This window comes from Glandiceps talaboti, chromosome 15 (assembly GCF_964340395.1).
Source record: "Glandiceps talaboti chromosome 15, keGlaTala1.1, whole genome shotgun sequence".
In the NCBI taxonomy this organism is placed as follows: domain Eukaryota; kingdom Metazoa; phylum Hemichordata; class Enteropneusta; family Spengelidae; genus Glandiceps; species Glandiceps talaboti.
Genome location: NC_135563.1, coordinates 17,686,879 through 17,831,057, shown reverse-complemented (window position 1 = coordinate 17,831,057; position 144,179 = coordinate 17,686,879). Strand labels below are relative to the sequence as shown.

Sequence of the window (144,179 nt, the reverse complement as noted above, 5' to 3'; positions counted from 1 at the left end):
GAGAGAGAGAGAGATGGGAGGGGGTGGTCGGACCGACCGACCGAAAGACAGACAGACAAACTCAGAGAGTCTGGCATTGAGAGACAATGTGACGGAGATAAATTTCACTTTACTATTGGCACAATATATTATATCCCCGGGAGATTCAGTTATCTTTGTTATATCGATGACATTAATCCCTACAAGCCTTGTCGTCTCTACTAACAGAATACATGAAAAACTTGTCGTTATACATCAAGTTCATATATTACACACGCATACATATACACACATACATACACACACACGCATACACACACATGCATACATACACACACACGCATACACACACATACATACACATACATACACACACACACGCATACATACATACATACATACATACATACATACATACATACATACATACATACATACATACATACATACATACATACATACATACATACATACATACATACATACATACATACATACATACATACATACATACATACATACAAACATAAATACATACACATACACACACACGCATACACACACATACACACACGCATACATACATACATACATACATACATACATACATACATACATACATACATACATACATACATACATACATACATACACACATACATACATACATATACACATACATACATACATACACATACATACACACACGCATACATACATACACACATACATGCACATACATATATACATACATACATACACACATACATACATACATACACACACATACATACATACATACATACATACATACATACATACATACATACATACATACATACATACATACATACATACATACAAACATAAATACATACACATACACACACACGCATACACACACATACACACACGCATACATACATACATACATACATACATACATACATACATACATACATACATACATACATACATACATACATACATACATACATACATACATACATACATACATACATACATACATACATACATACATACATACATACATACATACATACATACACACAAACACACCCCCGCAAATTTACTGCATGCACTATGACCAACCTAGTTATTAGCCCGGGAGTTGGCACCAGTTCAAGATAATGTCACTTGGAAACCCCACCACAACGTGACGTGACATAAAGGTAATCACCTGTACGCCAACAACGTTCGACGCCCTAACAACAAATATATTGCGATACGGGTATTCTGATACTAAATACCGTAATGTGTCAACATCAAGGACGTGCATGTTATCAAGTTCTCTATGGGGTCAAATATAATCAGTTTATGAAAGTTTAAATTTAGTGACAAATCTAGGATCATACTTTATTTATATAACAATAAAACGTGTTATTAAGTTTACTGTAAGTTAATCATATCTATGTACATGATTTTCATGATAATTTGATGGTAGTAATTATAATACAAATTTAGATCAAAGAGACACGATTTTGCTGAAACAGCTTCTTGCTAACGTTTTTACTCAATGTGTTCAGTGACATAGAACGACCAACTTGAAGAGGAAGTGAGGACATGGCGGTACCCTTCAAATTTCGAATGCATTTTGCAATCGGCAAGCAAAACCTGATTTTCCCATTTCTTTCCCAACTTGTTCATTTTTTCTCATGTTTTTTTTGTTATCGGATGTATCAATATCTAATAAGTATTTAAATGTATTTAATATTGCTTTACGTTTAGATGACCGCTAGCTGATTCTGGGCTCTTCAGTAGGTTTTTGCGCGTGCGTGAATGCCTGGGGATGAATTGGTTACCTATTCTGGTTTTACCAGGGGATTGTGATGGGGCTTTTTTAAATTTAGAGTTTGCAATAAAAATATCCTTGTTTGAATATTAAGATCTTCAACCATACACATATTTGACACTGATACAAGCGCATAGATCCGATAACAACAAACCAAAAGTTTCAACAAACACAACGTAAAAATTTAAAACCAACCTAGTTACCTGTCTTCATGTTAACATATTGTTGCCAATTGACAATAAAATGTTATGTTTGTTTCATTTTAATTTGTTTTTAATTTTGTTTCAGCAGTCAATAAATTAAGGTTTTTTCACCTGATATTTTATATATGTTATTACCAGTACATTATACGGAAATTTGCAACGCCCTATTGTTAAATTGGCATGGAAACCATGGAGCTTTGAAAGTCAAGAGGGTACTTCCCCATTTGTTAAAAATCCCCTTCCTTGTGCAAATAACGTTTTGTTTGTTGAATGTCACGGCTTGCTTTCGATGAGTCAAGGCATTAGTTTACAGTAAGGTTTGCGTGCAAGCTACTACTTTTGTCGAATGTTGGTATGCGATGTTTCTAATCCGACGTATTACCCCCTGTATTTCCCCAAGTTGACAGCAAAACGCAGCATATTGTCAAAAGCGAGGGAGTCAAAATTTGAGATATAGTTGTAAAGGACTATTATTTCTGGCCTTATTTGGTAAAGGTAGCAACTACAAAGTACATATATTTGTGCATGGTGTCTGAGTTCACAGTCGAGTAAATAAATTTTCTACAAATATGTGAATGATTTTCTTTTACATTTAGATAATTGGACGCTTCCCCTTTTTTATTTAATTATACAATAGTCGCTTATTTCAGAGCGCTTATGTTAAGCATATTATAATTGTATTTACTGCAGCGTGCACCGTCTTTGGGCCACGGTACAAGTTATCTTTATGTTGCTCCATATTTTCCCAACACTAAAACCAGATTTTTTGTTCAAATGTGTAACTTTGAAACCATTTTTTATGTCAACCAAATTCAATTTATTACATTTTTACTTCCTAAACTTTGTGTTGTCATACAAGCGAGATATTGGTAGCGGGATTAATTTCGCATCTATACCTTAAACTGGCCATGGAAACGGTAACTACATGAGGTGAATGTTTTTGAATGTGTACATTTTGTAGCTAAGGAAGTAACACCGACAAAATGTGTCGGTTAAAGTCTATTGAACTGTGGTGATAGTTTTTCGTCACCAGTAAACTAAAACATTGAAACAGAGTTATTGATCAAATCTATACACACTAATCAAACCCTCTTACTCATCATTTTAATTGTTAAAAATATTAGCGTACAACACATTTCCTGATTTACATCATATTTGTAATCCAATGATTATTGAATCATAACAAATACAAACATAAATAACCTATAATGAGCGAATTACCAGTTTATTCCCTTAGGTTTACAACTGTTTCTGTCCGTTTAGATGTGATTGGGAGATTGGATGATGCATTTGATTTTCAAACCAAAATAACCATGACTGTTTGGTTTGCATCATGAAATTTTACATTAGTTTGGTTTGTGTACTACATGTAGACAATTAGAGCACGGTGTGTAACTATGAAGTACCCTTCCCCGGGAGGGGGGGGGGTGAATTACACAGCGAGAGTGGACACGACATTTATTTGCAACATGTTGAAAATCGCGTTGTAATCAGTCCGTTTTTGATCAACAATCAGCAAAGGTTTTCTGGTCCTACATGAAGTTGCTCGTGAGGACGACTTATTTCAAACCCGGATTCCTAGACGATTCCTTTTGCGAACCTTTACATCTTAAAACTCACCACATACAATGATACAGTGCTCCTCCGATCCCATTACAGATATTGATATATAAGAACGAAAACATGGCGTCCTCTCAATATTGTTATTTTAGTTTTGTTTTCAAGCCGACCAATTTATGAATTTAAAACAAGTTCCTGTTATATTTACGTTTATTTCTCGTTGTTTTTATGAAATGAATCATTGGTGATGATTAATCCAATTTTTACAAACTGTACATGTACTTCCGTTTTCAGGCGAACCCCCCTTCGTCCCACCCCCACCCCCGTCAATCTAGTGTTGGTTTGGTGTAGTTGTTATTAATATTTCCAAGTAAAAATAATTTAATTCCACTAAAAGTTATCACCTCAAGATTATTTGGTGTAAAGAATGTAATACATGTACAGATGAATGGCAAATGAATGGTTTGGGTTTTCAAATAAAATGGCGGCCAAAAACAAAACCGTATAGCATATGATAGGTGTATGATGTTTGTATCGATGAATAGAGCTTTGAAAACTCAATAACTCTGACAACTGCAAATGTAGGGGACCAAATTGCACCACGCACAAGCCAAGTTGTTGTATTCAAACGAAAAATATGAATTATATACCCGATTCATTCTACATCAAGACAACCCGTGTCTTCTTTATTGGTTCTGTGGTGCTCGAAATACGAGTCCAAATCTAGCGACTCGTAGTGACAGGGCCCCTTAGGTAACGCGTATTTTCCCTGGCTGAATGAAGACAAATATTTGGGAATAATATCCAAGTATTAAAAGATATAGTAGTGTGTGAAAAATACTTTTATCTTGGTAGACGTGATGATGATGATGATGATGATGATGATGATGATGATGATGATGATGATGATGATGATGATGATGATGATGACGATGATGATGATGATGATGATGATGATGATGATGATGATGATGACGACGATGACGATGACGATGACGACGACGATGATGATGATGATGATGATGATGATGATGATGATGATGATGATGATGATGATGATGATGATCCATTCTTTGTGTTCTTATATTTCAAGTTTATGACATCAATTCCATGGTATTAAATCTCAGCCAAAATGGCAGTTTAGTCTATTTCTGACACAGTGTCTACTATTTCAAGTAGATCTTCAAACTTAACCAAATTGAGGCACAACTTGAGTGCTTACGGTGTAACTCAACCCTATTGTCTGGAGCAGTGAAAGGCACCCGTACTTTCTCGACTGCCTCATTGTACGTAACTGTATACGGCCAGGTTGAGTTCAATCTGTGTATGTTGTTCTTGGGTGTTATGACTATACGTGTAGCGGCGAAACTAACGTTTAGATCTCGGCTCGTGTGTTTTCACAAGCAAAGCTTTTAACAGCTTATTTTGCTCTCGAGATTCGGCTCAAATGTCTTCCACTCGTTCACCGATCGCTTATGGCGTGCCTCAGTGAAACTGACCAATAGGTAATGTGACAAATCTCCTCCTTCGCTTCAACGTTGCCCTGGGCAACCGTCACTTCAACCGACGCTGAATGGTAGAGTGTTTCGTATCATAAGGTACAGAAGGCTGGCTGTATATTGCTTTCCATGCGTGTAGGGGCACACGACATACAGTGTTACTCACTGAACTCTCAGGTGAAAATAAATTAGTAGTTATGACTTCAACTTGAGAAGAACAAGATGGCGGAAATGGACGATGATATTGGCGACCTGGAATTAAACCTGTCGGAAGATGAAGGAAAGAAGATGCAAAAACCCAACAAACGAGAAACATCGGGAATAAGGAAAGTTGCAAAACAGTTGAAATCTGTCTTGAACTCCAATAACGTAGTTGAACCAAGTACTGATGAGATTGCGCTGACAGAAACAAGTGGGCATATGAGTGATGGTAGTTTACGTCCATCTAGTAGTTCTGTAACACATGACAGCAGAGCAAGCACAGCAATTCCAAGATCTCCAAGTCAAGCTTTTAGCGAATTCACCAGCGAAGTTAGCATCTTAAACGAAGGAGATAATGACAATCCTTCAGATGTCGATGATCTTAATCTGGATTCAGATGATTTGTCTTCTGTATTAAAAGCCAATATTTCAGGAACTCATTGCTGCTCAAGTTGTCTCTGTGGCAGCAAAAAATCTGGAGAGTGGTTGATATTTAATCCTGAAGACAGTAATTTCTTGTTTTTCTGGTTGACTGTTGTAACCATAGCTACAATTTATAATACCTGGACCATTATTCTAAGGGTGGCATTCAGGGAACTACAACATAAACATTCACCACTTTGGTTTATTTTGGATTACACCTGCGATGCCGTCTATGTAACTGATTTGTTAATATGTCTTCGTACAAGTTACATCGAGCGTGGCATGTTCGTGAAAGACAGTCAAAAGCTTGCCCGACACAACGTCCGCACGTGGCGTTTTGTTCTTGACATTTTGTCTATATTACCGCTTGATTTGTTTTATTTATTGGTGGGAGTCAAACTTGTGTTCCGAATTAACCGTGTATGTAAGTTATACCGTGTTGCCATTTTCAACCGAATGATAGAGACAAGAACACCATTGCCGAACTTTTGGCGAGTTGTGAATATCTTCCATAGTGTTCTTCTTCTTATACACTACAATGGATGTCTCTATTACCTGATATCAGAACATCAAGATTTCGGCCAAGAATTGACCAGCTGGGCTTATCCTGATCCGACCATTTATACCGATTACGCAACTTTACCTCGAAAATACCTGTATTCAGTGTATTGGTCAACTTTAAGTTTAACAACTGTTTCAAGTCTTCCCGCGCCTGAAAGTGACCAACAGTAAGTATAGTATTGGCTATGTATGATGAAAGCTACATAAATGCCTTATATATAAATCATTGTTTATTGAAGCAACAATTCATATTTTATATTTTAAAAGAGAGTTGGTGATCCTGTGTTGAAAATACAACGAATTAATATTGTTATTCTCATACTTAGTATTACAATCAATGTACGTGATGGTATACGGTGGATATTTGGTGGGCACCAATATAGCTACCCCTGTCGTCAATTATAAGTAAAATTATTATGAAAGTTTAGTATTCTGTGTTATTGACTGGGCAGGCTTTCTTTGACTAGTGCAAGTCGATCTATTCTTGTTTCGCCCCTTTTGTTAAGACGTCGAGGAATTTTGACCGGAAATAAATTCAACAATGGCCGTCGACCAGTACATACCAAAGAATTTGACGAATTTGGCAGAAATGGCAGGATTAGAACGATAAATACAAGGCTTTGATATCAATCCCGTATTATCTAATCATTCCATTTAGTTAGAAATATCCATTAATTCGTTTAATTACAGTAACTGTGAGTTGCCGTGATAGTTGAGAAAAAAAATGAATGCGAGTTTCTTGTTCCCTTAGAGTGGTAGACCGTTAGGCGGACAATCGTATCAAGCATGGCGCCTGGTTCTAGCCTGATTTGTTGTCATATTCCGAGTGACTCAAAATGCAAATGACGTCAACATGCATTGAAAATAGTGAAATTCCATCGTTGTATTCTTTTATTAAAGAAAAAAAAGACAGCTGGGGTGTTTGTCAAGTAGGGTATTGTCATATGTTTTGTTGTGGATATGCGATATTTATGAAAATTTGTTACTATGGTCAGTATGAATAGTAACTGTTCAATTTTTGAAAGAAAGTTAATCTATATATATAAAGTATTATGAAGTTTAGCTTTTAACATTTTCGTTTTAACTCAAAGCCATTTTTGAACTGTACTTCGAGAAGACAAGTACCCACGCATGTGTGTATGTAAATCATGGATACTAGTTAGTTAATTCGACAAATGTTGGCACTATAGAAATGTTTTTTAAGAAAGGCGCTAAAATGTATTGTGCCTGTTTTCAGCTATATAAACCACACGTGTAGGATCGTAGTTTCTTTTCTGCCTGAACATTTTAAGCTTCACAATCCACCAGCCCCTCCATTATAGTACCAGTTCTGGTGAGTGCATATGAATTGTAAGACCTGCCTCGCCTGTCTGTCTCGACTCGTAGCAGTTCTATTGTGTAGATCGGAGTTTGTTGGTCTCATGACCGCCCGTAACGTGGCCCGCCTGTACGGCATATACCAAGAACGTTCACAAAAGCCAAGTTTGTTGTCCGTTTACTAAAATCGCAACAGGATCGATGAAAACGCAACAAAATATGTAAACACTGGTGGGTAAAGAAAGTGATAATGATACTGTAATAATGTGTACAACTATTCAGGTACAGACGCACAATGCTGGCACCAAATGAATTAGAATATCCGATTCCAAAAAATCGGTGTCTTTAAGTTCAGATTATTTGCCAAACAAAAGCTAGTGACTTTGTACGTAAACACAAATCAATGGTCCGAAAAATAAAAATACTGTGGCGATATGTAGTACTCAAACTCAATCGAATGGATTTAGCTGCTAACGTTGTATATAATATAGAATTCCAGATTTAGCAAAAAGTGTGCAGTGTTCTCAAATAAGTATACTCTATTCAGGAGTCAATGTTTAAAACATAGCACAGTCCACATAATAACTTACTATATGCTACTAATAGTTTGGGTTTAAAGTAGTGGCTGTAACAGAAAGCCTAACGTTTTTGCCTTCCTGAAATTTTAACTAAAAATTCATGGACAAATACTCAGTTTTGAAAGGGAATTTTTACTTCTCGCTTGCCTTTATATGTTTATAAAGAAACTACATCCTTGAGGGGGCATCTACAGTTTACGACCCCCTCGCCTCGTCCGATATACTGGCCTGACATTATCACGAGTGTCGGTTAAAACGTCAACTCAGACTACTGTAGATTCTGTGGTCTATAGTGGTCTGCGCTTTCAAGTACTGGTACAGCTATTAGCGAGAGTATATTGAGTTCTCAATCATTAACCGATCAGGTAGGACAAGAAATAAGTACAACGCATACAGAACAGTAATGTGTAGAAAGTTATATGACTTAATATTGTCTGTATTTTTTACATGTAATGCAAAATTGGTCATTGAGACACTGTCCTCAATATACGCTCAGGTGTCCTAGAGCCAGTGTGCATTAGAAAGATTGGACTGTTTTGGAAAGTGAATTGACCATAAGGAGTGAAAAAAAACATCCGAAATGATCCATGATTCATTCACCCTATGTATGATGGGGTAACATTTCTGATTTGTTAGTCATATTGTATTGAAGCATGTATTTCGAGAACTCGAAGACGGTGTGCTTTATTGATTTTCTTCAAATTGTATTTACTCTGCACAGCATCTGGAAGGAAAAACAAGTAAACAAACTTAGATACACCGGGATACAAAGGTAAATGGAGAATGGAAAAGCAGTACGTGAAAAAAACCCGTTAGAATGGCAATGTCGTCCATATTTCAAGCGAAATGTGATCTTTGAAACCATCACGACAACATATTCTGGAAATCAAAGTGAATAAATTGAATATTTTGCTAACATTTTGGCGCATAATCAAGGCCAAAATTAAACATGGCATTTTATTCTAGTCGATGTCACTACATGCACCTAGTCAATGCCAAATTCCTTATCCAACGATGCCATATTCTTCTGGTCTATACCAAATTTTGCTAACCGATGTCAAATTTTGCTAGTTGAGTTTTTCATTCACCAACTCATGCCATAGTTTATGTTTCTATATAATCGCATATTTCGTTGCTGTATTTCTTATCCGTATAGCAGTCGATCACTCTTTCTGCATTAATACTAATTTAATTCTAATTTGGTATCCCAAACACGTCCTCTTCAGTAAACATGCGTTCTCTGAAGATACGTCATAACGCGTCATACTTAATCTGCTGTTACGTCAGATAGCATCATCAAAGTTTGTGGAGATAAGTGACGAGTGACTGTGAATGCAGATAGAACCCATGCTATAGTGACGTTATTGTTTTCATTAAAAGATTACTCACTGTCTTTCCTGTCCATGAGAACACCGTGATGTTAATATCAGGACTGGTCACTAATGTACATGTAATCAGGGAAGTAATTGATTTTTTAGCCTGTATTCCTTGGCTATCGCTTTTAAGATTATGTTAGAAGGCCAGAGATATCCAGCCTAGTCTTAAAAAGCGAAACATACACGAACTCCTTAAATCTTGTATACTAGTACCTACATACAGAAACTACTACCACTTCTATAGGTAAATAATCATAAATCACGAAATGTAGGGATAGTCATCAAATCTAGAACACAAATTTTGTTCTAAATGACAGAAAAGCCAAGTTGACAAATTTAAGAAAATATAACAACACCTAAATGATGAAATTTACATCTAAGTAGATTACATGATGGAATAAGAAAGACGAAACGATTTACTACTTCACAGCAGTGAGAGAGAGCGAGAGCGAGCGAGAGAGAGAGAGAGAGAGAGAGAGAGAGAGAGAGAGAGAGAGAGAGAGAGAGAGAGAGAGAGAGAGAGAGAGAGAGAGAGAGAGAGAGAGAGAGAGAGAGAGAGAGAGAGAGAGAGAGAGAGAGAGAGAGAGAGAAATATTCCATTCCAATGACAGGACATAGTCTCCGACAAGATTTGTATGGCGTTTATGATAAGGGGAGTGAAGTTGAATCCTACTAGCAAATTGTCTATATTCGGTACAACATATTAAGTGTGTAATATTTACTTTGAGTATGCATTATAGATATGTATATTCGTGATGTAATGACAATCTAATTCTCAGAAATCTGACTAGGACGCATGGACCGTGTATTTGGAACTCTACTCTCAGAAAGTACAGACAGACAGCCAGACAGACAGACAGACAGGGACAGAGACAGAGAAAGAGACAGACAGACAGACAGACAGACAGACAGACAGACAGACAGACAGACAGACAGACAGACAGACAGACAGACAGACAGACAGACAGACAGACAGACGCTCACAGAGAGAGAGAGGGTACATTTTGTACTTAGATTATAAACAGATCTGCAATGACATTTTTGTCAAAATTAGGATCTTTACTCAGATGAAAATCAAAGCGTGTCGAGTTGGTCATACTTCACATAAATCGTTTTATGATGAAATTCATCTCAACCATTTTTAGAATGGGGGGGGTATTAGAAGGAAGAGGATACTTGAAGGAAGACTCGTACTAGGTGTTCAACAGGGTGGAGTGGGGTGGGGTGGGGTGGGGTGGGGTAAGATAAGCGAAGATGGGGCAGCAGAGTTTTCTCTGCTGTCCTATAGTTTTAATAGGGGACCAAAGGACGGGTAATTTACCTGATATTAAAGTTATTTACTGTGTACCCTCAACTCGAAATAGGTAACACGGTAAGCTGTTGTACTCCTTTGACGCTATCCAAACAACGGCTTGACCCCAAGTCCGATACGTGAAACTATTTATCGTTCACAAAAGGTTTGGGATCGCCTTTTACCCCCAAGAGCGGTTCCTTGCAATCGAGACATATTACAACTTTCATGTTACTTTTTCTCCTTTTATCAGGAATTAGTTTGAGTCGACCAATAATCGACCTTTGCTTTTTTCGTGAGAATTTGAACACGATTTAGCTTTTTGTCGCGTTTAAGTTTTACGTTTGTCATCAGTGGTGCGTATCTTTTCAAGTGCACTCTGCAGTATGTTTGACGTGGTCCACTTTACAGGACATTCGAGTCATTTGACACATATGTATTGTACAACAGTTAAAAAGATTTCCTATATTCAGCATCGACGGGAAAGTTTCTCTCTCAAATTTTCGCAGTCTCCGATGCTTGCAAAGCAACATTAAATCGCTATTCTTCAAAGACCATCTAAATCATGATACTAAAATCGTATACTTTGATGCAATGTTACATTGACTGTTTATGATCAGTAATGTCAAGTCGAAGTCGATGGCTAAGGCACTAAGTTTAAAATTTAGGAGTTTGCTGATCAGTGCATATGGTTAGCATTACACCGCGTTACAACAGTAATTTTCGATTGCGTAAATATCTACAAATATCCTGATTAATACTAGTTTCGTAGATTTTCATATGCTCGTGAAGATGTCGTTACTGGGGCAGTTGACTCATAGTCAACGAGATTGTATCATACATTTTAAAACTAACTAGGTTTCGGTACTTTCCAAATCACTAAACTATATTGATATTTTTGTGCCTAGTAATCTTATTTCAGTGCGTTGGAATAATTTGTTACAAATATTACAATAACAAAGTGACTGTTATCTCAACCAGCTAGCTGTAGAAAGTGTCCCCCTACATTTAATAAATGTGCGTGGTTGTTACAATGGGTGAATCGATCGTTTTTCGCACTTCCCTAACCAGCATTGCAAACAGGGGAAATGGCTATAATATACGTTTTCATTTGTATTCATACGTTTGACATGCTACAACTTTTCAATCGTGTACTTTCATTTCTCTGTTGGCTTATTTTAGGGAAAATCTCGAACGCAGTCTATGGATTTCGGTATTCAATTACTTGTGTAAATTCCCCGAAAATAGCGATCTCAAAGGGGCATAATCTGAGGTTTTATGTTTTTCGGAGGCAATTTTTAGTCCGTATTAAAAGGTATTTGCAATATTCCACTTACTGAATCATACTTAATCATCATCTTTTAATCTTTGTTCTCATTTCTTGTAAAGCTCATTACATTAACCCATTCAGTACTGAAAACTTTGCCGCCAAAATTATTTGAACAAAATTCTTGTTTGTATGTAAGTTTTTGGCATATATCAGCTTCATTTTAGACTGGAATTAAAGAAATGTTACTTCGTAATGAAGTAATATTATTATAACTATGAAAATGTTCATATAAATTGGGTCCCAAAATTATTTAAAACTCGTCTCCAGTCATGAAAGGGTTAAAATAATCACAATACGCTGTACAACTGACAGGAACATAACAGACACACCATTCGAAACTGTTAAAATGTCCAGATATCATAAGAAAAAACTAGTAAAAAGGTACACATACGCAAAGGTAAAATATACAAAACGTGTAATGATAAAAAGACCTAAACACAGATTAGTTTTCAAACTTGTTTTCAAACTATCGAATGAAGGAGCAGCTCGGAGCTGTGATGGCAAAGCATTCCACGAACGAGGAGCACGGATTGAAAGTGCTCGATTGCCATAGTAACAGTATGAGTTTGAATAAAAGGACAAGTCCAAGTCTGGTTAAAACTTCTGCTTTATTTGAGTCCCGACGTTTCGACTGTGCACAAACAGTCTCTTTCAAGGGCTAAAAAACAGTATGATTGGTGTAAATTTATGATACCATTGGACTAAGAACGAAGGGTTGGCCAGTGACACGTCTTATCAGTAGTTCACTTAAACAGAATGGTGCAATTCCATAGATTATTTTAAAAGTAATTCAATTTTTTTCGAAGTCAGTATAAATCATTAAGAATTTGACAAATATGGTCACGTTTTTTCTCTTCGGTGACAAGTCAGGCCGCTGAGTTTAGAGTGATTTTGAATTTATAAATTTCATGTGAAGGAAGACCGTAAAGTAAACTATCAAAGTAGTCTAAGTGAGATCTTATGAAGACATAAACGTGTTTCTTCGGAACTCACACCACAGACAAGGAAGTGCTCACACCTAGTATTTAGGTATCATACCATATAAAGGTTTCGATGACATAATTCAGTACAGGTATTCTAGAGTGTTGAGGAAACCGCTAGTATACCATCAACGTTTAAGCTTGAAGACATGCAGAAAACTAACGTTATTAGAATGAAGTAGTTTATTAACCAAGGTTTTAAGTATTTCGCAGGAGTAATAAAAGGTTTATATTAGTTTATAACATTGTAATTTCATTTTGTTTTGTATCTTTCCGCTCTCTCGTTCTTTCTTTCTTTCATTCGCTCGCCATTCTTCTGAAATTATTTTCTTGTTATCTGTGTGTTCATTTCACGGGACTGGTCATATTATTTTTTCTATTTCACGGCTATGTTGGTTGCAATATGAACGTTATTGTCCCTGTTGGATAAAATCGCCATCGTTACTATATATGTGATGTTTTCACACATCATGGTTTAATCATTACGTAGTCAGACATCGTGTATAAATATACTGGACGTACACATTCCTCCAATGGTCTTTCCCAGGGGATTTTTTTACGCTGCACCATTAATCTTTCGTATCTCTGTTTACTATGTTCTAGATATTGCTCGAATTAAGAACAATGAGTCTAATGAGGGAATCGAAACCCTGTTCATTTATCAATATAAGCCACAATAATGGTTTACTTCTTATTGTATTTTGTTTCAATTAGTATGGACATTCTCACAAACCAGACTTGTCCGCTCTCGAGAACTGGCTGCGCGTGTTTTACCGTATTATGTTGCCTGAAAGCGGCCAGGGTACCGAAACGTCTTGGAAAAACAACAAGAATTGTATAACTTCGAGGGGGTCGGATGGTGGTCGTAAGATCATGAATAATTTCAAATTATAAATTGATACTACATTTTCCTGTCGAGGGAAAGTGGCTAAAGATGTACAGTCAAGAGTAGCCAGTCCTTCATATCAGGGATGGGTGGGTAGGTGGGTGGGGTGTCATACAGCGTAGATATATAATTACGCTAAATAAAAGTCAGGTGATATATATGTATGGTCATTTTTTTTTCGTTTTGGTAAGGTGAGGGGTATTGCATAGATCCGTCATATCAATGCACAATAACGACTCTGCCGTTCCGGTAATTTACACAACTTTTGAACAATTTCAGATATTTGAAAGTCACAAAAGATTCACAAGTCAAAAGAAAAAACAACAACAGGGTGAAACAAAGACGGGGATATTTTCCGTATTATAGAAAGTCATCTGTCGTCAAGGATGTCAAATTTTGATGGTGACGACACAATCGACGTGTGCAGACTACCTTGGAGGAAAGGAAGTCGAATGAATAGTCTGGTCTTCATATTACATGCCTTTGTGAAATTCAATAAATGGATATTTGTCTGGATATACCGCACACATGCTATACATGCTATGACATTTTGCTATTTTTATTTGTTTAACATTTAAGAACTAGACGAACAATTTGGGTGATCGATTCGCTATGAATACATCCAATTACCATAATACTCAGGCCACATACCTGTCGGTGGCTGACATCAAGCAAACAATCGTACCAGTCAAATTAAGAAAGTGCGATGACATCACTTGCACCTCGTCCAACCGATTAGTCATTCATAAACATTGGAGAATAATCATTGGTGTTCAAAGATCTTCAAAGTTTGGCCAGTGTTTAAATACTTGTAGTATGGCGGTTAAATTTCAAAATGCTACCCCATTTGAAAAGAAATTATCATAATTATTAATCAGTCAGCTCTGAAAGATTCTAAGTTGACTACACAATTATAGTGTATGTGTACGGTCATGTCGATCATTATATATATATATATATATATATATATATATATATATATATATATATATATATATATATATATATATATATATATATATATATATATATATGCGTGAAACTCCGAGTTACAACCAAGAAAGAGTTCCAGTACTACCAAAACTATATATATATATATATATATATATATATATATATATATATATATATATATATATATATATATATATATATATATATATATATATAATTATATGGATTTAATTTGTGACAAGATAAATATTGGAATTGGTTGATTTATTCTTTGAGTTACCTTATAATTACCAATTGATCGATTGAACGAGTGATCATACATACATACATACATACATACATACATACATACATACATACATACATACATACATACATACATACATACATACATACATACATACATACATACATACATACATACATACATACATACGCACACACACACGCACACACACACACACACACACACAGACGTATAACTGTACGCAATGTTCTATAGACCACACATGCCACAGATAGGCAGACGTGGTGTTTAATTTGTAATTTCATAAAAGTCATACTTTCCCAAATTGGACACCTATAGAAAATGGTCAAACGGGATTGATTCACTAAGAAAAGGACGTTATTTGACAAGTAAACAACAGTGCAGACAACGTGTTACTTTAATGTGTCTACATATTCAACTAAAGGCTTTGATAGTATCAGTTACCAAAATTGGATGATTGGAGCTTGGTTACCTGTACATAGTTGACATAGTTGTCATATTACAATTCGTTGGGATCACTGCTTCTCAATAACCAACCTGGGTCGCAACACAAAAAGAACCATCGCGTAGTGGCGTCTAACCCCCACTGTGTTTACCGCAACGTTGTCAATATTGCGCAACACCAAGCATTTATGCTCAGCTCAAACAATGTTCTCATATCAATTCGATCATATCGACTCAATTTTAATAATATACTTTTCCCTGTTTATATTTCCCAGATACATTTATTCAATATTCCAGTATATTTTGGGAGTATTTGTTATCGCTTTCGTCATAGGTAAGATGAGAAATTTTCAACTTTGGTATTTATGCTATTGCTAGTGGTGGAATGACGATAACTAATGCTTAAAAAATAAAATCCGAAACACCCTCAATTCATTATCAGACATGGCCATCTTACAGACATTGATGAATTTTCTGCAAATCCTTCGATCTAGAAGAAATTATTCCTTGTCTGCTAAGAAAGAACGTAAATACAGACTGTATAAAGATATAGATAAGGGTTATGGAGAGTGTCATTTACAGTGAAAATATCTAGTTTCTGTGGTAAACGTATACTATTGCAAGGCCTGGCGGAAGGGAGTCAAGTGGCTTATCAACTGTTTAATCTCCTATAGTAACGATGAACTGGACTTTGACATTGACAATGCTAGAATATAACTATTCATATATCATCGTCGTGACCCTGTGTTTATGTTGTATTTTCATTACAGGTCAAGTTACGAACATTGTGGTCAATAGAAACCATTCTCAAATGGAGTACGAAAGGATATTAATGCGAACTAAGTATTTTATGCAACACAGAAAGGTGCCGAAAGAAACTCAAAATAAAGTGCAACGTTTCTATGACTACGTTTGGGCAAGGTATGTCAATTATGAGTTGGAGATCGAGTGATCAGATGAAGATAAGACGAAATGTACATATGTGTGTTTCTGTATTCTACTTGAAAGACAAAGTCTTTTCTGGTTTGCTGACTGGAGTAATTTTTCTTTTCGTTATTTTCTTCTTTTTTTATGTTCTGCGCTTTGAATTCAGTGCTTGGTTGATCTATGTCTTTGTAGTCTTTCGTTAGTGCAAAGTCACACTGTGACTTAAAGTTAAATGTTTACTTAACATCTCCAGAACCGAGGGATAATTTCAGAAAGCTCAGATAAAAAGATTTTAAGATTCACTTACGACGTTAACATAGGTGTGATTTCAACACCATTTCTACAGCAACAGCGAGCGCTGACATTTTCCTGTAAAGAGTTTACGCTTCACTTGATATGGTCATTCGCGGAACTAAGATTTAATAAATTGAGTTGCAGACTACCTGGCTTGCAATGACATTTGGGCACTTGACCATGGCAGAAACAACGTCACATAGTATATAGGCGTCGTTCATAGTGTCGCCGATGTCTCCTGAAATTGACTGTAATGCTACCTGTCTAAGTTAATCAATGAGTTGATCACGTGTACTGTTCTTAATTTTAATCTTCACAGTGGACAATTTCATATTCTTGACGAAGGCAATGTACTCAGATTGCTACCAAGTCAAATGAAGACGGAACTGGCATTGAATGCTAATATGGCAGCCTTAGAAAAGGTAAAATCCCGGGGTAAAACCCTTGGGGGTAAAACAACCTTTCTAGATATAGTAACAAGGGGATATCTTCGTCCTCACGATCGTATTTCTATTATAGGCATGCGCAGTATTGATACGCTTGATGTGTCACCCATAAAGTATGTGCTGGTTTGCTTTTGTTTCAGACTGTCCATTTTTTTAAAGAAGTTGGTCTTTCACCAGTTTAACAAATGTAGTAAAACGTGATGTGAACGAGGAACAAAACGTTGATTCTGTTTCTGATAATGTTTATAAATATTGCTTTGGTCTATATATGTCACCGGTTACGATAATAATGAACAACTTTTCACGAATCATCTTTTCTTCACTTCTGGTCTGCTCGCGTGACTCATATCAAAACAAGACCAAGCCAGGCTAAATTACGTAGTGGCACTAGGTCAGACCATATACAACCGTGACCACTGTTCATAACAACGTCTATAGATTATACTCAGTATTACACGACGTAATGTACCCTATTCTGTGAATTCAATGAAGACGTACAGTTGTATGACACAATGTCATGTAATTTATAATTATGAGCACTGTGTTTAATTATAGTACAGATGATAAAAATGATTTTTTTATTAAGAGCAAGGAGAGAGAGAGAAAAAATTGCTATGAGTCACATATACAATATTCCATGCATTTCTTGTTTTCTTCAACCTCTCGTTATTCATGATAAATAACGTAATTGTACCATCTGCCGTTTTGTGTTTTCCTTAGTTTTATTAATTCTGTATATTTTGCTGTTCAGGTTGCTCTATTCCAAGACTGCGAATCCGGCCTTCTTAGCGATTTGGTACTGAAGTTAAAACATCAAATGTTTTCCCCCGGGGAGTTCGTATGCAGAGCAGGCCAACTCGGCAGGGAAATGTTTTTAGTCAGTGTAGGACAGCTAAGAGTTATCAGGTAAATATCGTCAACTCGTGGAATTACAGTACGGTCGTTGTGGGCGCTCTACTAATTGGTGTCTCTGCTAATTGACGTCACTTTAGTGGTACGCCCTCAAGAGGGAATATTTTAGTCTAAATGACATTCTAAAGTTTTTATTATCGGGACTCGGTCGTATGATGATGAATATCGAGTCGAAAGCGAAGAATCTATGGTGACTGTACAGTATTTATAACTTTGCTAATTGAGGGCGCTCTTCAACTTCTCACTTGAATGACACACTTCACAATCACGTTGGCAAAAGTAGCAAATGAGAAGTAAATGGCACGATTGTTCAAATCTCTGATGAAGTTAGAGTATTATCTGTGGTGTGCGAAAAAAATAACAATCAGAACAGCTCCATGTACAAGTATTAATTACATCGACATGCTTTTTTTGCCTCTATAAATCTCTCGCTCTTTTTGGTCTTTTTACAGTTCGACCGAGGAAGAAGTTCAAACCATCGGCGAGGGTGCAATATTTGGTGAAATTAGCGTTCTCAATCTAAATCGAGGAACTCGTCGAACTGCCGATGTAGTTTCTATTGGTTATTCCGAAATATTTATCCTCACCAATACAGATGTTCTGGAAACATTGCAGGACTATCCAAGAGCAAGGGTTGGTTCGAGTATTTACCATTTATATTTTCGAAGTTAAGAAGAAAATGACGACGACGACACCACCACCACCACCACCACCACCACCACCACCACCACCACCACCACCACCAACAACAACAACAACAACAACAACAACAACAACAACAACATTAACAACAACAACAAAACACACAAATTTCATCTTGACAGTATTAAATACTACACAAACATTGATTTCTAAGAAATACTATAGTAATATCTTTGATATGCTCTCAATGATCATTATATATTATCTATTGCATCCCTCAAGTTTTTTTTTCAGTACAATATAACATAACTCTCTTCAAGGGTGTTATACGTGGCCAACTGAATATAGTCAGAATGTCAAATTATGGTTATTTTATGTATATTATTCATAGGAAGTTATCGCCCAGCAAAGTCGAAGACGACTTCAAGAACAGTTAAATAGAGCAGGATCCTACGGTGGTTGTGACAGTGGTTTCCGTAGATGGGGCAGTTCTGTGGCTTCGAGAGAGCCGACATTTGGACGTCGAAGATCGTCGGCCGCTAGATACAGAAAAATAAGGTTAGTATATTATCTAACTCAATAGAAGTGTACACGCAAAAGTAAGGATATCCTTACTTTCACTGTAAATTGTATACAGTTTTAAAAGATTTCAACCAGAAGTACCGTAAATCTAAAATATCAATAGCAATGGGATACATCACATATATATTGGTGTAGTTGAGTATTTTTGCAAGAAAAATAACAGCATGGGTGAAATTGTAGGTCTCGGATCTCAACCAGGCTATTTTTGAAAGATGAACACAGGAAGGCAGTTAAATAAATCAAATTGAAATGTACGATTTACAAATCTGTTTGGGTTAGAATTGAACGTATGAATTACTAGTACTTTTATCTCATATTGCATTGTTTTTCTCACTCTATTATAGCCGAACAAGTAGCCATTTTAGCCGAGACAGTGGTTTCGTGTCGTCACCGGGTCAAAGTTTACTGTCATCAGGAGGGAGTGGAAGCATGTCTCCCATGGTGGAAGAAGTGACGTCAGACTTGGCTGCTAGGTTACAGACCGCTTGTGAAGAGAATACACGAGCGCTGAAAGCCTCCCTTGAATATGTCTTGGTAGGTATTGGTGATGAGCCAATGATGGACGATGCTTTTGGGCATACTGTCATAGATATTCAACCTACGAATGGTGTAAATTCTTGATACTACTGTGTAGTGTAAGGTCACGGGTGGAGTGGGGATCTCGTTATAGATATTTCACTCTTCAGTGGATATGTGTACTTTTGCAGAAATACAAAGTGTACAGTGGGATGATAAAAGTGTACAGTGGGATGACGCTAGGATTTTAAAAGGCATACACAGATCAATCAATTGAACAAATATGAAATGAGGACTTCACATTGATAGGTATGAATTACGGCAAGTTTGTATTCTTGCTCATTGTAACCATATTAATTCCATCTAAAATGGGAGTTTATTTTGTAAACGTTGTACGTTGGTAGAAGAACGCCACCAATCGTCAAGAACCGCCTTGGTCGTACGTAACCAAAAGTATGTTTTCTATCTCTCTCTAAATTATGTCGAATCATGTGTTTTAGGACCACGAAGTTAAATATTTACGGCAGAGACTACATGACACTGAGAAAGAACGAGACAGCAGACAACGTGAAATTGGACAGTTGAAGACAAAGGTGACGAAGCTACAGGTATGCTATAGATGGGACAGTGTGTCGTTAGTAATTAACATATCCGTATGATGTAGTTAACTTTTTTTAATGTGTCTGTCTGTCTGTCTGTCTGTATGTATGTATGTATGTATGTATGTATGTATGTATGTATGTATGTATGTATGTATGTATGTATGTCTATCTGCCTTCCTGTCTGTCTGCCTGCCTGCCTGCCTGGTCCCCCTCTCCCCTCTCTCTCTCTCTCTCTCTCTCTCTCTCTCTCTCTCTCTCTCTCTCTCTCTCTCTCTCTCTCTCTCTCTCTCTCTCTCTCTCTCTCTCTCTCTCTCTCTCTCTCCGTTTCCATATTTCTCGCTCACATCGCTCCTCATCTTTTCCAGATTCCCCTGATTGATGATTACACTCATTTAATGTGATGTGATAAAAATGGCCTGCTCTGCGAAATTAATGACTGATTATTTTGTACAATTGTTTTACAGCAACAGAGGCAAGAATGTAATGACGGTGTAAATGGAACTGAAGTTTTAGATATTGAAGACGCTGAGCTTCACGAGTATTGACACTATGAACGTAACAGAACGCTGGGATTTTAAAAGGCATACACAGATCAATCAATTGAATTATATGTTATATAGTCAGATCTTGTCCATGACTTGTGACACTGCGATACTAACAATTCGAATATATATCATTTTACGTGCTTTCCGTGATATGGTTTGAGAGGACTATGAACGTTAATTTTAATTTGTAATACATACATAAAGCACATCAAAAAACAAAAGAAGTCTGTATTCCCACTCTGTAGTGAAGAGGGCACTGTACCACTAATCTTCCTCGGTACATCGGATGATTTTGCACAGTATACGCTGTATATAAACTGACGTTTATTATTTTGATATTTAATGTTTTTAAATAAAGCATAGATAAAATATGATGAGTTTATATATAATGCCTTTCCTGTATTTATTTATTTATGTATGTGTTTATGTATGTATGTATGTATGTATGTATGTATGTATGTATGTATGTATGTATGTATGTATGTATGTATGTATGTATGTATGTATGTATGTTTGTTTGTTTGTTTGTATATCTTGAAAATGAGAAAAGAAAAGTGATACGTTTAGAATCAGAACTGACATTCGCCCCTGAATTCTAGTCAGAGTGTACTTTTTAGTAACGTAATGTTAAGCAACGATATTGTAAACTCTCATGAGCAATGGTTGGTCAGAAAAAAATGGGCGCTATCCGCTTTCATTTGAGTTCGAATGCAATCCTTTTGTAACAGCATGCTACTGAATCAGATGTGTAAATTTGCATGGAGCTCATTAAAATGTAATCATCGGGGTGGAATATGTCGTGAGAAAACACACACACATAGAAATATACGAACACACCCAGACAGGCAGATCGAAACACATACATACATACATACATACATACATACATACATACATACATACATACATACATGCATGCATGCATGCATGCATGCATGCATGCATGCATGCATGCATGCATGCACGCACGCACGCACGCACGCACGCACGCACGCACGCACTCACTCACTCACTCACTCACTCACTCACTCACTCACTCACTCACTCACTCACCCACCCACCCACCCACCCACCCTCCCACCCACCCACCCACCCACTCACTCACTCACTCACTCACTCACTCACTCACTCACTCACTCACTCACTCACTCACTCACTCATTCATTCATTCACTCATGTTCAGCTTTATATTTCGGTTTCGGTTACTTATGTCAGTTTTCTCGGAAAGTTTGAAGTTCTATGTACTAGTATATCACAACAAGTGGCGTCATTGTGCTAATATATCACGACGCATTGTTACTTTTTGTCATGTAATTTCTGGTCCTTCAGTACACCAAATAAGGTGTATGTTTGGCGCACCTTAGTTTGACCATACCAGTCTGTCGGCGACATTATCAACAAGTTTTCGTTGGCACGTACATCAACTCTAACATCATGCATCATGCATCACTGTTGTATCATGATCGGTTTAAGTTCTACAAACTCTCATATCAAAATATAATAATTGTGGAGAAATCGATTATCGGCCTTAGTTAAGTCTCTGTTTTCTAATCAAATTACACCTTAAAATAGATGGGTCGGTCGCCGGAAAATTGGAAAAAAAACTAATGCCTTCCATTTCCTGCGTACTTGGCAAGTAGTCATTCACTCCGGGTGTCAAAGGGCAAAACTTCCAACTCTTTTATGAAAGCCCTGTTTATTTAATTTGTACTTTTCAAATCTATGATAGATCAGATATATATGCACGTATTGCTCGATTGCTTCATAACATCCTAAGCGAAGTAAATATATGTCTAATTCTATATACTCAAAACATAACTGGACGGTCTCAACAAAACTCAACTCAAAGAGTTTCCAAAAGTTCTGTGTCTAGCTTTCGCCCTTTGAACAGAGAATCATCAGGTCAGTATATAAGATGTAAGGATATTGTGTATACCCAGATACATCTCATTACAACCACGAAGACGCAGTGACTGGATTAAGAGTCAAATGTAGGTGTGAAAAGACTGGGTTGTCTGGTATACAGGGCTAGGCTGTGTAGTAAAAGTTGGCCCAGAACAAGAACTACTAGCTAAACCATGGCTCCACTGATAAAATAACACTAATGAGAGAACCTGGGATTGAATCCCTAGTCTTTAAGAAAAAAAGATCTCAAAAAAAAACTTAAATTCATACAAGTAACACAGGTCACCTAACACTTCCTGGAGTCACTTGTAGGCTGTGGGTTAATTCATTTGAAAAGTGCTGTACAAATAAACACATCCATGCACCATTTTAATATTGATCTTATGCATAGTTCCAGATTTCGCCCACGTGTGGTACATGTAAATACACCATATACACTACATACGGTTTAATTTACTGCTAACTCTATCAGGGCTACAAGGAGCCCGAGCTTGAACAGGGGAGCATGCCTACACATACATGTATTTACATGTTAAATCTTTGGTAATACTATTAGTCTATTCCTACTGTAATCAAAACCTCCAAGTGGATTCGTTCTTCCGTCAGGAAATGTAATAGCGTATATCGATATTTTATATGATGAGTTTTCTGATTCTGGGTCTTCCTGCTGTTCCGTGTTTAGTCATACAAGTCCAGTATGATAATGTCTCAGTGTGAAATATTGGTCATGTTGTAATGTCATGACCTCATCACTATTGCTGATTGGACATCTGCTATCACGTGGCTAACCCTCTAAACATGGCTGCCTAGTTTACAATGGGAGCAAGTCGGTGAAAGAAATGGTCGAATTTGAACCGAAAATGAGTCGTTGGATGCCTACAACGGACGCTAAGCTCGGCGTAGGTAAGTATGCGTTACCACTGTATAATTGTTTTTGTTATCTCGTCCCCACGATCGCCACAGATCGTTCTCGTAAAAGAAGGGTGTTGCACGATTTAGCCTAGCCCAGATCTGAGCATTACTGTAATACGTATGTAAGGCTGTGACACTTCCTTATTCCAAACTCCACTTCCTGTTTGTACTTTCACTGATCAAAACAAAACATTTGTAAAAAATTGCCTTGTTATCAAAATAATTGAAACTCGAAAGTACGACCCATACCTGAGACGTATGTAACAAACTCTATCTTCGTGGAGTGTCCAGTACATAGACGGACACGGAAGCGCAGTTAGGGCATGTACGTATACATGTAATCGTGGCGGGGCCTCCGCTGTCAAAAGCGATGGACCGGATCCAAGGATGTTAATTATCCACGCGTTCTATGTGCTTTATTAATGAATCGTCCTTGCTTGATTTTCAGTGGCTACAATTAATCTAGATTAACGTGATTCTGTCGAGTGAGAGTCAACATCATTTGCACACTCATCTGCGGTTATGATATCGTATGAAGAGTGTGAATGATGACGTGATTAACCATGAAGTTACGATTCATATTATACATAAGTTAACACTAGTACTTCTAGCTTGTATGCATATGTGTATGAATCTTCTATGGAGCATACACCAGTACAAATAAACCAAGGTCACAGATGATTAAAAGAGCAATGAGCGTTATAAGTTCAATTTTTTATGTTTAAAATGTAGGGAATGAGTGCAAAACAGTCATTTGTGGTGACACTGAAAGGCACAATTCAGATTTGTCTTAAAAGGGGCCAAACCTTATTCTTGTCCCAAAGTTAACCTGGCATGTAACTCCCTAACTTGAATATAAATGTGTGTTTATTATACTGATAGTCATCTATTCAACATTCGTACAATAGCACAATTACCTTAAATGTGATTACATATGTCGTTGCTCAATTGAATGCATCATTGCAAATCTGGATTTAATTACTCTTGACATGAGCTCAATAAGACAGATATGAAACTTTTGTTTACATACAGCAAATTCTTTTTAGCTACAGGAATACTTTGTCATTTCATATACTAGTACACTATAGTTTTCAATCTGATTTGTTACGTCCGCAGTACACATGTACTTCTTATGGTGGGAGAATGAGGGGGGGGGGGGGGAGGGAGGCATCTCAACACCATACATTGTATGTTACCAAAGTGCATGTACAATTACATGTATGGGAACAGCTGTTCAACTGACAACATTAGGCAGTTTTTCATAGACACTCCTGACTGCACTGTTCTGATTGTTGAAATGGTATTTCAATTTGTGTATAGTAAAATTCATGGCAGTAAATTTAATGAATATATTTATTTCCCCCATGACAAGACAAAGTTACAGTTGCAAAGAATATACAAATAAATAAATAATAAATAAATAAATAAATAAATAAATAAATAATGTATATATGTACGAAACGAATATATGATAAATTGATATCTGATGACAGCCATGGAAATATTTCAGAAGAACTAGTTGTGTCCACGGCACATACAATTTTGTACATTTCTAAATGATTCAGGGACATATTATTAATGAATATCCAGAGAAAAACAAGTAAATAAAGTTGTAATTATCTCCTACTGTAAATCTTGACATAATAGCTTGATCTGGATATTGGCAGAACTTCAATCTGTTTCACTTGAAGTGTGTGTAGTACAGTGTAGAATCCAGACAAAGAAAAGATTATACACTAGATAAATACAGAAGAAACTTTGCCAAGATATTTCACTTCTTGTATAGATTTCTTCGCTAATTATAACAAAATAGGTAGTTTGTAAGATACGCCGCCGTGACAGGGTGCCCTCACACATCAGTCAACCCATCCCACTGAGAGGAGGCTGATGAGGGCAGAACAGCATGACGTATCTTACAGTCTTCAAAATAGCTTGTTGTGTACAATGTGACTTTGTAAAATGTTTATGCATGTAGTAAATCATAAATTCATATACTGAATGAGTGTAGTTTAACTTTCATTCACATTTTTTGACAAACTACTCACACTTTAGTAGAGAAAAAAACACCCAACATTATGTGTATGTTAAAAACAACACAAAAGCAAATGTACATGTTTACATGTGAATTATAGAATCAGGTGCCTATGAGTGTTAATATTGCTCAAGGTGTTGTGAAAGATCATACATCGTGTTGTGATGCATGAATTGATGTCTGTCATCTATTTGTCACTGACTAGGAAGTAGAAGTCATCCAGGTCAAGGAGGTTGACAAGTATTCAATATTCTGATTGTCTCCCTGTCATAATGGGTACAAGGAAATGTAGATTAGATTACTGTACAGCACAACAACAAAAGCTGTGATATGATTGTCATGCATTTATCGACAAATATGGCTATTGTATAACATTGTATGGGGAGTTCGAAAAATAATACCCATTCATATTTTAGTGTAAACAATACTAAGTATTGCCAGTTTGTTTATGTTATTTTTCTGACTGTGATAAATACATTTCATGATGTACATGTAGTGATGATGAGAGTCATGATGGTCAAATGGTTAGTGCAGATTGTTCAAAATCTACCAAGTTAGCAGATTTAGTCTTGTCATTTCAGTGCTTCTGATTTGCAAGATTTGAACCACGGTTGTACCCCAACCCATGAGTACAGCAGTTGATATGTGAAGGATTCAATCATGCATGGTTACAGAGGCAACAAGGAAGTGTATGTACCCAGGGCTAGGGTGTTGAGGAAATTGCACCATTTATGTTAATATATATGTAGGTCTGTACAAGGGGTAATATTTGTAACATGCTTTCAGCACAGTGTGGGATAGCACTTTTAAAAACTAACATTATAAATTTATTATTGAAAGCTGGTTTCAAATCTACAAACTTTCCATAACTTGAAGGAATCAAATAACACAACATTAGTAACTCAATGCGTAGAGAGTCCAACTGATATTAACCATGAAATCAAGTTGTGTATCACTTTACATACATACACAGTTACAGTATGTCACATGAGATTTTTGTGGCATCCATGTCACAGTGTATTGTTATACAGACACAAAAATTGAACTGTGAATTGACCTCCTTACTTTCCAATATTGCCAGAGGTCAAATATTCTCAGCACATACAAAAATGAAAGATACAGAATTATAGAATATATGTATGTGTAAACTAATATGGGAGGAAATGTATGTGTGTGTGTGCTTGCTCAATGCTACATGTTTGTAGCATAAATGTACATTGTACGACTAAGCAAAATTGACATCTTGTGATGTACATGCATTGAATGTTGACACAGACAGACAGACAGACAGACTGATAGACACACACATTATGAATGTGTATTGGTATGTGTACATTTTGTTTGTTTTAAAAAGATTGATTGATGTGATTAATGAATTCACAGGTGTGCTGATGTTTATTGTACGTTGTTCATCTATGTCATGTTTACTGTAGTCTAGTTCCTGACACAGAATTCTGATTTACGCCACGTTATCTTCACTGCAGTGTGTGAAGATAACATAGTTTAAATGGGAACACAGTCATCATCAGGAAGGAGACTACTTTTACTGTAATCTGACTTGTAGAAATATTAATGTATGCTTGTTTTGGCTGTGAGAGGTTGGCACTCATGGTTGTTTGGCTATGAGATTAAGGACTGGTAGATATGGGCATCATAGCATACATCATGTGTACATCACACACACATATGCAGATTGGACTGAAATTATTTTTGGAACAAAAAACAAATGTGTAAACATACATGTGTGTCTACGTGTATACTAAATAACATCAAGTGGAAGTAAATTTCTTGGTATCCATGTATGGAGCTCATTACCATAGAATACATTATAGTTCGTGACTGACCTTTGTAGGGAGGTTAACACCATCAGGCCGTCCTAGCCCCTATGCATTGATTCCACAACTTTAAACGGCCTTCAGCAGCCAAATACAACACACACCACAGAGTTTATACATGTACAGTCCTAGATATACAGTAATATCTATGTACATGTGTTTGTGTAAGTGTACGCTGTATCATGTGTTCATGATTCAAGACCTAAATGTTGACAGTTGAAGAGCAAAGTACAGTTGTATTGTAGTACACTAGAATATATTGGACAATAGTTCAGTTTCAAGTATACTATTACATGTACAGTGTGTATCTTTATATTACAATTATATGCAAGTTCTGTAGAAGTAGTGCAGTTTAAATGTATACAGTCATCCATGTACTAGATATATGTATAGCAGTTATACAAGTACAATGTAGATCCACCCACTGACTAACTTTACAACCTAACTCGCCACGACCAGTATTTGTGATTAATAAGAGTATGATCACACATGACAATAGGTACAGTAACATGTAACATGTATTTGCCACACTGTCATTTATGGATAAACCTAAAAGTCCACACACCTTAAACCCCAAAGTCTGAATACCATGGTTTTGGATTACTGCTATCAGTGAAGCTGTAGGGATTAAAGCCAGGGTTTCAATCCCTTGTTTTTGCATTAGTGTTATAAATGTATGTATATTATCACTGAAGCTGTAATGATAACATAGGGTCACTCAATTGTGTGGACCATATTTTCTATCTTTTTTCTAATCTGACATTGGCCTATATATAATGGTAACTTTTTTCTATAATTCTGTTTTTCACATGTAAATTTTAATTCCAATTCTGATTTTGACTTCGGTGTTTAACAAAGAATAAATAGCAACATGGCAACATTACTTTAAAAAATGTTTTAAAAAAAGAAAAGAAGAATGATGGGCGTTTTACCTTAACCTACATACTGACTGACTGACTGACTATACAACCATGTATATGTACACTTGTACATGTACATGTGTTCCGTGTAGTTTGCAGACAGACATGACAGTTAGATGTGACTCATGCCTTGAAATAATTGTGATATATGCTAAGACTGTCCATATGTGTGCCTACAGGTACATTGTTCATGTGAATAGAATCCCATTTACAGTATTCAAATATATGTGCAGGATACTGTACCTTTGAAAGATGTAGTAATACTTCCCTGTCTTGGTCACTTTCAAATTTGCATTATATATGAAACATACATGAATGTGGTACAATAGCTTGAGCGATGTTAAAGCAATTAAATTGTACACTGTTAGTGTATTTCTGCTGTAAATGGGTACAAGGACAGCTTGTGATGAGCTGATGATATATTCACCTCAGTGACTTGTCATTAAAATTTGTAAGTATACATGTACATGTTATACAAAAATGAATATGTCACATTGCAGTACACATCTGATGTGAGATTATAGCTATTATTAAATTGCAATGATCTCCCCATTGTAGAGAAAGCATGGTGCTAACACTGTCCTTGCCATCCAGGTTGCCATGCTTGGCTGGTTCCTGCTGTGCTTCAAAAGTGTTCTACCACCCTTGAGCTTTCGTAATCTTTGAATGACAATATTATGATAATACTTTTCACATGAAAAGAAATGGCTGATCCCAATGTACATGTGTGTATACAATTAACATAAAAAAGTCAGAGTGTGTTTCAGTGTTGAAAGACATGCATGTGATATGCTGATCATTATGCAAATTTATAACATTAATGATATGCAAATTATTATGCAAATAAGCCTCCATCCAATTGAGCACTGAATTGTTCAATGTGCTAAGTCTTTTTTTTTTTCCAAAAGAGTTGAGTTCTAAGTCTTACTACAGACAATAAATCTGCAATAAATGAATATTGGTACAAAAATGACTCAAATACCTGAGGCTGACATCGCTAGTTTAACACCTCGGAGGTTTCTTTCACTGAAAGTTTGATATGAATGTAACATAAATGACATTCAAATCAACCTATGGCTCCGAAGTAACTGTAGCCATGAAGGAAACCATTGTGACAGCTAAGCATGTACATGTACGTCATTTTTTGGAGGGAAGATATTTTACAGATTTTCTATTTCCTTGTTCTCTCTAGGGTAATAGATACTAACCCTGATGTCTACATTTAAACCACCATTTTGAAACCAATGATTTGTTTAAGTAAAATTTTTTTTGTATTTACTTTTACTGCGTCAGTTACCATTTTGGGGCATTATGTATATAGACTTGGGTATGTTACATGTATCTCTGCAAAGTATGTGAACATGTACATATATATATATATATATGTTATATATGGGTAGGTTGACGAGGATGTAGTGTAGTTGTAAGCTTTAAAAATGATTATTTATTGCTTGCTTTCCTGCTGTATCAGTGCACGTAGATTGTATCAGCTAGAATTAGTGTCATTTATTGAGTAAATCTTAGATGAAATATGGGCACTACAATTTGGGTATTGTTCACAGTGTGTACTTTTGATTAAAATATGGAAATCTCCTTTGACCAGACATTGTGTAAGATCAACTGAGGACCCTTGATTTATTATTGCCTACATGTAACAAACTATTGTATTCTGACACAGTTTCACTACTGACTTCTGACATCATGTGATACAATTGTTAATAAATTACTGAACCCCATTCACCAATGTTTGATGTACATATATATGTTACTCAATTAAAGCACACATGGTTGAGTGCTTATAGGTTGTGCATATTATATATCCCATTGCTGACTCAATGTCCTTGACATTACATTGCACTCATATGCAAATTTAGTTTTGTGTATTGGCCATAGAGGGCGCTCATCACTTCAGGACTCGACAACAATCTAGTGCATAATAAGTTTATTGTTCTGTGAAAGAGAAATTGCAGGCTGAGGCATGATTGTTTATGTAACAGTACTGTATTGTTACTTATTGAGTATTTACTCTGTAATGTTAAACTTCTGAGTTGATTTGTTGTAGGGGATTTCATCAGATGTGAAAGTTTGATAGTACAATATCATAGAGTTCAGTAAATATACAGTTCTTTTTAGAATCCTGGTAGCCACTGATTACAAGAGAGAGACAAGAATACTTCTATATTAGTCTTGCTCGCTGATGGAGTATAGGACTCTATTCTGACATTGTCCCTAAACAAGAAGGAAAGGGACATTGTCAGCATTGAGTCCCGAATTGTATGCTTGTAGAAATTATATAGCTGTTGTGCCGGTATAGGTCTGTGCAGGGGGTAGTACTTGTACAGTAAAGTGATCATAGCATTCATTATGAAAGGCTCATTAATAATAAAATTACATCGCGTGTCCTGTTTATTTATTTATTATATCTATAATTTAATCCTTACTTTTGTTCATATATTCTTGATTCTTGTTTTTGCAGTCATCTACAACATCCAGGATGGCGGTAAATATCATTTAAACTTGGCAGTTGGGGAGACAGTGCATATACTAGAAGAAAGGGATGGTATGTATCTATACACTTCCTATGTCACAATGTGTGTATCATGTTATACGTAAAACCATGTTGTATTTCATCACTGTGTCTTCCCAACTCTCCCCAACCCTTAAAAATGTTCACACAAAAATGCCTAATTAAAATTATTGTCACAGTGAGATTCATATCAGTTTCAATGAATTTATAATAATCCATCAAATTATTTCGTCAAGGGAATGCATTTTATAAAGATAGTTTGGTGAACTATTTTAAAGTGAATATTTAACTTAAGTGTGTGGGCCCAGAAATCCTTAGCACTGTTTGACAGTAGATATTTTAAGTGTGGGCCCAGATATTTTTTGAAAATTATCTTTTACCGATAAATGTTTCATGGCAGATGTCAAAAGCGTTCTTGGTTAATTCAAAGAGTTGTACTGCTGTTTTCGATTATTTAAAGTTTTAGCGTTTTAGCAACTTATGAAAGTTTATATTGACTATTCTTGTACTCAGTTCCATTCCTTTGGCATTACAGGATTACCAATATTCATATTATGTTTAACAACGCTATATGACTTTTTCAAACTCCTATCTGTGTACATTGGAAAAGAGCTATATCATAACTATGCTAATATTTTCTATATATTTATATTTATATCCTTTCTCTGTTTCTTTTCTAGAGTGGTTTTATGGTTTTAACACAAAAAATAAACATGTAAAGGTAAGTTAGAACACAAACATGTACTGTTGTTAATGATATATACATTCATCAGAAATGCATTTTGACGATTGATTTCATTTTATTTTTAGTTTCTTGTTGATAATAATGTTCTTGTTGACATTGCTGTAGGCATATGTGTTTGAGTCATGTACGCACACATGCACTCACACGCACACACACACATACACACACACACACACATACACACACACACACACACACACACACACACACACTCACACACACATACTTCCATAGGTACCTCCTACGTGAAAAATTTGTTCTAGACAAGATGATCTGATACTTTGTATGCAAATTAACTGCAAAATACAGACTCTCTGTCAAGAAATGAAAACTAAAAAACTAGATGGTTGATTGGTTTAATATTTGGTATGGATGTTCCTTGCGCATGTGAATAGAAAATTTAATACAGCAAGATGACTTGATTCTTGGTGTTCGATTGTAAGTATGATTTTTGGTCCAGGGACGTACGATACACAGGCTACTGATTACAGTCACTCATTGTTCAACATCATTGACCAATGTCATCAAATCTTTTTCCTTTTCAGGGAATATTTCCAAAGGCATTTATTTTCATAAAAGAAGCCACTGTTGATAATCCTGGGTATGTAACACACTTGTCTCTTAATGTCAAGTTTTATAACTCAAGTTGATGACATCACTGTCAACATTAACTAGATGTTTGGAGTACCAGCTAATCAGGGGTCTCGAATCTGACATTTGTAGTTACTCTCACTGTGTCGGTGTAATTATAGTAATTACGACTCTCAAAATCAAGGCTTTGGTTTACTAAGATAGACACAAACCCAAACTATTGCTGCTTGATGTGGTAGATAAAACAAGTGGGTGATAGCTGTTCCTCTGTTGTGTAAATTTAATCAACCATCAACAAAAACTAAAATACTATTATCTATAGCATTGATATAACTTATAAGTAATAAAACATAGTGGGTGAAAACATATCTACAGCTATACTAAAAACTTGAGTTGGGTTATTTGAATTTTGGGCTCACTGTTTTTAGTACAGGTCTGGTTGCACCCACTGTCACAGTTTATTGGACAGATGCTACTTATATTGGGGTAAATGTGAATCTTACCAAACATACTGCGTGATTATTGAAACTGAAGGGGATTATAATTTCAGCTGTTTGTGAAATTATATGTGATGAAATGTACATAATGTCCTATTGTGAGAAATATACACAATTTTGTAATATTGCTGTGACTATGTTTCCTCTGACAGACAAAAGAATGAATCTGTATGTCCTGTGGAGCTACCCATCGTGTCTGAAATGACCACAGTGCTTCGGGAATGGGGTAGTATTTGGAAACAGTGTTATGTGGTAAGTATGAATTGTTATCTTTGTCCTTGTTATAAGTTGCCTAGCCTATGGACAGTGTAATGTGTATTGGAATATGCTGACTGGTGGGCTATATTGTACCAAGGATTCTCATGAATTTAGATAGATTGCTTAGCAGTTTGGGACGCAAGCTGACTTTACACATTTGTGGGTGTAATTTGCTGCATACCATGCTCTGCATACTAAACAACACCTGTAGTATTAAGCATACTGAAGTGTACTTTACCATTTACTTGTTACGGACAGTTCTAACTCAAACCTAGCATTTAGGCAAAGGCCTCATAATGTAAATGATTTGATGATCTCTTAATGCAGTATTATATAAAAACATAGAGGACATTACATGTAAGGCACCTGTGGTACTGAGAGCGCTGGAATAGTAGTTTTAATACCATTGAGGCTTGCAATCAATCAGGAATGGTAGACTAGAATTGTGCAAGGTTTTATATACATTGTATACCAAGTGTATTTTGTCTAAGTAAAAACTTATAGTAAGTTTGTCTGCCCATGAAAGATGTTTTACACTGAAGGGAAATATGCACTTAGGAGTCATGAATATTCATTGCTTGACAATGAATACATTATCTCTGCTAACTCCCATGATGCAATGTCCTACAGCAAAGGTGCCCTATAAAAAGAGCACAAGATCAACTTGATGTTTCTCTGAAATTGCAATTAATTGTAGGTGATGTAAAATCATGAAATGACTCTCCAGAACGAAAATGTATATTTTTTGGAGTGGTGTTCCCCTTTTATTTGTGTAAATAAATAAAAAAACACAACTGAAAAAAAATTCATGTAAAGAGTGCAGCCGTTCCTTTATTCATTATAGTGACAAAGGATATCTTAAAACAGTTATCCATGATGAGAATGAAGCATGTATTCCGATTCTGGGTTTTTTTTCTTACATAGGATGGAACATTGGGTGAAAGTTTTGATTTGATCAAGAACATGTTGATGGAATTACTGAATTTAAGACGGCAAATTATGTCTGGTGAACTACCAGAAGAAGAACTGAAGGAGATTATTCAAAGAGTTACATCAAAGATTGACTATGGAAATAGGTAAAAATATCATAGATTTCCATACTTTCATTTTGGTGGGAAACCCTGGTAAAAATCCTCATGAACTCAGATGGATTTTTTTGCCTTCTTACCAATCTTAATTAAAGAAAAACTGGGGTAAATAGTAGCGATTCTGAATATCTTGATGTCTATTTTGTTTGTAACTTTTCCTTGCCATGTTGTAGAATATCTAGAAATAAATTATGTATTTTTTGTTTGAACATGTACAACTTTGATTGCAAGTGGTTTTGTAACTGTGTGTACTTTAAGAGAGTAAAAATATAGTTATTTGGAATGATCAATTAGAAACAAATATACCGATTACAACCATTTACTACAAACCCTGATGATGGTGATCAAGGTGACTGGTCCGTAGTGGACTTATCGAAATGTCGCCTTTGTTTCTAGTTTACCATTCCAACTACATTTTACTGTCTAATTTGATACTCAGAACAATGAATGATATATTTCCATTGTTTGTACTTTGTTAGAGTACTTGACCTTGACCTGGTTGTCAGAGATGAAGACGGTGGAATTGTGGATCCAACAAGACATAGTACAATAGCCATCTTCAAGTTGCATGATAAACGACGACATTTAGTAAGTATCAACTCATTGATACAGACAGAAAGATAAATATCTTTTGACTAATGGCAGAACACAGACAGACATACTAATTAATAATTTGATGTTATAAGGCTGCAGAGATGAGAGATGGATAAAATAGTTATTAACTGAAATCACTAATACAAGCTTTTTTAGGTGGACATGCCAATTTTTATCTAATGATGGCCATATTCTTAAATCCATTATTTAGTTTCTCATTGACTGTAATACATGCATTCTTGCAAGTGTCTACATACATATTATCACTTATAGTCCTTGTGCTGGCAATACAACCTTTAACCTTTAACCTTTAACCTTTAACCTCCAAGGTCAAATATTGCAATGAAGCCATTTCTTGAATAGAACAGGTCCACGTAGAGAATGTCATGAAGATCAAAGTTTCAATCCCAGGTTCTTGAGTTACAATGTACCATTATCTTATCAGTGGAGCTGTAAGGATTACATGGCATCATTCTTAATTTTGTTTTGCACCAACTTTTTCTGTAGCTCTGCCTAACAACTGTTTCATTCCAATTGGAACTAAACTTTTTACTCCATACTTGGTATGTGTGGTGTGTTGTGCAACTATCTCAAAAGTTCTGTTAATTTTCCTTTTTCAGTCTGATCCTACAACAGCTAAAAAGCAGGCTGTTGTCCACAGTTACAGTTTTTTACTCCGACTAAAGAACTTTGTGTGTTCTGTTGGTTCTGATGCTGAGCTCCTGATGAGTCTCTTTGATCCAAAGGAAAACAAATTTATAAGGTGAGTATCTACTGAAAATATACTGACATGAAAACATGTGCAACCTTTGATTCATGTCCTGGTATGTGGTACTATTCATGGTAAAAAACATAGCAGGACACATCAGTTTTTGAAGATTTTACCAAACCAGTGATGCTAGTGTTTCAGTCTGACAGAACTATAGTTTCTACATCTCGCACAACTCGCATGATGATTTTTTTGGTCTAAAGTACAATACAAAATACAGACACTGATAGCACACAAGCAATGATGCTTATTCATGACTCCTAAGTGCTTCTTTCCTTCAGTGTAAAACATCTCATGAATATTCATTGTTCAACCATGAGTATATTATTTCTGCTAATTCCCATGGTACATTAGCCCACAGCAAAGATACCCTCCGTATAAAGGCACAAGATCAATTTCATGCTTCTCTGAATTCGCAAGTAATTGTAGGTGATGTAACATACTGAAAGGATTCTGCAGAACCCATAGTTTATGCAAATGCCTTCTTTCCTGGAGTCGTGTTCCCTTTTAAAAAAGAGTCTTAACTCAGCTTCATCTATTACAGCTTGATAAGAATATAAGAATTAAGTGTACTGATCCAGGTGTTAGGACCCACTGGTTCAGATATTCGAGCATGTTTTCAATTCTACCAGAACCTGTCTGAATCTGTCTACAGACTATCAATGAGGCTGTACCATTAAAGGTTTTATGAGGCAACTGATAAAACTGGAAATATGTTAACGTAAACTTTTATAAAGAAAGCAAACCCCCACATTATAGAAAATTAATCTTTTCCTTTTCTTGTCTTTCAGTGAAAATTTTGTTGTGAGATGGCCAGCCAGTGGATTGCCAAACAACCTAGAGATGCTAGATAACTGCAAAGTAGTGTTCACTGTAAGTACACAGACATAAACAGTACAACAAAAAATTCAGACTCCATTTTTTGTTCAGAATTTTAGTTAGATGTACATCAAACAAAATATTGATATTAGTACGTAGGATATGGGAATAGCTATAGTTCTAGTCCAAAATGATTTAAGAGGTGAACACAAATTTTTTGAAGAAAGAAAAATTTTGCTAAAATAATTAGAGTGAAGTAAGTGTGTTGTACTGTAACTCACAACGTTAGGCACAAAATAAGACTACATGCACTTATTGATATCAAAGTTATCAACTAAGAACATAGAGTTATGGATAGTAACATGGAATAATCCTGCAATAACTCATTTTCTTAAACCTCTTGATATCATGAAATTTTTGTATGACATAACAGTTTATTGTTTTCAATTGGGTTTGTTCTATTTTTAGGACCTTGGTAGCAAAGATCTCAAAAGAGAAAAGATATATTTGGTTTGTCAAATCATCCGACTTGGTAAGGATAAAGTTTTGTTTACCCTTTCTTTGATTTTGATAAATGATGTGTATTCAGTTTTCAGTTTTCTGAAATATGTATTCTTATTTTTTAAGCTCATAAGTAAAACAGAATTTGAAAATTTGTCAACATTACCAAAGGATCAGTACTAATAATTAGATGTTGTGTCTCAACTGTAAGGCTATGTTCTCACAAAATGCAAAATGAGGTAAAGGGTGACATGCCTGCTGTAATTTCTGAGTACCCACATGTGGAAATTAGAGTCACTTTCTGAACTACTTCATGTTATGCAAAAATTACATCAAAGTATCCACCAGACCCAAGATACGTGTTCACTTCCTAATCATTAACCAGTGACTAGAGAAGGTGAGGCAACCTTGCAATTTGGACTTGCCTCTGTCACAATCACAGACATGTCACTTAAAATGTCATATAAAGATTTGTAAAGTAGTTCACAACATTATTTATGTGCCGCAAAGTTTGATCATCTTCAGCACAAAGGGCTGTTTGGTGTTGACTTGCAGTGTACATTGTATGTAGCTGTACTGTGCAGTATTTGGTGAAACAAGCTGTATTGTGCTGGCTGCTCATATAATGGTTGACTCAAATCATGCTCTCTGCTTGAAGCCAACATGATTCCTCACTGAAATCTCAATGTTTATTGTATATGTTATGAACTTTACAATATCACAGGCTTAGTTCATGCTATTGTTTAGTAGCTGGGGTGAACTATATTAGTGTATCTCCTGTACTGTGATGGGTCTCATGCAGTGAATGGTAGCTGGTGCATACTGCTACCACCTCATGTAGTGAATGGTAACCACACCACCACCTCATTTATTGTGGACTTATTTTTGTTGTGATGATTACAACTCATGGCTTGGGCTGATACAGCAGTGTTTTGGTAAGGTTTGGGTGCCATGGTAACAGAGGAGGGAAAATCTGGTGAAACATAGATTTTCATACATTGTAATGTACCTTAACTGTGCCTCAGTCAACCCACCTGTATAATTGGGACCTGGTAGGATAGAGGTTGCAATGTGAATGCTTTAATCCTATGTGCTGCCTTATAAAAAAGGGCTGCAATGGATTGTATGCTCTCCAGGGAGTTGATGAAGTATAAAGGGCTGTTGTGCCACTTTAGATCCCAACCAGGTGTAATAATTGTAAAGCGCTTTGAGCACAGAGTGGGAAAGTGCTAAATAAGAACCAACATTATTATTATTATTATTATTATTTAATAGTAACAATTGTAGATGGCCAATGACTGCATGTACATAAACATAACCTTAAATTCATTCTGTTTGCATGTAAGACGCTGTTACCAATATGAAAAAGCCACTGATTGACAGGCATTCATCATTACTGGCCAAACGTAAAAGGGTGCGCTCACATTTACCAGGTAAGCATCCCTTCAGCTCTGGTAAAAGGTCACACAGAAAAATGGGAAAAAATCATTTATAAATGGAGAGCAGATGACTGAAATTACAGATGTGATGAAGGAGAGAGTTATGAAAACTAACATTGACAAACAAGCCATAAAAGTTTTTAAAAAATGTATGAGTTTCTAGTAACTGACAGCAGTTATACGGAGGATGTAGTCTGTAACTCGTAAGATAAGACATTCATGCCATGCTATCAGTTTAGAAGCCAGATAGGGCTGAACAACACGACATATCTCACAGTCTACATAGGATGATGATACCAAACAAACATTTGAGAACAAACTGTAGGATTACACTTTTTGGTACATTGCATAGTTCATAGTTGCAATCAAAAACTAACAAAAGTGTCTGATACAAATGTATATATATTTGTGGATATCTTTTGGAAAAGGTTGATTTTTCCAGGAAGAGTAAAAAGTCATGAAATAACCAAGGTTATAGAGTAGTGCAACAAATTCAAATTAATAGTCACTATACAACCAGTGCATCCAGGCACCAAAGACATTAATCAAAAAAGCAAAATAAGATACCATATATAAAAATGCTTTTCCTACAACTTTTGTAAAATTTGCTTAGACTATACAGTCTCCAATGTCTATGCGTAGCTCTTCTGACTACTGCTGATATTCAGAGGTTTTATCTTGTCAATTCTTCTTCTGCTCCTCATATATTGGGTTCCGTCCGTGTGTCTACCTGTGCATCTGTTTGTGCGTACTTGCTTGCATATATTTACCCTCATATCTCTGGCATGCACCAACTGATTTCAACCAAACCTGACACAAAGGTAACATACTATGTGAGACATATGCACGTCACTTTGTTTTACGACCGAATGAAATATGGCTGAATGGCAGCCATATTTGTTGTTATATTTCACATTTCACAATATGCATAACTTTGGAGGTATAATATGTAGTGACTTCATTCAAGAGTCTACACCAATATTATCAAACACAAACTTTCTTTTAAGCTCTTGACTGTTGACCTTGAAACGCTTCCTCAAGGTCAAATGGGCAAGTTTGTGTTATCGTCATAGCTTTTTGAATCAAACATTTCAAGTGATTATTATGATATTTTAATCATGACTTGGGTTTCACTGTGTGAGGCATATGCACGTCACTTGATTTGATGACTTTAACCTGTGTAGCAAAATGGCAGCCATATTTATGATGAAAAAGCATCCCTTCAGCCATATTTGTGATGAAAAAGCATTTTGCCTGTTATCTCCAAAAGTTTGCTACATATGGACACCATTCAAGTGTCTACCCTCACATTATCAATGATAAGGTTTCTAATGAGACATTGGCCTTTGACCTTGACAAACATTTTCAAGGTGAAATGACAAAAACTTTTTCTTTCTATGTTAACTCAAGAAGTTGAATTAAACAAAGACTTTAAATGTCTATACTCAAAGGTCAGCTTTCTTTTCAAATCTTGACCTTTGACTTTGATCTCCACATTAAAGGTCAAAAAGCAAATTCTTCAATAAATGGTTTTTGTCTAGAGACAGCACTCAAACTTGCTCTATAACTTTGCCATATAACACACCAGTTGGGGGCTATGTCTTCAATGCAGGCTTGTTTTATTTTGTATGCCATATTCCGGTTACTCACTTAGCAGACATTTTTGAAAAGAGTTGTCACATGAGATCAGTCCAGAGAAGGGAAATTGAGGATCAAACACTTCTAGTGTGTATATGAAACAAAACAGGTACAAAAAATGTTCATAGAAATTCCACCATTGAAAATAAAATAAGCAAAGTGAGCTGTTTTGACTGGCTAAGAATGTTTTTGAGTTCAGCCATGAAATGTTAGCGAGTGGGAAATGATTATTTTATTATGGTATTCCATTATTATGGTCCACAAACTATCTCTGAACTGCTGTCCTTGTGCCTGAACTATACAACCAAACTATACAACCTTGTATCTTTCCAATAACCGGAATATGTCATATATAAAACATTTTGCCTGGGAAGACAAACTGAGTGATATAAAAAGTATGTATGCATACATGTACTACAAGTACCTGTTGATATGGAACTGCTCAAAGTGCTGTCTAACTACTTTATACTTGCATTCATGTTATATACATATTTCTTTACTTGAAAAATTAATGTAATGTCTTTAGAATATCTCTGGACTTGTGAGAATGCCAACAGGAAAATGTGACCTAGTCAATATCATGTATGATAACTATGTCAGTATGTGTTGCCTTCTATTTGAAAAATTTGCATAAAAAAGCATGGTACATTAATTGCACTATTGAAATCTACCAGAGAAATTGTCAAATAGATCAAATATTTCATTTAGACTAACGTATTGCAATTGTTAACAGTAGTGCATGTGTTTACATGTGTGTGTGTGTGTGTGTGTGTGTTTATGTGTATGTATTTGTGTGTATATGTGTATAGAATGATTCTATATGCATGTGTGTAGGTTTCTGGTTATGTGTGTATGTGTGTGTATGTATGCATGTGTGTGTATGTATGTATGCATATATGTATGTATGTATGTATGCATGTATGTATGTTTGTATGTATGTATGTATGTATGTATGTATGTATGTATGTATGTATGTATGTATGTATGTATGTATGTATGTATGTATGTATGTATGTATGTATGTATGCTTGTGTGTGTGTATGTATGTATGTATGTATGTATGTATGTATGTATGTATGTATGTATGTTTGTATGTATGCATGCATGTGTATTTATGTATGTGTGTGCGTGCATATGTATGTATGTATGTATGTATGTATGTATGTATGTATGTATGTACGTATGTATGTGTGTGTATTATATGTTATGTGTGTATGTATGTATGTATGTATGTATGTATGTATGTATGTATGTATGTATGTACTTTGTATGTACGTATGTGTGTGTGTGTGTGTGTGTGTGTGTGTGTGTGTGTGTGTGTGTGTGTGTGTATATACATGTATCTATTTGTACATTTGTATCTGTGAAAAAGAGAACTGCATATTTGACTCCATCTATGTTTTCTGTGTTTGTGAGTGTCACAGTATAAATGGTAATTAACAAAGCTGTACACTGGAGACTTTTTGTGTGAGGAATTGAAAAAATGACTCTAGTACTATAGAAATAACTTTTAGAGGAATAATGAATACTTCACTTCTGTTATATGCTCACAAGTCCAAAGAATCTTAAAGCTTATAATATCTACATGTATAACTATTTGTCGTAATTAAGATTTTGAAATAATAATATTTTATGTTTAGATAAATCTCTCACTTATATGAAATAATAATATTTTATGTTTAGATAAATCTCTCACTTATATGAAATAATAATATTTATGTTTAGATAAATCTCTCTCTAATTAAAAGCTGAACCTACCATATAATAGCATAATATCGGTGAGTCATTCCATCCATGGATCATATCATATCTTCACCTTTGACCCTGCCCTTTGATCTATCTTCTCTGGTGCTCTTTGGTGACCCGTCTTATTAAAACTGAGAGAAAAAGTAACTCTTTCCGTGTACTTCTATCATGTCTACAATAGGAAAGTAAATTTGAAGTGAATGAGCAAAGGGGTGCTTACCATTACAAGATTGTGACACCAATTTTATAGTCAGTGAGATATTAGTAATAAAATCAATTACCACTCATGTTAAATGCCTACCCTACCCTACGCTAATCTACCTCTGCATGCAGTTGGTGCATTTGTTATTCTGCAATCTGCCATAATCTACCTCAGCATTGGGTGTATTTGCTATTCTGTACACTGCCATAATCTACCTCAGCATTGAGTGTATTTGCTATTCTGTACACTGCCATAATCTATCTCAGCATTGAGTGTATTTGCTATTCTGTACACTGCCATAATCTACCTCAGCATTGAGTATATTTGCTATTCTGTACACCACCATAATCTACCTCAGCATTGGGTGTATTTGCTATTCTGTACACTGCCATAATCTACCTCAGCATTGAGTATATTTGCTATTCTGTACACTGCCATAATCTACCTCAGCATTGAGTGTATTTGCTATTCTGTACACTGCCATAATCTACCTCAGCATTGGATGTATTTGCTATTCTGTACACTACCATAATATACCTCAGCATTGAGTGTATTTGCTATTCTGTACACTGCGATAGTGTACCACAGCATTGAGTGTATTTGCTATTCTGTACACTGCCATAATCTACCTCAGCGTTGAGTGTATTTGCTATTCTGTACACTGCCATAATCTACCTCATCATTTGGTGTATTTGCTATTCTGTACACTGCCATAATATACCACAACATTGAGTGTATTTGCTATTCTGTACACTGCGATAATCTACCTCAGCATTGAGTGTATTTGCTATTCTGTACACTGCCATAATATACCACAGCATTGAGTGTATTTGCTATTCTGTACACTGCCATAATCTCCCTCAGCATTGAGTGTATTTGCTATTCTGTACACTGCTATAATCTACCTCAGCATTGGGTGTATTTGCTATTCTGTACACTGCCATAATATACCACAGCATTGGGTGTATTTGCTATTCTGTACACTGCCATAATATACCACAGCATTGAGTGTATTTGCTATTCTGTACACTGCCATAATATACCACAGCATTGAGTGTATTTGCTATTCTGTACACTGCCATAATCTACCTCAGCATTGGGTGTATTTGCTATTCTGTACACTGCCATAATATACCACAGCATTGAGTGTATTTGCTATTCTGTACACTGCCATAATCTCCCTCAGCATTGAGTGTATTTGCTATTCTGTACACTGCTATAATCTACCACAGCATTGAGTGTATTTGCTATTCTGTACACTGCCATAATCTCCCTCAGCATTGGGTGTATTTGCTATTCTGTACACTGCCATAATCTACCTCATTGGATGTATTTGCTATTCTGTACACTGCTATAATCTACCTCAGCATTGGGTGTATTTGCTATTCTGTACACTGCCATAATCTACCTCATTGGATGTACTTGCTATTCTGTACACTGCTATAATCTACCTCAGCATTGAGTGTATTTGCTATTCTGTACACTGCCATAATCTACCTCAGCATTGAGTGTATTTGCTATTCTGTACACTGCCATAATCTCCCTCGGCATTGAGTGTATTTGCTATTCTGTACACTGCCATAATCTACCTCATTGAGTGTATTTGCTATTCTGTACACTGCCATAATCTACCTCAGCATTTGGTGTATTTGCTATTCTGCAATCTGCCAAGATGTACACATAGACATGTATTACATGTAACATTTCAGATTGAAGTATATTTGCTATTCTCGCTGCCGTTGTATGTACCTCAACACCTGGCTGCATTTGATATTCTATACTGTGACATACTCCATCAAGAATATCTTGTTCCAAGACAGGTTCTGTAACCTAAAATGAAGATACACTTTTGTCATTGTTGCAGTTTCTTTCTGCTGTTTGCTGTGTGACTTGTGACCAGCAACAACTGTCTTGTCAGTAATACTGCTAACTTGCAGGTAGAAGGATCGTGTACTTTCTACCTCAATAATGGTCTGTTAGGTATTTCCACTGCTGATGTTTCAAGAAACGCTCCTTGTAAACTGCTACCATAAAGCCTGTAGAGAAAGTGATTGGAACATGGAAGATAACCAACCAAAACTCATGAATGTGTACCTGATACAGATATAATCCAGCAAGGTCACTGCAGAACTCTGGGTACTACTGTCCTGTTCTACATATTCAGACACACTGGTTACTTGTGTCCAGTGAACACTACATTGTGAACATCAGACACACTGGTTACTTGTGTCCAGTGAACACTACATTGTGAACATCAGACACACTGGTTACTTGTGTCCAGTGAACACTATATTTTGAACATCAGACACACTGGTTACTTGTGTCCAGTGAACACTACATTGTGAACATCAGACACACTGGTTACTTGTGTCCAGTGAACACTACATTGTGAACATCAGACACACTGGTTACGTGTGTCCAGTGAACACTATATTGTGAACATCAGACACACTGGTTACTTGTGTCCAGTGAACACTATATTTTGAACATCAGACACACTGGTTACGTGTGTCCAGTGAACACTACATTGTGAACATCAGACACACTGGTTACTTGTGTCCAGTGAACACTACATTGTGAACATCAGACACACTGGTTACTTGTGTCCAGTGAACACTATATTTTGAACATCAGACACACTGGTTACTTGTGTCCAGTGAACACTACATTGTGAACATCAGACACACTGGTTACTTGTGTCCAGTGAACACTATATTTTGAACATCAGACACACTGGTTACTTGTGTCCAGTGAACACTACATTGTGAACATCAGACACACTGGTTACGTGTGTCCAGTGAACACTACATTGTGAACATCAGACACACATTCAGATTTTAGCAAAGGAAAAACATTCCTGACATAGTGTGTACATGCAAAGATAACGTATCTCACACTCACAAGTATCAAAACAAAAGTCTTTGACAAATAAGTCATTCCTGTATCCCCCCTCTAAGCAAAGCAACAGCAAAAACTTTGTGTCTGATGGTTAAGCAATACTTCCTGGAAGTTCCAGTGTGCATTAAAATACCCTTGATTGCTTCTCTCTCTAAGCTCCTTGCCTTTGCCTCAATTCTAAGCATCTTGCTTGACTCAGGAATTCATAGTCACTCATCAGGTGTATTTCATATGTCACTGATTTGTTATGTCCAAAGTAAATATCACACATTTATAAAACATTGATCACTGTTGCTTGCATTTATCATACAATTTCTGAAGGTAGGTTCTCTTCTCATCGTGAAAATTTTCACTAAGTTGGGAAATTTAGTTGGAGATGAGTTAATGTTATACAACCAGAAAATGTTGGACCAGAAAATATACAAAGCCGGTGTAATGCACTGAGGGTGAGATTAAGTTTTGGGGGAGGGGTGGGGTTTTGGATGTTAGATTCTGACATGCATGGTAGTGCATTTTTCATTGCAATGCCATCCTGTTGTTGATATGAACCATTTCAGTTTGCCAAAGGGTAGCAACATTCAAAGTAAGAATTTTCTGGTTGTGTTATGCATAACCTCATCCAACCAGCTGTCATCTCATATTGGTACTACAGTGTTTCCATAGCAATTTATGTGATAAAGAGAAAAGATGGAGGTGAGTTTGTTGCATCATGTCTAGCAATGTTTAGGCCAGTAACTTAGAGTAAGGTGCTCTTTAATTGTAAACAGGCAAGATGGAATATAGGGACAGTGGCAGCAGTAGCAGTAGTAGTGCCAATGACAAGAAATACACACAGGACTTACGACGTCCATTTGGAATAGCTGCCATGGATATCACAGATATTGTTAGAGAGAAGGTTGAAAGTGATGAAGATAAACAACACTTTGTACCATTCCAGCAGTAAGTAATAATACGGTTATCAAAGACAGTTTACTGATAAACGTCATTTTGTGAGATTGTACTTTGATTTTTCAGAGGTATCCTTTGTATATTTAGGTTGATAAAACTGATTATCTCTTGCTGCAACTAAATTTGGCTGGTTACAATGGGATATTGCTGAATGAAACCAGCCATCACTAGCAGTAACTAATGATCAGCTGTCAGCAGACCATACCCAGAAGAGCTTAAGAATTTGTTCTGTCAGCCATGTGTCAGTGTGTACCGGTAGAATCATATCTCAGACATACATCGGCCAATTTCAATGAAACCTGGCCTAAAATCACAGCTTAGGAATTTTGATATATGGACATCTTTGCATACAATGTAGTTATTATACCTAGAGACTCCATTTTGCTGGTAACTTTACATTTGACCTTGACATTTACCTTGAAGGTCATATGGCAAAGTCAAGTCACTTCTTAGATTCAGAGACTTTGTCGCATTCCAGCCTGGTTGATCTCTGTTAATGGTTGTTATTATGATTCTGATTGTGTTGTATTCCAGGATTTCAAGTGATAATGAGTCATTGGATAATGTTCTGAAAAAAGTAATTGGTGCTAAGGAAATCAATAGTAGGGGTCAAGGGTTATGGTTCACAATGAGAATGATGCATGGTGACATAGCTCAGGTGAGTTTAAGTGTGAACTTTGACCTGACATCAGATATGGGACAAGAGTTAAGGTTCACGGAAATATGACTAATGTGTATGTAATATTGAACTTTGACCTGAAGTCAGATAAGGGTCAAGGGTTAAGGTTCATTGTGGTAATATTACCTGTATGACTTTAAGATGGAACTTTGACTTGACGTTAGATAGCATGATTTAAGGGTTAAGGTTCATAATGTGAATGATGCATGCCTATCATATTGAGGTTAGTTCTTTAAGTGTGAACTGACGTTAATATTTGTGATTTTTGTACACCAGTGTAAGTTATGTCGGTGAAATTGAGTATTTTGTATACCTGCAGGTATATTATGATGGTGAATTTGATTATTTTTGTACACCTGGTATTTCATGGTATTATTTAAATTTTATTTGTTGTGGTTTGTGTCCACCTTAGAATGGTTAATTAACATTATCTACATCTTGACTGTTTTACAGATAATGAAGGAGTATGCTTACCTTGTCGATAAGAAGACGTGTATTGCTAGAAAGATGGGTTTCCCTGAAGTCATTATGCCAGGTGAGTTATGACATCATTACTCTGTGATATACATAGTACTCTAACTCCGATTTACGTAGAACAGTGTACTCATCAGTGTGTCCTTTAATGATAACAAAATTTTGTTGTTGTGAGTCAAAATGAGAAAAACTGGCATTTCTTGTGAGCCACCACATAGTAAGAGATAGGGGAACACTAAATTTTGGTGCGTCATTAGAAATCATGTGTGTCAGTGGCTGTCATATTGGCTTAGAGGGCACACTGGTGGGCTGACTGTAAGAGTCAGGTCCGGGGTACTTCTGGGTAAACATTTTTAGCAGTATACACATAGTATAGTGCAATATATTCAGTCAGATTGATTTTGGGGTCTTCACCCAAAAATCAGCACCCCGATGAATCAAGATGTCAACTTACTACATAACTATGCTACTTATAGATAAAATTGACACCAACAATGTCTAATTGTCGGTATTTTAACAATATTGAGTGAAAGTATTGTTAGTTGTTTGGGGAAAAAGAATACCCCATTTACAGCTAGTCCAGCTTTAATACATGTGCTTTGAATGAAATGTTGTGAGAATATTTCATTAATTATTACACTCTTGTTTTGTATTTTCAGTTGATGTTAGGAATGACATATATGTGACATTGTTTAGTGGTGACTTTGACTACAAAGGAAAGACTACACCTAAAAATGTAGAAGTAACAGTTAGAGTTTGTGATGCTTCAGGCACTCCTATTACGGTAAGTCACAGATATTTAAAAGTAAATCTTAGTGAGTGAGTGAGTGAGTGAGTTAGGGAATGAGGGAGTGAGTTAGAGAATGAGTGAGTGAGCTAGGGAATGAGGGAGTGAGTTAGGGAGTTGGAATTGGAAGTGAGAGAATGAGTACATGTGTACACGATTTACTATGATAACCATGGAAGACTCTATGGTGAGACTGGGAAGGCAGCCTCAAAGGCTTAGATGATCCCTCTTTTTGTTCTTATGCTGATCAAGTCTAATTTTAAAGTCACACACAGTCTTGGCTTGAATAACGTATTCAGGTAAATCATTCCAATGAGATACAGTCTGCTGACTGAAGAAATACTTCCTGATGTCCAATTTGACCGTGGAATTGGCAAGTTTGAATGAATGTCCTCATTTATGTAATTACAAGAATATGATGTACCTGCGTGTGAGTTCATATGAGGTGCTGAATGTAAAAACATGAAATCATTCTGTGAAAATCAAGCATTTGTTGCGTAAAGCTGCAAACTTACCAATGACCTATCCAACACCTTATTATTTTGAGATGCTTCCCTCGGGTCACAGGTATAGAATTTTATCCTTGAGAACACGTCCTACTCGACTCAGTTATGTACCCTCTCTGCCATCAGAATACTTAACCAGAGAGTAAAGGAAGTGTGAGTCTGTATTTATGTACTATTTTACTCAGTTCTCAACATCTTCATACTTTTGTTGAACTTTTGTTTTTGTATGTAACGTAATAATGGTAATTACTCTGTGACCAAAAGTGTTTATCAGCTTGGTAGATCAAATGATTTACAAAGTGTATAATGCACAAGCAGTTCAAAGTTTTTTAGCATTGAGCTTTTGATCTGTCTTGGTCTACAATTCTCATCAGAATGATAAATTCCATAGTTACAGCTGACCACTAGACGAGGCATGGAACTACTTAACATCTACAATTGACTGATCATACCACCACCTAGTGGTCAGCTGTAACTATGGAATTTGTTAATCTGATGAGGATCATCAACCAAGACAGATCGAACTGCTTGTACATTATAACCTTTGTAAATCATTTAATAATTACTCTAAATCTAACAATTCTCCGTTTTTTATCTGATAAATTACAGAATATTGTTACCATGGGAGAAGGTCAACCACTAACAAATGAGTTTAAGTCCTCAGTTTACTACCAGGTGAAATCTCCCAAGTGGTGTGAAACATTCAAAGTAAGTAAAGAATTTACACAGAACCTGTCATATTTATATAGATTGTAAGATACATTGTATTGCTCCGCCCTCACTGGCCTGCTCTATCTGAAAGGCGCCCTGTCACAGTGTACCCTACAAACTAGTCAAATATTACTGTTACACATCATTTGTTTATTGACCAGGAAGAATATTGATGAAATAAGATGAATTTACAGCAATGTAGATTGAAGTTGATAAAGCCACACACAAAAAACCCTCCTGCTTTCTTCATTTTCTGACAACTTATCTTGACTACAATATTTGGTACTTGCAGTAATTCTCCATAGACTTGTTTAAGTTGTACAGTATATTTTAGTTCATACTTCTAGGGGGAAAAAACCACTAAAGATTTAAACCATCATTTTACTTATTCACTACTGATAGTATACTTCAACATACTTTCTTTGAAATTTTCCATACATTGTCAAAATCAGCTACACTCCGTATTTGAAGTATAACGCATGGATTGATAAAATACTTGACTATGTATAGTGAATGATTTTAACACACACAATATATTGACACTTCTGTAGGTTTCCTTACCAATCGATGTCCCTATTGAACAACTTCATGGAACTCATCTCAAATTTACATTCAGACACAGATCAACCAAAGACAGTAAGTACTCATACATATATTTATTTAGTCTGCTTATTGTAAGAACCAGCCCAAAATCAATCTCAACTTAAATTTGAAATGGACGAATTGTAAAAAATGTATGTAGTGGAAATAATCTTGTCATCACATATTATACTAATTGAAATATGCAAACTTGTTTGTTTATGTTTACAGCTACCCTGAAAAATTGTTTATGTTTACAGTTAATATGTAAATTTGTTTTTGTTTACAGATAAGGACAAAGACCAGCATCCATTTGCAATGTCTTTCCTCAAATTGTTAAATGAAAGTGGTACATCCGTTGTGAATGGAATGCATGATCTGTTGGTTTTCAAGGTAAAGGTAAGTATATCGGTTTGATACAAATTCTAAACCAGTTTCACTGGTTGTTGATTGTTATAGTATGACTCCATTCTAGTTGAATGGATTTAAAAGGACATTTTTTGGAGGACGTATCTGTTATTTTGTTTGAGGCAAAGCAGGGATATGTCACGATTCATGTACAAGGCTCTTTGTGAGTTGAGTGGGGGAATGTTTGAGGGGCACATCTATATTTTGTCTGAGGCAATACTGAGGAGTACATTATGAATTATACACAATGTGGCCTCTGTAATGAAAAGGATACATGGACATTGGTTTCAACTATTGGGATGAGATGAAGAGAAGAATAGCTTTGTAAAAGCTAAGAATATAACATTGTATGAAATGTGTTTTATGTCAGGTGATGCATGCATGTATACCTCAATATTAGCTGAATGAATTGTCATCATGAGAATTTTGGAAGTGTGTCTTTGTCTCTTTGTATTTGTATTTGTGTTTGTGTTTGTGTTTGTGTTTGTGTTTGTGTTTGTGTTTGTGTTTGTATTTGTGTTTGTGTCTGTGTCTGTGTTTGTGTTTGTGTTTGTGTTTGTGTTTGTGTTTGTGTTTGTGTCTGTCTGTGTCTGTGTCTGTGTCTGTGTTTGTGTTTGTGTTTGTGTCTGTGTCTGTGTCTGTGTCTGTGTCTCTGTGTCTGCCTGTCTTGGTCTGTGTGTCTGTGTCTGTCTGTGTGAGTGTCTGTGTGAGTGTATTTGTGTTTGTGTTTGTGTTTGTGTTTGTGTTTGTGTTTGTGTTTGTGTTTGTGTTTGTGTTTGTGTTTGTGTTTGTGTTTGTGTTTGTGTTTGTGTTTGTGTTTGTGTAATAATCATTCACTGTGTGGTTGTATGCAGGATGATAACAAAGCCCCTGTTGATGCTAAAGTGTACCTTGGTTTGCCATCAAGTAAAAGTGAGTTAGAAACCAGTGGTTCTTTACAAATGGTACAGAACAAAGGAGGACTTCACTGTGGTAGTCTTAGTTTGAGTTCTAAGGAACGTGACCGAGATAGCTTCCAAGTTTGCACTCTTGTATGCTCAACTAAGTTCCCTCAAAATGGTAAGTTCTTTCATTCAGTGTGCAAGCCTGTTTATAACTGGACCCGGTATAACACTATTAACCAAATCTTTGTATTTATATGTTATTTTCTTCAGGTTTTGCTTACTGAGGGGAATATCCCTATGTAATGTATTTCTCGATACCAAAAATAGAATATTACTGCCTTGGTGCATCATAAAATTAACGAACATTTGATTCCTTGGTCAACACCAAAACTTTCGCTCTATGCACTTCACATACATTACTATAGGCATGTTTGGCCCTCTAGCATGAGGTAAAAAGCTATTGCAGGTACTGAGAATTAGAAGGAGATCTGGCTATGTTGGGAAGGAAATGAGTTGGTATTTGTTTTACATGCTGTAGCAATAGCAACGGTGGTAATGAATACAACATCAGTTCTACCATACAAATGTTTTGCTGACCCATATTTGAATCCTTATATTGCATTGGTCTTTAACAAACATCCTGCTATATCATATCATACAATGACTTTGTGAGAGCATTAGAATGCTTGTCACCCCCATAACCCCCCCTCAAAAAAAAAAAAAAAAAAAAAAAACTTAAAAACTCCAATGTATATTTCAGTGTATCTTGTAATTTTTCAACAGTTGATTTACTTGGTTTGTTGAAATGGAGAGCCGATCCAGAATTCAAAGTACAAAAGACATTGGCAACTTTCATTAAAAATGTTGATGGAGAAGAAATTGTTAAGGTAAATTACTTTCCTTGTTTCTGTATACTGACTAGTAACTACATTCCTATTGGGTTTGTGACAGTAACCTCTTGCAAAATATGTTTGATAAATCTGAGTGTAGTCTAGTGGTTCGTTTGTCCTTTGTTTTGTCATCTATCCTTTTTCCTTATGAAATATAATTAAAAGGGGGGATCTTGGTGTAGCCACTGTCAAACTGACTGAGTGCTTCTCCTTGCTTTGTAGTTTCTCCGAGACACACTTGAATCACTCTTCAACATCTGGATGGAGAACTTTGATAGTGATGAATATGATGAGATGATCTTTGATGCCTTGGTAAGTCACTCAACTTTGTGTATCATGTATTCCAGTAAAATGTTGTATATGTACCTGACATGTCCTGACATGTAAGAAAAGTGTGTATTTTATCCATATTGAAAGTAAACATTGACATCATGAGTGTGCGTCTACTTTGTCAAGAAAAAAGTCACCAACTTGTGGAGTTAATATTGAAAGATTGTTCACAGTAAAATCATTTAGTTTGCCAGTGTTCGTACAAAAAGTCAGTTGCAACCAGAAATAATGAATCAACAGTTGCACCCCTGTTATAGTACTAGCAGCTGGGGGGCAGACAGGAATAATGCAATCAGATAAACCCGGCTTTACTTTGTCCAGGTACTAGGCAAGGACTGTCAAGGATTTGAGAGTCTGCATTTACATATTTGCAGGACTAATCATTTGTTTACTCTTATTTACAGGTGTTTGTCATCCAATTGATAGCCGACAAGAAGTATCAACACTTTGGACCTGTTCTTGATTCCTACATAAAGAAATATTTCAGTGCAACACTGGCGTACAAGTAAGGCTTTTCACATCATAGACATTCAACCCCAACATTTTAATCCCACCATTTCGGATTACTACTTCATGTATCTTATTAGTCAAGCCATAATGATTACTACATAGGATCATTCTTGTGTTCCACACCAACTTTTTCTATAGCTCTGTCAGAAAATTATTTTTCACACGTAAAGTTTAATCTCAATCTGATCAGCTAGAAGTAAAGTTAGAGTCTGATATCATCGATATAGTTGTGGTGATAAAGTCTTTGTTATTTGTAGCTATCGTCATGTCAACTTGTGCTATTGCCAAAAACGAGAATGTCATGAGTATTGACACAAATCATACAGTTTCAGATTTAATGTTAAAATATGTCTCTTCACCTGAAATAAATAACTGCAAGAAATAAAAATCTCTCTTCAAAAATATCCAAGATTTATCTAGGCTTTGAGTTTTTAGCTCCAACTTGTGATGTTGTCCAAAAAAGTCATTATAATGGTTTCCATTGGGTTGAATTTCAATGCAATATAAGCTTAGTAATTGACACTGATGTTGTGATATTTTGTCTTTCTCCATAGGAAGCTGATGAGTGTACTCAACATGTATGTGAGTCGTGCTGATGAAAGGGAGAAGCAGGAACCTCTGTTCAAATCACTCAAAGCATTTGACTATATCTTCAAGTTTATAGTGCGATCAAGAGTACTCTTTGCACAGTAAGTTAGTTTGATAAGATGGCCACTAGAGGGCACTGTGATATCTGGATGTCAACAATTAACCCTAGATTTGATGACATTACATTTGTAGTATTAATAACAGTAGGAGACATTTTCACTCTACTTACACATAGTGAGCAGTAAAGACAAGACTCATTTCAACATATGGAGAAGTCAATCGAAATTTGTGTAGACACTCCAACTACAGTGTATGATTGTGAAATAAAGAAACTGTATCCTCTTCATACTCTATGAATACATGTACATTTGAGATAGAAGATTTGTTATTGAATTGAATTTTGTCAGAAGTGTTCTCCCTAGAGTTTAATGATAGAGTAATTATATAGTTACATATTGTAATGATAAATGAAGACCTGGTTTACATAGGTAAAGGAGCACAAGCAGTACAAAGTTTTAAAAATTTAGCTTTGATCTATCTAACTCGGTGTTAAACTTGAACTACTTGTGCACCATAAGCTGTGATCTACGAAGCTGATGAACAATTTTGGTTAAAATGGAGACCTGGTATACTTTTACATGTAAACCTTATCATCCTGTACTGTGTATCTTTGGTTAGACTACAGTATAAGGAGGTACTCATACTTTGACTTACAAATATCATGTTATTCATTGCAGAGTATCAGAGGGGCATAGTGTACAGGGAAGACAGCAGTTTGATAACGAGATGAGAGGACTTTTCCAGTCAATCAATTCCATGATGAAATACACCAGTACATCAGATGCTATCCTCCTTTGTCAGGTAAATATTGTCATTATCTCTTAGACAGACTTAAAGACAGACAGACAGTTATACATACATACATATGTACGTATGTATGTACTACGTACATACATACATACATTCATACATACATAGACAGACAGACAGACACAGTCATACACATGCATGCTAATACATGCAGATACATACATATATGCATACACATGTACATACATACATACATACATACATACATACATACATACATACATACATACATACATACATGCATACATACATACATACATACATACATACATACATACATACATACATACATACATACATACATACATACATACATACATACATACATACATACATACATACATACATACATACAGCTAGACAAACACAGGCAGACAGACACATACAAATGCAACAATACATGTGCACATGACACACACACACACACACACACACACACACACACACACACCTTAAAAATGAAGACATTTACAAGAAATTGCTGATAAATCTTAAAACTCAAAACATTCTGGTTTGGTTTTGTTGATAGGGAGCTGCAATGAAGTCCCTTCCCATTATAGTACCAGTGGTACTGGAAGTGTTTGATTACGGGGAGTTTAGTCTATTACTCAAAGAGTTTATAGAAAACATCCCTCCTGATAGATTGGTGAGGCAGAAGATGATCTGTATTGATGACCTCGTACTTAGCAAATTGTTTGAGATACCAGGTGAGATTTGAGAATTGCTGATAATGTGAGATTTGAGAATTACTGATAATGTAAGATTTGAGAAATCCTGGCAACTTTATATTGATGATAATCTTACACATATTGTTTGAGATACCAGGTGAGATTTGAGAATAGCTTATAGGGTAAATTTTGAGAATTGTTGATAATACAAGATTTGAGAATTATTGAGGATGTAAGATTTTAGAAATCCATAGTTTATTGATGATCTTGTACGTTGCAAATAGCTGAGGTAAACTTTCAGAAATTACTGATATATGGATTGATGACTGTGTAACTAAGCAAAGTATTTTTAAATAGCATAGAGTGATTTGTCTAATGAGTAATGTTTTAGATAACTGGAAGAGTTTTGAGAATTACTGATAACATGAGATTCGGGAATTACTGAGAGGTGCATTCAATCAATTATGTTTGAGAATTCTTGATAAACTGATGCAAGTTGACATCAGATATAGAAAGCTGTTAGCAAACGTGTATAATTTTTCATCATTCACAGAGAGCCGTAATATTTTATTACAAGCCATAACGAAACAACTCAAACCACTTCTTGAGAGAAAAGAAGAACAACACATCTGTGCACAAGTACTTGGTAATGTACTTGAATTGTTGTACAGGAAAGATGTGGTAAGTCTTCTTGTTTTGTCTGAGTTTGCTGATTACAATTACAAAATTCTGTTATATGACAAATGCAATTATCTTGTGTTATGACTGTAAAGGGACACAGTCTGTAATTTTATGGTCTTTGGTGGTTACTTTGGTTTAAAGGGACACAGTCTGTAATTTTATGGTCTTTGGTGGTTACATTTGTTTAAAGGGACACAGTCTGTAACTTTATAGTCTTTGGTGGTTATTATTGTTTAAAGGGACACAGTCTGTAACTTTATGGTCTTTGGTGGTTACTTTGGTTTAAAGGGGCACAGTCTGTAATTTTATGGTCTTTGGTGGGTACATTTGTTGATAATACTAGAATCAGTTCAACTACAATGCATAGGCACCTGTGGATCACAGAACCAGAACTTGAAGTGAACATTGAGTCAGGCGATGAAGCAAGAACTAGGTCCCAAAACAGGTTTTATTGATTAAAAACACAGAGGATCTGCATCAAGGATATTGAATGTAGAGGAAAAAGTGCTCTATGTGACCAAATGGCCGAATAAAAAAAAGTGTACCTTCTTTATGTATTAACATGTGAAAAATGGTTGTATCATATTTTCCCAGGGTCCAACCCACCAAGACATCAGTATACTTATGATTGAACTGTTGAGGACAATAATTCAAGCTGTTATCTATATGGATAGAGATTCTCTACTCATAGTAAGTATGACTTTTAACTATCTGGAAATATTTACATTGTGTTAGAGGATTCATCTTTTTCTTGAAAGTCTTCACATCTAAAACTATTGATGGCAAGTCGTTGACAGGTTTGGAACATTCAATGCAGTCCGTGACACTTTTGGAAATTAAGAGTTATGGAATTATCTGTCACAAAATGTTGAAAATTCTCATGTCAGGTTGCAGCAATAGTTGCAATAAGTCAATAGCTGTCAAATTGCAGTAGTAGTTGCAATAACTTATTACCTGTCAGGTTGCAGTAGTAGTTACAATAACTCAATACCTGTCAAGTTGCAGTAATAGTTGCAATAATGCATCACCTGTCAAGTTGCAGTAATAGTTGCAATAACTAAATTCCTTTCCAGTTGCAGTAATAGTTGCAATAATGCATCACCTGTCAGGTTGCAGTAGTAGTTGCAATTAATCAATACCTGTCAGGTTGCAGTAGTAGTTGCAATAACTCAATACCTGTCATGTTGCAGTAATAGTTGCAATAATGCATCACCTGTCAATTTGCAAAGCCAAGCCAATTAGGTTGAGTTACCAAGATAGGGAAGTTATTCACCATCTACAGAATCTAATGTATTTCAATATTTGTTGACTATCACTTTACATGATCATTTCATGGGATGTCTTTGTCACCAAAACTCAACACTTTACTCCTTCTATCACAGGGTAATTTTGTAGCCTGTATGCTTGGTTTATTACGACAAATGAATGAATACCACTACCAGGAGTACATCAACAACTTTCAAAACAGAACTGATCTTCTAGACTTCCTGATGGAAATCTTCATGGTGTTCAGAGATTTAGTCTCCAAGAATGTCTTCCCCAGAGATTGGTCAGTAATGATCATGTTACAAAACAGGTGAGTTTCATTCTGAACCTCTCAGCTGTACAGAAATGTGCCGTATTCCAGCATAATGAATCCAGTTACTGAAAGGTAAAAATTTGTATAGTTTGACCACAGGAGGGCGCTGCACAGAAGCTCCTATATGACTAAAAATGAGGCCCAAAATAATGAAGTATTGAAGTCGATGAAATTCTATGCAAACAGTGTGTCTTACCAGGTACCTATTTAAACTGTCAGGTTAACTAGGGCACAATGTAGGTGAAAATCTTGCCAAAGGGACTTCAGCCATTCACAAACAAAATTACCATGGTGGGGCTTAAACATACAACTTGCTGATTTGGAGTCGCCAAATCTAACCATCATGACTCCTCTCCAGGGGTGAATCCAGGCTTCCTTCTCAATCCTTTGCTTTCATTTTTAACAGTACACTAATTAAATTCATCTTCATTTCCTATGTCTTCCCACCAGTGTAACTTTGAGTGCAATGCAGCAGTTTTCACAGACTTTGAACAGACAGTTTATATCGGACCAAGACTTTGTGTATCAACTGTGGAATAATTTCTTTCATCTAGCTGTTGCCTTCCTCACTCAGAGCCCTCTACAATTAGAAAACTTTTCATCCGGCAAAAGAACAAAGATTATGGAAATGTAAGTGATTATATTTACTAAAACTAAATATGCATAGAGTAACTGACAGCTTTACCAAATATAAAGGTCCATGCTGTGGTGTACAAATCCATACTGTTCTACAGTATAGCATGATGGCTATTGTAGCCTGGAATCCATACTGTTCTGTTTTATAGTATAGCATGGCAACACATTGAAAATGGTTTTCACCAGAAATAATAACCAAAAAGTAATATTAAGACAGTGTGCTGCCATGGAAACCATGTGTTCTCCACTATCCATAAGAAGAAATTATCTGGAATTTTCAGTCATAACATCGGAGACTCATGTAAGAAATTGAAATAAGAAAAAGTAGCATGTAGTTATTTATACAAAGATATTAGCGCTACATGTCTGTATATATATAATTCACTTCCTAGTCTTAATCCTGATCCCAATCTCTACTACAGGTATAAGGATATGAGGCGGGAAGTAGGAATCAAGATTATCCAAACAATGTGGAATAATCTGGGAAGACACAAAATCAGATTCATTCCAGAAATGGTGGGACCATTCTTAGAAGTCACTCTTATCCCAGAAACTGAGCTACGGAAAGCCACCATTCCTATATTCTTTGACATGATGCAGTGTGAGTTTAATACAAGGCATAACTTTAGAGAGGTAAGTTTGTTTAGAAGTTCCTCTCTAGGATTTTAGGAGTAATTAGTGATGTGATAAAGTACAGAGATTTTGTACAGAGGTAACATTTGTACATACAGACCTGATGAATTGAAACCTTGGTCCCGGATTGGTTTGAAATAGTGACAAAAGGCGTTTGAGAAAAATCTTGGCCACTAACCACCCAACAGTTCAGAGACTTTTTCAACTGTTCATCCTTCCTAGTTGGAGGGCTCCTTAACTTGTTGTTTGTGATAACATGACTCCCTAGTTTAAACCAATGTGGGGTTGAGCAATGTATGGTAGAAAGTGATGTGAAAAAAGTGATGTAGGCTTTGTCACCAAATGAGTCCATGCCAACATCACCTATAAAGACCGGTTTTGGATGATGAATTTAATTTGAGTCTTCTGTCTCTCTGTATAGGTGGAGTCGGAAATGATTACACAGCTTGATGTTCTTGTAGAAGGAGGCAGAGGTGATGAACAATACAAGGATCTATTCAATACAATGTAAGATATTACAGTGGATGTCAAAGGTCACAGTAAAGGTCAAAGGTCATTTATGAAATGAACTCAAGCATATAAGATTATATTTCATACTTATAACTGCTACAGTTTGTTTTGTTCTTCATTGTAACAATTTCAATGTGATATTTGATCTGAGCTTGTGAGCAAACTGCCATTGGGAAAATTTCTCAAAAGCACAATTTGAATTGAGTGGATATTTTGATCTGCATAAAGTAGAGTGGTTATGATTTGACTCAAATATAGTCTGTTTTTTATCAAATGTGACAACCAACCATCTTTCATGAACAAAAGCTCATGGTTTTCAGAACTATAACTGACTAACAAAGCAATAAAAATAAGGAAAAGTTTGAATTTCTTTCATAATCTTTATTTTATTTAAATTTTATCGTAAATCTTCATTTTAGAATGGAAAGTTACTGTTAGCAATTTTTTGTAATTTTTATCTTTACGATGGAAAGTTAGATTTTTGTTAGAATCTTCATCAGAATCTTAATAAAAATCAAAATGTTTGTTTTCGTGTTATTCTTTTCTCCACATAGCATGACTGACCTGTGCAGTAAACATCAATTTTTGTGCCAAACTGGGTCTGAGTTTGTCAAGCTTGTAATTAGACTGTTGGAGAGACTGTTGGACTACAGGACTATACTGACAGATGAAAACAAAGAAAATAGGATGAGTTGTACTGTCAATTTACTGGTAAGTTAGGATGAGTTGTACTGTCAATTTACTGGTAAGTTAGGATGAGTTGTACTGTCAATTTACTGGTAAGTTAGGATGAGTTGTACTGTCAATTTACTGGTAAGTTAGGATGAGTTGTACTGTCAATTTACTGGTAAGTTAGGATGAGTTGTACTGTCAATTTACTGGTAAGTTAGGATGAGTTGTACTGTCAATTTACTGGTAAGTTAGGATGAGTTGTACTGTCAATTTACTGGTAAGTTAGGATGAGTTGTACTGTCAATTTACTGGTAAGTTAGGATGAGTTGTACTGTCAATTTACTGGTAAGTTAGGATGATGTCATATCAACTTTCAGCAAACTATTATTACACAGCAGTTTTTGTTCAACTGGCAGCACATTCAACCTCATTCAGTGTTCACATTATTGTATCTGAATTACTGAGCGATTAACCAAGGCAATACTGTTACAACCCATAACACCAAAGTAAAGCATTTTCTGTATGTACTACAATCGTTTATAGCATCCATATCAAGTGTAAACGTATACTGTTTCATTTGCTAATTGACCACATTAGAAAGGCCACATGCTATGCTTGTAAATAAACCAACTGAAAAAGTGTACTTTTACGCTTGATATGAATGCTATAAACTAGTATAGCATATAGAGAAAGTGCTTTACTTCAGTGTTACTCATTGTAATATGAATGCTATAAACTAGTGTAGCACATAGAGAAAGTGCTTTACTTCAGTGTTACTCGTTGTAATATGAATGCTATAAACTAGTGTAGCACATAGAGAAAGTGCTTTACTTCAGTGTTACTCGTAATATGAATGCTATAAACTAGTGTAGCATATAGAGAAAGTGCTTTACTTCAGTGTTACTGGTTGTACTATGAATGCTATAAATGAGTGTAGCATATAGAGAAAGTGCTTTACTTCAGTGTTACTGGTTGTACTATGAATGCTATAAATGAGTGTAGCATATAGAGAAAGTGCTTTACTTCAGTGTTACTGGTTGTATTACTCACATGTGTAATCTACCACTTGCAGCAACAAGCCCTTTAGTTTGTGTTAATCATAGTTTGCTGATAGTATATTTTCCATAGTAATACTTTGAGTCTCACCACACACACACACACACACACACACACACACACACACACACACACACACACACACACACACACACACACACACACACACAAGCCAAGTTGTACACTTTCAAACAGAAATGCAGACAGGATTTATCTCCTGGCCATTCTACATCATTGCAATGTTTCCATTATTGCTTCTACATTGCTTGAAATATGAATTGAAATATCCAAAGTCCTTTGTATTTCTCACAATATTTCATGAATTAAACTTGTTCCGGTATTAATATACTATTCTTAAATATTGGTCTTCATTTGCCTGGAAAATATTTGTAAAGGCTTTTATAACTACTTGTCTTCAACTCATAGTAACAAGGCCCCTTATGTCACTGTACAATAAGGATCTGATCAAGTGAGTAATGTCAGATAATATAACCTTTTGTGTTTTGTCTGTCAATTTTCTCAGAACAATAGACATTGGGGAATAAATAAAACAAAGTATGTCCAACTATTAGATTTGAGTAAGTCATGTTTATGACTGCTATACTCACCGCAAAGGTTTGAAATCTTTCTCAAGTGGTAATTTGCTCATGATGCACTTTTTTGTCTTGTAGAATTTCTATAAAGAGATCGAAAGACAAGAGATGTATCTAAGGTACCTGTACAAGCTGTGTGATTTACATTTAGAGTGTGACAACTATACAGAGGCTGCATTCACTCTACAGCTCCATGCAGACAGACTAAAGGTAAGTTATCACTGATAATAAATACATTCCCTAGCTAAGTATCTATAAACCATAGACGGTGGTAGTTTTGTATTGTCAGGATTGCTCACCACAGAGGGCGCTTTAGCAATGGATAGCTTTATCCATCAGAGCAAATGTATGCAACTAGACTCAAACATACAGTGCCACTGTTTTGATGTCTGCATTGTAGCACTTTAGTTCATTTCATTTAGACAACATGATGCATGAAAGTGTAGCATGTGCAGTTTTGTATTGGTTTCTGTGCAGTTGTACCAAACAGAGCTGGTGAACTGTAACTTGAAACTGGCTGTACATCACAATGTTATTACTATCACATGACAAATCAATGAAGTGTCTTTTCGCCACTCATCTATGAATGTGTTGATTCTTCTTGTCTTTCCAGTGGTCTGATGACAAGCTGTCATATCCATTAGATAAGTACCCACAGGCACACACACAAAGACAGTTAAAAGAGATGCTTTATTACGACATCATTGATTACTTTGACAGAGGAAAGGTATGTGTATACAGAAATATTTAATTTGTGTAGACCCAGATACTGTGTATGTATAGTAACCAACAGATATCTAGTACCACGGCAAATATGCTATCGACAAACTAAGATACAAACTAAAACTATTGCTGCAGCTGTGGCATATGGCGTATTACATGAATGGTTTATGTTAATATAATTACCCTGTAATTCAAGATAGTGTTAAACACTGTAAGTCTCCAGATATGATTTTGAATGTGAAAAAACTCACGAGCAGAGATGCTGCCCAACAGGGAGTGTAAGTATGTCAGCGCCTATTTATTTATTCACAAAAGTAGTCTTACTGTGTGTCTTTTATTAGTTAGCTTGTTTAGTTTCACTACTTGAAGTACTGAAGATGAACTCTATAAAACAGATATAAACTTCTTACAATAAATACAAAATTTGTTGTTACATTTTTATACAGATGTGGGAGAATGGTATTAAACTATGCAAGGAACTTGCCAGGCAGTATGAGAATGAGATTTTTGACTATGTGCAGCTGAGTCAGTTACTGGTAAGTTTGTATTTATGTGCAATACTACACCACTCAAAGTTTACATGGTAAGATACATCGTGTTGTCCAGCTCCATCTTGTAGACTATGACTGACATGAGTGGTAGCTGACAACGTGACACAAATATCATATCTTCCGGACTACTCAGTGTTATGTCACTAAATATGGCATATTGTGGATAAGTCTAGGGTAGACAAGAATGAATAGTACATTAAAATAATACAGATTAGCTGTAACTCGGACATCGGCAGGTGGAGGAGGGGTGGGGTGGGGCCAGTGAAGTTTTGTTACATTTGGTAACATGGTCTTTATCTTGTACACGCTGAAGTATATGAAATTGTCTGTGGATGAACTTGTGTGTGTACACATTATATGACTGTATTAGTTACTATGGACAATAATATTGGTTGCAAATACAATACTAGTTTGTTATTTGTGTGTTCCTATCTACACATATAGAAATAATATTCAGGTCCTTTGTATAAAGGTTAGTAACACTAACTCCATTTTGTGTAACCATTCCACAGAAAAAGCAGGCCTATTTCTATGACTGCATAATGAGGTCACCACGACCTGAACCAGAGTACTTCAGAGTGGGTTTCTATGGACAAAGCTTTCCACCATTCCTCAGGGTAGGTCATCACCATCAATAGTTATACTTTGGTATGTTACACATACTGTTGTAATTTGTATGTTGCACATACTGTTGTAATTTTATATGTTGCACATACACTCACATTTCTGTACATTGCCCATTCTGCAGTACATTTCTATATTGCACACTCTATTGTGCTTTTGTATGTTGCACATACTGTTTAACTTTGTATGTTGCACATACAGTTAACTTTGTATGTTGCATATATCGTAATACATTTTGTACATGGTAAATTCCGTGTAGTACTTTAATTTTGTGTGTTGCACATACTGTTATGGTACTACCATGATATGTTGTACATACTGAACATACTGCTGTACTGTAATTATGTTCCAGAACTATGTTGCCATACTTTGCATTGACATGTACAATAACACCAATGTTTTGTTGTGTGTGTTTACAGAACAAGTTATTTATCTACCGAGGCAAAGAATATGAAAGACTTGCAGATTTCAATTCAAGATTACAGAATATGTATCCCAGTGCTAAAATGTTGGACAAGACAACCATGCCTGAAAAGGAGATATTAGAATCCACGGCACAGTGTATCCTTTGTAGAAATATATGAATTTGATTATTAGATAAAATAAGATAATGCTATGACAGAACCCCATGATGTGTATGTGCAAGTGTGACAAAATCTGGGCATTTATTTGCACAAATTTAGGTATGTAATATTGCAGTGCTAGTATGTGGTACAACTATTCACTGGTACTATGTCCTGTAGTGCTAAACACTCACACATGATGGAAACCACATACTTTGTAAAGGCCCAAAATTCAGTTCCAGGTACATGCATTAGTATTTTCATGTCAGTTGAGCCGTAAGGATTACATGCGATTATTCTTTCGTTCAAGATCAACTTTTTTTCTCTAGTTTTACCAGACAACTGTTTTTAAGACCTACATTTTCATCCTAATCTGAACCAGTTCTTTAATACTATAGTTTATAGGAATGATTTTCCAGTCAATAAGGTGAAAGCTACTGGTACATAGACACATATATCTGACTATCTTAGAGGCTGTATATCTCACATATTTAATGAGGTCATAGGTCAGAGTTGAAAGGTGAATTCCTTAATCTGTATTAGTTCTCCAGATCTGTACAGTCCACCCAGTGGAAGAACAGAGAAGAAGGTTTAAAGGGAAGACTGTTAGTGATCAGATCCTCAGGTATAAATACCGCCCTCTAGTGTTGTATTTGGTGAACAAAGTATGAGTAGTTTGATTTGTATTTGATTATTAGTAAATGTATTTCAACTGAAATGATGATAGCAACCATGTTCAAGTTGTATTCATCTTTTACAAAAATATATCGATAATATCAGCTTGCTTTATGACCAGAAGATGACAAAAGATATTAAAGATAACAAAATTATTTTAAAAATTACATTGTACATATCCTCTGAGATTAACAGGTTCTGATGTTTATTTCTCTTCAAATTTCAGTTACTATAAGGTCAACGAACTACAGAAGTTTGTCTATTCCAGACCGTTCTTCAAAGGGAACAAGGATAAAAATGAATTTGCTGTGAGTACAAAACTCAGCATGTCTTTGTATTCTGTATTAGTGTGAGTTTGAGGTTTTGATGGCAATGATGGAGTACATTTCTATGCTTTCTACAGTTACACAGTGCAGTCAGATTGTAAATTTTTCTCAAAGCTATTGTAAGGTACATAGAAGTGTGAGATATATTTGCTGACATAAACGGGCTCCCATGCTCTTTTCTCCACAAATGTCCTCACAGTATGTTGAAGTATACACTGAAGTATATGTTGAAGTATACACAAGTATACCCTAGAGTATATGTTGAAGTATACATAAGTATACCCTGGGGTATATGTTGAAGTATACACAAGTATACCCTACTAGAGTATATGTTGAAGTATACACTGAAGTATACACTAAAGTATATGTTGAAGTATACACTGAAATATAGACTGAAGTATATGTTGAAGTATAGACAAGCAGACATTGAAGTATATGTCGAAGTATACACTGAAGTATTCACTGAGGTATACACTAAAACTCAAATGGTTCTTTTACTTTTACAGAATATGTGGATTGAGAGAACTTGTCATGTGATAGCCTACAAATTGCCTGGTATTCTGCGATGGTTTGAGGTGGTTTCACAAGATCCTGTAAGTGTATTGTCTTGTCATTATCTAAAAGAACTATAAAGCACTACATATAGGGTGCATGCTTTGTCTAATGGTGAGAGCGCCCTCAAGGGTTGGAGCTCAATGGCTGATGTGGCTTCACTACTTCTTATGTCATTACTGTATTCAGGCACTTTACATGAACATGTATAAATGTTTTTGGAGAGATTATAATTAAACCAATGGCCAGTCAATAGCTTATCACTGTTTTATCAATGTGTTGCGACAATAGTTTTAGTTTGTGTCTATCTGAAACTGAAGACTCAATTATCAGAGTAATAAGACGTGAAATAACACAAATTTATCAATGTTGTCTACTATTTTACAGGAGGAGATCAGTCCATTGCATCATGCTATTGAAATCATGGAGGAACAGAATAACAAAATGAGAACATTGATTAAACAGCATGAAGCCGATCACAGTCTGCCACTCAATATACTAAGTATGACTTTGAATGGCGTCATTGATGCTGCAGTACAGGGTGGCACAGAAAAATATGAACAGGTATGTGTACTTTGTGTGTGCAGCACTGAACAGTGATGCATTTACAGCACTGAACTGACCTGCAGTATAGAATCATAGCGATGTACTGTCATCACAGGAGAGTGTATGATACCATTAAGGGAGAACACCACTCCAGGAAATAGAGACATTTTCATGAACTATGAGTTCTGGCGAGTCATTTCATACTTTTACATCACCTACATTTATTTGTGATTTCAAAGAAGCATCAAGTTGATCTTGTGCATGGAGAGTATCTGTGCTGTAGGCCAATGCATCATGGGAGTATGAGAAATAATATATTCATGGTTGCACAATGAATATTCATGACTCCTAAGTGTCTATTACCTTCAGAGTAAAACATCTCTCATAGGGATGTAAAATCATGAAATGACTCTCCAGAACCATAGTTTATGAGCATACCTTTATTTCCTGGAGTGGTGTTCCCCTTTAACATATATACTGCCAGATAGTGATGTGGTGTTTCTTCAAATCTAGGATACTGTGATTAATACATTATTGTCTTTTTACGTTGTAGGCTTTCTGTACTGAGGAATACCAGAAACAACACCCTGATGATGAACATTTGGTTGACAGACTCAAAGATCTTATGGCTGAACAGGTGAGAAAACTATGATTGTGAAAATGTATGCTACAGATAACATTTACTGATGTGGCTTTGTCGTCAGCAAATTTGGATCGATGATACCAACACATCTACCCTTGCAGATGTCTATGTGGTAGTTGATTCAAACAAGTTGCAATCTTGGCAGTTGAATCAATTAATGTCACTCCCCGAAAAATTTCACTCTTGGCAGTTGAATCAATTGATTTCACCCCCTGAAACAACTTTTCACTCTTGGCAGTTGAATCAAATAATGTCACTCCCTGATCGTGTTCCAATCTTGGCAATTGAGTCAAATAATGCCACCTACTTTGTGTTCTTTAGGTGCCCATCATGAAGGCAGGTCTGAAAGTACATGGAGAGAAAGCACCACCAAATTTGAAGCCATTACAAGAAAATATGGAAAAGGTTTTTGAAAAAAGAAAATCTATTGTGGAGCTAAGATATGGCAAAAGGGTGAGTTACTTTGCAACAATACACAGTATGACAGACTACAAGAATCATGAAACATTTTTATCAACCAGAGATAAATCTACTGGTAATGAATCTGTCAGTTTAGTAGATGTGTTAAGTCCTACTGAAGACTAACATTGTGCCTAAATTACTGACGTTTTTTGACTAATTTATAACCACAAGTTTGATTCTTTTCAGACTTTGGAACCGATGCCTCCAGACAGAACATCAGACATTTCTATTCGAAGAATGCACACCATAGCTGAGTCGAGACCAGCATCTATAATATCCACAGGTTCATCTGGTAGCTCTGATAGAAGAGGATCTGGTGGAAGTTTTACTCAGTTTATTGAAGCATCACCTGCTACTGCACAACAACCGTACGTACTGCCTTGTCACCCTTTAAAAGATTCTAAGGGAGCACCACCCTAATCTGAAAGTTTTTCTGAATTTTTGTTTCATATGAAGATTTGCCTATGTTTTTCTACTACCGTAACTGAAACACACATTAAATCATCACCAGTGACTAGGAGATATGTAAAATTACATTCTAGTCAAACTAAATGAAAAATTTGATGACAGAATTTTTGGACACACCTAGATTTGTGATTGACCTCAGATCATCAAAAAGCTGTACACTCATGAACCAGTCATCATGCATGTGTATAGACTATATTTACTCGTAAATAGAGTAACATAACAAAAGTATCCAGATCTGTACTGTGTCCCTTTAATTTGTACCAGTCACATGTAACTTAACATACTCTAGTATTTAGAAGACACAGATCAAAACAAAGTATAACATAGAAATGTACTAATACTTTAATGTTCTGATAAACTGAATCTAACTATCAAAGCAAATACATAACTGAAAGAATTCTAAGCAGATTGAATGAAATGAACCCCCCCCCCCCCCCTGACAGTTAACATGGAGTAGGGAAAGTTACAAGTAAAATAGAGGACCAAGCACAAGACCTTGTGAGGTACTTAAATGTGAGGTATACACAGTAGAGCTTGGTGAATATCTTGTTTAGAAGTTCTTATATCTGGTATTGCAGAATTCAGACCACACCATCTCAGCTGTCAATGTCTGAAGCTAGAACTATTTTAATAAAAGGTTCTCATCGATTATGCTAAATCTAAGCTGAATCTTCACACAATTGAAAAGCCTTGCTGGAAATATGTGATAACACTGTAGGCTATAGCTATAGATTACATGAGTTTTTGATGCTCTGAGCTTATAGGATCTTTAACACATGTATACAGTATTCAATTTGAACTTTTGTTCCAAACACAACTAGAAAATTTACCTGAAATTTTCGACTGTACACTTCAGTCTTTGTCAACAGATTGACCCACTATTCAGCACACGTGACCTTACAGGACATGTGAGCCTAATAAGGGGTCAAAGGTGCCTGGAAGTTTGTATCGTCCCCCGTCTCTGTTTAGTGATGGTTTGAGTGCTCGGATGTAAATAGCTTCTTTCACTCCCCGTTCAAAATATCTGGTTTCAGTGTCCAGTATCTTCACTTCATTTATGTTAACCGAGTGACCGGGTGATTCAATGTGGATGTGTTGGGAGACCTCTGATGTGCTGGAACTAGGTCTTCTGTGTTCCAAAAATCTGGTCTTGAGTGATCTCTCAGTTTCCCCTATATATGAATCTTTGCATTGGCCTGTGTTGGTCTGGCCCTGGCAAGGAATTTGGTATACTACTCCACATACATGTTCCTTTGTAGTCTTGTCCTTTGGAGACACCAATAATTGCCGCAAGGTTTTAGTGGGCTTGATGCAGGTGTTTATACCGTAAGCAGTAAAGATTCTTTTTAGTGCCTCTGAAGTGTCCTTGATGTAAGGTAGGACCACTAAACCCTTACTTGGTTGTTCCTTCTTACGTATGGTCTTTGACTTTTGAGGCTGGATGACTGTGGCTTTATCTACTGCCCACTTTGGGTATCCACACCTATACAGTGCCTGGTTGATGTGAGTCTTTTCTTCTTCACGATCTGAGTTGTAGGTAATCACCGTATCTGCTCTGTGATGAAGCGTCCGGATCACACCTAGTTTGTGCTGTAAAGGGTGGTTAGAGTAAAAATTGAGGTACTGGTCTGTATGGGTGGGTTTGCGGTAGATTTTAGTTTTTAAAGAGCCATCATCCTGAATAACTGTGGTCGTATCTAGGAAAGCCAGAGACCTATCCTGTTCTTCCTCGGTGGTAAACTTGATGTCTGGGTCAAGACTGTTAAGATGGTCAGTGAATTCTTGAGAGTGACACTTTTTAAGTTTTGTGTGCGTGTCGTCCACGTATCTGTACCACCATAATGGAGGATGGGGGGCTGTTTCTATGGCGCGGAGTTCTAATTGCTCCATGTACAGATTGCATACTATGGGGGAAACAGGTGACCCCATAGCTGCACCATGAATTTGTTGGAAGAACACACAATCATAAACAAAATAAGTGCACTTCAGACAAACACTGAGTAGCTTAACCACTTGGCTGGGTGATAAACTGGTTCGCTGGTTAAGGGTGGTGTCCTCCTGTAGTCTATGTAATATCACATCCAATGCTTTGTCAATAGGTACTGAGGTGAACAAAGCGGTTACATCATAAGAACGTAACTCCTCATCAGGTTCAACCCTTTCCTTCTTGATAGCATCTGCAAATTGTTGGGAGTTGACGACGTGATGTTTAGACTTGCCAACCAGTGGAGATAGAATACCAGCCAGAAATTTAGCACAGTTGTACGTTATGGATCCTACACTGCTGACAATGGGACGAAGAGGAATATTCAGTTTATGAACTTTAGGTAGCCCATAAAACTTTGGAGGAGTCTCTGAAGTAGGGTACAGCTGTCTGTATTGGACTCTGTTTAACCCACCTTCTTCTTCCAGTTGTTGTAATACTGACACCAGCTCCTTCTTATACTTGGTGGTAGGGTCCCTCTTGCCCAATTTAAGATAAGTTCCGCTGTCACTCAGTAGGTCTTGACACTTCTGTTTATAGTCCGATGTATTCAGAACTACTACCATACGTCCCTTATCTGCAGGTAAAATCTGGATGTCATTGTCCTGCTTCAGATCTTTCAAAGCTAGTTGTTCTTCCTTCGATAAATTCGATTCTATTTTCTTGGGACGCATTAAGATGTTAACCACTTTGCTGCGTAACTCGTTCGAATCCCTCTCATTCAAATTACGACATGCTACTTCAGTCTGGGTCACGATGTCAACGACTGGTACTTCCGGGTTGGTGACTGCAAAATTTAGACCTTTCGCCAACACAGAGAACTCCGGATCACTAAGAATCCTGTCTGAACAGTTCTTAACCCATTTACTGATACACTCTGACGCTAGATTGGTTTTAACCTGGTCTTTACGGTCCTTATCTGCGAGGTGTGCAAACTTCGCTTGTTGACGTTTCTTGGAGGTATCGTGTTCACGTATCTGTGACCTTTGACATCTTGACCTAGTTTCAGTAGCTACGTCTTCTGGTAGTGACTCGGCTATACGGGACTCAGCGTCAACTTTATCTTTGTTCAGGAGGTTTAATTTGTGCACATTTTGTCCTATACGTACATTTAAGAGTTGTTTTTCCGATCTTTTTAGGATACTGTTGGCTTTATCCCCCTTTACCGTGCTCTTCAATTGTAAGCTCTTCGGAGTGACATTGTGGTGTTTACAATGCAAATTAAAACGAAGATGGTTGCGATACCGTGCGATCTTTATGCACGTCTTTTCCAGGCGTCTCACGTTGTCTAAGCAAGACTTGCCAAATTCATTCCTTATCTTCAAATGGAAATTCATCTGTGTTGGTAAACCATAGTATTCAATTTGAACTTTTGTTCCAAACACAACTAGAAAATTTACCTGAAATTTACCTCAAACCATCACTAAACAGAGACGGGGGACGATACAAACTTCCAGGCACCTTTGACCCCTTATTAGGCTCACGTGTCCTGTAAGGTCACGTGTGCTGAATAGTGGGTCAATCTGTTGACAAAGACTGAAGTGTACAGTCGAAAATTTCAGGTAAATTTTCTAGTTGTGTTTGGAACAAAAGTTCAAATTGAATACTATGGTTTACCAACACAGATGAATTTCCATTTGAACATGTATACAGTATTACAGTCTGACTTGATGTCCTGTACATTGATTAAAATTAGACATGTAGGCTATAGATTGCATAAGTTCTTGATGCTAGAGAGGAGTTGATAAATTCAGAAACTGATACCGTTCTGAGACCATAACATTTGTGTTATGTGTATGCACTCTGACTTGATGTCGTGTACATTAAAGTGTATGCCAAAGTTAATTGAGTTATTAGAACTATATAAGGTAGCTAATATTGATATTGACCAATTAAAAAAATAAATAAATAAGAAATTGAAGTCCTTTGTATACGGAATAGCAGAGTAAAGTCTTGTTGAACAGATCAGAGTCATGGATCGTGATTCCTGCTGCCCTGACTAAGGTAGCTAGCTACTCCAATACGATGGAAACGATGAAGACTTTAGAGCTGTCCTGTCCAAAATGTAATGAGTTGGTGACATAGGTAGCCTTAATTAAATGTAAATCACTGAGTCTCGTGAGTATTATTATAACTTTATAGGAATGCTGTCCCAAGCTTTAATCAAGATAGTCTACATATACTGTAGTATAATAATACACTGAAGGTGGTTCTAATACATTTACGTTATCATCTTTGAGGCATTGATGGCCCACGACTGGCCTCACTGAAGAAGAAATGTCAAGGCCTTAAAAAGAAAGCTCATATTTGATAACATGGGTGTAAGAACTTTAATTGAGTTTCTACATATTACATCTACAAAGTTATGATGCATATTGTGAAATTTCACAGCGTATGGCCACCATTAGGCCATAGTTGATTCAACCACAAACAAAGTGACATGCATATGTCTCACATAGCATGTTACCTTTGTGCCATGTTTGGTTGAAATCAGTTGGTGCATGCCAGAGATATGAGGGTGAATGCATGGATGCACGGACAGAACCCAATGTAATAAAAACCCTTTCTTGGGGAAAAACAACTCTGGAAAAGCGTTTGCACATTTACTAAGTTTGTATCCCTCAAAGCATTGTAGAGTGGAGTGATGAATAGCATCTGGTAAAAGTGTGTTCATACCCTGTCCAAACTGAGCTTGGGTTGTAGGTGGCTGCTGTGGTATACTGCATTATATGCAATCAATTGTGCGACGACAGAATGGGAAATACATGTTGAATAAACAGTATGCAGCAAGGTAGTCCGAGGAGGCTCTGAGTTGAGTACGGAGTCAGATATATTTGGTTGGTATGACTCTGTTCTCAGTCAGATATCCAAGTGCTCTCAAACCTGTGAACAATTCATTCAAATAAATAATGAAATAATTGTTCGCAACTTTGAGAGCACGTGGATCTCTGACTGAGAACTGAGTCATACTGACTAAATTTATCTGACTCTGTACTCAAGTCAGAGCCTCCTCAGACTTGCAGCAAGGTTGCACTCGGTAGCTTGACTCCTGGACTGAGGTCTTCATTTATGAAAATGTCTTACTGGCGTTGCAAGGGAATGGAGTGATGATTGTATTGTCAATGCTAGTAGAGGCTTGAGGGTAGAATGGCTGGTAGACCTTGTACAATATGGCCGAGATGGCTGTACTAGAAGTGGTAGCCAGCCGAAACCATGGTGGCCACCATGATCTGTTTACAATGTTTTTACTGGAAGTTTGTCGTGGGAATAGGAAGTTCTTGCAAGGTATCAGAGTTGGAGTTCCTGTTAGCCAGGTTGATCGCACGACGATAGATTATGAGTCCCCATCATGGCAGTTCCAATGGTTGCACAGTGTAGTTGACATACCGGCGATAGAAATGATATCTGAGGCTGCAGATCTGAAAGCTGTGTGCTATGAGAATTGATGATGCAATACACAGCTTAGGCCAAGTACATTGACCTCTATGCAGCTACATTCCAACATAATTAGTTCTTCTGTTTTGTAGAGTCCATGACATAAATAAACATACATAAACGTAAAATCCACAATGTATAATTGATACCTCACGTAGGGTTTTTGTACTTCCCAAAATGGAAAACATGTACGATAAAGTCACTTTTTTAGAAACTGCTGAAAGTCCTGGGTGACCTTTGCTTTTATTATCTGGAAGAATGAGATCGTAAGGACTGTCGATGAATGACGCTCTGAAAGGGATCTCCTGACTGGTGACATGGTTAAGATGGTGACGTGTACATAAAGTTGTCTTCAACTTGAAATGAAGTTGACGTGAGTCCGTTGTCAAATTCAGTGTCTTTGAATGCAAAGTCAAAAAATGAATAGTAATAAATAAACCCCCATAATGTAAATGGAATCCATGTGGAAGTGATGTGTGCTTTGCAAGGTACACAAAAGTATGATCATTGCAGCTTGGTAAGAACTCGACTAAGGCTTGAACAAGTGCTTTCTAATGTCATCAATAATACCCTAATTGAAAAAAAATTATACATAAATACTAATCTGAAACTAAAGATCATTGGTTGGAAAGGTAAACAGAGTTTGATTCTATTTGCATAGTTTACCCATGAAACATAAAAGCAAACTATAACAAGAACAAATTCAAGGCTTGTGCATTCATGTGATAAATTGTTAAATAGGGTAAAATTAAACAGATTTATATAGGACTGGTGCAAATGTAGATATCTTTGGTGTTAAATGGTTAAAAATAAGACTGGCTTTATATCCTTGCTACCACCACTTAATTCATTTCTGATTGGCTGATGTCCATCGATAAATTATCGTCAACATGTTAGTCTTAGTTTATGCAGTTTATCAAAACTAATCTCAATGCAGTAATAAAAGATGAAAGATTGTAGAAGAGATGGACTTGTAACTTCAAAGAAGTGCTCATTGATAGTTTTCAATGAATGGTTGCAGCATATACCATGTGATAAGTGTTTGAATCTTTTGACTTGACATTTACCTGTGTTATGCAAATCACATGTAAATGAACCAATATGTAATTAAGAGTTCCTGAGAATCTAATCTTAAAAGGTGAAAAATCATTACAATAAAAATAGGATTTTTTGTAACTTGATCTATCTATTATGTTTTTTATATGCAGACCTCCGATACCCAGTAGAACACCACAGAGTCAGAATACAAGGAGTTCAGTGATAGGATTGACAAAGATATCACCTACCAAACCAACTATCGCAATTCCTCCACAAGGTCTCGATTATTGGCAAAGTTCGGGAAACAGTCCACCAGCTAACAGCAAACAAAGGCAAACTATTGTCTTGGAAGAAAGGGTAATTAGATCTTTTGTTTGGTTGATATTTCACATTTTGGTTGAGAAGTTTTACAACTGTTAGAATGCAAGTAGCTGTTAGATGTATTCCACTTGAAAATATTTGCAGAATTGAAAATTCAGGTTTGGATATCATTAGAGGTTCATACTAGGGCCAAATAAAAAATATTGTGTTTCCAACAACTCGACTGACCCTAGTTTAAGCTGCCAACCCTAAACATTTTTTACATGCGAAAAGGTAAAATTATGACAATTTACTTCTATTTCACTGTAGATTTTGTTGCCAAAGTATCTTTGTTACTTTTTGTAAACCACATACCAGAGAGAAACAATGTCATTTCAGTCTATAACAGTACAGTCTGCATATTGTGTTTGTCTACTTCTGAATCACATAATTGTCTTCATTTACTTCTATTACACCTCATCAACTGTTACAGAAGTGTGTGACCAATGAGTATCTTGTCGTTCGGTCAGAGTAATTATTTTTTAATGTAAAATAAAACCAGACTATTTTCTAAAGTCATGTTATCGGAAACAAAGATTTTTTTTATATTTTTACACATTATTGGAGTTGTTCTTTCTGTCCTCTGTCTCATTTTGTCTTTGCAAGTTCTGTAATTTTTGTCGATCATCATGGGCACAGTTTTGTACGAAGTTCAAACAGTTGACTTAATGTACTTAAATCAATTGTTTGTGACTATTTCACAGCTGCAGACAGTAAGACCAGCCAGACCAAAGTTGTCGCCACAACAACCACCAAGGCCACCTCGACCAGTTACTGCTATCTCATCAGGTTGGAATCTTCTCTTCTTACATGTATTTACATAGACACAGACACATACACATACACAGGCACATTGTGAATGTGTACATACACACAGACACATACACATACACATACACAGGCACATTGTGAATGTGTACATACACACAGACACATACACATACACAGGCACATTGTGAATGTGTACATACACACAGAGACATACACAGACACAATATGAATGTGTACATACACACAGGCACATACACAGACGCAATATGAATGTGTACATACACACAGGCACATAAGTGTATATTGTAATCCACTGGTGTATATCAATTTTGTATGATGCGTTACAGTTTGATGTTTCCCTATCCCTTACTATGTGGTGACTCACAAACAACTTTGAATTGCCTCATCAACAAATTCAAAGATGTATTCATCAACACAGAAGACAAGAAAAACAAGAGAAGACTCATTGCATATTATGTGGGAAACATAGCTATGAAATATCATACATTTAGAGTCTTTGAAAACATTGATATGAAAAAGTACTGCTTATGGATAATATTGATGCACTGATTACATGTACAATGTCTAATTATTACTATTTTAACAATTTGCAGTGATTGTAAAAATGTTGGTTGTCTGGTCAAAAAAATAATGCTTCAGTTACAGCAGTAAGTGTTGCTTTAAATATGAAAATTCATCTACATACTTTATGCTTTGTTTTTTTGTGTCTTTTTGACAGATTCTAATGTTGGTCCCCCACTGCCAGAGAAAGTAAGCGTTTGTGACTATTCCAATTTACCAGAACCAATCCGGCTTCCACCAAAGACTTCAGGCAGGTCACAATCTGTCCGAGATAAGGTCAGTCATTACACTTCATTCAGTTGTTGTAATATAATACAAGTAATACTGAAGTAAAGCACTTTCTCTATGTCATTGCCACAGTTGTTGTTGTTGTTGTTGTTGTTGTTGTTGTTGTTGTTGTTGTTGTTGTTGTTGTTGTAGTAGATGCATAGCAGCAGTTTTATTGTCTGAACACCGTGGAAATATGATTTATAAATTCGTAACACTGTCATGATAATTGTATATTCATAGTTTACATTTGGCTAAATCGTTTTTCTATTCGTCCATGAAATACAGCCTATGCTTCCTGTGCCAACCATGGATTCTTCATCAAGTACACCACCAGGGAAAAGGAAAGGAAGGGGAGGGTATGAGAGCCCTACAAGGTTTCCAATACCACTAGAAAGCTCTTACAGTGCAGATAGCCTACAGATTAGCCACAAACAAAGTCCAACTGGACTAAGAAGAGCAGAAACATACCATCCGAGAACAAGTGTTATTGAAACCCAGCAAAGCTTTACTAGTCCTACTTCTGACAACATTTCAAACAACCATGTACAGAACAAAGAATCACCATCATCATCATCATCACAGGAACCATCTCTGCCTAAGAAAGCAGAGAACCGCTACTCAACTACTGGATCAGAAAACACAACATTGTAGTGACATTCCATTCTGTTCGGGGTTTTTTTTTTCAACTAGAGGACATTTGTAGAACCAGAAATCCATTATGCATGACAAGATTGTAAATAATATATATCATATGCACAGATGTGGTTACAAAACTATTGTAAGCGTGAGATAAATGCCTTATCTATCTATTCATGCCATTATGGTGTAACGTCTGCTGTGATGGTGGCTGTCTGTATTTTAATGTGGCTCGTGATAAAATGCAGTATTGTACGAAAATTGTGCGTGAGCAGCTTGTAATATATGCTGAACCTTGATAGTGTGTGTGTTGCTTCGAACTCCAAATAAGATACATCTTTTTGGATTTATCGGAAGAAGTCACATGTTTTCAAAGTGTTCACATCTCAAAGATGAAAACATCCAAAGGGAGTCATCTGATTTTACTGTCAACGTCATACATGGATACCAATATGGGAGAAGAATCTGAGAAGTTCATGTTTTTGTTTTTTTAGATTTATACATTGCACAAGATTATGAACCTGCCTACCAAATGTCCAGCTTCAGTGTTGTCAAATGCTTATACAGTGACCCCCAGGAACTGACATTTTGTGTGAACCTTTCTTTCCAGACTTTTATCTGGACACACGACATCTAGTGCTTGCAGTCTTTTCTGTGGAACCCTGTTGTTTTTGGTTTAAGTCCATCTCCAGGAGTTCAACCTTTATATGACAATGGAAATAATGTATTTTGTGATTCGTGTCTTCCTATGTGAATTTTCCTCCAGAACTAGTGTCTACATGAAGTTTGCTTTCCGCAGTGTGTTATTTGGACACACCTTAGAGAGATTGCGAGTTCTACTTTTTGGCAACAGCTCACAGAACAATTCCTTTGAACTTATCAATCACAATGTACCAAAGGGTCAAAGGTCAAAGTGTATTCTAGAAAAAATTGTCTACGGTCTTTAATCAGAAAGTGTGTAGTCGAAATCTACTAGTCAATTCTCATGTACTTTTTAATCTTTTTGAAATTGTCAACTTATCAAGTGTATAGAAATTGCCAAAATATCGCTAACAATCCTTTGTCTTCTATTTTAACTTCTTACAACTTCAAAAATTAATGCTATGTTTCAAGTTCAAATGTGAATGCTGTCTATCAATACATAGTGCTATGTCCATGGGTGTAGATGAGTTGTTACACTAACTACATTATTTGTACGACTACTGCAGATAAAGTTCCAATTTTATCAAGTTATAATCTGGTGTTGTGATTTTTTCTTGGGGGGGGTGAAAAATTTTAGTTAATGTTTTGTACTTTGCATGGTAACAAATGTGTATACCTCCAGTCTACTGCAAAGTGGTATACAACACTTAAGGGTCCAGTTTGGGTCAGGAGTAACATTTAGGTGTAAAAAAAAAACAGTTGTTTGGCAGAGTTGTAGAAAAAGATGTTCATGAGCAAAAGAATAATCCCTTATGGTTCCACTGATACGATAGTAAGAGAACCAGGAGTTGAATCCCTGGTATGGTTGATACAAAGTTGAACCATTGCCAGGAGAGAGAAATCTCCCCAGTGGTTGAATCAGTCATATGGCTGCTATAAGCAATCCCATTCCAATGCTAGCTTTGATAGCACTTTACATGTAAAGAGTCAATGTAACAGGTCAAAATCTCTCACTGAAAATGAAGGCCTAGATCAGATTAGGGTTAAAATTTAGGAGTGAAAAACAGTTGTCTGGTAGAGTTATAGAAAAAGTTGGTCCTGAACCCAAAAATGCTCCTATGTGATCCTTATAGCTCCACTAATAAGATTATAGGAATGTGATAACCTGGGATTGAACCATGGGCCTTTAAACTCAGACACGTTGTATAGGTCCTGTAAACTGTGTACGGTTTTCACCATTCTGAAAGTTATCATCTCTGTATTGATCAGTGTGTTAGTTTGCAATAATAGATGTTCCATCAGTCTGTTCCTTTGTACATTTTAAAGGGGAACGCCACTCCAGGAAATACAGGTATTTCCATAACATTTGGGGTTCTGGAAAGTCATTTCATGATTTCACATCACCTAATTTTTGCTCAGTTGCCAAGAAACACCAAACACCTCTATTGTTCTTTCAATGATACACCATTGCATCATGGGTATGAGCAGATATGTTTATTCATTAGATGCACACTGAATATTCATGATTGTGAAGGAAGTGAGCATTCAGCTGCAGTGTATATCTAATGAATATTCATGTCTGCTAAGACCCATGATGCAATGGTGTCTCACTGACAGAAAAAATAGAGGTGAAAAAAAATTGTTTTTTCTTGGCAACTGAGCGAAAATTATGTGATGTGAAATCATGAAATGACTGCCAGAACCCAAATTTTATGAAAATACCATTATTTTCTGGGGTGATGTTCCCCTTTAATTGCCATGATTTCCCACCTACAGTGTCGTAATAAAAAAAACACCAATCCTTCATGTTGTGAGTTTATTGCTTTCACTTTATTTTTATGTGCAATCATAAGACATTGCAATCAAGATGACATTGAAAAATGGAAAATAAAATTCCATGTAAGATATAAGCGCTGAAACCATTTGTACAATAAAATTTTTGCAATCTTGATTTCAGAAAGTTTTGATGTTTAATACATTTTCCAATTTTGTGTTGCCACAATAGAATGCTCAAGATACAGACCAATTCTATCACGTCGTGTGTACCTTATTATGGACTATTTTACCCTGTATTTAATGTATAGTTTATGGTAGCATCAGTGAGTACCTCACGGGTGGTAGTGTATGTTCAACGTCACTGTGGTATTGTGAGTTCCTGGTGCACATTTGATGTTCTGGAATTCAAGACAGAAGAAATAAGTGGTTGTCTGTAACAATGGTTTATGCTAGCTTTCATCATAATCAATCCATGACAATTATTGTTCTATTTAAACCATCCCTAGACAGGGAAACTTGTATTTTCTCTTAAAAACCAAATATGAGCATTTAAATGGTTTGCAAGCGGGCTTTAAATTTTGCTGAATGTAGGGGTAGACAGAGTGAGATTAACATACTAAATAAATCATTAATTTTGAAGACTTTTAGAGTATTTAACATTAAAAATGAATCATGTATTCTCATTCCAGACTTCAAAATGATATAGATTTTGTTGGTTTGAATATATCTTCATAAGATATACTTGTCTACCCATGGTGTCTGAAAAGTGTAAACAAAATATGAAAATTTGTGTAACAAATATGAAAATAGCCATGTTAGTTATTTGAGATGACTTCCTCCTATGTATTTGGAGGGGAAATTGATTGATTTTTTTAAAAAATAATGTTCAAAAAGTGGGGTATTACCAGATTACTTAATCTTTCACAGACCTTGTAATATTCAAAATATATAGTAGTCAAGCACATATTAGGATTAAAACATATAGATTAGGCTTAAAAAATTGGCTAAGAGAAAAACAGTTGTCTAGCGGAACTTTCGAAACAGTAGTCTTTTCATGCCATTTACGGTATATGCCATTCAATCTTTCATACCATTAGCTTGTAGCTAGAATTGCAAGCTGTTAATATGTTTGAAAATATCTACCCAATCAGCTTTTTCATCACCATGGGGTATTCCAGTGAAGTGAGTATGCAGACGACACTCATGCAAATAAAGTGTATGAAGAAGAACACATGCAGTTGAGATGAACAAGGCTATGTCCTATTCGTTTTGTGAATTTATGTGTCTGTATGTTCATCTGCATATCACTTCATTTGCATGCGTGTCATTTGCATACTCACTTCATTTGCATACCACATAGTGATGAACAAGCTGATTGGGTGGATATGTTGAAACCATATTAACAGCTTTCTGCAATTGTAGTTACAAGCATAATGTATGAGAGATTGAACGGAATATATCGTAAGTGCTGTAAAAAGTCCATGGAAATAGTTGATACAAAAGAAACAATTCCTCCTATCTAAATTCAATGATTTGATTAGGTAGTACTAAAACAAGAATGTGGGATTCAAACATTGGGCTTTAAGTGATCAAATGAGACATTTAGTCTAGGTCCTGACTGGGACTGTATTACGTACTACAATCCCAGTCTAGTCAATCCCGTTGCTCAAGGCATTAAATGTGGATCAACCTCCATGGTGATCGAAGCACAAACGGCACATGTCAGTAGTAATCCATCATAAATTGACAGGCTCTTGTCATTGCTCATTAATATTCATTTGTACAGCTGATTCAGTTTCGACTATGATATGCAAATATCCAACCAGTGTGGGGGTGCCATCATGCCATCATGCTTATATGAACGCCATAGGGGGGGAGCACAGATATCTGTGCTCAAGCAAGGGGATTGACTAGACTGGGATTGTAGTAATACGGTCTCTGTCAGGACCTAAACTATGAGAAATTACATAGACAGTGATATAGTCATTACTGTGTTATACTTAATTGTATAGGTGCTGAATTGCAGCTTTTCTCACTCACAATTTGTGTAGAGTTGAGCAAAGAATAGAAATTGTGGGCTTTCAACAATGAATGCTAAGGCTAGTTACGGATTAACTATTACCCAAAATCATGAAAAGTAACCGTAGTGATCAACTACATATTTACATTGACACAAATTAATGTCTTAAGTATGAATGTTATCAACAACTGAAGATGATATGGATATTACAAATATTTTGAAAACTGCTGTGTAATATTTTTAGTCACTGGATATTTTTAATGACTTACAATAATTTTCAAGGTTTTACAGTCAATTTCAAAATACCGTGCAGCTTTTCTGTTTGATACAACCAAGTAGAAACAACAAGAAACTGCATATGCCACACTTCAAAAGCAAGATCGCGTTTTTTGCTACATTTAATCTAAAATGAAATAAACCATTTAAAATGAATACACAGAAAAACATTGGTGCCCAAATGTCTGCAGCCCAAATGTCTGCAGCTCCATGCAGACATTCAGACGCCAATGTTTTTCCGTGTATCAAACACTGACGGTGTTCATTTGATGTCGTGTATGGTGGCATGTGTAGTTCATTTCACTTAGACAAAATGTAGCAAGAAACTGTACTCATTCAATCTTGCTATCCTAAACCTAAAGTGTAGTGTGTCCAGTTTCTTATTGGTTTGTGCGTGGTTGTATCAAACAGAAAAGCTGCACGGTATTTTGAAATTGACTTCAACAAAATTTGACACTGTAGCATTGTGGGCATGGCAAACTGTCTGTCTGTCTGTCTGTTTGTTTAATGGTACATGAAGTAAATTGTAATAATACTCCATAAGTGAAAATTTTTGAAGGGAGAATGACCAAAGAGAGACAGAGTGTAGAGTTTTGATAGTGAATGTTTCCGTAACTCCTACAAACAATAGAAAATTCAGTTTATTAGACCTAAAATGAATTGAAATGGTAAAAACATGTAATTAATTTTACCCACAGAATGACTTGTATGAAAATAGAGCTGTGCTGTAGTGTTAAGAAGTTGACAATCTATGAAATTTTGTATGGCTTGATGATATTTGAAATAATTTAGATTTTTGTACACACTATTTTATATTTTGTTAAATTTGTATTATACAGGTTTATTCATTTTCAAGACACTTTAGTGCTATTATTTTGTCTTTTGCAATACAGTGTTTTTGATAAAGGTAAAAATCACTTATAATTTCATGTGTATATTTTGTGTCAAACTAATGACTGGTTTTGGAGGGAAACTGCTGACAATGATGTGATACATGTTATGGATTTAATACTCAATCCAAAATGTTCTCGTGATGAAAATAAGAAAAGATTATGTGCTCAAAATATCTCTCAATATACAATGACTAGTTGGATGAGTAATGTAAGGATTTATGTCAAATGTAGACTGTGAGATACATCATGTCGTTCAGCCCTCACTGATGTGTGAGGGCGCCCTGTCATGGCGTACCTTACAGACTAGTCAAATGTATGACATATTCATAAATATTTCAAAATGACCGCAAATAGTTGTACATGTTTACTCCATTTTTTAATGTATTGCTAAAGAAAACTTGTTACTTATAAGCCAGAAGTAGCTGTTATCAGCTATGTTGGCACAGTAACATTAATCAATTTATCATGTCTTAATAATGTATTCATGTTCATGTAAATTAATTATGTGTACATGATTATGTTTGCCCATGTAACATTTCAGCAATGTTAAATCAATGTAACTTACACAGTTATGTGTACATGATCATGTTTGCCAATGTACCATACATACATACATTGTCTATGTTTCAGCAATGTTAAATCAATGTAACTTATACAATTATGTGTACATGATTATGTTTGCCAATGTAGCATACATAAACTGTGTTTCAGCAATGTGAAATCAGCATTTCTAACATTTATGATAATATCATAGCAATGTAGCCTACATCATGTTTGTATCCACGGTAATGTTAAAGTAGTATCATTAACATAAACCACATGTGCATCACACTATTCACTGTTACAAACATGTACTGTGTTTGTACAATATTGAGAAAGAAAATGAAGTGTACATCAACTATGTGTGCATGGTAATGTTAATCTATGTGGCTTACATAATTATGTGTACTTGATTGTGTTGATCAATGTAGCGTACATCAACAATGTGTATGTTATGTTTACATGTAAGCAATGTTACAAACAATAATTTTTGTGAAAGAAAACATAGCGTACATCAGTTGTGTGTGTCTTGGATGTTAAACCAATATTACAGAACTTCACTATGTTGGCACAATATTGAGAGAGAAATATATCTTACATGAATTAATACATGGTGTGTGGCTTGCACAATTATGTGTACATGATTGTGTTGGCCAGTGTAGCATACATAGACTATGTGTCTAATGTTACTAGGAATGTAGTTTACATGAACTATGTATATATGCATGGTAATTCTAAACCAAAGTTGCAAACATAAATGGATTGTGGTATTTCAAACAATATGTCTCCTGGTAATGTCAAAGCTGTGAAGCTAAGTGTAGTTCAGTGTAGCGCACATGTAGTTTGTATGCTTAGTAATGTTGAGTTTATTCAGCTCACATAGATTATGTGTGCATACTAATGTTGAGTTAAAATAGCATACCTTATTACTGTTTCACTCAGAACTGTCAAAGAAAATGAAGATATTTAATTTGAAATATCTTGCAATGGGTGTCAATACCTGTCATGTCACATTATCATAATTTTTTGAATAAAACTGCATGAATATTTTATGACCTTTGGTATTATAATACACATCACGGAGAGGGGAGGAGAGACAGTTACAGTGAGAGACAAGCGAGTCAGACAGACAGATGGATGGACGGACGGACATACATACATACATACATACATACATACATACATACATACATACATACATACATACATACATACATACATACATACATACATACATACATACATACATACATAGACAGACAGACACAGACAGACGGATGGACAGACAGACAGACATTTTGGGATTTTTGTCCACAGACTATTACTTATTTCCAAACGAAGCTTTGTCTAGAATTTTATGATCAACCATATGCAAACCACCTCACCTGGCTTAGCAATTAGCGCATCACATTTTATCCCAGTAGGCTTTCCTTTCCAAAATCAAAATGAACAATGTGCTTTTTCTAAGTGCCATGATATCTAACAAGTAATGCTTTTCCTTGCAAGGTTAAATCTTGTGAGTTCCAGATATTTAAATTGGCCAAGTCTAGTAGTAGTACCCAGAAATTATGAACATCTAACAAGATTTTTCAATACAATTTGGTAATGCTTAGAAATCGTCAGAATTGCCTTCCCTTTGGCAATGACATCAATTGCACCTGGTAAATATGTTAGATCTAAGCATGTTTGTTCTAGAAAAATATTTTTTACTGATCATATGTGAAATTTGGCAATAATTATACGACTTGGAAAATATACTACTAGTGTTTGGTAGGGATCACGCACATCCCTTGTGGGGTATGTACAATTGTGACCATTTCACATATAGGAAAACATATAGTAATTCTTGTTGATAATGATTTGTAATTACTCTGTTGTTGATGATGCTTGTCGGTATTTATTTACTTTTTGTTCGTTTATTTTTGTTTGATTGTTTTCATAAACATAACTAAGCCTGGGCGCCTTGTGGTCAGATTTACCCCCAACACTTTCTTTCAAAATAAAAACAGATGAAAGCTGCCGTTGGTGGTGCACTCTCGTTAACTGATCACTGCCGTTGGTGGCGCACTTTATAAGTGCATCTGTGTACATCGTGGTGGACCATCGCATCGGTGTAGATCTGTGTACGCCTAGCAGACTGTGTACTTGCATAAAACTGGTACGTTATAATGATTTTACCGTCATTGTTGGTAATCTTTCCAAGCGTGTCCTTGAGTACTTTCACAGGGCGTAGGTCCGGACACGAATAACTTATTCTTATTTTGCTGCCTTATTTTATTTCACCAACTAAAGTACTTAACTGTAGCTTTCAAAAATATATTACAAAAAATTAGAATGACTTGACAGTCTAGATATACACATATCAAGAAATATATGAAGAATGTGGCAGAGAAGAATGCGGTTGTTGTTACACTACCGTGCCTCGGTATTTGAAATAATACATGTAATACCCTCACCCGTGCTTGGACCAATATTAGATGGGTGTGTTACCAAAGTTCCAAACTATCATTCACTTCTAGGGATGTTTTTCGCTGTATGCGTAGCAGGTCCGACTCCAAGGATTCTATACCTAGAGACCCGTGATTACAGATTGTTCAACCGTTGGGGGCGCTGTATATTGACATATATATCTCCAGTTGATTCCTAGGAGGGTGATTTCCCAGGACGAAGACATTATAGCATTGAATAGATACATATATTTATCGACCCAGCTGTTTGAAGAATTTCTAGAAAGTAAAGTGGGGGACAGTAGTAACAACAAGTTTGGTATAGCTGAATCAATTAATCAGACAAATATTCAATTCCACATTGTCAATATTATTTATTTTACTGTAATTCTGAATATGAAAGAGTTACAATTAGTAAATACAATATTCGAACTTCAGAAGTCAGTAATATTACTTAGCAAAGCTGATAGTCTATGTACCTCCGAGGATCCAGCGTAAGTGATATCTCGTGAAATGGATGATTGTGACGTCATCCCGATGACATCACTGCCTTCATTTCTCTTCAAGGGTCACGTTTAACTGTTAAACTGGTGAACAAACGAGTCAAGTCGTTGAGGGTGCTCTAGTTTGGTTTTTGGTTACATTGCTATGCAATGAACTTATTTTGAAATTAGATAGAAGTTGGTCTGATATTCGAAGATTAGTATAATAGTAAATTAACCGAATACGCTTATAGTCATTATTATGACGCAAAGTGTCAAATGAAGACAGACTGGAATGTTGTCACATGAGTTCTCGTTGCCGACTTTTATACATTAGGATAGACCATCATTTATGACATCGAGAACAGATCTAGAAGACAAGTCAAAGCCACTCTGCATCGGTATTGGAGAGTCACCTTTCACGAGACACTGTCCATCATCCGGGTATTCAAACCACAGTTGACCAATCAAACTCCCTTCTTTAATACCGGACAGCAAAGAGAGCAGCTACGGCGGTCAAAACCAAGGAGTAGGTTAGAGCAGCGCCACCATCGACAGTAGTGGCCTCAGGTTCAGGTGCAGCTGTAGATTCCTCTGCAGTTGTTGTTGCGTCCGTTGGGCCGTCCGTAGTTACAGCAGTTACTTATAAGAACGTAATAAGAAAGAGAAAATTATGCAAATATGTGTCTCTGAGAGATAAACGAATAACTGGCATGATATTGAATTGAGGCTAAGTATAAAACTTATCGACACACAGGATTTCTTAGGCTGTAAGGTGTGCCGTGACGGGCGGGTTTCCTCACAAATCGGTCAACTCCTCCCAGAGAGGGGGCTGGTGAGGGCGGAGTGACACGCACGACGTTCTTATATGTCTAAAGATTTCTAAAATTCTCCAATAACTACCAAGATGAGCAGTGTGTTTTTTGATCAACTAAAAAAAATACATATTCTTCATTGTAAATACTAGATAACAGCTCGAGGGTCTATTTTTGCTTTTCGAGACCTGTTCAGTGTGGTTCAATTTTCAAATTTTTTCACAGATGTGAACATTCGCTATCAGAGGCTAATGAAAACATTAGAACTGTTGAGGGGCTTTGTTAATGTTGGTGGACACGACACTTACCGTATGCTACAGCAAGGACGACAAGCAAAGCAATGGCCAGGATTTTGTTCATCTGGGTAAAAAGAAGACAACAGAAATTAAAAACACGGAAAAAGAATGAAAAGAAGTACGTGTATTTGTGCACACGTTTTACAACTGTAAGAGAAATTAACATGATAATGCAATCAGAGTTGAATAAAAAAAAACTGCAGATGATATGAAAACAAAAGAAAGAATGGGCAACGCCAGCTGCATTGAACAGACAACGCGACGGCACAGTTGCAACCAGTCGCACACTGTTGTCGCATCATCGATGATATTCACCTGAAAACGCCACCTACGGCGAAAGTAACTATTCGGTTATTTTTTTGTTTGAGTCGAATTCTAACGAGTTAGTGACGCGTATTCGATCTCTCACTAAAACTTGTGTACTCGAACTCATAAATGGAATGTCTTTGTCCTTCGTGTGCATACACCAAAAAATACACATTCTGGCGCACAAGTTGGAGATAAAATCTAAATAATATGCAGCTAGAAATACGACAAGTTGTGAGTAGTATATACTAGTACTAGCTTTGTTCGAGTTACATCTACCCATGTAGTCCCAGACACGAAAAGATGATCACGAAAATATACCCGAGCATTTTCATACCGGTCTCTCGGTTATACTTGCGATATACTAGTATCGATAACAGAATAAACATGTAGGCATCCCTCGTCCTAGAATACCCACTAATTATGCTTTTACAAGTCCTTGAATTGTTGAAACTTCTCCATGGATGTGATGTTTGAACACCGTGCCATTGAGATCAATCTTACCCATGAAGGACTATAGGGATGAATGTCATTTGCCTTGGTAATGTACAGAAGGCAGACTATAATACGATGCTATAAAAGGGTTTCAAGGTGACGGATATCCGATTTGAAAGGAAATGCAAAGCTGTACCTGACTGGCGCAATCACGTGTTTCTACATCACACTAGACACGGATGTTGCACCTTTAGGGTGTGGCGAATTGTTGACTAGACTCCCCGTATCAGCTAAATACAGGTTTTAAAAATTAGCCACACAAAACAACAATTTTCACTGCCAGGCAATTCTAACTCAGGATTCTGAACATGCATTATTCGCTGTCAAAACGATTTCCAGGTCACGTGGCACTAGTCTAGTGACTAAGCTGAAAGTTGACGCCGTGAGCACAGAAATGTTCTTTTAATCGGTCCGATTTTATATATGTGATTTTTGATTTTCATACCATGTTCTCGGTCTCAGATTGTATTGTAACGTTATGTGGATACAATTTATTACGTCACTTTCGGGTGATCACGGGGTGTATGATGTATAAATACTTTTTATGCATCACAAGGTATCTACCATATAACACACCCAGAAACTTTGACCAACCTAATCAAAGTCAAAACAAAGTACACAAAACGCATAGTATAGTAAATAGAATATCGCAAATTTGACTTTATATCAAAAGTTTACCCTTCAATCCAAATCGAAACGGAAGTGAAATGTATAAAAGCGGGAGTTCCGCATTTTTGCGTCATGGAGATCAAGTTTCAATTCACATGCAAAACTATATATAACTCTTTACGTGGCTCTTTCAATTGTAAGTAAGTAAGTAAGAAGTGAATTTGTTTGCTGTGCATGGCCTTGGTCACACAAAGGGAATCTGCCGATCTAATGGTTTTGTAAATCAATGTACAGAGAATAAGTGCTTCACCACTAGTACTACATGTAGTAGTTACAGGAAGGAATTGCCACCTGATGGTTCGCTTTGATAAAGACACAGCCTCGTGACGTGTGTCTGTGTGTGTGTGTGTGTGTGTGTGTGTGTGTGTGTGTGTGTGTGTGTGTGTGTGTGTTCTGAAGGAGGAGGTAGAAATTTAGCGCTATTAATTGCTCAAATTAAACATGTAAGCGGCACATATGTTTTTGAAATGACAAATAAAACATGACTTATATAATACTGACAGACTGGCGACAACGCCCATGACAATTGCGTACAGAGACGCCGGCTAGGGCACAGGTATTTGTTTCCCGAGTTATGTCTCAGAATATTTCTATCAGAATACAATAAAATGTCGATAATATCATTAATATTTATTTAGCCAACTATATATGAAAGGGGTAAAATTACATTTGTTTCTGTGATCGCGCAGTTTCACTCACTGTCTTCTTTCGCAGTGAGTGAACCTGCGCGATCACAGAAACAAATGTAATTTTACCCCTTTCATATATAGTTGGCTAAATACGTCAATATTAACGATATTATCGACATTTTATTGTATTCTGATAGAAACATTCTGAGACATAACTCGGGAAACAAATGCCTGTGGGCTAGGGAGAGCAACGGGTGAAAAAAGAGGAGAAACAAAACCAAGAACTCGAAACTACACTTTGTTGAAGAAACAAAGGAAATAGTGCTCGTTAAGGCATGAGTCCGAAGAAATGGGAAAATACGACAACTTACCTTGTTTGTTGAATTGGTTAAAAAATACCCAAAAATTAAGAATTCAGATCAACAGATGTTACACTACCAACTGCAAGCAAGTGGACTAAATGTAGTAACCGTATCAGCTACCAGTTATGTATATGACTTAATTTGCATGAAAAAAAACTTTTTACCATATACATACGTGTGTGCTTCCTTAAAAGGGAAAAGTTATGAGTGGAGCAATGCATTAATGACATGTGACTATACTAGTAATACCCGCCCCCTCAACCACTGAACCGGATATCGGTATATGCTGAAGGCTAATTGGTGAAAATGACTCACTTGGTAATTTTGGGAGTTTTGTCTTGCATTTGACAAAGGATTCATTGTATGAATGGCAACGCAGCTGCTGTGGAGTCCAGGGGTAGGAATGTATCCGAACTGCATGGAAAGAAAAGAATAGGCTCAGAGGGAGTAGACAATGAGATATACCAGGCTCTCGTTAACAGTAAAAACTTAAAAAGAAAGATCGAAGCATTAAATTTGTCAAGGCAACGCTTTTTCATCCCACCTTGGATGCTGTGTGAGGGGAGGGGAGATAGACAAACAAATATACATACAGTCAGTCAGTCAGTCAGTCACAGAGGCAGAGTGGGAGAGGGATATACAACATGAGACTCACAGCTAGCCAGACAGACAGACAGACATGCAGACATGCAGACAGATCGAGGGAGAGGCACTGACAGTTTTCACGAATATGTAAAGATGAGTGCTGTGTTTGGGAGTTAGGCATAAATAACGATCATTTTGGTTGGTCATTAATGTTTCACTTTCTTTTTACGTCTTGAACACCTATATGCAGTTATAAATTTAATAAGATATAATTAAAGAATGACTTTTTACAAAATGTATGTCGCATAGACAATGACATCGTCACAGATTTATTTCAATAGAATCACTACACCATGTTAGTTGTGGTGTTTACATGGTTTTCACAAATGTGCGGCATATATAGGGCATGTATGATTTATCATGCACAGGTATTTCAGCTGAGTAGGGTGTGGAATTTAAAGGCCTTTTAACCGTTGCCTTGTTTAAAGTGTCATTTGTTGAAGGTTTAACTGATTTTTGTTCTGCCTGCTTGGTTTTCGCATACATGGAGAGAGAGAGAGAGAGAGAGAGAGAGAGAGAGAGAGAGAGAGGGGGGGGGAGGGGGGGAGAGAGAGAGAGAGGGGGAAGAGGTATCTCTACCATCTATACTACAGAAGTAAACAGTGTTTCAGCCAAGATTTATGTGTCCGCATAATACTAGTAGCAGCTATCAAATGTAGAAAAAATGATGATGTGATTCTATATATAGGTTGAACTAAGTATTAAAAGTACCAGTTACAGAAACTGACTGTACCACTCGGTAAACACCGTGACAAGGCGATGGCTTGGCTAGTGGTCATTCTACAGTTGCTGGACCATGGCGTGTTGTGAAACATAGATAGGATGTGACAAGTCACATTTTTGTTCGTTTTAAGTTGTTCCTTTTTACAATATTAACTTCCCTGTGTCTGAAAAACTCATTCATTTGATTGTTCTCACCATCTTATTGAGAACCGTTTTAGTGAGGACTACCTTTGTGAAAACACGCTTTTAATACAAAAGATTAGTACTATGACAGCAAACGTTATGTTATGTATGCAATTATACTCACCTAAGCGCTCGCTCTCTCTCTCTCTCTCTCTCTCTCTCTCTCTCTCTCTCTCTCTCTCTCTCTCTCTCTCTCTCTCTCTCTCTCTCTCTCTCTCTCTCTCTCTCTCTCTCTCTCTCTCTCTCTCTCTCTCTTATTCTCTCATGTAAACAAAGACGTCCCTGCCCGCAGCAGATACCACATCCATGTGGGTATCTTTCTCATTTAAACAAAGACATACCCCCCCCCCCACCACCACATCCATGTGTGCATGTGACGTGAAGTGTTCCATGTACACTGCAGATATAGTTTATGTATGTTATCGTGAATTCTATTATATTCACTCTTAGAAGTTAATCCTAACGTATATAGTGTTACCAACAAACTGGAACATAGCTCACCAGGTCACACAGGTGTGACCTCGCTAAGGCTATGAATGGTAATGACTCGATGGTACTCCCGCTATGTCTTGTGAAATTTACTGTCATTACGATGCCAATCACATATCCTACTATCGTCTGAAAGGGTAGTATGGCAACACAAAGTCTACCCAGTCCAATGATTTATCTGTTGCTCAGATGAAACTGCATTAAACAGTCGACGTCATGTTTTAAACTATAGGCAATAGGTTTGACCTGTTGAATATAGCTTTTTCCCACGTTGGCTCTGTAAATCGCAACACCGTCCCTGTTGTTATTCATGATTTGATTTTTCGGGGATAGGGGGTGCGTTCAAGATGCGGTTCTCTGATGAAGACGCACGTTGTGATTGATTTCATTTTTGTCCCGTCAAACGATGTTCTATTTCACGTGAACTGGTTTCAATTGTAATATTCATATTTAGCAAGTAAAAGACTTAAAAACCGATCCTTTTACAATACTAAAGAGTTCTTCATATGAACTACTATACTATAGTGTTCTGAAAAAAACCCTTGAAGAAAGAAAACCATGAGTGATATATCCATTGCAACGCCTTGCACGCATAAAATGAACACAAACATTATGCTGCCATGGTTTCAGAAACCAAGAAAAACGAGACAGTCTATCCTAAGCTTTTGTCGGTGGGACAGTATCACCATAGCGACATCAAAAGTTTATTTTCAACCTGTAGTAGAAAGAAGAGCACAAAATAGCTGTGATAATCAATAACATGTTTAACACTGTTATTACAAACAGTTACAAAAGCAACGAAACAAAGCGACTAACGTGAATTTACTAATCTCTGTGTTGATGTGAGTCGATGATCCGAGAATATGAACACTGTCCCCATGCCTATGTTCAAGTTCCACAAAAGCGTCGCATTGAATAGACGAATTATTACAATTTTTGAACATACCAAAAATATGGTCACATTCCACTTATCATAGCCTCAAGGCATATATAATTTTTTTTCTTGATACAGATAAAAAGGAAGGACGGTAAAGCTGGTAATAGCCATGGCAGTATATGAGCGGGGATTTTGATTGGCTTTCAGCCGTTTCATCAAAGTCCATATATGGCAAGTTCTGTACCTCAAACACCGTAAGCGTGGGATACATTATTTCAATGTAGGTGTCTATTATAACCGAATAGCAACACGTACGTGTCATGAAAGTAACATAAGGTGGTAAATCTTCATGATTTTTTTCTCATGACTGGTTGGTTGACCAACTGGTAAGGAAGGTTTTCACACAATGAGAATTAGGAATTTTTGTCGCAAGTGGTTTACAGTTCTAGTTAAGGTGTGACCAGAGTCTCTGGGTGTGACACTGAACAATGTGATCCCGTGATTCCGACGTGAACAAACTGGTGAAGTGTCAAATTTTGACTAAGCATGGCTTCAACCAGTGACCTCGGTACACTGTAACCCCTACTATACAAAATTGTTGTCATTTTTTGGGTCGATCACAGTGAAGTTATTACAAGGTTGCTGTTGATTGTCATTTTGTTTGTAGAAGTTTAAGAACTTCAAACATGTTGTCATCTATGGGTCAATACAGGGTTGCATTTTAAGTGCAAATGAATCACGTCTGCCTTCAATTTGTATCTACAGGAGGATTGTAACCACACATTTCGAGGACAAGAGGGCAAAATAAATTGTTGGTATTTTGAAAAGCACGAACGTTTTCTGGTGGGGAGTGCCGTGGGGAAATCATTCACAATATTGGGTGGGGAGTGGGCTGGCGGACAAGTTGAAACCCAGTGGTTGGGAGGGAGGGCTGATATCCTTCACAACAAATGGGAGGGTGCATAAGAACAGCTAAACACCCTCCCAACATTTTTCGGGGAGGAGTGATTCTATTTAAAAACATCATTTTTGGTCTGAAACAACATATAATGATGAAAACCATAAATCCGACCGTTGGTTGCACCTGAAAAGTGGCGGTAGTGTATGTTTCATGTGACACAATGGAAATTGTATAAACGCTTCCCACGTTTGAAATATATTACGAGTACTTGGGTACTGTAAAAAAAAGCTTCCCGCGTTTAAAAGAAACACAGCTAAAACACCAAGAGAAAATAAATGAAATTTTAAAAGTGTAAGCCTTGGACACGTTGGTTTAAGATTTACATCTACGGGATCAATTTACGGGGTCAACGCACTACCGATTGTTTCCTTACATTGTAAACCCACTCTAGATAAGTTTATCCGATCTCAGTAGGGAACTACGTTCCATTGATTGAGTCTAAGCTATCCTAAATATGAGAATGAAGTGGGTTGCTGCGAGATGATCACAAAGAAACTAGCGACAGTGATGAATTGTCAGTCAACTTCCTTAGTTGCCGTCACATCCATTGTCCTTGCGGATGATTGGGTTTCTCTTTCAAAAGTGAAATTCACAATCGTTGAATTATGGTGACACTTTTAAAATCATCGGCATCGTTATTGATGTTTGCCTTGAACTGTTGAACTTGGAGGAACAGTCATGCCCATTTCTCACAGAATGCAAGCCGCCCTAGTATATTTATACATGGTACCCTTGAATCATCCGTCACAGGGACACAGCAAGATACCCCTTGCCTACATCACAAGATACCTTTACTCGCATACAACATCACATGGTTCTTTGCCCCATTAGATTTCACATTAGGGTTTTGGTAAAGACACGGCTACATATACCAGTAGTAACAACTAACGTTCTTCAGGGTTCGGGGCGTCTGTGCCAATTGTAGTCACGTGATGGAAAACTTTTAACAGCCTGGGCTGACAGTCTAGTTGCTATACGTTGGGCTCGATTTTCTACGGTCTCTCGCCAAACGTACAGTTACAACATAGACTAGCAGACAGTCTACCTATAGGGTGACGAGGCCAACGTTTATGTAAATATATCATAGCCGTGAAGCTAATGTAATGAAAGGGGCATAGTCTGTAACTTTAAGATTTAGCGGTTATAATTTGTTGAAAGGGACATAGTCTGTAACTTTATGGTCTTTGGTGGTTACTTTGTTTATTAAAGGGGCACAGTCTGTAACTTTATGGTCCTAGGGTTGTCACTTTGTTTAAAGGGACACAGTCTGTAACGTTATGGTCATTGGTGGCTACTACTGTTGAAAAGGGACACAGTCTGTAACTTTATGGTCATTGGTGGTTACTTTGTTTAAAGGGACACAGTCTGTAACTTTATGGTCATTGGTGGTTACTTTGTTTAAAGGGATACAGTCTGTAACTTGATGGTCTTTGGTGGTTACTTTGTTTAAAGGGATACAATCTGTAATAACTTTATAGTTCTTGGTGGTTACTTTTATTTCATATTGAGCCATTCGTGTACAGTTCCGACTACTTTGTCGTGTCAATACATGTACGTATAGCTCCCACTAGATATTCAGATATGACATGAAATGACATTATGATGTAATTGTTTGTTGCCAAAATATGCTAAAAACGCCTGAATCCCAGATATTGATACCAAACCTTTGTGTATGCATACTCAACCATCTCTCCCACAAAGTGTTGATGCTCGACTTGACAATAAATCAGTTATAGCCTATATATATTATGACGTGCGATTTGTACACTGGCATCATATACACTGTAACTTGTAGGTACATTTTGACAATCACAGTCGCTGGCAAAATAAAATAAAAAGTCCATGCTTTGCATAGCCACATTGGGCTTCTGCCCGCATTTGTGCAATCAACCGTAATTAATGATTCTGGTCACTCTATATAGGTACTCAAATTTATCCCATCACTATAGAGAATATATCGACCTCGTGTATCCGGTTCAAATACATACGACATGTTTATGGTGTGTCAAGTGAAATGACACGTCACCCAAGACCGATCACAAGGTGTGTACATGTGGGCACACGATACAGTATCACCTATGACAATTTTCAAACTCGTCAACGAAACGCAAAGAAACTAGACACGTCACGAAACAATTTTCTGAAACAGCAGTCGAAGGAAGGGGCGGTACCGTACCGATGCTTTAGATATCATACACGCGGCCCAATATTTTTTTTTCTTCTTTTTTTTTGGGGGGGGGGGGGATGGGCATGGCATATCACTTTCGATGTCGTTGACGTACGTGCTATTTCAAGCATTTGTGTCTGAACACTGAATTTCCTCTTGCAATACACCTTATAAATTAAAATAAACAAACCACCGGTAAACCATGTCTATGTAAAATAACCGATATGCATGATTTTTCGCGATGATACATGAATTGGTCATGTTTTCATGGCGTGTTTAATGTTACACTGGTTAATCAAGAAAGTCTGACATACACCATGGATTGATTATTGAGACAATAATACACCCATGCATACACACAGGTTTCATTGCTCTTCACTGTCACCCGTAACTTCGCGGAAGGGGAAGTTTCATGAAATGGCATTGTCTCCGTATATCTCTCCATTACCGTTTTCTCTAAAACGGTGGAATCAACTCAAATGAAACTTGGTTCATATCTTCCTTATGAGAAAATGAACGACATGTTAGGTTTTGGTAAACATCTTATAATGAATATTAACGAAATTTGCATAATTAATTAATAATCTCACGGGACGGTAAGTCAGAAATGTAAATTCTGCCCTCAGCGGCAGTTGTTATACAGTGTTACTCTACTACTATAGTACCAAAATTTGTAAGGTACAAATATCAATGGCCGTTCACCACCAGGGTAAGTAGTAGCTTCAGGGTTGTCGGTGGCCAAGTGGTTAACCACCTACCACTTACCACTGCAGTCGGGGTTCAGGTTTGATTAAATTTGCCACGCTGTAAGTAAGAAGAGTGTCGTCCAGTTTCACACAATCGAACAACGCAGGTTTTCCCAGGGTACTCCGGTTTCCTCCTGCAACAATCTGTACCCTCCTCCTGTTATTGGGCAATGCCTGTTTGACGGTACAGGGTCCACGAGGGATAACATTTTTTTCATGATTTCTCAGATTTCTAATATTATTTTGTTGTTTTTGCTCTCCATTTCAAATGAAAGTTTATATATTACTATCATACCTATCGCTGTATTGATTGACTGTGGGAATGAGTGGCGATATCGTCATAAAAAAGTATGTTTTATTGTTATGCACCCATACCTAATAAACACTACCCAGTGCTAAATTCTTGAACACGCCCTATTATTGGACCATGGGAGACCGCTTGATGGCGCTGTTTGCATGACGTTTATGGAGTTTTCGACTGATACTATAGTGGGCATATGTATGACACCTTTGATTTTCTGACATTCTTGGCAATGACTGAATGGTCTTTGAGTGTCTATACATATGTTATTGATGGTTAACTTTCTAATGACACGTTTACCTTGATTGTGACCTTCATGTTCAAGGTCAAATAGCCAGGATTGTTCAAAGGGTCTATGTACACGTCTTACATGCATTGGGCGATTTTGACTATTAAAACCTTGTACATATATGTCAGGTAGAATAGTCCACACATGGACAACATGTTCTTTAGCCATGTTTTTATCATAAAGATTCACATTGTGTCCACTAGCTCTGAAAACCTAATTTAAGTATCTACGATTAAACATATCTAGTATATACAGCTGACATGCTTGGGATTGGTTTCTAGCAAACCTGGCACAACTGTCAGATACTACATATCATTTACATCACTTTATTTCATGACCTTCATAATAAAGACCAAATGGCAGTTTTATATGTCATCAAAAGTCAAATTATGAATGAGTCAGTTTAAAAGTTAGGGGTTTATGTCTTCGACGAAGTGTTGTTGATCAAGAATCAATATGTCTGTCCTGTAAGAAAAGGGAGCAAAAATATTACCGGTAACATGGGAAGTGTAAAAGCAATGTCTGATTACAGGTAAATAAGTAATTTGTAAAACAAGCTTTCCATTTTATGTCACTTTTCCGGGGTTTTTTTCTTATTTTTTATGTGCCGAGGTTTGCGTAAGTGTATTGAAGCGTCCAAAACAGTCACAAGCTTTCCAGTCCTTCATATTTTCCAACCATATTTTGTCATGATACTGTTCAATCACAGACAAGGAAATAATCGGCCTTCTAGTACAGTGGCGCTTACTGTGATGTGATTTAGATTCAATTGTAAATAACAAACGTACTAGGGGGTACTGTATTAGCGCCATCTTGCGTCATCTAATTGTTGTTAGCCGGGCAGCATTCCCGGTTGCATACCTGGACGCCGTATTCTTGTAGGCTGTCACAGTTTACCCGGCTAACTTTTCCTAGTTTCATGCGAGATTAATCGAAACACTGGCGTGGTGACGCTAACAACGATGTGGACATCTAACTTGGAGGTCTATGGCGCCGCAAACGTTCATCACCCTATGTGAATCTTTGCTTCGAATCTTTTGATGACGTGGGACTTTAAACATTAACAGTACTGCAGTATGTTTACCAAGTTACTCTTTGTACTGCTATACTTTGCATTGCTATTTCTCGCCGTTCGTCTCTTTGAATTGGCAGCATGGCACGAAGTTGGCTTCTTAGCTTTCCAGTTAGTCGACCCTCTATCTGTCAGCGTGAAAGAACTGAAGAGTATTCTGGATCAACGTGGACTAAGTTACGACGGGGTACTGGAGAAAAGGGAGTTGTCAGACTTAGTAACTACTTCCGGTATGGATGTGTCAATTTCATTTGTAATTTCAGCAGTTAATGGTGTCATGGATCTATTAGCGAGATTATTAAAATACCCATGTTCCTGTAATGATTCCATACTCTATGGTATACAGTTTACAAATATTACATGCATAATACCGGGTTAAATAATTTGCAGAAATGTAATATTTACTTCATGAACAACAAAATATAACTAGCTACACATCATACGTATGCATTACATTTTTAGATACATGATCGACCCTCGTGAAGGGTCTATGGATGAATACATTTATAAAACTGAAACAACTAAATCCACTCGTTTAATTATTTGATATTGTGGTTATAACATACACATGTATACACAGAGTTAGGCAGCTGCTCACAATAGCATAATAGGCCCTAATAATTCAGATGCTGGGGATGAACAGACAGATGCAGTACACATGCTTAAATAAGAAGGTCAATATATAATTATAAAAACAAAAACAGTAGAATCATGTTTGCATGTAATCAAAACAACCAATAAATCCATGTAACATTTGTAGGTGATCTAACCCAAGGTGAAGTGTTAACAGCATCAAAAGAAGAGGAATCATCAGAAAGCACCAGTTTTACCTGTGCTGCTCATTTCAATGAAGAAGTTGAGGACAAGAAAGACAGTGCATGGGTCATTCAGGTTAGGCAGCCATTTGCTTTTTATGTGTATATGAATGTTGGCGTGGTAACAAGGAGACGAATCAGTGGTATAACCTTGTTGTATGGTGTGTTTTTGGCTATTTCACTTCATTATCACCACCCTGCACCATACATGCTGCTACATCTCACTTTGGACATTTGATTGTTGAAAAAAATCAAATTTTGCACAAAATTATACCAGATTTTGTTTGGCAACCCGAGTGATTTTTACACATTATGAGGTATGTACTATACAGTGTATGTGATTACATACAAAACAAATTTGAAGATATTTTTAAAAGTTTGTTTATCTCAGCTGTTATAATAATAATGGGAATGTCATATTGTTCGTGTATGCTAGTAATAATCCCTCTGGTGTCCACTAGCCCCAGAGAGTCCTGGGAAACACAGCTTCTGTGATAGTCCTCAAGATGGCTGTGCAGAGAAGTTGTTCCACAACATGATCTCCGTAGTTAAATCACTTGGTGAGAATGGTGGCAGCTCTAGCTCAGACTAGGGTTTTGGATAAATCTTCTTACAGAGACAATTTTCAAACATAACTCCCATGATTTCAGTGAAATATGTACAGTAGTGCCAACAAATGTTCTGGTTAATTGAACTTGCTGTATTTATCTTTAGACCACATCAGCTAACTGTTTTCATTCAATTCTTTTCAGGTCATCCCTAGAGGGCAGTATACATATTTACCTGATGCATCTTGGGTATCGTTGGTCAAGAAAATCTCCCGATTTGGTGTGAGAACTGGAATATTTCATTGCAACTCAGATCTAAGGTGTGTAGCGTGACTATACTACCGGTATATACTAACACTACCAACCATGTAATTCATGAATGAGATCAGCCATACACATATAATAGGGAATTCAATATCAGTGTCTAACAAATTATTCAGGGTTCCCCACTAAAGATATGGTACATGAAAATCTATGCAAGTTTTTATCAGATTTCCCCCCGTGGTACCAGGGTTTCCAAACCATAAAAAAACACTTGACCAGTACTTGTTTAAGTTTTTGGGAAACCTGTATAATGATTAATTTTGCATGGACCCCTTCAGTAAGGATTTAGCAGGTGTCTACTCTTAGGCTATCAAATTAATGAATTATTTTGTGTCATTGCAGGTTTTGTGAAAGGAAAGGTTGGACACGGTCCAGTCTCATTCTCACCCTACCTCAAGGTCGCAAACCGAAGGATAATGTAATCATGGTGACCTACGATGGCGTTAACAAAGTTCAGCCCGTGTTAAAATGGATCAGTACACAGATTTCCCTCCATGTCCATACCATCCACAGACCAACAGAACTACAAACAGACTGGATTGAAACATCGAAGAACAAATCGTCACTTCAAGTCATTCTGTTTTCAACACAACCTCGTTCACCGCTCTTCTTCTCTGGACTCAGCGTAAAGTTTACGGGACGATTCAAATTTGGAAAATACCACGTCGATGAGAACATCATGGAACCATTACTTAAAGAAATTGGTGTCACAAAGTATCCTGCATATCTCATAGTTACTCCGGAATTTATGATACACTACGGTTCCAAAGAAGGGGAGTTTTACAACTACAGATCCATGGACTTATACTTGCAGACATTTTATCCAGAAGTCAATGATGTGTTTTTGTTCAGTCTTCTGATAGTCAATCTGGTTTGTTCGCTTGAGTTATTTCTAAACAACAGTACAAGTGTTGTCAGACGATTAATAAAGGTGATTTGGCAAACAGGCAAGTGTAACATTATAACCATCATACTGTGGATGCCACTTCTATGGATCGTCCAGTTAAGCTATGTAGAAGGTGTATGTAAATTTAGCCATAGAATTGTCCGTGCTGTCAGCGCTACTGAGTTCATCGGATGGCTACGAAGAGATTGGATTCTGTACGGCAATCATAGTGGACTCATTGTTGTGTCGTTTATAGTTTATGGAATTGCACTCACTTTGGTTAAAAAGCAGTGTGGATTATCCGAACCAAATGCTGAGGAAAGCATGAATATCAGCGAATGGTGGCGTCAAACAATGCAGCAATATTACAGTCTACTCTTCAGAACCAGGTTTCGAAGTCATGGCCCTATTGACGTCACTTTGATGGAAGATGGGTTAGATCTATTATTGGAACGGCTGGCTGTTCCAGACTTCTGGTTGCACCCTGTAATACCAACTGAATACATCAAGGAGCTACCTGTGTGGAAATATTATGTAAAGCCATGTGACAGAAGAGGAACTTCAAAATGTTACTGTGGCTCTGCAGATGATAAAGACAAGACGCTGCAGTCTACAGCTTTTGATCAAAAAATTTCCGAAACGTATGATGTATGTTCAGACTGTAGTTGTCATTGTCCTTTATGTGCAAGAGACATGAAAAAGAATCCAAAACAGAAGAGAAATGGAAGAAAATATAAAAATTCAACAAAACAAGATTACCATGGTAACAGTGACACAAAGTATAGCAACAGTGATACTGACGATCAGAGTCTACCAATGTGTACATGTTCCCATAGAAACCAAGCAGGCAATGATTATCCAGAGACTTTAGGTTGTGAAAATAGTAAAGAGTTTGATAAAGACCTTCAAGGTGATAACAGGGATTCTGCAGTTCTTTTTAATCCAAATGATGAAACATCTGAGTTGGACAATTTCAGTGACTCGGCAACAAAAAGCGACAAAGAGACCAGTCCGGATATCGATTCTAAATCCTTACACTGGGATAATTGTTTGTCTTGTAATTGTGAAAATACCGCTTCACTGGATGATGCTGAGTTCTATGATGAATCTATTCCCGCCGGAATGATAGTAGCCAGTGAATGTGCAATCTGTCTGGATAATTATGAGATTGGACAAGTGCTGTGTGGATTACCATGTGGTCACTGCTATCATCATAAATGCATTGTGCTGTGGTTGGAATCCAGTAATCATTGCTGCCCTGTGTGTAGATGGCCAGCTTACAAGAGAGGAAATCGATTCCATCAACATAGAGACTAATAAAACATTATTTTCACATCAAATCATCTTGTTAGTCTTTGAAGAAAAAAAATTTGTGACTTTTTTTTTTTAATTTTCTTTTAATTTTTTTTATTATCTTACTCAAAAAAAACTGATACAGCACAAGAAAGATAAAAACAGACAAAAAAGACAAAATGAATGACAAAGACAACGAAAACCCTGAGCAGAGAACAACAGACACAAGAATGTATGACATTTTATTAGCTGTTATGCCATAGACGTTGGAGACAGAGTTTCTCTTAAATCTAATGTTATACCCAGAATTCAGTGCAAAGATTCTAGCGTCATGTTTGACAGGTGTCCAACTATACATGTCTCAAAATATGTGTTTGTATGCGTAAGCTGAAACTTACAAATAGTTCCACCGAACTGGGGAACAAATATCGCATCAGTCAATCTTGATTAAAAGCTGATGTGGTGAATGTGGTACTATTTCTTTATTTATCTCATATTCCTTTGTTATTGTCGTTTTCAATTTTGTTGTTGATGATGTTATTATTGGGAAAAAGGCAATCATTCACAGAACAACAAAATAAAAAGTAAACAACAATATACAAAGGAAATACAGGTACATATAGCAATCCAGTAGTATTCACCACATCCGATTTTAATCAGTGTGCATTCTCTGCCGTTGGACCGATCTTTGTTTAGTCGACAAATTCAAAGAAATAGCAAAATGTTTGTGAAAGCACACTCATTCATGCCTGTTAAACAAATATATATACAGCATTCATAAAAGGGCACATGCTGAGTTTATATGGTGTAATTTTTGCTGCAGATTTAAAAGGTAGTTGCAGTATTCTATATACTGAAGCATACTCAACTGTCACATGCAATTGACTGAATTCAAACCTGTATTAATATATTCAGATTATGAAAGATCTGATGACGTAATTTATTATACATAAAGAAATGTCAAGGAAATCCATACAATGCAATCAATAATTCTAACAACACCAGAAGACAGCTATTATGCCATAGAAGACATGCACCAGTGTTAACTTTATACTAGAAAAGTTTTATTCAAGTTTGAAAGGAAGTATTTTAATTGCAGTGAAAACTTATATATTCAGCTTGTGCCACTTTAATATTGACTAGGGTGCAGAGAGAATAACGAAATGTTAGAGAAAAAAAGACTGATTTGAACACTTTGGCGTGGATCGTGAAATTATTGAACCGTGCATGTATAATGTTTGGCTACAGTGAAAGGGATCATTTAGAGGACTACAAAATTGTGTTGGAAGTTTTAAGTGTATGAGTGCACTGTATGAATAAGTAACTGTATTATCTGTTTCTGTCTCAGTAACTGTATGCAGTATTCTCTAGATTTTCTGATAGGATATCAGCTAATTCGCTTCGCTGAGGGATAGAATGTTTTGTTATGTTAATTTTAATTGTTTATCTGATGTGATAGGCAGGGCCATATCCCATAAACTCTGTATGGAGAACACTGGATGTGTCTATCTCTGAACCAGACTAACAACTTTTGTGAAAATCTGCTTGAAATGTAGGAAACATAAATTTAGCTTGTTAAACCATGCCATGATTGAAAAGAAAATCACGTCTAAAAGTATGGTGTGTGTTCATTTTATAATGTGGCTTAGAACAGCTTGTACATTAAACCACAATAAATGAACATAAGGGGCATTGTGTTTCGAGCTGTGTTGGTGAAGCTGCTCATACAGTTGGGTTTTTTTGCTCTGTTACACTGTGATGTTATTCACTAATCAATGTTATAGTTGATGACTGTAGTTGATGGTCAAAATAAATGAAATGGAAACATCTGACTTGTTTGTGTGATTTATATCGTCAGCTGCTAGGTCTTAGCTGTGATGTAGTGCTAAGTCTCCTATTTACTGTTATACTACTAATAAAAAATAATATTTATATGACATTGATCTAAATAAAACTGAACAAAGATCACAATCAGTTTAATAGGAAACTGAATTAGCCTGTAACATTATAGCATTGACCAGTGGTCTGTAGTATTATAACATTGATCAATGACCAATGGCCTGTAGTATTATAACATTGACCAATGACCAATGGCCTGTAGTATTATAACATTGACCAGTGACCAATGGCCTGTAGTATTATAACATTGACCAGTGGCCTGTAGTATTATAACACTGACCAATGACCAATGGCCTGTAGTATTATAACATTGACCAGTGGCCTGTAGTATTATAACATTGATCAATGACCAATGGCCTGTAGTATTATAACATTGATCAATGACCAATGGCCTGTAGTATTATAACATTGACCAATGACCAATGGCCTGTCGTATTATAGCATTGACCAATGGCCCATAGCATTATAACATTGACCAGTGACCAATGGCCTGTAGCATTATAACATTGACCAATGACCAATGGTCTGTAGTATTATAGCATTGACCAGTGGCCTGTAGCATTATAACATTGACCAATGACCAGTGGCCTGTTGTATTAATAATATCATTTACCAATGACCAGTGGCCTGTAGCCAGTAGCTTTATACCTATAGTGACCTGTAGCCCTGGGCCTGCAGCCTGTAGCATTATTGCATTGACCATTAAAATATATGAATTTTGCCTTGGAAAGTTCACATGCGGTCTCTAGATGAAGTTTAGTGACTGATAATATAATGTGATGTACCGATGTTGCTATGAAGTCACCTGACTCCCATCCTCATTTCTGAGTTCATTCAAGTTCACAAGTCTAGTCATTATAATAATGTAATCACGTGATCAGGTTCACATTGAGGTCACCGTAATCTGGGCCACTTGCTCTCGATTCATATTCAATCAAACGCTGAAATATATTTTATACAACAGTCTACATTCTATTTCTTAGACCGCATGTCTGTTCAAGAGTAGGTGAAGTGCGACTAAAACAAAAATCAAGCTGCCGTTACAGTTAGTTATTCAACAGTTTTATAAGACGGAACAATTACCAACGAGCTAGAGGGTCTCAATTAGCTAAGCGTTGAAGACTAGTCAGTGTAGTACTAGTAGTGACTCGGCCTCCACGACCCTGAGTGACTGAAATTAAAATATTGCGACTGTGAATATTTAAGGTGAGTATTTTAAATTACCTAAAATATAAAGAGATATCATGCGACATTATTAACTCGGTGAAACTGGCATACGATAAATGATACAATATCCAGACTTTCCAACAAACAAACAAGCATGTTGTAAGTAAGGTCGGGTTATCATGGTCAAAGCATCGATTTGATAACGTGACACCGTGCATGTAGATCGCAGTTTATGAGTAACGTGTTCATTTCAGTCATGTCCATCACTATCTACCAGAGCTGGTGTTATTCTTCAAGGGTTTCATTGCACGTAGTGTGTACACCAAGCATGAAATTAATGCATCTATATCTATCCAGTCACGATCAACAAGAACAACAACATAGTACATGTACACACGTGATTGTATACTTCAGTGCAGTCACAGGCATAGAAGAATTAGAAGCCTGTTTTATCATAGGGAGATAGATCCAAACATGGAAGTACAATGTATGATCCAAAATACAGTATTGTAGATTGTGTACAGTACAGTGCAGTGCAGTGCAATGTAGTGTCATGTAGTAGAGTACAATACAGCACATCACAGTTTAGTATAATATTGTACTGTATTGTGAAGTCTTGAGAGGTAAAGGATAGTATAGTTGGATGGTTTCATCATAGACCACTTAAGTGTCTAAAGGTTAATGTATACAATGTAATACGTTGTATTTAGTATAGTGCAGTGCAGTGTAGTGCAGTGTTTCCAGTGATGCACTGCACAGCACAACATAACACAACACAACACAGCACAACACAGCACAGCACAGCACAGTACAAAGTACAGTACAGTACAGTACAAAGACATCATGACAGTTGCCATTTGCCAGATCCCAACGAATTTGTAAGTTACTATATAGTAGTATACATGTAGGATTTTTATTTGAGACAAAACTAAATATAAAAAAATACATACTTCAAGTTCATGACCAATATAGAAATACAACAAAACAAACACTAAATATAATAATAGTATATCCCATAATGTAACAATTTTGCTGAAATGGACAGATAGCAAACAGCAAAGTTCTTGAACAAAGTAATATATATGGCATAAGTTAGGTAACAGTTAAGCTGTGTTAAATAAATCAATGGATAGGTAAAATACAATTTGTACAGAAACATTCAATATTTCAAAATGATTCAATCAATTATTTATTGTGTCACAATCTATGACATCTGTTACAGGAGGAGGATGTTTCCTCGGATTTTTACTTGTGGTAGCCATCTTGGCCAGAGTACATCTGTTATACGACAATTTAGCTGCCAAAGCGCCCTCAGACAAGTCAGGAACTTTCAGACACACAGCAAAGTGGTAAGTTTATTGTACTTTTCATAGTCTTGTAATTTTTTTGTCTCAAGTATTTATGCATAATTTCTATCTGCCAGCTTTTTATAGTAACCTCCTGTCACCACCACCTACAGGCACAGCACCTACCATCTGAAGGGATGGGATGAGGGAGCTACACTATGGGTTTTGTCCATCCATGTGTGAAGGCAATGTTTCATATTGGTGCCTGAAAATTCTCATGAAACCATTTCTCACACAAAATTTGAAATTGGTGGAGATGCATGTATGTGCACACCGGGAATAAGTTAAAATTTGAATTATACTACAATCAAATTATCAATTTCACCATCACAAATTTCTGTAACCAAGTATGAAAATGGCTGGCATTTTGTTCAGTGAATTTGCATCTTAGTGATTTGTTTTTATGTTACACATTTCCTTGATTATTGACTGTTCACAGCCATTATGTACAGGAAGTACAGGAAGACTATCCAGTGCATGTAGATGGGCTCCATTGATAAGGTTAGGTTCAGCAAGTCTTAGGGTAAGTAGTGGTTTTTACATGTAAATAATGAAAGTTCTTTTTTATATTGTATCTCCCATTTATGGTGTGTTCTCTGTACTAGATATGTACCATAGAGGAGACATGTGGTCAGTAAAATTTAATCAAGCCTGCTCCTAGACCAAATTGTAAAGAGGTTAATGTCTGTAAATCATATGACTGATACCTGTATTTTATGTTATGTTATGTAGTGTTATGTTATATTATGTTATGTTATGTTATATGTTATGTTATGCTATGTTATGTTATGTTATGTTATGTTATGTTATATTATGTTATGCTATATTATGCTATGTGTATTTGTATCTGTACAAGTAACTATAAAAAGAGTGCAATGGTTGTAGATGATAGTACCAAAAATTAGTCAAATCAATAGATGTTTCGAATAAAATTCTTTGAGGTGGAGGTAAGATAATTGCAAGCACACTGCTAATTAATTAATTAATTAATTAGATTTATTAATGAATAAATTAATTATGTAAATAGAAAGCCTTTTACTTTCATCTCCTACCACGTACACATATTTTAATTTGATATTACAGACCAACACATTATGTCAACGTCGTTTAATGAGTACAACGTCTGAAGCATCTGTCAACAAATTAGTTGCTGGTATCCCAAATATTGGAAGGAAAGTTGTTGGTAGTTGGTTAATTCTTTGCTCTGGTATGGTAGTTGGTGCGGTAGTATTAGGAGGCATCACAAGGTAAGACGTGTGTTAATGTACATATTGTGAACATTTTGCTGTGAATCTATCATTGATACACCTGCGTGCCATTTTTGCTACCAACCCATCCAGTGATCCATTCAATCCTAGCAGGCAGAAATAGTCAAATCTCAGAATATAGTGGTACAAATAGATTTCCAATCAGAATTGTACTTACTTCTCATTACTAAGAAAATGACAGACAGTGTAAGTGTTTGTGAAAAGTTAGAATATATTTATGTCTTACAAATTTTATATCAGAAATAATTTAGTACAAAAATGGTTTGAATCTTTGACTGGTTTCATGCCTCAGCTGGCTTTTTCAAAAAGTTTGAGTGGAATAACAACTTTACATCACTCACAATTACTAGATGAGTCGAATTAGACACTACTGTATTTACATTTTTCTTGTAGATAAAGTATACTGCTAATAGTAATTCATATTGTTCACTTTTACAGGTTAACAGAATCAGGTTTGTCAATGACAGACTGGCATTTAATCAAAGGAATGAAACCACCAAGGAATGCTGAAGAATGGAAAAAAGAATTTGAACGATATCAGCAATATCCAGAATATAAATAGTATGTCTAATTATTCTGAATGTTAACATATATAGTGTCTTTGAAAAAAACTTAAAGTGATGCTGTTATTTTGTTCAAGAAAACTAAAACACATTCTCAGTGAAACATTTTTTTTTAAAAATCATGGTCTCTGTACCCATTTTTTAAGTAGAAGTGGAAATAATATCAATATTTTAAGTCATTTTAGAATCCAATATGGGCCACCAGTGACTGTAACAGAATCCAATATGGCCACTGATGATTGTGTTATGTAACTTATTGGAAATTAAAGATTGTTGATTTCCTTGAAAAGTGGGCAATGAACACAAATTTTTAAAATAATATTGCAAAGGGATTAGGAACAAGATGTCAATTGTATAAAGTTTTTGCATCATGGAAGAAAAACCACAATCACAACAGTCTCTACTTCTAGACAAAAATTGAAATGAGAATATATATTGTATGAAGTCATCGTTTTATTTTATTAGTTTACATCATGAGATGACATTAGAAGAATTCAAGTGGATATTTTACATGGAGTATACACATCGTATGTGGGGAAGGGCCATTGGACTTGTCTTTGCACTGCCTGCTGTGTATTTCTGGAGGAAAGGATGGTTCAGTAAAGCTATGAAGCCTAGAGTTCTTATCTATGGATCTTTCATACTCTTCCAGGTAAGACATAACATTTATAAATGTCATGTTGTTTTTGTGTCGTTCCGCACATGATGACCCTAACCTACAGATACGACAATCAGTATTGGTGTTTATATGACATTGTCAACAGTACAGATGCAAATAAAATGGTTGTTCTTGTTTTTTGCACAATGAAAATTTAATACCACGAGGCTCAACACAGCATAGTTCTGTTATATAGTTTACAGCTATTTATGAAAAGTGTAATGCACATTTTAAAATGAGGTCATACATTTTGCATCCATTTAAGACAGTTGTTTAGAAAATAGCACTGCATGAGGACTGAAACTTTACCTGTGAGTGCTAAACATGTTACAGTACACAGTCAACAAGGTGCGCCTAATTACATTTAATTGTTGGTTCTATGAAAGACAAAATGGTCTGATGAGGGTTCCTCTAGTTCTGTGTCTTTTAACATCACACTGGTAAATCACAGACGGACTCTCAGGAAACTTTGACAAGTGGATGTAGTAATTGCATCTCCATGTAAAGTGCTAGTGACTGTGAGCATATGTGGTCACATGTTTGATGTTAGTGCATGAGGCAATACTTTATAACTTTCATTATGTCTGCACCATGTAGTACTTTGTGACTAGTTTACCAGTATATGAATGTTTAATAGTCTTGTTAGAAAAAGAATTATTTGTGTGTGATAATGTTATTAATTTACCAGGGTCTATTGGGATGGTATATGGTGAAGAGTGGTTTAGAAGAGCCAGTAAAGGAACATGACATACCCCGTGTATCACAGTATAGACTTGCTTCACATCTTGGATCAGCCCTAGCATTGTATACATTGATGTTATGGACTGGTTTAGGACACCTACTACCACAGCCTAAAAATCCGGTAAATATTGACGTACAATATCCTCTCTAATAAATAACAATGAAAATTTTTATAACACTTTCACACATTGTACTCGAAGCACTTACGATGGGTAACACTGAAGTAAAGCACTTTCTCTATGTGCTACGCTCATTTATAGTATTCATATCAAGTGTAAAAATATACTGTTTCAATTGGTTTATTTACAATCCTAGCATGTGGCCTTTCTAATGTGGTCAATTAGTAAGTGAAACAGTGTACTTTTACACTTGATATGGATGCTATAAACGATGGTGATGGTGGTACATATAGAAAACGCTTTACTTTGGTGATATGGGTTGTAGAATGTGTGCCCCTGGGATGGACTGGACTAATGATACAATGGCATGTAATACTCTGCTAACTTTATTGCAGTGTCTGTCAGCAATTACCATTAGATCCTTCCTAGGACAATCTTTATCCTACTTGGTTCCCAGTTATACAGTTTATTTGACTGGGGCACAATCATGGTCAAATCTTGTCTAAGTATTTTAGCCATTCAGAAACACAAATGATGGTGATGAGTCTCACACCAACACCTTGCAGATTGCTGAGCTGGCCACTCTAACCATTGAACCATCATGACTCCGTAAAATACATATAATGACAGAGAAAAAGTGTCTGCAACTTGACAGGGTGATGTTATTAATTTCCTGCTTCACTTCCTTATATTCATGATATTGTATCAAGTAGATGTAAGAAGCTATGTGTGGCCATGTGATTAGCTTAGTGCTCTCAAGACTGTTTTGTACCAATGCACAACTAGATGAGCATTCTATCACTTTAAAAACTATAATAATAAAAAAACATTGTGTAGATGCAATATTCTGTGAAATTCTTCCGTAAGGTGATAGACTAGTAGTCGGGAAATTACGTGTTTAGAAATGTTTGGTTGTTGTCCTTGTTCAAGTTTGTAAACACCTTCATTGATAGATTTCAATTTTTTTTGATTGACAGGTGGCAGCCAGTCGTTATCTTCCGTTACTGAGAAAGTCTGCACATTTCACACTAGCAATGGTTTTTCTAACTGCACTTTCTGGTAAGTGTTGAAAGGTCGGGAAATATCTCACTTCATTCATGTCAACTCAATCTCAAATGTTGACCAAATCTGTGAGGGCAAAACAAACAGCAGTCAGCCAATTAATGCAAAGCAAAGGAGTGAGTGATAGGGTACCCAGCAATGAATAGTTATTGTCTGGTCGTTAGGGTTCTAGTTACCATGTATTCCCTCCCCCAACCTTTAGGCTATTTCATAAAACTAGTTCTCACTGTATCATGGAAAATAGATTTCTACAAGCCAGTCATATGAGTATAGTGGTAATACAACATATTTTGATGTGAAGAAATCATTTTCTTGTGTAATACCTTTCAGGTGCCTTCGTAGCTGGTCTTGATGCAGGACTGGTTTACAACACGTATCCAAAGATGGCTGACAGATGGATCCCAGATGATATTCTGGCTATTGCACCGACATGGAGAAATTTTTTCGAAAATGCAACAACTGTACAGTTTGACCACAGATTGCTGGTAAGTATTACATGAGCAAGTCCTTATTATAGAACTTCCACCAAAACTGGAGAAAAACTCATTTGAAAAATGTCGTAACTACTGGGGGTATAAAGTTTAACCATAGAGTGGTTGCATGGTATTATGTATTATGTAGTAAACTAATTCATGTCAAATTATCCTTACCAGGGCACTTCAACAGCCTGTATCGTCGCTGCTTTGTGGTATTTTTCAAGACGTGTTCCACTACACTCTAGAGCAAGACTGGCTTCCAACTTAATGGTTGGCATGGTTTCTCTACAGGTAATGTATAGCACATACTCTCAATTTCTAAAGTCTAAATTTTCAGTTACAAAACAACAAAAATAGTGTTTTACAGAGAAAAAAAGTATACCCAGAATGAAAATGCGATAAAATACTTTCCTTCTGCATGATTTACCACAATTGCTTTACTTCCTAAACATTGTATATTTTGTCACCAAAAGATTAAGCTGTGCTTCCAGTTTTACAACTAGTAGCACTGAAGTAAAGCACTTTCTCTAGGTGCTACATTTATGTATATTGCATTTCTAGGCCATCGGCCCAGATGCAAAGTTTACAAAAAGTGAAAATTCATTTCTGTCGTACAGATAGCAAAAGTGAGAGAACAATATATTACATAGCATTTGCTTTGGAAGTTCTCATCTCTATAGCTTTGTATACATATTTACACAAATTGAGCAAAATATCTGAATTAAAAAGAATAAACTTGTCAGTAACACTGAAGTAAAGCACTTTCACTATGTGCTATGCTAGTTTATAGCATTCATATCACATGTAAAAGTGTACTGTTTCAATTGGTTTATTTACAAGCCTAGCATGGCCTTTCTAATGTGGTCAATTAGCAAATGAAACAGTATACATTTGCACTTGATATGCTATCAACGATTGTGGTACATACAAGAAACTCTTTACTTTGGTGTTATGGGTTGTAATCATCCACCACTGATTAAATGATGTTCTGATTGATCATCAGGCATCTATAAATGATAATGAGAATGTATCATCCATAAAAGTATAAACTTGTGATGCAGTTTGAATAGGACATATATTAGTGCTAAATTGTTGCCATAGAGGGCAGGCCGGGCTGTGGCTGGGATTCAAGTTTCCTTGACCATTACAACTGTAGTTGGAGGATTTCATATATATTCATGATTTGTTGTAATTTCACAGCCCGGTCAGAGTGAAAAGGTTACAATTAGTGTGTAAATTTTTGTCGCAAAGACTATTAGAGTTGTAGTCAACAATCTTTTCATTAACAGTTTCAAGTTTGTGTTTGGTAAATAATACAAATAAATCAAAAAATGTATTTGATACAATTCGGTGTTATTCACCATTATTTTTCTTCATTCAACTAAGGGGGGTTTGTCACTATGAGACGAGGTCATGAGTATTTTCTGACTGAATGAAGAAAAGTATTGGAATATGTCAAAGAAAACTTGGGAAAAGTAATGGCAATTTTGAATGATTGAATCATATTTCTAACACAGCCAAACCAATGACATAGACTCACATTGTCATGGTGTAGAACGACCAGAGTATAAATTGCATATTTTTTGGCATATGCATGGTATAATCCCTTGTATTGTTTCATTTATTTCTACAGGTAACCCTGGGTATCTGCACTTTACTGTATTACGTTCCAACCAAGCTAGCAGCCTGTCATCAGTCAGGGTCCGTAGCCCTGTTAACATTCACAGTGTGGTTTCTCAACGAACTTAAGAAAATGCCCAAGTGAATATTTCTATGACAAAAACAGTTATATGAGACACTGGATTGCATGATGACAGCTTAGAAGTTGGGTATTCAGTAAAGAAGAAAAGAATGCTACAGAATGCTACTACAAAACATATCACTATAGGGCTTATTTTGGAATGGTTTCGTCTTCTCCACACCTTAAAGCAACACACATCAGACTTGTCTAGTTTTTGGCTCAGCTGCCACAAAATCCTTACATCAAACGACCTGATTTCTTCTTTATTTGTTTGAAATTATTTCAAGATTTTGACTTGTACTTAGAATTTGTGTTTTTTAGAAATTGAAAAATGTTATTTATAGGTTTTGGTTCTAACAAAGCAGACAGCAAACTAAGAATTATTATGACAAACTGAAAACTTGGAACGGACAAGTTCAAAGTTAGAGATAAATCCACATGGTTACTTAGTCTCGCTTGCAAGACTAGTGACAATATGTCTTCCTAATAATAAGCCAAAGTGGTGATGTCATTCCCTGATGGCTTTGGTGCTTGGACCATACTTCATTCACCCACTGTCTATGATTCACCTTAAATTAGGAAGATGCTCTGTGATAACATTTGGCAAGCAAGACTGTGGATATTTACTTTTCTAAGTACTGGTTTTGGAAAGGAACAGTTGAGTTTAGTTTTGACCAGTCCTCTGATTAGTGATAGTAGACATGTTTTGGAGATAAATATACAGTTTGACTTTTATTTTGAAATATACTGGAAGTGAGTTTGCTGAGCTTGTGGATTCTTATGTTAAAACCAAGCTATCCTCCTGGGCAGTTTACACTAGTTGGCTTTATAGTTCAGACTCTTATGTAAAATCCTAATGTTGCCAACAGATTTGATAGTTCTGGCTATGTTAATATTTGGTGGACTTGGAAAATATTTGTTTTGAAAACCCATAATTGCATCTAGAATCAAAAAGAAAAGTTTGATATGGCATTTTCAACACATGGCTTGTGGCACAACTATCATAGCATGATCTTTCATGATGTGTATGCATCCCCGATGAAATGCAAAGAATTGTTTCTTTCTGTAAGATATTTATGTTTTGGAATCAAATAAAGGAAGTGCTAAAAGTTTATACAAAACTCTCGTCCAACGTTGAGGTATTTATTTCATATTCTTATTATCATCAGAGTCTAGTGTGATTCTAGAGGTGTGTGATAAATATGTAGTAATGCTAAATCTCCTTGCAAAGATTCAAACCTAGCGCTAATAACTTTAACTGACTAAATTTCTCAGTTTTATATTTGAAACATTTCCTACATTTATTATATACAGCTGATTGAATGAATATTTTGTGTTATTATTATTAATCAATCTTTATTGTGTAACATCATGCTTTAGCAAGCATGGTAAAGCATACAAAAATAAGTAAATAAAATACAATCATTTAGCCAACTGCAATAATGAAATAGTGACGATTGGTAGTTTTCCATGGTTTCCTCCTTTTGGAATTTCTGACAACATTGTACATGAATGCTTTCAAACTTCATTCTTTCTTGTTATCACATTTGTGTCTATTCATTGACTATGTGATGTTATCAGTATCCCAATGTATGAAAATAAAGGTGAATAATCGAACTAATCACAATCATCCTGACCCTAAACGAAGGAAATCGGTAAGTGTGCTTGCCTGCCTGCCTGCCTGCCCCGGCTGCCTGCCTGTCTGTCTGCCTGCCTGCCTGCCCCGGTTGCCTGCCTGCCTGCCCCGGCTGCCTGCCTGCCTGTCTGTCTGCCTGCCTGCCTACCTGCCTGCCAGCCTGTCTGTCTGTCTGTCTGTCTGTCTTCCTTTATCTAACTTAACACCTTCGGAGCCATATCCATATCTAATTTGTCTTTACCTTGGCTGTGACTCTATCTGATACCCGTAATTTTCTGTTTCATATTATTAATAAAAATGACAAATGTTATGATACAGATACAGACCTAGGCGACCGGGATGGGTTGATGAATGTCAGTTGTGTCTTTTGCCTGATGTTTTCTTTCATGTTTTAATGTATTATAATTAATAAGAGAACACATTTTTGAAAATAATTTTGTTTTAGACCTACTGCTCGAAAAAAAAACAATCAACCAATTGACCGACCAACCCACCAGTCAGTCAGTCAGTCAGTCAGTCAGTAAGTCAATGAATCAATCAATATTTCTAAAAAAAATTAATACAAAAATTTTAAAAAATTACATACTTTCGTTATAAACTTAACCAAGATTTCTTACAACTCGCAACACTTTAATTAATGCATTTGTAATGATAGGTCAACTGTAGAGGGTAGTATACATCGCCAAAAGTCGATTTCTTCACAAAGGTCAAAAAAGGCGAAATTGGGGCCATTTGGACTGCAAAAACGCATTATTGCGTAATAGTTGAAAAATGCGACTTTTTTGTATGTAACCGATAATAACGTGTCCACGGCCAAACCAAATCATCTCATTTACGTTTCATAATATCAAACACGTCTTTTAGAGTGGTTTTTGAAAAATTAAAATAAATATTTCTGAAAAAATTAAAACAAAAATTATGAAAAATGTCATACTTTCGTTATAAACTTAACCAAGATTTCTTACAACTCGCAACACTTTAATTAATGCATTTGTAATGATAGGTCAACTGTAGAGGGTAGTATTCATCGCCAAAAGTCGATTTCTTCACAAAGGTCAAAAAAGGCGAAATTGGGACCGTTTGGACTGCAAAAACGCATTATTGCGTAATAGTTGAAAAATGCGACTTTTTTGTATGTAACCGATAATAACGTGTCCACGGCCAAACCAAATCATCTCATTTACGTTTCATAATATCAAACACGTCTTTTAGAGTGGTTTTTGAAAAATTAAAATAAATATTTCTGAAAAAATTAAAACAAAAATTATGAAAAATGTCATACTTTCGTTATAAACTTAACCAAGATTTCTTACAACTCGCAACACTTTAATTAATGCATTTGTAATGATAGGTCAACTGTAGAGGGTAGTATTCATCGCCAAAAGTCGATTTCTTCACGAAGGTCAAAAAAGGCGAAATTGGGACCGTTTGGACTGCAAAAACGCATTATTGCGTAATAGTTGAAAAATGCGACTTTTTTGTATGTAACCGATAATAACGTGTCCACGGCCAAACCAAATCATCTCATTTACGTTTCATAATATCAAACACGTCTTTTAGAGTGGTTTTTGAAAAATTAAAATAAATATTTCTGAAAAAATTAAAACAAAAATTATGAAAAATGTCATACTTTCGTTATAAACTTAACCAAGATTTCTTACAACTCGCAACACTTTAATTAATGCATTTGTAATGATAGGTCAACTGTAGAGGGTAGTATTCATCGCCAAAAGTCGATTTCTTCACGAAGGTCAAAAAAGGCGAAATTGGGACCGTTTGGACTGCAAAAACGCATTATTGCGTAATAGTTGAAAAATGCGACTTTTTTGTATGTAACCGATAATAACGTGTCCACGGCCAAACCAAATCATCTCATTTACGTTTCATAATATCAAACACGTCTTTTAGAGTGGTTTTTGAAAAATTAAAATAAATATTTCTGAAAAAATTAAAACAAAAATTATGAAAAATGTCATACTTTCGTTATAAACTTAACCAAGATTTCTTACAACTCGCAACACTTTAATTAATGCATTTGTAATGATAGGTCAACTGTAAAGGGTAGTATTCATCGCCAAAAGTCGATTTCTTCACAAAGGTCAAAAAAGGCGAAATTGGGGCCGTTTGGACTGCAAAAACGCATTATTGCGTAATAGTTGAAAAATGCGACTTTTTTGTATGTAACCGATAATAACGTGTCCACGGCCAAACCAAATCATCTCATTTACGTTTCATAATATCAAACACGTCTTTTAGAGTGGTTTTTGAAAAATTAAAATAAATATTTCTGAAAAAATTAAAACAAAAATTATGAAAAATGTCATACTTTCGTTATAAACTTAACCAAGATTTCTTACAACTCGCAACACTTTAATTAATGCATTTGTAATGATAGGTCAACTGTAGAGGGTAGTATTCATCGCCAAAAGTCGATTTCTTCACAAAGGTCAAAAAAGGCGAAATTGGGACCGTTTGGACTGCAAAAACGCATTATTGCGTAATAGTTGAAAAATGCGACTTTTTTGTATGTAACCGATAATAACGTGTCCACGGCCAAACCAAATCATCTCATTTACGTTTCATAATATCAAACACGTCTTTTAGAGTGGTTTTTGAAAAATTAAAATAAATATTTCTGAAAAAATTAAAACAAAAATTATGAAAAATGTCATACTTTCGTTATAAACTTAACCAAGATTTCTTACAACTCGCAACACTTTAATTAATGCATTTGTAATGATAGGTCAACTGTAGAGGGTAGTATTCATCGCCAAAAGTCGATTTCTTCACAAAGGTCAAAAAAGGCGAAATTGGGACCGTTTGGACTGCAAAAACGCATTATTGCGCAATAGTTGAAAAATGCGACTTTTTTGTATGTAACCGATAATAACGTGTCCACGGCCAAACCAAATCATCTCATTTACGTTTCATAATATCAAACACGTCTTTTAGAGTGGTTTTTGAAAAATTAAAATAAATATCGCTGAAAAAATTAAAACAAAAATTATGAAAAATGTCATACTTTCGTTATAAACTTAACCAAGATTTCTTACAACTCGCAACACTTTAATTAATGCATTTGTAATGATAGGTCAACTGTAGAGGGTAGTATTCATCGCCAAAAGTCGATTTCTTCACAAAGGTCAAAAAAGGCGAAATTGGGACCGTTTGGACTGCAAAAACGCATTATTGCGTAATAGTTGAAAAATGCGACTTTTTTGTATGTAACCGATAATAACGTGTCCACGGCCAAACCAAATCATCTCATTTACGTTTCATAATATCAAACACGTCTTTTAGAGTGGTTTTTGAAAAATTAAAATAAATATTTCTGAAAAAATTAAAACAAAAATTATGAAAAATGTCATACTTTCGTTATAAACTTAACCAAGATTTCTTACAACTCGCAACACTTTAATTAATGCATTTGTAATGATAGGTCAACTGTAGAGGGTAGTATTCATCGCCAAAAGTCGATTTCTTCACAGAGGTCAAAAAAGGCGAAATTGGGACCGTTTGGACTGCAAAAACGCATTATTGCGTAATAGTTGAAAAATGCGACTTTTTTGTATGTAACCGATAATAACGTGTCCACGGCCAAACCAAATCATCTCATTTACGTTTCATAATATCAAACACGTCTTTTAGAGTGGTTTTTGAAAAATTAAAATAAATATTTCTGAAAAAATTAAAACAAAAATTATGAAAAATGTCATACTTTCGTTATAAACTTAACCAAGATTTCTTACAACTCGCAACACTTTAATTAATGCATTTGTAATGATAGGTCAACTGTAGAGGGTAGTATTCATCGCCAAAAGTCGATTTCTTCACAAAGGTCAAAAAAGGCGAAATTGGGACCGTTTGGACTGCAAAAACGCATTATTGCGTAATAGTTGAAGAATGCGACTTTTTTGTATGTAACCGATAATAACGTGTCCACGGCCAAACCAAATCATCTCATTTACGTTTCATAATATCAAACACGTCTTTTAGAGTGGTTTTTGAAAAATTAAAATAAATATTTCTGAAAAAATTAAAACAAAAATTATGAAAAATGTCATACTTTCGTTATAAACTTAACCAAGATTTCTTACAACTCGCAACACTTTAATTAATGCATTTGTAATGATAGGTCAACTGTAAAGGGTAGTATTCATCGCCAAAAGTCGATTTCTTCACAAAGGTCAAAAAAGGCGAAATTGGGGCCGTTTGGACTGCAAAAACGCATTATTGCGTAATAGTTGAAAAATGCGACTTTTTTGTATGTAACCGATAATAACGTGTCCACGGCCAAACCAAATCATCTCATTTACGTTTCATAATATCAAACACGTCTTTTAGAGTGGTTTTTGAAAAATTAAAATAAATATTTCTGAAAAAATTAAAACAAAAATTATGAAAAATGTCATACTTTCGTTATAAACTTAACCAAGATTTCTTACAACTCGCAACACTTTAATTAATGCATTTGTAATGATAGGTCAACTGTAGAGGGTAGTATTCATCGCCAAAAGTCGATTTCTTCACAAAGGTCAAAAAAGGCGAAATTGGGACCGTTTGGACTGCAAAAACGCATTATTGCGTAATAGTTGAAAAATGCGACTTTTTTGTATGTAACCGATAATAACGTGTCCACGGCCAAACCAAATCATCTCATTTACGTTTCATAATATCAAACACGTCTTTTAGAGTGGTTTTTGAAAAATTAAAATAAATATTTCTGAAAAAATTAAAACAAAAATTATGAAAAATGTCATACTTTCGTTATAAACTTAACCAAGATTTCTTACAACTCGCAACACTTTAATTAATGCATTTGTAATGATAGGTCAACTGTAGAGGGTAGTATTCATCGCCAAAAGTCGATTTCTTCACAAAGGTCAAAAAAGGCGAAATTGGGACCGTTTGGACTGCAAAAACGCATTATTGCGTAATAGTTGAAAAATGCGACTTTTTTGTATGTAACCGATAATAACGTGTCCACGGCCAAACCAAATCATCTCATTTACGTTTCATAATATCAAACACGTCTTTTAGAGTGGTTTTTGAAAAATTAAAATAAATATTTCTGAAAAAATTAAAACAAAAATTATGAAAAAGGTCATACTTTCGTTATAAACTTAACCAAGATTTCTTACAACTCGCAACACTTTAATTAATGCATTTGTAATGATAGGTCAACTGTAGAGGGTAGTATTCATCGCCAAAAGTCGATTTCTTCACAAAGGTCAAAAAAGGCGAAATTGGGACCGTTTGGACTGCAAAAACGCATTATTGCGTAATAGTTGAAAAATGCGACTTTTTTGTATGTAACCGATAATAACGTGTCCACGGCCAAACCAAATCATCTCATTTACGTTTCATAATATCAAACACGTCTTTTAGAGTGGTTTTTGAAAAATTAAAATAAATATTTCTGAAAAAATTAAAACAAAAATTATGAAAAATGTCATACTTTCGTTATAAACTTAACCAAGATTTCTTACAACTCGCAACACTTTAATTAATGCATTTGTAATGATAGGTCAACTGTAGAGGGTAGTATACATCGCCAAAAGTCGATTTCTTCACAAAGGTCAAAAAAGGCGAAATTGGGGCCATTTGGACAGCAAAAAAGCATTATTGCGTAATAGTTGAAAAATGCGACTTTTTTGTATGTAACCGATAATAACGTGTCCACGGCCAAACCAAATCACCTCATTTACGTTTCATAATATCAAACACGTCTTTTAGAGTGGTTTTTGAAAAATTAAAATAAATATTTCTGAAAAAATTAAAACAAAAATTATGAAAAATGTCATACTTTCGTTATAAACTTAACCAAGATTTCTTACAACTCGCAACACTTTAATTAATGCATTTGTAATGATAGGTCAACTGTAGAGGGTAGTATTCATCGCCAAAAGTCGATTTCTTCACAAAGGTCAAAAAAGGCGAAATTGGGACCGTTTGGACTGCAAAAACGCATTATTGCGTAATAGTTGAAAAATGCGACTTTTTTGTATGTAACCGATAATAACGTGTCCACGGCCAAACCAAATCACCTCATTTACGTTTCATAATATCAAACACGTCTTTTAGAGTGGTTTTTGAAAAATTAAAATAAATATTTCTGAAAAAATTAAAACAAAAATTATGAAAAATGTCATACTTTCGTTATAAACTTAACCAAGATTTCTTACAACTCGCAACACTTTAATTAATGCATTTGTAATGATAGGTCAACTGTAGAGGGTAGTATTCATCGCCAAAAGTCGATTTCTTCACAAAGGTCAAAAAAGGCGAAATTGGGACCGTTTGGACTGCAAAAACGCATTATTGCGTAATAGTTGAAAAATGCGACTTTTTTGTATGTAACCGATAATAACGTGTCCACGGCAAAACCAAATCATCTCATTTACGTTTCATAATATCAAACACGTCTTTTAGAGTGGTTTTTGAAAAATTAAAATAAATATTTCTGAAAAAATTAAAACAAAAATTATGAAAAATGTCATACTTTCGTTATAAACTTAACCAAGATTTCTTACAACTCGCAACACTTTAATTAATGCATTTGTAATGATAGGTCAACTGTAGAGGGTAGTATTCATCGCCAAAAGTCGATTTCTTCACAAAGGTCAAAAAAGGCGAAATTGGGGCCGTTTGGACTGCAAAAACGCATTATTGCGTAATAGTTGAAAAATGCGACTTTTTTGTATGTAACCGATAATAACGTGTCCACGGCCAAACCAAATCACCTCATTTACGTTTCATAATATCAAACACGTCTTTTAGAGTGGTTTTTGAAAAATTAAAATAAATATTTCTGAAAAAATTAAAACAAAAATTATGAAAAATGTCATACTTTCGTTATAAACTTAACCAAGATTTCTTACAACTCGCAACACTTTAATTAATGCATTTGTAATGATAGGTCAACTGTAGAGGGTAGTATTCATCGCCAAAAGTCGATTTCTTCACAAAGGTCAAAAAAGGCGAAATTGGGGCCGTTTGGACTGCAAAAACGCATTATTGCGTAATAGTTGAAAAATGCGACTTTTTTGTATGTAACCGATAATAACGTGTCCACGGCCAAACCAAATCACCTCATTTACGTTTCATAATATCAAACACGTCTTTTAGAGTGGTTTTTGAAAAATTAAAATAAATATTTCTGAAAAAATTAAAACAAAAATTATGAAAAATGTCATACTTTCGTTATAAACTTAACCAAGATTTCTTACAACTCGCAACACTTTAATTAATGCATTTGTAATGATAGGTCAACTGTAGAGGGTAGTATTCATCGCCAAAAGTCGATTTCTTCACAAAGGTCAAAAAAGGCGAAATTGGGACCGTTTGGACTGCAAAAACGCATTATTGCGTAATAGTTGAAAAATGCGAAATTGGGGCTGTTTGGACTGGTATGTGCAATTCACACACACACACACACACACACACAAGAAAAGACCAACGTGGGGATATTTAAGTGATGACCAGTAGAAATTGCAGCTGTTCATTGAATAATTTCCCATCGCAGATATATATTTCTAAATTTTATGTTTCTGCATTAAAAACCTCTAAAATATTATTTACTTGGAGTTGGACCATGGGCCACTACATACTTCATGTTTTGTTCATTCGCAGCACAACATACTCCAAGCAAGTAACTAACACTAACAGCTGTATTTCACACACAAAACACCACGCACATTCATATATTTCAAAACTCTTTATTCCAGTAACTACCATACTCTACCATTAACACTATTGGTACTTGGCCCATCAAAAGACTACACAAAAAGGTGGAAAAAAGAGCTCTACACATCACAGACTTGGCATGACACAAAATACAAAGTACAACATAACAATAACTAAAATCTATAACTAAACATCTCCATTGTCAATAAATTGATATTTGAATATCAGAAATTTTTTTTTTAATTTTGTAGTGACAAAATACACTGGCAGCGTTGAGATGTGACTAAATGATGTAATGATATCAAACAATACAAACATACTTGTCTAGATTTGTTCATAAATGACAAAAATGTGCTCAAATTCAGGACAAATTTTAACTAGATAAGAGAGAATTTGATACATTTGTAGTTCCACTTCAAGGCTATACTGTAAACCTGAAAATGTTCACTAAATACTTATTTTGCTAATTTCGCTGGAAAAAACCCAATAATATAAGTAGTGACTAAAATGCCTTCTTATGCATGAACACAATGTTACCAGTCTGATAATTAGTAAAAAAATAAGTCTTTGATGAGAACTAGCTGAAGACTAAAATTGCAAAATTTTGTAGGAGTGAAAATATCCAGGTTTACAGTACATGTACATGTTAACTTGATATATTGATGCCTCTCATATAATGCACACATCTTCTGATATATCTTATTAGCAAGAACACAAAACTGGTATGTATTTGATAAATATTTGTGTCTGTGTATACAATAAAACCAACAGGAAACATAGTGTGAAGTTACAAGCATACCGGCATCTATAGATTGATGTAGAGAGGCTCTCAGCTGTCTAAGAGTCATCTTGCATCAAACACAGTTCATAATATTTGCAGCCAAAAAGTAAAAGTATAATTTTTGACAAAGTGTTGATACTTTCTGCAGTTTGTCTGTTGTTTGACAGAAGCAACGTATTTAGAGATCAGACATATGGTAATGTTTTTTTTAAATTCTGAAACTCAGTTTTCCAATTTTTACTACAAAGTAATTCTAGTGAGAAATTAATCAAAACAATTTACTATCCTAAGAATAACTCTAATTATAAGTAAACTTTTACAGAAGATTACTAAAGGAAATTTACATCGCTATTCCAACTACACTGTATATATTGGTGAACTTGTGAAATTACAGTAAGTGTCAAAATCAAGTTGTTCAAAAAACCAACATGAGCCTTTAGCTGTAGTCTGTAGTTGTAATTTTTAATACTGAAGAGTTTATTCTTCGTAAGTGAAGCAAACTGACATTGAGTATGAACTGAAATACTGTACTACAGGGATAATTACAGTTTTCTGTATTACAGCAAAAATGATGTAGGCTTGGTGTTTCACTCATGGAACATTACGTTTTTGACACAAAGATAGACATATTTCAACTACAGACTAACAATAACAGAGACACAATAGCAGGATCCATTGCCTAATCACATTGAACACTGATAAGCATTGCTATTCTTTCACAGTGCAGTAAGAACAGGCTTCTAACGAAATCATTACACATGGAGTTCATGATTACAATTAAACTTGACTACTTCTACATCCCCCACTGTACACACTGTGCATGGCACCTGTGCAATTGTTTCTTTTGCATTAGAAGATGTAAGAGTGTCTGTAAAAAATTATCATGTTACATATTAAGTGAAACACCAAATCAACACTTTAGGAGTGACAATGTGAAATAATAGATTTGGGCCTTGTGTAAGCTACCTAGCAATAATAAGTTGTGTATACTGTGATCAAATACCACAATATTACATGGTCCAAACCATGGCATTGTATACTGACAGTGTACACTTTAATCTAGTGGAGACATGATGTACAACAAATACAGTATTATTAGGATACTCTCTCACAAGTGGCATGATACCAAATTTAATATATGAACATTTGAATTGTGGTTCAACATTTCTTAAAATACAATAAATACAACAACACTTTTAAAAATACAAACACTGTATTGAGGACAATAAACAGTAATAAAGATATTTAGGAACAATAACTTTGAATACTTCTAAAGACTATAAAAAAAAGTGTACATGTGTTTAAAGTAGACTTTAAACTAAGTGACTATATGGACAAGGATTGGGTTTCATTTTGGATTTTTAATTTAAAAAACAACATTGTCTTAGTCTGTGTTTGTCACTTAATACATTACAAAAAGCCAAAAAAAGTGTAAAAAGTTTGTTATTGTACATACAATAACAAACATTTTACACATTTATTATGCTTTGCAATTCATTGAACTGCAAACAAGGACTTGGCATATATTGTTTCACATTGATTTTTCGAGGAGAATGCCATGATAAAATTGCTTTAAAATTTAAAGAATCCAAAAAAAATACCCAATGCTCATCCATATGGCCACTTTAAATATCCGTGTAATAAACATATTTAGCTGTGTGTCATATCGTCATCTAACTTCAAAGTAATAACCATCTTTAGTTGTGTGTCATATCATCTTCTAAGAAGTCCTTGGCTTGTTCTTTGGTCACTGTATCAATGTGACTCACCTAGAATAAAGATGGAAGTGTGATTGAGTCAAGTATTCTTACAATTACACCAAGCAAGGACTGATTCTAAATTTCACTACAAAATGGAATAAAGGGTTGAGGAAATCTATGTAACAGATAATAAGTTTTTTTAGTGAAGCATTTTTATATAAGTTGGGAGCTATGTCATTCTATGAAAAATTAATAAACGTGAATGGGCTCCATCCTATGCATTCGTCCGTTTATAATTTCATTGGGATAAAACATATAATAACATAGCACTCTATCATACCAGATGTCCTAGTAAAGTTTGGGAAGTTAGTAAGGAAAGTTCATAAATCAATTATGATATTGTAATCTATTTGGTTGCATACAGGGTGATAATTTGACAGTGATTGTACCACCTCCTGATTTAAAATTGACAGCCCTTGATTTTAAATTGATGGCAGGGTTTTTGGTAAGCTATCAACCAATGGCCGAATAGTCTGCTACTGTCCTATGGCCTTCTACTTTGAAATATTTACTCAATATTTATCACCTTATGTTTATGTAACTGAAAGATAAATTTTCCACAGAAGAATGTGTGTGGATAGTGTATGCATGTAATGTTTGCTATAAGACTATTCCAACACACATTTAGACTATTCTGTATCTTCTGTAAACTTTAATAATTTCAGCTTCATTGCTGCTCAACAGCTGATTGACCCCTACCCTAAAAACTAAGTGAAAACTCTGGACAGAAATTATTACCAGCGACATGTTTTACAGGTAATGTTTTACACATGCCTTACGGTTGTACACAACAACTCTCTTCCTAATGCAGACACTTGGTAACTGTGACATGTAGATCTTAATTCTTTCCATTGAACTCATTTCCCAATCTATGAACACTTGGTAGCTAGAATCATTCACTAACCTTATTACGGAAACGAACACCATAGAATTTATCAGCTGACTCCAGGAGTTCAGGTCGGAATGTTGTTGTGATAAACTGAGCATCTTCTGCTAAACCATGGATCATATCTGGTAAAGAAAAGTCATAAATAAAAATACTTTATGTTTATATTACATCCATTGAGAGTGAATTGTACTACTGGGTATTATAGATTTTTCATGCAAAAGACTCCCTAGGCCAAGGACTTTTGCCACTACAAAGTAGGATCTTGCAGTACTCTAAAATTAGAAATATTTAAATCACAATCACATCACATGATTTAATTTAAATATATCTAATTATGTATTCAACCAATGAGGTTCTATGTATGGATGGATTTCATGCCCATAGAGAGTGTTTAGACTTGAGGATGGCAAGTGAAATTCAAAAATTGAAAATGTCAGCCGTCCCTCACGACTACAGGTGGGTCAGGTCAGTGATAACATAAGGATAACAGTTTGAATATAGTGTCTTTGTCTAAGTTTCTATCCATCATATTACTTACCTGCTACAGCTTTTCTATGCTGTGCATCTAAAGCAGAGTCTATTTCATCAAACAGGTAGAACGGAGCAGGGTCACATTTCTGTATGGCAAATATCAAGGTCAAAGCTACCAATGATTTCTGCCCTCCAGACAGCTGCTGCATTTCACGAGTCTCCCCAGCTTTACCAGAAAATGACACCTAATACAGAAATTGTTGGAGTTTAATAAGTAATGTATTACACATGCTACTGGTACAATTTTTCATAGCAAAGACGGTGTAAACTCTATCATGACAAAAAATAATATTGTGGCCCAAAATATAGATTTCAAATCGAGTACATGCTTCAATATTATGAACAATCCACTATGACAAACTAAAATTGAGTATGTGCTTATGAACAATTTCACCATAACAAACTAATATGTTATACTTCCTTATGCAGATGTTGCATAAAAGTGCATGCCTTCAGAAATCTGCCTACAAGTTACTCTATTTACATTGTCCATAGACATCCAAGTAGCTTTCACTGAAAATGGCAATCTGATGAAATATGTGAAACATAGTACTAAACACAGCCTACCTTGATGCCAACACCAGTAAACTGTTCTACCAATGGTGTACCAGCGGGAGGACCTCCAGATTCACTATCAAACTGTGAAATATATCAACATTGTCTGTTATGATATGATACTAACAGTATCAACAGTTATGATATGATCAACCTTTTAGACACATTGTCTGTTAGGATACTAATAGTAACAAAAGTTACAATATGACCAACTTTTTAGACACATCTCTCAATGGCTTTGAATGTAGAAATATTCAATTACTGGGATATTCAGCAGTGTGGGCCGCTATTAAAGTAAATTTGATGTGCCACTGACACATGACAGTTTCTTGTAACCTGCCAAAATTTGGTGTTCCCCTATCATGATAGTTTTAACCATTTTGCCCCACAACAGCAAATTTTGTCTTTTTATAAGACCTTATAACTATGTTGGCCTTGCAACAAACAAATCAATTTCTAAAAAAACAGATTTTAACATTGGCACCAATGACATGTAGTGAAATCTAGCCCATCAATTCATATCACCTTAAGATATTTATAAACATCATTGGCAATTGAACATAAAATAGTATTTGATTCATACATACCTCCTGTGAGGATTGGTCAATGTCACCTTTCTTCATTACTAATGTAGCGTGACCACCAGGTACTAACAACTGAAACACTTCACTGAAATACTTAGACACTTGCTTGAATGTCAGCTGTATGGCTTCATATTTCCTGTGTTCCAATACAGTCATCAATTGTGTGATAGCCTGTAATCAAAACAATACTTATATATTACCATGGTAACAGTCATCAACTGTGATCGTCAGGCCAGTATGCAAAACAATGTGTATTACCATGGCAACAGTGTTATCAACTATGTGACAGCCTGTAACCAAAATTTATGTATACCATAGCAACACAAATAATCAGTTGAGCGATAGCCTGTCATTAAACCATGCATGTGTATTACCATGGCAACACATTCACTGGCATAAAGACAAGCCTCTAAACAAAAATGAAATTTTGTTTAACCAAGGCAACATGCACTTGCTAACTGACCGTACCAAAGCAAGAAGAAATGATATATTACCATAGCAATACAAAAGTCACAAGTTTCGATTGGAAGCTGAAACTTGTGTGGGTTGAAACTTAAGGAATTGGTTATATGAAAGACACTCCCTGAACTTGCATTTTTTTAATGAAGTGGCTCCATGTCCTCACCTCATGGCCTTTGTCCAACTCTTCTTTACGTTTGATAAGTTTCTCTTTCTGGTCTGAGAAATTGACAAACTGGTCCAGAGCTTTCTTGTTGACGTGACTGTACTTCTTCAACTCTGCATTACATTGTTCTAATTTCTTGAACAGTTGTTTGAGAGATAAGTTGTTGTACTTTTCAAAGGCATCACTAGGTAAAGAACCAAGTTCACGAATCTTACGCATACATTCTTCTTTCTGAAATATCAAACAGAAAAATTCACTTTAAAAAATGGAGTAGATTGAGATTGTGTAATATTATATCACTAAAGAATGGTATCCTAACTATTTACTTAGATGTTATTCCCCAATGTTTTTCTTCATTCAGTCGAGGAAAATACGAGTGATCTAAGGGGCTTTGTCACTATGAGTCACTAGATGAGTAGTGACAATCCTTAGGTCATGCGCATTTTCTGTGAATGAAGAAAATTTTTGGAGAATAACATATAATTATACCAGCGCCAGTAATATCAAAGAAAAACTGAGGAAAGTAATGACAATTTTGAATGTTTTGACTCAAATTTTGAACACAGCAGAACCAGTGATGTAGACACATGTTGTTGTGATATAGATGCATGCTGCCGTGATGTAGAACAACCAGTATATATATTCTATTTTTTTTTGTTCAACTTGGCTCATGCATGGTATAATATAAATTATTTGGATATCTAAACTTTGCTTTCTGAATGAAACATACCTTTTTCAACAGAAGGCTTTGTTTGTTGGTCATCTTTTCTAATTCCTTTGTGTCGTCCTGAATTCTATCCAGGTGGTCTTTTTCTTGTCCTTTCCATTCCTCCAGTTCTCCAAGTAACTCTCTTTTCATATCTACCATTCCTTCACTTTGTTTTTCAATTTCTGTCAAGCAAACAAATATTTTACATTTTAGATTTCTGTCCAATAATAAACAAACAATGCTTGTTTTAATTCTTGTTACCTGTAATAGACTTTTACTACCTTCTGTGTCATAAAAAAAAGTCATTTTTGATCAACACACAATGACATTCATATGCTACACATGCACTTGAGATTAAGTCGACAGTGTTCTATTTTGACTCACTAACACTGTAAAATGAGGTAAAACGCTATTGTAGTTACCGAGAAGTGATTCACAATTGTTCAAAACTCAAATATATTAATTTGCTTTTTGTACATATTGTAGAGCAGATCAAGGTGGTACCTGATTCCTCTTTCTACCAGGGGGGTGGGGGTGGGGGGAGGTGTTTGTACACAAAAACTACAAGGTGGGGAGAAGAACAGGATTTTAATGAGTGAATAACATATAATAAATTTAAAAATCATATTCATACAAGTGGACAAACAGTGAAAACACTAGCTGTATGCAGTTTACCAAAGTATACTTTGGGTATAAAACAACATTTTCAAGTATGATATAAGTCAAATTTTATTAGTATTTTTGTAATCAGACAATGTTGTGTCCATGAAATCAACAAGTTATGTAACACTATCTGTACTTTCCTGTACTTCATGAAATTTACAAAAAGTCATGTGAGAATATGAAAAGCACAAAAACAGGCACTGACCATCAATTCTTGATTTGTTTTCATCTATATTTGAACAAACGGCTTGAAGCTCAATTGTTGTTGTATCCAGTTTTTGTCGTTTGTCTTCAGCTGATATATCCTGCAAATCCTGTAACCAACAATATCATTCACTTTTGTTGCTTGAATATCTATTTCATCAACTGATCACAAACTTATCAGTGGCAAGTCTATGTTATGAAATCATTAGACATGTTTCCACAAAACCCTGTACATTGATGAGATTTGCTGGAATTCAAGGAACTACAAATCATAGGATATTTCACTTAGGCAGAACAAAAAAAAACAAAACGTGTTTCTGGTAACATGGCCTCAGAAAATAAGGGTTGGTAGGCCAGGATTTTATTTTACTTTATTTCATCTTTTCAGTTGTTTTTATTTTTGAAAAATATTGCTTTGACCCAAAAATGAACAAACTGTCAGTCAGAATACCCTTTCTGTGATAGTTTGACTAAATATGTACAAACATCACTGGGGAAAGAAAACAGGCGTCCATACAGTTTTTTCTATTTGGCCTTACTATGCTCCATTGAAATCAAGAATATAAAAGCCACTTACCTGAAGGAGACGCTCTCTTTTCCGCATGAGATTATTAGACAAGAGATTTTCAAGCTTGTTTTTCTGTCCCTCCAACTGTAAAATAAATGTTTCTGATTTTAGTAGTAATACATACCAAACCAAGGCACTATTATATTTTCACTTGTGGCTATTTACTAACAATTTTGAATGCTTAAAGTATAATGAATTCCAATTTCAACAAGTTTTCTCTAATTTGTTGAAATACTATGGAAATGAATAACATCTGCCTTTATATATTGTTCATGATCATCAACATAATGTACAGCGGCAAGTAATTTCAAATAATCAGAGGCCTAGATCATTGGTTTCAAGTCAACCTTACAATCATTATAGATGCATTTGTGTACATGAATAACACAGCTCTATCCCAATGTACCTGAGTCTGGAGACATCAGTGTTTGTACATGTACAGTATTACCACAGATGGTAAGCAGGTAGAATTCTCCAGCCATGTTACCTGGTTTCCTCCACCAAAATCATGGTACAATGTGTAGGAGCTGTCACAAATTAATACCTTACTTCCCACTTTCTGTTTGCAGGGTTCCCAAACTCTGTACCAAACACACTGATTGAAGAATACACAAACAGAAATCCCAAAACTATGACAATTTACTCACCTTAATTCTCTGATTCATGGTATCTTTGTTCTGTTGTGTTAAATCTTTGATTTCATCGTTCAACGCATCCACTTCTTTCTGTTCAGTGACACTGAGTTGTGATAACAGATCAGTTCCCATTTCCTCTTCTAGTGACTGTAAGGTACTCTTCATGGCTTCCAAGTTACTCTTTAAACTGTTCAATCGTCTCTCTTTAGGTTGCAATGACCTCTGAATGACTTGACTCTCTTCTCTTTGAATTCGAAGATCACTCCTCATTTGTTCAAATATATCTCTGTTGAAGAGGTCAAAGGTAAACATGCAAGTCAAAGGTCAACATTTAGAACAAATGACTGCATATGTCTATACTAACATGGTAAAAGGTGCAAAAGTTGAAGATAACAAGATGGAGGTAAAATAATTGTGAACACATTACTCAATGGTTACTTTTCCGTCTTTGTACTCAAAATATTATATGAGAATGTGGATTAGAGCCAACAGGATCTCATTTCCTTCACTATCCTATAAAATATACTAGCCTTGAATATCAGAGAGTAACACCAACTGAAATGACTGTACCGGGTAACCTCTTAACAACAAAGTCATAGGAAGAAATGACAAGGTTATCTATAATGGAGTATAGTGAAGCGTGTACTCAATTTGAAGTTTAGTGGACAAGAAAGGTTGTTTGTTATTACAGAAAGTCACTATAATAGCATTTGTTATGGAGCGTTTACAGTTTAATAACATTTACAACTGCAGAGGATTGACTTCTAAGGAACAATTTTAATACAGACATAACTATATATGTATTAATCCACTATTCACTGAAGAGAGGGCGATATCTTTCCCATCTAGATTGTACTTGCATGTTGTCAGTCCCTTTTTAATTTTTGCCCAGATAGAGCCTTACCATCAATGATGATGTTTTTTTTTCTAATCTGGCCATGTAGATTCAAGAAATACACACTCAGCCAGGTCCTGGGAAACAGAATAAAATAATAGAACCATCGCAATCAAGGGTACTGTTAGATTTTAGACATACTTACTTATTCTTTCTGTTCTTAGTTTCTAGTTTCTGCATGTCACTCATTATAGCAGTAATTTCAACTTCAATTTTCTGCAACTTGGCTCGGTGTTCTTCATACTGCTGTTCCTGTTGTTCAGCCTTTTCTCTCAAATCAATGATACCACGTTGCATTTCAACACGTGATTTCCTTGTGTCATAGTATCCCCCAGTCAAAGCACCTCGTCGACTCACTTGGTCCCCTGAAACATATACATCAGTAATCTAAATACAATCTGCTAAAACTCTGTCACTCTCAGCATGTCTGATAAATATTACTATCGGTAGAATAAGTTCCCCTCCCAAATCCAACACCACCATTACTCAGATGGAACAAATTTATAAGATAGCTCTAACCCTTCTATTATGTTGGGCTGTCAATGTCACTCTGTACTTCCTTCCCTAGAACATTTATTTTATTGCAGATTCCATCAAGTACCAAAAAAAACAGAATTTCTTATTAATTAAACAGGGTGGACAACTCCTGAACTTTAAAGGTAGCTTGAATGTTATGCATTGGTTCTTACCTTCTAGTGTAACACAATCCAGTCCATGGGTCCTGGCAAACTGAGATGCAACATCCATACTTCGGCATACCAAGGTTTTACCAAAGACATGTTTAAAAGCCATGTCAAACATTTCCTCATAGGCTAACTTACTGATCATGGGCAGGGCATCCTAAAACAGATAAAGTACATATGATGTCTAAATTTGAAGACTAATGCATCAACTTACAATTACAAAGCCCACCCTTCAAAATCCTGTCTTTCTTTGAAACTGCAATTTGAAGCCAATACAATTTTTTTGCAATATAGTCAATTTTCCTGTTCCAACATAGGTAGGCTTGTTTGTTTATTACATTTGAAATAACATTTTCAAGTCAAAAGATGGAAAGACACGTTGATCTCTTTAACTGTAAGTGATTTTACTGAACAACAGACTAAATGCCATCACTGACAGACAAGAGTTTTACTGGTAAACTCAGAGTACGGTCAGGTGACAATCATCCCCCTGTGTAGCATATGCAACCCCTTGCATGTACAGAATATAAGGCATGTCATTGTATGGGGAGACACACAATGCATCTTGAACCCAACAAAGGGTCTATAAGCAACACATATCAACCCCATTCATATGACCACATTAAAACTATAACTTACCGGTGACTCTGGGTAGGTAGTGTCTCTAACATTGAGTTTATTGAGTGGCATAAAGTTGACTTCACCAGCCATATGTTGTTTGTTCATTTCTGTCAGTACTTTTGTAGCGATGAGATCAGATGCAACAATGTGATGAAACAACCTGTAATCAAAACAATAAAAGTCACACATGAAATACTTACATGTATTAAAGTTTACGTCTATTCTCTTTTGTACAAGTACTAGTATACGGAAGTTATATATTTTGCAAATTACTGTGAAATAAGTTTGTAGACAAAACTTTGTCGAGCTTGAGATGCCAACATGACAAACCAGTGCTGCATATGAAAATATAATAGTTTATTTCACACATGAATGTAGTATATTACATGTAGATGGAAGCAACTGAATATATCACTCCCTTCAACTGGTGACAAGGTGTGATTTTGGCGACTGTTTTAATGCACCTATTTGTGAATCTGACTACCGGTACAAGTGTATATACAGCCCATGACCTTAATGCTGCACTCGCTGCAACTGATGTATTTTTTGAAACTGCTTTGTTGAATAGTATTAAAATTATAAAATACTTATTGCCTGGTCTTATTCTGGCACTAGTAGATGTCACATGACCCATCATGCTGTTATGTAGCAACTATTTCAGCCCTCATGGTAAAAGACATCTACTAGTGCCCTCACAGACGGGTAAGTGTATAGTATGATTACTGACTATTCTGACAAGTTACATGGACTGATGTACTTACCTGTTACCAGCTGTTACTTCTACACATGTGTTAAACTTTGGTGGGATTTGGAAATTTTCAATCATTAAGCCATAGTAACCATTGAGGATCTCTGGATTGACTTTCTTTCGACGGAAAGTATCCATAACCCTTCTGACACTGTCAATACCATTTAGAACGGCCTGTTGGTGGAACAAATACACACAAGTAAATATAGACTTTCTCTATGGTAAATCACAAACGTTCTGATTACGTCACCTTTCATACGATATGACATAATTTCATGTATTCCTATATACATGTAATCTAGCTGCTAGACCCTCGGGCTAAAAAATGACCAGAGGTTGCATAGCACCAAAGGTGCTGTTGAGGGCTTGCCCAACCTGGAGCTGCACACCAGAGGACAGGTACAGTCGTCCTTTGCTTTTGTTCGGCAACCTTCCGAGTACAGATCCAAGGTCTTACTTCAAGACTACTAATCAAGTTTGGCAGATAGAGTGACTGATTACAATGACACTGACATACCTTTCCAATCATGGATCTCAGATTTTGTTCTTTCTTGTGTAATTCTTCCTTGGTATTGCTCATTTCTTGTTGCAATGTGTTTTCTTGCCTCCAAAGCAAACTGGAGAAACAAATCAATGCATACACATGTATAAATAGTCTAGTCAAACAAAGTAAGGTATTGTGATGTGGTCATAAATAGCACTATCTATCACAAGTGAACAAGACTGTTTGCAGTTGAAAGCTCTCAGCTTATCAACAGTGCCCTCTATCATGAGTGAACAAGACCCTTTGCTGTTGAAAGCGCTTGTTCATCAACAGCACCCTCTATCATGAGCGAACAAGACTGACTGTTTGCAGTCAAAAGCTCTCAGCTGATCAAAAGCATGTTGTGTGTATTGGTTAAAAGTTAGTATTCAAAATAAGGCCAAAATAACAGCTAAATACACCACATGAATCTCAACAAGGTTACATGTAAATGTGATAAGGTTACATGTAAATTTTCACATGCTGACACACTAATATGAAGAAGTCTACCTCTTGAACTGTGGTTAAATTCATAACTTCTTAAAACTTACTTCCTCTCATTTTGGAGATCATCTTTCTTCTTCTTCATACCATAATGCTGTTTATTCATACCCTCTACATTGTCTTTCATTTGTTCTATATCCATGTTTAGTTTCTGCATCTTGGCTTCAAGTTCTTCATTCTTTTTATAATCAGCAGCAATGTCCTCCTGCAGTCTTGATATCTGTTGAACAACAAAACCACGGAAAGTTAATATGAAATCATGCAAGTTTTTATATTCTACAGTGTCTTTCCACAGTGACACTATGCTCTAAGTGTTACGATTATTACCCTTGGCACAAACTTAAAGCAGCACCTTTTATTTATACTCGCCCAACTCTCTGGGTAGCATACTATCCATTGCGTCCTCTATAAGTACATTTTATAATACTTTGCAAAACCTAAGTTCTACCAGGTCCCCGATTATACAGCTGGTTGACTGTCACAATCGTGGTTCAAATCTTACCCAAGGACTCACTTTACCTGATTGTCTTTATCTCTGATGGATTTGTTCAGAGATCTAAGTTCTTTTTTAATCCAGTCATCCCTTTGTTCACGTGTGCGGAATTGGTTTTTACGACCTTGCTTTGCAAACAGCTCTGTTCTTCTTTGCTCACACATGCCTAACCTATGAAACAACAGACAACAAATATCTATTATCTCTCCGAAAGTGTATGTACACAGTTCATGACAACATGTTCGTCTCCATACATGTAGCACAAGAATCCGACAGTTCATCGATTCATATACAATATCCAACATTTCCTCCACATTAATTTCAAAACATCTTTCTTTCATTCTTGTCAATACTTGGAAGGATTGAGGCATCTGTTTATTCTTACCTGACAGTGCAATGTTCTTCACTTTTCTGTAGTTCTTCAAATTGAGGCAAGATATCATCAAGTTCTGTTTGTTTCTTACTGATTTCACCGTCTAGTTTTGTAAGTTGGTTTTCGATTTTCATCTAATTTACAATAAGAATAAGAATCAGAATCAGAATCACTTCACTTAACTTGGAAATCAAAATGGCAGCTCTAGCCAATACATTAGATTTGATATAAGGCAATGTTTGTAGCAATGTAGTGATTTCATGATTTGACTATGTTGTGTACAATGGGTAACACACACACAAAATACCGACCTGATCAGATAAACATGTAGCTGAGTGAATGGTGTCACTTTGTAGTATCAACATCAATATGTGTGTGTGATCCCTCACTGTGCCAGACAAACTTGAAGCTGTGTGCATTAGTGTCATTTGTAGTATCAACATCAATATGTGTGTGTGATCCCTCACTGTGCCAGACAAACTTGAAGCTGTGTGCATTAGTGTCATTTGTAGTATCAACATCAATATGTGTGTGTGATCCCTCACTGTGCCAGACAAACTTGAAGCTGTGTGCATTAGTGTCACTTTGTAGTATCAACATCAATATGTGTGTGTGATCCCTCACTGTGCCAGACAAACTTGAAGCTGTGTGCATTAGTGTCATTTGTAGTATCAACATCAATATGTGTGTGTGATCCCTCACTATGCCAGACAAACTGACATCACTGACATGACAGCCTGGTCTTTTCTTATATCCTACTTTTATCATTTGATGAGGTTACCACATTGTGTAGTACAGCTAACACAAACATAACAAATATTTTTTTCTAGAACATATTCATTTGTTGGGGTGGTCGAAGTGCAGTATAGCAGACACAAACATGACAACCTGGTCTTTCCCTACAACAAAGTCATATCATTTTTGTCTCTCTGTACATCAAGGTTGCACTGACCTTGGAATCCTTGTCTCCATGAACTTCATCTTGTAAGTCTTTTACGTCTAACTCTAATTTGGCTCTTTTCTTCAACAAATCTTGTCTTTCATTATTCATCTGATCTTTCTCCTCTGCTATAGCATGAAGTCGACTTGCTATATCTCGCATCTCTTTTTGTATTCTCTGTAATGCCAATGTAAAGTCACAGTTAGTATATTTCAACATACTGTATGGCTACGTTTGTACTTCATTTCATACAATTCTACTTCACAAGAATGAGGATCTTCTTCATCGGAAAGCACAAACATATAGCCACATTGAATAAAACCTTTTACAGATTACTTAGCTTATAGTAATAATAAGTTCTTGTTCCAAATCAAGGGTGCTAATATTTTACATGTACAAGTAACGTTTCACCTACTCACAGTAAAGCCAGCAAACAGACAGTTGACAATGTCTATCAACCTGAACAGGACTGGGTAGGTAAAATTGTTGTTATTAACTTCATCCAACCCAAACTTGTTTTCACTTTGCATGGATGCGTCACTTAGGTGTTCTAAATAAATTGAAGTTAAAAAGACACAAACCTTGGTTTTACTTGCAGCTGCCTCATGCATGTCTCGTAGATGCTTGGATCGCTCTCCACTATTTTCTCTCCTCTCTGCCAACTGTAATAAGAATAAAGAATGAATGAATCTTTTGTTTATCTTCAGATTGTTTTAAAACTTATGAAAACACAAAGTGAAATACAAACTTTAATAAAAGGCTGGAGAATGAATGAATGAACTTTTTTATATTTTCAATTTATTTTTCATTTTTTATGTAAAGTCAGTGTAATACCTGACTGATGTGACACTTCTAAAATATAACACAAGGATGGCGAGTGAATAAACTTTCTGATCTATCTTCAATGTATTTATTTCAGAACTTGAATAATTTGACGGAATGGCATTTTCAAGTATATCAGAAGCAACGACAATGTAATAAGTGATCGTGTGTGTTAGCTAGAGGTATTTCCACGGAAAAAAACATTCGGACATATTCAGCTGAAGTAAATCTAGCACAGAAATAAACATGTTTGTAGTAATACAAGAGACAGACTAACTACTTACACCATCCAGTTTCTTTCTTGTGTCTGTTAATTCATGGTTATGAATAGTGTACTCCAAAGACCTGTAAAACATGTCATACAAACACATTGATTAGTGGAGGACACATGTTCTACTTCTGTTGTTTCTGAGTATTTTCATAACACATTATTATCCCACTACACTTGTTTTGCCAATAAGGATGAAATTACAATCTTTGATCTTTATTTTGTAAATATCCATTCTGATAATTTTTGTGTCTGTACATCTTTAAATTCTACTTGAACGCAGTATGTACCTCGTAAATAAACTATTGTAATATTCGTTGGTACTTTGTTCAGGAAAGGTCGGGGGCTGGGGGCGCGCTAATAAACATAAATACACGCTGGATGTGGTTTATGTATGTATGTAGTTACTCAATAAAGCTAGCTTCGTGAGTTGGCCTGGCGTTTCTTCAACAAAGATAAAACCTAGCGTGCTAAGAGAATCTAACCTTCTCATCTTATCCCATTTCTGATACTGTTTCAATTCTTCTTTCTCTTCTTCAAGTGTCTGCAATCTCTCCTCTATATACTTCAGCAGGTCTTCAATCTTATCTCGTTTGCCCTCTGTCAATGTACACATACATACATATCATTACTACATGCTCAACATACACTGGATATCATACCATTGTTTCAGATTGGATCATTTGGGATATTGGTCAGGAAAGTGCAGCTTGATATAAAATATGTAGTAGTACCTCATCAAAACTACAACTACAGTATATGATGATTCTATCATATTTGGCAACCTATCTGGATGAAAATCATAATTATAAAATTGACATTAGCTGTACAAATCAAAGCAGGCTGCAGCTATAAAAACTAATTACAATCCCACCGTTCTTACATTTGCTTACCTGATGTAAAGATAGTCAGAGTTGTTCAAATCTCTCGACAGTAGCATCGACTTTCCATATTTTAATGGTAACATTTTGTATATTTGACTAATATTTGATTCAATAACTGTTATGCATAACTGTGGACATTAGTACCTTTGGAATGAGAAGTTATTGGCTCAGCCTCCTATGTTGGGTGGATAGATAACACCATATACCAAAGTCCTGTTAACTGCTCATCGTCTACTCTAAGTGACAATACCTCTAATGACACTCACATTTTCCCAGTTAAAACACTAAGAAAAGTATTGGGCAATGCTATCCAATCATTAATTTCACCATTTATACATTTTACTTGGAAATCTAAATTCATAAAGGATTACTAAATTATTATGTCACCTGTTTCTTTAAGGATGGTGTGACTCTCTGATTTTCTTTCATCATATACTCGTGTACCAGCTACTTCTCTTAACAGCTTCAAACGATGAGAATCAGGAGCAGTGGCCATTTGATTAATCTAAATAAATAAATAAATAAATAAATAAATAAATAAATAAATACAAACATAAACACTTGTCACATAAAATCAACATTTCAGTGGATTTCATACATTTCACAATAAATGTCACAATAGAATATAAATACACAAATACCAACAACCATAAACTTATGTATAAAAGGAGAGGAGCATATACTCCTAATGCTTGTGCTCACAAAATCATCTCACCTTTTCTAAAGAAATGGAACCCCCCCCCCCCACCCCTCATTCCATATGTAACATAAATGGTAATGGATTGCAATGTAAACATTGCTCTTTTGAGAACTGGAATGTAACATGACATGTATACACTTTACAAATAACACCCAATAAAAAAACCTTAAATTACAAAAAAAAAAAAAAAATCATCTCACCTTTCCCTGTTTCACAATATAATAAGGGTTACTTCTTGAGAAGCCAGCACTCTCCAACAAGTTCATCACATCAGTCTTCCTGTAAATTCAAATAACACAAACAAGATCAATTTATGTGGACAATTACCTCAGCCAGCTGGCAGCTAATTAGGTTCTAGTATTCATAAAATAAATGTTGGGTTCTTATATAGCGCTTTCACAGTCCGTGCTCAAAGCGCTTTACAATTATTACCCCTGGCTTGGATCAGAATGGCACAATGGCCCTTTAGTCTTCCTCAACTCCCCGGGAGCATACATATATGCAAAACATAACTTCAAGTCAGTTGAATTGGCAGAAATGTAATTAAACTTCATGAGTAAATGTGCTACAACATTTGCCCAATACATTTTGTATTTTAAAATGGCCAGGGTTTCAATCTCAGGTTCTCACATTAGTATTATGTCATCAATGGAGCCATTTAGGACTACACAGGGTAATTCATTTGTCCTGGCCAATGTTTTCTAAGGCTCTGACAGTGTGCTGGACCAACTGATTTCTATGACTGACAGGCAACTGTTTTTCATCAATATATAAATTAAGAGATATTAATTATCGCTTTTCTTTACTTTTACATGATAATGAACTTACGTGACCATCTTCTTATCGAGAAAGTACTGATCTTTCTTGGACCCAATAACACGACGTAAAACCACCTCTTCTTTGTCTATCTAGAATATCAACAAAGCAAACGTCATATGTTTAACTTATTTTAACTTATTGTGCAGCGCTTTTGAATATTTTCTTTTAAATAGAGGAAGCGCTTTAGAAATGAAATAAATGTTAAATGTTAAATGTTTATTGTACCCATCATGTTCAATTTCTGACACACTCTTTCAGTGACCTTACTTAAGGTCACACATACATCAAAGATCATAAATGTTAACAAAGCAACACAAAGGCAAGAAAGGTTCTGTCAATAAAATCACAGATCTATACTTACTGGCAATCTGTTATCAGAGTTGTCAAAGATAATCTCAACAAATGCTGAAATCACCCTGGGTCCTGTACCCTCGTGAAGCAAAGCCTGCCTCTGTTCTGGTCGAAGATTACTGAATTCATCACTGAGGACAAACTGGATGGCTATTGATAAGATAAAACATACACACACACATAAATAATCCTTTATATTTTCATATTTTATATACTCTTTCCATAATAGTCAACTTTATGACCTCTGTGTGACATTGGAGTAAAGACACACCAAACACAACAAACATACATGTACTGAAATTCTCAATACATTTTTTGTATGATTATCACATTATGGTTGTCTTTTATTTTATACCAGAAAATCTTAAATTCTATTTTAAAGTGGAATTTTTTAATCAATATAGACCACACAGGAATGAGAAAGGTGTTAAAAGTAATATATCTTAGGTTTCATTAACTCACCATAAAAGAAGTTACTTTTGCCTGATCCATTTCTTCCAACTGTAAATAAAAGGCAAGTATTGTTGAATTATTTTAACCAGAATATCAATAGGTGATGTGGATGTACATAATTTCTAGTAAAGAGGCTAGAAATATAACTAAGACCCCCTACCCACCCCTACCCCACATCAAACAAAAAACATTCTTAGGACATTACTTTACCCGGTTTTACTAGATTCAGAACTTAGTAAACCTAAGTAAAGTAATGTCCTAAGAGTATCATACAGAGGTTATCTTTGATGAGGTACATTGTTGATAGGGAACCTTGTATCATTACTAACATATTTTTTATTACAATTTACATCAAAAACACAATGGTCATACCAATATGTTCTTTTGTTTTAGAAACACATTAGTGTTAATAAAATAATGATAGCACTAGAATTTTATTTCAATCCTTATATTTCATTAACTACAGGTAGTTTGTGTCAACTCATCTTGATCATACGTACAATAGTAATACAAATAATACTTGACCTACCAATCACATTGTGCTTAGAACTGAATGGGTCAACTTCTGTCTGATCCCTGTAACTTCGAAACCCTTGGATGGTGACCTGGGCAAAAAAAAATGAAACATGAAAAATCATATATTAACTAATCACAACTTTTAAGAAATACATTCTTCATGTAAAGATGCTGCTAACCAAAGCCTACTTAAAATTATGGATAAACACTTATTTTCAAATTTGCATCATTCCTGTTACACACTAATTAGCTAGCTCAACCCCTATAAGTTGCAAAATAGTGATAACTATGAAAATTTCAAAATTACATGTTATGCATATATCATTGATTCCGCTATAAATTCTAAAATGTCAATATATCATTAACGTTCATACACATGTAGCAGCCCAAAGTGTTTAACAACTAAACAATAATTTATGATACAAGTTCACTGCATGATGCAACTTGCATCTTTATCATAATATCAATCACAACAGTAACTATTTGGCATATGCAGTAAGCCAGGAACGGCTTCCTTTTCAAGACACTTCAGGTATTACTTTCGACCAGAGAAGCGTGGACTCAAGTCAACGGTATAATACAATATTTGCAGAAGGCCATCGTGTTGTTTGTCCGCAGTACTAAAGTACTGTACCATTACAAGCCTTGCAAGTAACGTGGAATCGTGGATCAGTGTTGTTGTTGATGCATGCCATGATAAAGCCTATATTAAACTTTAAAATGATATCTTTCCATTATCGAATTAAAACGTCCATCAAATCCTAAGCATACATATAAGGTAAAACGAACATAACACGTGTCATAAGTCGTTTTGGTATACAGAGCTGGCCAAAAGTAGAAGAGAACTACATCAATCTCAATGTAGCTTTTGCTTACTCGATGGAGTCGATATGGACGATAACGCTTTTGTTCAACACATGCCATATAATCTGAATAATAAACCATGTGCACCTTACCTGCTTAATGTACATCGTACTGTAAGTTAGAAAAGATAACAAATTATCAAATTTTTACATCCACTTGGACGAAATCTGCTTTAAACGACGACGGCATCGAATTAATAGCAGGGTCCAAATAACAATCGTCTCCTTCCGTCCGTCTGTCCTCAATATGGCGCCCTCTGCGTTAGTGCTTTGTGTTTTGGCGGGATAAAAAAATGGAGATTTCTTTTGTTCTTATCGTCGTACCGAATGAGTTATTTTCATCGATCATGTTGTCTCATTGTACTGTGATATCGAGTTGTCGAAATTTGTACAGAATATTCGATAGATACTGCATAAACTATATCCAGAGACGATTTTAATGCTTAGCTTGCGGTATGCTCAGTTTGCAATACAAAATTTGAATAAAGTAAGAACCACTTCTGTCATCAGCGGCGGGGAATTAGCTCACATGGTAGAGCGCTCGCTTAGCATGCGAGAGGTACCGGGATCGATGCCCGGATTCTCCAGATATCCTTTTTTCCCCCCTTCTATATTGTTAGTGTACATTCCACTCTAATTGTTCTCTGTTTTTTCTCACTTCCCTCATCTCAAGTTACATTTTTTGCCACTCAAACTCCTAGGCATTAGCGATATACCATTTTAGTTATCAATATTGGCATTCTTTAATATGCAATGGAAATCAAAGTATGTTTTATCCATATATAAATGAGTGATCATTTTATACATAGGAAATATGTAGTTATTTTTGTTGCATTTTAATGTTAACGTTGATATTGAATTGATGTGTTACACTTTGTTTTCATGCAAGTGTTGATATTTCTCTGTGCTTTTGCCTTGTTTATAATAAGCAAAACCCTGTGGTTCCAATTAATAAAGTGACTGCTGACTGCAATGTGAATTGTTCAACGATTTTATTGTCTTTGAAATAAATGAAACATTTAAAAAAAAAACTTGTTTAAATAAGAAAAATTCTGTTGGTGGATTGTTTTACATGTTACAAATAAATGAATTACCAATTCTTATAAGTATCCATTTCAACATTCTGTTGCATACTCATACTTATGCAGTTGACCAAAAATATTCATCAGCTTGGTAGTTCAAATGAATTACAAACATTACAATGCACAAGTATACAGTTCAACATTTTTTTAGTATTGACCTTTTGATCAAAGTCAGATGCTCAACATCAAACTACCTGGCATCTACAATCGGCTGATCATACTGCCACCTAGAGGCCAACAGTAACTAGGGGAATTTGTCATTCTGATGAGGATCATGAAACAAGGTAGATTGCAGCTCAATGCATGCGATGCTAAAAAGTTGAAACTAATATTCGTGTGCATCAAAACCTTTGTAATGTACATTAAATTCGTTGCTGTGGAAACAAATTAATATACATTCTTTCTTACTACTCTGGTTTCAGATAGATATAAACAAAACTATTGTTGTTCAATGTAGTAGATTAATCAAGTTGGTGATAACAGACTACCTTTGTGATCAAGACAGTGTAAACATTGGAAGTCTCCAAAAATATACACTGCAAGGTCATTAGAAATGCCACCCTACTGTGAGTACAATGAAACCAACACATTCAATAGCTTATAATCAACAAATCACAACAATAGCTTTAGTTTGTGTTTTAATCTTATCAAACCAAAACCCAAAACCTTGATTGAGAGTATACCTATTCAGTTGACTATTCTCAACCAATGACAGTACTTCACTTTCCACTTTAGTTCAAATCAACACCAGCTCCTAACTGATAAGTGAAAGTGAATGAAACCATAGACCCTCCACCCACTATAAGTTAGATCATGTTGTCTCATTGTACTGGGATATTGAGTTGTCAAAACTGGTACAGAATTGTGGATAGAAATTCTATACCAACTGTATCCAAAAACGACTTAATGGCAATAATGCCTACCCAAATAATATGTTAAACTATAGGGTGGAGGGTCTGTGATGAAACCAATACCAAGTTTTAGTAAATTTACATTTGCATCACCATAATACTGATACAAAGAAAGTACATGAAAACAAAATGGCAGTATACATGATTAGTGCAATGAGTTTTCCCTGGTAACTTGTCAAGTACATTTGGCTTCAAATCTTAAAATATTCACATCAAATACGCTTTGATAAATCTTACACCTGTGTTTATATCAAAGTGGCCATATGGATTAGAAACTGATATCAACTTTTATATATTATATTTTTTAAACTAAATTTTATTTGAAGAGGATTAACAATCATACTGATAAACCTGGATAGCCAAATGCTAGTCTTCCCCAGGTCTCTCTATACAAACATTGAGAAAAAATAAAATTTGGATGTAACTTTACTCTGTCTTCCTATTTGAAAAA

General features: G+C 35.8%; 5 protein-coding genes, 1 long non-coding RNA gene and 1 other non-coding gene across 8 annotated transcripts; 5 read left to right on the top strand and 2 right to left on the bottom strand.

Annotated features, from left to right (window-relative positions):
• The first annotated feature begins 16,513 nt into the window (after window positions 1-16,513).
• LOC144446285 (cyclic nucleotide-gated channel alpha-3-like) lies at window positions 16,514-21,445 on the top strand. Its single transcript, XM_078136035.1, has 8 exons — window positions 16,514-16,584; window positions 17,204-17,306; window positions 18,082-18,236; window positions 18,695-18,875; window positions 19,276-19,442; window positions 19,811-20,000; window positions 20,483-20,590; window positions 21,049-21,445. The coding sequence occupies exons 1-8, from the start codon at window positions 16,514-16,516 to the stop codon at window positions 21,127-21,129; spliced, it is 1,056 nt and encodes a 351-aa protein (XP_077992161.1). The 3' UTR covers window positions 21,130-21,445.
• Window positions 21,446-23,837: 2,392 nt separating this feature from the next.
• LOC144446549 (dedicator of cytokinesis protein 1-like) lies at window positions 23,838-83,609 on the top strand. Of its 2 annotated transcripts, XM_078136335.1 has the most exons (48): window positions 23,838-23,937; window positions 31,210-31,293; window positions 31,941-31,981; window positions 32,551-32,606; window positions 33,246-33,345; window positions 34,276-34,427; window positions 34,919-35,027; window positions 35,654-35,796; window positions 36,594-36,675; window positions 37,090-37,153; window positions 38,469-38,555; window positions 45,813-45,984; window positions 46,528-46,651; window positions 47,126-47,207; window positions 47,806-47,930; window positions 49,049-49,147; window positions 49,702-49,786; window positions 50,019-50,128; window positions 50,992-51,196; window positions 51,805-51,908; window positions 52,134-52,223; window positions 52,646-52,746; window positions 53,306-53,440; window positions 54,077-54,200; window positions 54,739-54,916; window positions 55,431-55,558; window positions 56,153-56,248; window positions 56,941-57,134; window positions 57,588-57,767; window positions 58,196-58,406; window positions 58,828-58,913; window positions 59,471-59,627; window positions 61,316-61,447; window positions 61,851-61,964; window positions 62,407-62,496; window positions 63,024-63,128; window positions 63,555-63,696; window positions 64,242-64,323; window positions 64,600-64,681; window positions 65,206-65,292; window positions 65,639-65,815; window positions 66,351-66,434; window positions 66,762-66,893; window positions 67,089-67,270; window positions 73,998-74,184; window positions 74,892-74,976; window positions 75,698-75,816; window positions 76,096-83,609. In XM_078136335.1, exons 1-48 carry the CDS (start codon window positions 23,874-23,876, stop codon window positions 76,459-76,461), a joined length of 5,934 nt encoding a protein of 1,977 aa, XP_077992461.1. In that variant the 5' UTR covers window positions 23,838-23,873; the 3' UTR covers window positions 76,462-83,609. The 2 variants fall into 2 exon arrangements, with proteins under 2 accessions (XP_077992461.1, XP_077992462.1); XM_078136336.1 differs by lacking the exon at window positions 38,469-38,555.
• Window positions 83,610-85,401: 1,792 nt separating this feature from the next.
• LOC144446671 (uncharacterized) lies at window positions 85,402-89,211 on the bottom strand. The gene is made up of 3 exons (XR_013481971.1): window positions 89,104-89,211; window positions 86,646-86,697; window positions 85,402-86,164 (listed from the first exon to the last, which is right to left on the bottom strand). It is a non-coding gene; the product is annotated as an uncharacterized LOC144446671 (long non-coding RNA).
• Window positions 89,212-97,317: 8,106 nt separating this feature from the next.
• On the top strand, window positions 97,318-103,232 carry LOC144446467 (E3 ubiquitin-protein ligase RNF103-like). The gene is made up of 4 exons (XM_078136234.1): window positions 97,318-97,777; window positions 98,308-98,438; window positions 99,115-99,230; window positions 99,577-103,232. Exons 1-4 carry the CDS (start codon window positions 97,552-97,554, stop codon window positions 101,435-101,437), a joined length of 2,334 nt encoding a protein of 777 aa, XP_077992360.1. The 5' UTR covers window positions 97,318-97,551; the 3' UTR covers window positions 101,438-103,232.
• A 1,152-nt stretch (window positions 103,233-104,384) lies between these two features.
• Window positions 104,385-113,544, top strand: LOC144446522 (heme A synthase COX15-like). Its single transcript, XM_078136302.1, has 11 exons — window positions 104,385-104,518; window positions 105,702-105,828; window positions 106,265-106,348; window positions 106,909-107,072; window positions 107,532-107,654; window positions 108,122-108,308; window positions 109,003-109,176; window positions 110,152-110,233; window positions 110,567-110,721; window positions 110,890-111,003; window positions 112,346-113,544. Exons 2-11 carry the CDS (start codon window positions 105,709-105,711, stop codon window positions 112,475-112,477), a joined length of 1,335 nt encoding a protein of 444 aa, XP_077992428.1. The 5' UTR covers window positions 104,385-104,518; window positions 105,702-105,708; the 3' UTR covers window positions 112,478-113,544.
• Window positions 113,545-121,810: 8,266 nt separating this feature from the next.
• LOC144446098 (structural maintenance of chromosomes protein 3-like) lies at window positions 121,811-141,966 on the bottom strand. Its single transcript, XM_078135804.1, has 29 exons — window positions 141,829-141,966; window positions 140,886-140,961; window positions 140,366-140,404; window positions 139,914-140,053; window positions 139,562-139,641; window positions 138,934-139,012; window positions 138,421-138,538; window positions 137,635-137,749; window positions 137,166-137,226; window positions 136,641-136,721; window positions 136,072-136,236; window positions 135,132-135,253; window positions 134,773-134,917; window positions 134,301-134,473; window positions 133,744-133,843; window positions 133,240-133,400; window positions 132,497-132,638; window positions 131,864-132,014; window positions 131,320-131,539; window positions 130,292-130,565; window positions 129,654-129,728; window positions 129,078-129,186; window positions 128,231-128,391; window positions 127,501-127,731; window positions 126,879-127,046; window positions 126,304-126,375; window positions 125,744-125,921; window positions 125,221-125,327; window positions 121,811-124,325 (listed from the first exon to the last, which is right to left on the bottom strand). The coding sequence occupies exons 1-29, from the start codon at window positions 141,841-141,843 to the stop codon at window positions 124,254-124,256; spliced, it is 3,630 nt and encodes a 1,209-aa protein (XP_077991930.1). The 5' UTR covers window positions 141,844-141,966; the 3' UTR covers window positions 121,811-124,253.
• Window positions 141,967-142,249: 283 nt separating this feature from the next.
• Window positions 142,250-142,322, top strand: Trnaa-agc (transfer RNA alanine (anticodon AGC)). The gene has a single exon. It is a non-coding gene; the product is annotated as a tRNA-Ala (tRNA).
• The last annotated feature ends 1,857 nt before the right edge of the window (window positions 142,323-144,179 follow it).

Coding starts and splice junctions, on each gene's coding strand:
- LOC144446467 (XM_078136234.1), top strand. CDS start 97,552: ATGTTTACCAAGTTACTCTTTGTACTGCTATACTTTGCATTGCTATTT. Junction 97,778..98,307: donor AGACTTAGTAACTACTTCCG/GTATGGATGTGT, acceptor TAACATTTGTAG/GTGATCTAACCCAAGGTGAA. Junction 98,439..99,114: donor ACAGTGCATGGGTCATTCAG/GTTAGGCAGCCA, acceptor AATTCTTTTCAG/GTCATCCCTAGAGGGCAGTA.
- LOC144446522 (XM_078136302.1), top strand. CDS start 105,709: ATGTTTCCTCGGATTTTTACTTGTGGTAGCCATCTTGGCCAGAGTACA. Junction 108,309..109,002: donor GATCTTTCATACTCTTCCAG/GTAAGACATAAC, acceptor TTAATTTACCAG/GGTCTATTGGGATGGTATAT. Junction 110,722..110,889: donor AGTTTGACCACAGATTGCTG/GTAAGTATTACA, acceptor TATCCTTACCAG/GGCACTTCAACAGCCTGTAT.
- LOC144446549 (XM_078136335.1), top strand. CDS start 23,874: ATGGTCGAATTTGAACCGAAAATGAGTCGTTGGATGCCTACAACGGAC. Junction 34,428..34,918: donor AAGATTGACTATGGAAATAG/GTAAAAATATCA, acceptor GTACTTTGTTAG/AGTACTTGACCTTGACCTGG. Junction 47,931..49,048: donor CTTCAGGCACTCCTATTACG/GTAAGTCACAGA, acceptor GATAAATTACAG/AATATTGTTACCATGGGAGA.
- LOC144446285 (XM_078136035.1), top strand. CDS start 16,514: ATGCAACACAGAAAGGTGCCGAAAGAAACTCAAAATAAAGTGCAACGT. Junction 16,585..17,203: donor TATGACTACGTTTGGGCAAG/GTATGTCAATTA, acceptor TAATCTTCACAG/TGGACAATTTCATATTCTTG. Junction 17,307..18,081: donor ATATGGCAGCCTTAGAAAAG/GTAAAATCCCGG, acceptor TTTGCTGTTCAG/GTTGCTCTATTCCAAGACTG.
- LOC144446098 (XM_078135804.1), bottom strand. Junction 140,054..140,365: donor CAAAAGTAACTTCTTTTATG/GTGAGTTAATGA, acceptor TCTTATCAATAG/CCATCCAGTTTGTCCTCAGT. Junction 124,326..125,220: donor GTGTTCGTTTCCGTAATAAG/GTTAGTGAATGA, acceptor TCTTTATTCTAG/GTGAGTCACATTGATACAGT.